Source organism: Ascaphus truei, chromosome 14 (genome assembly GCF_040206685.1).
Source record: "Ascaphus truei isolate aAscTru1 chromosome 14, aAscTru1.hap1, whole genome shotgun sequence".
In the NCBI taxonomy this organism is placed as follows: domain Eukaryota; kingdom Metazoa; phylum Chordata; class Amphibia; order Anura; family Ascaphidae; genus Ascaphus; species Ascaphus truei.
In genome coordinates this window covers 55,719,519-55,841,414 of record NC_134496.1, presented here as the reverse complement: position 1 = coordinate 55,841,414, position 121,896 = coordinate 55,719,519, and the positions used below count along the sequence as shown (strand labels likewise).

At 42.3% G+C, this 121,896-nt stretch overlaps 1 protein-coding gene across 2 annotated transcripts; it reads right to left on the bottom strand.

Moving 5' to 3' along the window:
* Positions 1 to 1,211: 1,211 nt before the first annotated feature.
* LOC142466194 (IgGFc-binding protein-like) lies at positions 1,212 to 109,243 on the bottom strand. 2 transcript variants are annotated; one of them, XM_075571054.1, is made up of 91 exons: positions 109,100 to 109,243; positions 106,201 to 106,259; positions 104,078 to 104,230; positions 102,499 to 102,761; positions 99,169 to 99,250; positions 98,668 to 98,730; positions 96,423 to 96,485; positions 95,496 to 95,740; positions 91,931 to 92,214; positions 89,274 to 89,551; positions 83,306 to 83,904; positions 82,588 to 83,155; positions 81,855 to 82,054; positions 80,506 to 80,886; positions 79,995 to 80,281; positions 75,792 to 76,063; positions 75,196 to 75,273; positions 72,714 to 72,955; positions 71,677 to 71,960; positions 71,287 to 71,564; positions 70,256 to 70,854; positions 69,577 to 70,132; positions 69,158 to 69,360; positions 68,684 to 69,064; positions 68,122 to 68,405; positions 67,368 to 67,639; positions 65,554 to 65,700; positions 64,427 to 64,683; positions 63,679 to 63,763; positions 62,499 to 62,888; positions 59,615 to 59,856; positions 58,883 to 59,166; positions 58,493 to 58,770; positions 57,462 to 58,060; positions 56,783 to 57,338; positions 56,364 to 56,566; positions 55,890 to 56,270; positions 55,328 to 55,611; positions 54,574 to 54,845; positions 52,759 to 52,905; positions 51,634 to 51,890; positions 50,881 to 50,965; positions 49,713 to 50,090; positions 46,861 to 47,102; positions 46,129 to 46,412; positions 45,739 to 46,016; positions 44,708 to 45,306; positions 44,029 to 44,584; positions 43,610 to 43,812; positions 43,136 to 43,516; positions 42,574 to 42,857; positions 41,822 to 42,093; positions 40,008 to 40,154; positions 38,893 to 39,149; positions 38,145 to 38,229; positions 36,965 to 37,354; positions 34,083 to 34,324; positions 33,351 to 33,634; positions 32,961 to 33,238; positions 31,930 to 32,528; positions 31,251 to 31,806; positions 30,832 to 31,034; positions 30,358 to 30,738; positions 29,796 to 30,079; positions 29,166 to 29,437; positions 25,894 to 25,962; positions 25,310 to 25,393; positions 24,308 to 24,376; positions 23,206 to 23,453; positions 22,482 to 22,659; positions 21,752 to 21,860; positions 19,873 to 19,964; positions 17,870 to 18,046; positions 15,957 to 16,159; positions 15,154 to 15,298; positions 14,627 to 14,868; positions 14,279 to 14,443; positions 13,859 to 13,986; positions 12,864 to 13,132; positions 11,629 to 11,837; positions 11,164 to 11,305; positions 10,016 to 10,266; positions 8,973 to 9,102; positions 8,432 to 8,600; positions 7,984 to 8,172; positions 7,498 to 7,628; positions 7,159 to 7,358; positions 5,105 to 5,243; positions 4,042 to 4,179; positions 1,643 to 1,742; positions 1,212 to 1,420 (listed from the first exon to the last, which is right to left on the bottom strand). In XM_075571054.1, the coding sequence occupies exons 1-91, from the start codon at positions 109,165 to 109,167 to the stop codon at positions 1,339 to 1,341; spliced, it is 23,022 nt and encodes a 7,673-aa protein (XP_075427169.1). In that variant the 5' UTR covers positions 109,168 to 109,243; the 3' UTR covers positions 1,212 to 1,338. The 2 variants fall into 2 exon arrangements, with proteins under 2 accessions (XP_075427169.1, XP_075427170.1); XM_075571055.1 differs by lacking the exons at positions 63,679 to 63,763; positions 64,427 to 64,683; positions 65,554 to 65,700; ... (7 more) ...; positions 71,677 to 71,960; positions 72,714 to 72,955.
* Between the last annotated feature and the right edge of the window lie 12,653 nt (positions 109,244 to 121,896).

The following is a 121,896-nucleotide window of genomic DNA, read 5'->3' as shown; positions in this document are numbered from 1 at the left end:
TTTAAGAGAGCTGTTATACTGCAGCTTTCGTCTCCTGTAGAGCCATAATTTACTATTCTGACACATGCACACTGTGGCAGGTGGTAGAGACAGGTAGTTAACTCACTCCCCGCAGATGCACACAGAGTCCTTCTTTTCTTTTGTTCTTTTATTGTAAAAGGTAATAGTAACAAAAAAGGAGGGGCACTGGGGTAAGTGGCATAAGTGAGAGAGAGGTAAATTGTGATGATTTCTACCAGGAGATGGGATAAAAGACTGCTCCTGAAGCCTGCTGGTTCCAAAAGGAAGCATGCTTTCCTGTCCAAGCAGGAACAAGCAAAGGACTATACCAACTAACAAGGCACAGCAGGGGAGGAAAGCCAAACCAACTGAGGTTTGAGCAGAGGGATGTTACCAAGGCAACAGGCTGGGATGCCACAAGGGAAGCAACAATGTTGCAACTTACATTGAGGAGTGATGGGGGTCTCAGAACAAGGAAAACACAATCTGGTTTCAGGACACGCTCCTTCCCAACATCATTCACTGGTCTAGTAATCCTCAGAGACGTTTAGCACTGAAGAACTGAGCCATTGAATACAATGTATTTGTCTCAGTTTATCTAGTCAGGTGCAGTAGAACAAACGCCAAACCAAGCAACTGCCTAATCAAAGAGTTCGCTTTCTATAGTTCTACGAAAAGCTTGACACAGAGAAAGCCCAAAGTACGATACAAGATTCCACTACTGTATAACTATTTTACGGTGTGTTATTAGTAATCAAATAGGAACGCTGATTTCAATATTTCATCTTATTCTGACATTCGTCATATATGTATCTACATTAGGCAATCAGTATAAATGAATTAGGATATATATAAAGATGTGCAAACTTTGCCAACGTCACAGTTTTTAGTTATGTGATAAAGTTTGCTTCAAATCAAAAGTTGGCAGCACATGTTTGCTTAACGCTAAGTCATTTTGGACTCATTTTGCTTACCATCCCTTTGGAAATTCGAACACTTTGAACAATATGGGCTGTTTTGTTAGAACTTTTGGTTCCAAAATGTTAGCGAAATAATCGCAAACGTTGCAGATTCGCATTTAGCTGAGATACATCCTGCAGAACGCAGAATGAATGCAGGTGGAGGGCAGTGAGCAGCTCACTGGCACGTGGTGCCCGCAGCAATCATACAGAATACCTAACCGGATCAGAATGAAATTCTGCACAAGAAGCTCAGAAAATAAATTGAATTTATTTTAAGAATACGGAAATGTTGAAATAAACAGGTGCAGGAATATTACAGTACAGCGTTAAAGTGAAGTTAGATTCTCAGTGATGTTTTTATCAAACATATCCACACTCATGTAGTATCGCCGTAGAATGCAGCATTGATTAAAGCTCCTGGCTCTTCAGAAGATGACGTTAGTATTCTCTTGTTCTTTCTGTAAGTATGAATAAATATACAAATAGTTACTGTTTTGTTTTTCTTGATTCTTCATAGGTTGTGGAATTTTTCACAGAGGAAATTAAACATTTCTCTAGGACCAATACAGCTACTTGAATATATTTTGTATTAATAAAGGGGTTTTAGATATATTATTCTACATACACAATGGTATAAACCTCTATGTTAGTGTCTCTTTATGGTTTTAATATGTACATACCTGGATTTGAAGTAGAAATACGCAGCCAGAGCAAAGACAAAGCTGAGGGCAAATATTCCAACCAGAACCCCGATCACAATGTATATTGTTATGTCATTATCTGTGTAAAAATAATAATAACATCGTAGAAAATGTCAAAATGGTTATATAGTCACTATTAAAACACATATATGTAGTATATACAGTATATCGGTACAAAGCTTTGACATCATTATTATTTGTACACTGTTAACTTTAAAGCACAAACAAGATATACTGCTCACTAATAATATGAAAAGGAATGTAATATGAGTGTGTCCGCAAATGCCTAGAGCGGCATTGGGTGCATCAGATGAGCTAGATATGACAAATTTATCAAAAATTAGAAGGAAAGGTGTGTCAGTCACCTGTACCTGCTAGCTAGAAGCTCATTTGTTGAATCACTCCTGGGACTATTAAAACATAACTTTTATTAAGTATCAAATAAAATAAAGTCTACATACATGAAAAAATAGGGAATATAATATATAATTAAAAATGGAGGGTGGTGGAAGTAAAAGGGTGGGGATGGGGTGTATAGCCCCGTACATATAATCCTTGAATATGTGAATGAATATTCGTTATTAGCACCCCATAACCCTTGACCTAAATATGGTAATAGTATCTCTGTGTTGCCTCTGAGCATTTTGCTGAAATGTCCAATGTAATAAGGTGCAGTCACTAACACAGCATACCGATCAAACCAACCTATTATCGCTATAGAGTAGAGTCAACCTAAATAACCTATACTATTGGATGCAGGTGGAAATATAGGCAAACCCTGATGGAATAACAATTAGATGGTATATATCATGCAACATCAATCAATATAAGGTGGGGACTCACTCACTGTAATTAGTGTGGAAGACTCAACACAATCATAGGTTGGTGGTATGTGGATTAATCCTGTGTAGGACAGCAATTGTGCACAGTAAATTGAAGTGAACAAATACATTTACTACAAAATTGTTTGAGTGTTAACATGCAACATAACAAGCAAAATACTCCGTGTGCTGGAGAGAGACTGTTGCTGTAGATGCAATTGTCAGAGACTAACAATCCACTGTGTAAATGTTGGTATATCCAATCAAAGAGTCACTGATTGATATCAGTGTAACCAAGGAAAAGTATAGCCCGCAATGATGCTAAGACCAACTAATATGCAAAGGGTGATGTAGTAATACTAATACATAAATCAGGTTTGATCGGCATGCTGTGTTAGTGACTGCACCTTATTACATTGGACATTTCAGCAAAATACTCAGAGGCAACACAGAGATACTATTACCATATTTAGGTCAAGGGTTATGGGGTGCTAATAACGAATATCCATTCACATATTCAAGGATTATATGTACGGGGCTATACACCCCATCCCCACCCTTTCACTCCCACCACCCTCCATTTTTAATTATATATTATATTCCCTATTTTTCATGTATGTAGACTTTATTTTATTTGATACTTAATAAAAGTTATGTTTTAATAGTCCCAGGAGTGCTTCAACAAATGAGCTTCTAGCTAGAAGGTACAGGTGACTAACACACCTTTCCTTCCACTGTTAACTTTATAAGCAACAAAGGGCCAAATTTAGTAATCAGTATTCTGCCGTAAGACACCTTATAAGCAATTCAGGTCAATGTCTTCCAACTCCGGCAGCTGTTTATGTAGCTGTTTCACGGCAGAAAACTGCTTAGTCAACATGGGCTTAAATGTTGAACACCTCTGAAAATTGGAAAACTTGTTTAGTATTTGGTTTTAATTTGAGAGTTCACACAGATTGCGATGTAATTTGAGTTAAGTATGCTTTAAAGAAGGTACAAACTTTTTTCATTACAGAATCAGTTTCAGATTCGGACATTTGGTATTTTATCCCAGATTTGCAGGCTGTGGTATAACTCAAATATAAAGGAAATTCTTGTAGACATAAATTTGGCGCATACTAAATAATAAACTGCACAGTCAATTTGAAAGACTGTTTCTTTCTAATTAAAATCAGAGAAAATTGGTGTCTTTATTCCCTAGATATAAAAGGACAGACTCCTGGGTTTTAGCCTGCAGCCTCTCCCGGTTTATCCATTCCTACATTTTTCCTAGCAAGATTTGTTTCTCACAAGGACGGAAGGCAACTTGATAAGCACAGTTTGGGAAACGATCACTATTCCCACGAAGTAAGATTGGGGACAAGAGATAATACAAAGCTTAAAATAATACAGTTGTACATTCAGTGACAATTAATGTAAATTAGCGCTCTCATGTATATAAAATGTATTTCTAACATGGAATATTTTGCACAATTCTTTCTATTTTCTCACTCTTGAGATGAATAGCCTCTTGGATCTTCCCTAGAAATAGGTAACATGTTTTAATGTTTGAATTACCTTTGTTCTCAGCCTCACAGAACATGCCTGTGTGCGTCTCAGGGCACTGACAGTACATGCTGGAAGTGGAATTCATTTCTGAAGGGTCTTCAATACAGATCCCCCCATTCTCACACAGGTTCTCCAGGCAAGGACCAGCTACACAGATAGAAAAGAAGGGGCATTATAATCACAGTAACGTGATGCTTATCCCATCACATCAGTAACCACATCGTTCTTTGTACAACTTTGGTGATAGAGAGGTATAGAAGGAGCGATGCCTTTCTGCTCCCTGAACTACACTACACTGTCACTATTATGTACAGATAGCGATTGCATATTGAAGCAAAGACAGCATTATCCACCAAGCATGAATGGTTTATATAATGTAGCCATGTATCCTCTTGGCTACTAATCTGCACTACCTAACACCTAAGCCCTGGTACCAGCACAGGCAGTGTTAGGGTTAAATCTATGCCCTTGCTGCTGCAGCAGTAAACAGCTCCCTTGAGTGACAGGGGGTGGGACTAAGACCTGTATACTGCCCTATCAGGCACTCAGACCTAGCACCATCCCCCTGGGTACAAGAGGGGCTGCAGATCCCCATTTAGTGCAGTGCTGGAGAGATCCCCTCCCTCAGGGAGTGGGAACAGCTACCCCATATTCCACCAGGGGATATGGGAGCCAAGGATAGATATTTAGGGCCTCAAGTCCTGGGGGTTGATTCTAGGGACCAGAGAGAGAGAAAAAAGAGTGTACATGTTGGTATGCTGTATGAAGAATAAAGAGCCATCCTTTGTTTTATAGTCCTCCCTAAGACTGCAGTTTATCAGGGGGAGTGCAAGAGGGTTTTCCTGCAGGAACTGCACCCAGCTCTGCTGGGGCCTGCTGGAAATGGAGGCACTGCAACCATGAAGATCCCTAAAGCCTGTCCTGTTTGTCCCCAGCTAACACCGGTGGACACTCAGTATCCTGTAAGCCTAGCAGGTGAGCAGCACAACAGCACCAGGTAACAGTGAGATCTCCCAGAGGGTGGGGAACACCTGTTACATAATATAATGACAAAGTACACAAGAAGACTTACGGGCATAGCACCCCCGGGTGAGGTTTGCAACAGTACAGATCTCCTCCTTTTCACATTGGAATATATTGCAGGTTATAGATGAACTATTTGTGCAGGTGCAATGTTGGGAACAGTCGTCAGTGATAAAACTTTCTCCACTCTGGGAAAATGTAAACAAACAAAGAAAGAGATGTCAGAATTGTATAAAAAATATGAACATTGTATGCTTCATAAAAACCTATATTAGCATATATTATACAGCCTGATATGTAATATCGATTTGAACTTTATTATATATTATTCTTCTACAAAACATATTACCTCTGGAGAACCAGAGCCAGAGGAAATTATTGAATAATCGTCACTATCAAATCACCACTCAATAAATTCCACAATGGAAAAGAGTTATATAAAGGCCAATTATTGCTGGTCAGGGGCGTAGCTTTAGCCCGGGCAGCCCGGGGTGGCCTGTGCTCTAGGGGAGCCCGCACCCTAAAAGGGCCCGCTCTCACCCTCCCCCCCATCAGATTAATTAGAAGCCGGCAGAGGAATCAAGCAGCTGTTACAGAGCTGACACCGGAAGTAAGAAAGACCTCCTCTGTTTAAGGCCATACCACCGACAGGTAAGCATGGGGGAGGAGGGGGGAGAGAGGTGATGATGATGGTGGGGGATATAGGTGTTGATGATGCTGGGGCCCGTGGGGAGATGAGGTGATGATGATGGTGGGGGAGATAGGTGCTGATGATGGTGGGGCTGTGGGGAGATCAGGTGATGATGATAATGGTAGGGGAGATATGATGATGGTGGGGGAGATGAGGTGATGATGGTGGTGGTGTTGGGGGAGATATGATGATGACGATGATGATGACGATGATGATGACGATGATGATGGTGGTGGCGGTGGTGGTGGTGAAGAGGTAATGATGATGGTGGGGGAGATAAGGCAATGATGATGATGATGATGGGAGAGATGAGGTGATGATGATGGTGGGGACGATATGATGATGGTGGTGGGGAGATGAGGTGATGATGATGATTGTGGTGGGGGAGATATGATGATAATGATGATGATGACGATGATGATGAGGATGATGATGGTGGTGGCGGTGGTGGTGGTAGTGGTGGAGATGAGGTAATGATGGTGGGGAGAAGAGGTAATGATAATGGTGGGGGAGATGAGGCAATGATGCTGGTGCTGATGGGGGAGATGATGATGATGATGATGATGCTGATGGGGGAGATGAGATGAGGTGATGATGATGGTGGGGAGATGATGATGATGATGGGGAGATGATGATGATGATGGGGAGATGATGATGATGATGGTGGGGGAGATGAGATAATGGTGATGATGATGGTTGGGGAGATGAGATAATGGTGATGATGAAGGTGGGGAGATGAGGTAATCATGATGATGATGATGATGCTGATGATGGTGGGGGAGATGGTAATGATGATGGTTGGGGAGATGAGCTAATGATGATGATGATGATGATGATGGGGGAGATGAGGTAATGATGATGATGATGATGATGGTGGGGGAGAGGAAGTAACGATGATGATGATGGGGTGTGGGGGAGATGTGGGACAGGGGGAGAGATGAGGATTACGAGGAGTGGGAGAGATGATTATGATGGGGAGGGGGAGAGATGATGAGGAGAAGGGGCTGAGATGATGAGAGATGATGAGAGAGAGAATCAGGGAGAGAATGGGGAGAGAGAAAAAAATTATTAATATTAATGGGGCCCTGAAATATTTTTTTGCCCGGGGGCCTGCGCATGTCTTGCTACACCACTGTTGCTGGTTTTTAATGAATTCTACTTACTATGTAAGCCTATTGCAGTTGGCAGTATGCCATTTGTTATGTATCTTTTACAACAACCTGAGTTTTCCTCAGAGATATATTTGTACGCGAGTCTCTTCTTGAGAAGTACTCTAGTCTGAGTAAGAGAATTGAAGTCTCATGTTTGTCCATTTAAAGGTTTCACAACCTGGACAACCTCTACCTCTCCACCACCACTACTCACTATAAGTGAATAGGATATGCATGTGGCTTTATTAGAAGTTGTGTTACCTTGTAGTACTTATTGAGATAGGTGCCTCCACATTCTTTATAAGGCACACATTCAAAACCACTGAGAATATATCCAGGGAGACACTGACAACCTTCAAGGCAGGGTGACTCGCAGTCTGCCTCTGCTGCCATATTGCTGCAGGATGCCGGGCAGGCTGACATGCAGTCCCCGTATTCACTGTTAGGGGGGCAGCTCATCTCTGTTAAAAAGAAGAGACATGTTAGTCCCTGGTGCTGATAAAGTTCCTTTATTTTTACACTCAGTGAGTGGAAGTAGGATATTGCCGTTGGCATGGAATACACTGACAGTATAAAGTGTCAGCCTGCTCTTGTCCTTACCACAGCCAGTTTTCTCTCTCCAGCCTCCAACGGTGCCACCCTCTTGCTGGCAGGAAAGAGCATACTGCTCAAGGTTGCTACACAGCAAAGTTCTGCTTTGGAACGCTGCACATGTATCATAAAGACAGTTCCTGTAAAAATAACAAGGGAAGGAGTTAGCATCCATGCAGGACAGTGCAAGCTGTGAGATATCTATTTTTTAATCAGATAAAATGTGTAAAACATGTTTGGCAGCATATACATGGCACTCATAGTAATATATTAAAATAAGTTTTTTCCACTCTGCATTGGCTTCAAGTCGTTCAGCATGAAACCAACTACATTAAAGAAACGTTATCTATCTCCCTCACACATGAAAGAGTTTGATGTGATTCCAGAACAAGTTCCTGTCTCACACGTTTGCATCTTGTAGTACACTGGATGCATGTGATGATGAGCTGATATATAAAGGAACTTCCAGTCTCGATGCTTTCCTGCAGTACTTACGTGATGGAGATGTCTGGTAAAACATGTTGGTGACAATCTTTAAATGGTCCTTCGACATCCCTAAGAACTCCGCAGAATGAAGTGCTGTTTACAAACGCAAGCTGTGAGGATGAGCAGGCGAGGTTGTCCCCCGTGTTTAATATTACATCATCTAAGTCATCTTCATTCAATGCGACTCCGGTTTCTCGCCTGCAATAAGATAACATTTGGTAAGTAGCTTGTTTTACTTAATGTGAAGTACCTGAATATCTTTTCATATAATCAGCGATATAAAATCAGTCCCCACTACTGCTCATACAAAACCCTCCAAAGCCAAACATGCACCCTTACAACCTGCTGAAGGTCTTATTATTCACTTATACACTTTGTCATGCAATGCTAGTAAAGGGAGGAGGTAGCTCCACCTGAAATATGTGTATGGGGCAGAAAGTATCTCCATAGAAAGTACCTTATCCTGAAGCTTGTCTTCCACTTCTGAACTTTCCAACTCTCACCAAACGTGGTCACATCTTTAACCTGGGTCCCGTCAGGCTTGGTGAAATCATTTTTATACTTTCCATCGAAATTTCCACAAAGCCCTTCTACGTTATTCTTATATGTGTTGGGAAGGGTGATATCTGGTGTGTCAGAAAAGATACAAACATACAGAAATAGGTTAGCAAATTGAATGAATAATAAAAGGTCACTTAAATATGGTGGAGGGTGTTTGAAAAGCACATGGGTAAGTTAAGCTAAACTATGGCCCCAAGTGTCCTTTGGTTGGAACTTTCAGTGCATTTCCCGTCACATTAGGAAGTCTAACGCTGAGTTTTATGGTTAGATTGATTGCACGGTAAAAGCTGTAACATTGTATTACTAAAATCAACTGCTCATATTGGGGAAAATAAATACCTCTCAAGTTGTCCCAACTCCCCACCAGGTAACCTCTACAATTTGGTTCAAAAAGATCAGTCACAGCACTAGACACAATTCCCCTTCATTGTGTTTACCTGCATTTTCAACACCATCAAAACTGACAGAGAGACCAAAATCAGTTTCCATGAAGGTCCTTGTTGGCCTCTGATATATATATATTCCTTCATGCGGTCGGTCAGGGAGCTCTGCTTTTACACCATCCAACTAGTTCACCAGGAATTGAAAGATACAGAAAATGCATTAGAACAATACACTGTCATTTAACACAATTTAGGGTAAAGTGTTATTGTGGCCAAAAAATAACAAATAACATTTATAGTGTGTCCATCACATTCAATACTTCCACTATTGGTATAACAGACTAAAACTGTGTATATACTGTAGCTTATTCATACCTTGCAGGCTTTTTACTGTTTTTAGTTTAGTCTAGTGCTTGTATTTATTTCATTGGTTGGCTAGTGCTTTTATTTCTTGAATTGGGGTGTTAAGGTACTTTATGTATATCCTTTATTATTGTGTATTTTTGACCTTCATGCTTTTTTATTAGGGTGACCATTGACTGCAATAGTGGCTTATCATGCCCATATTATATGAGTATGATGTACTACTATGCCAATTAATGGGCCTGGGGTGTGTGGTTAGGCCCCCAGGGTGGGTAGCGGGGGAGAGTGGGTTAACCCCTTAATTACTATAGTGGTTATTAACCGCTAAGGGGATAAAGGGGTTAGGGGCCATTAGATTATATTTTTTCTTGTATTTTTGCTGGCATCGGAGGACATGGACCTGCAGTATGCTGATGAGGATGCTCTTCATGATGGTAGGGACCAGACACCAGCGGGGACCAACCGAGTGCCCACAGATACCTGCGGGGACCACCTGAGGACCCCTGGACACATGCGGGGACCACCCAAGGACCTACAGAGACCTGCAGGGACCACCTTAGGGCAACAAGAGACCCACAGGGAGCACCCAAGGAAATGCTATATTTATAATGTGATCTTTATGTAGACAAACCATTTGCTATATTATATATTATATATTATGTTATATTGTTGTAGCAGAATGTTTGCACAATGTGAAAACAAGTTATATGAAGCATAACATCGGGAAATCTTACCACTAGTGCCTTCTTTCGTTTGAACAATATGGTGTGGTTATAAACCTCAACCCGGATCTCCTTTAATAAAGAGAAGCCACTATAGCTATTCATGGCCTCGTTTCTGCCTTCGATTTTAAATGGCTGTAACACGTCGGAGATATCCGAGGGAGTCTGTGCCACGATGTAAGTGTCTTTGCCTTGGAAGTGATGCGCCAATCCATCAAACGTCAGATAATGTGGATCCCCTGTAACTGAGCACTTAGCGTATCCTGGGAAGGAACATATGTAGTCAGTATGCAGTAAGAGCAGCAATGGGCCATACATCTATGTACAATGAGGTAACAAGCACTCAAGAATGTAACCGATTCCCTGAGATTTGTGCACACATGTCCTGGTTGATGAGCACGAGTCACACAGCAGAAGAACTCTTAACCAGAACTATTTAAAATGAGGGTTTTGAATCAAGGTGAAAGCTGAAATGTGTTACCCATGTGCACACCCCTAAACTCACATGTTCCACTGAGATCACCAGTCATCATTGGATGTTTGCTGCTGCTACCTATTCCTGCAGATGTGATTCTGTCCTCCTCCCACCAGGTATGGTCATGTTACAGATAAGAAGCATCAGAGCAGCACCAGTGGCTGCAAATATTCTGCAGTATATCACATTTCTCCAGAATAGAAAATGAGCCCATGGTAGCGATGGATGCAATGTATGTGGTAAGAATAAAATAAAAATGATATAACTGTATATTGCAATAACTATATCTATCCATGCTGTTTGTACAGGGGTACACTCTGTGCTGGGGTTACTATTTCCTTATGTATGCATTAATGTTTAATATTCATACCCATGATGTATCCCTATTGCTGTATATAAATCTCTGGGGACATATTGCTGTATATAAAGCTCTGGGGGCATATTGCTGTATATAAAGCTCTGGGGACATATTGCTGTATATAAAGCTCTGGAGACATATTACTGTATATAAAGCTCTGGAGACATATTACTGTATATAAAGCTCTGGAGACATATTACTGTATATAAAGCTCTGGAGACATATTACTGTATATAAAGCTCTGGGGACATAATAATATCCCTATGATTTTGGGACCAGGAGAGTGGCACTGTATAACATAGCGCCCCCTTCATTGCCTGCACGTACCTGTGGGTTTACACTTATAATTGCCCTTATTGTTCAGAACACAGATCCCAGAATCACAGCCATAGGGTTTGCACTTCAGGCTGTTGCCCTTCTTACACTGACATTTCTGTGTACAGTGCGGAGTAATCCAGCTCTCATCAACCTAGGAGATCAAAGAGTGTTATCAATCTACTGCTATCGCTCACTGCACACCATGGACATGCTATATTAAAAGAAAAGCACGTTTATGGGGCCGCTTTGCACAGAGATTTGTTATTTCCAGATAGAAATATTTGGCGTGTCTGGTTTGTAACTTACTCCCAGCGTACGTCCCCTCATTGCCAGCTGTGCTGCGCTATGTATGTGTTCATGGACCTCCCAGCAGTGCAGCGGTCCCTCATTGCCAGCTGTGCTGCGCTATGTATGTGTTCATGGACCTCCCAGCAGCGCAGCGGTCCATCAGGAGACACGGGATGCTTTACTTACTTTATAGTAGTTATCTTTGGAATCCCTGCAGCCACAGTCACTTAGTGGGACACACTTGTCGTCGCTAAGCACATATCCCTTGTTACACACACAGCCTTCCATGCACTGCACGGGCTTATCACACACAGCAGGTGCAAAGATGTCGTTGCAGGTGGGTGGGCAGAGAGGGGCACAGTCGGTATAGCGGCTGTTGGTTGGACATGGCAAAGCTGCAACAGAGAAACACTGTAACTCACAAATGATCCCAGTAATATAAACAGGACTCCGTTATTCTACACCTAGAACAGGAAACTAGTGACATGCAGAATACGGAATATTTGGCTGTTCCGGTATAATTTGCCACTGATTGTATACTGCTTTGTACTTTGTTACTGGGCCTCAAGATTGAGTGAAGAGGAGTTGCACATGGTTCTTTATTAAACTGCTGGTTTATGGACATTGATCTTCTGTTAGCAGCACCGATGTGCTATGGATCCCACGTCTTGCACAGTATGTTGCATAGTTGCAATGCTGCGCTGCTTAAAAACCTTCTGTGTGTTTTTCTATTCTTTTATATTCATTGTGACTTAGATGGCGCATTGCTTAGCAAGGCTGTATCAGGAACTAATCAGGCTGCAGGGGCTGCTCAGCTTTGTCTCACAGGGGTTGGGGCTAAGGTGATTTTTTCAACCCCTGGGGGTATTTATAGGTGTTTGTGATGATCATTTGTAAGGTGTAAGGTCTGAGTAAGGGGCAGGATTGTCCTGAAACTTTGCTGCTTTCTTATTGCTCTGATGTACTAAATACAGCAGAAGGTTTTTGGACTCCATTTAAAGTCCCCTGTGTGCCACCTCTATCTCCAATTTTGTACTTGTCCTAAAATTACCTGGTTCATGAGAGATAAGACCTTACAGTATCTGTGCATTGGATTAGATTTTTTGGTGTTCTATTACCTTTTAATAGTTTCATCTTTTATAGACTGTACATTTTGATCAGTAACCGCTCTCACAGTCAGAAATATAAAATTACAGTTATGATTTGAAGTGAATTTGTAAATTAATCTATTTTCACAACGTACTGTAGGAACCTGTGACCCAATATTTCCAACAAGATGAAATTCTGCAGTTTTACCTTCACCTATTTTTTGTTACATACTGTAGGACATTTCATTTTTATAAAGCTTTTCAGTTTGACAGCATTACCCTATATGTATTCCATTGATAAAGAGCTGATATACGTGTATTTGGAATACTTACGGCACAATGTGGCGCTTCTCCATATAATATTCACCCCCTGTGTCTTGCAGGCATCAGCGTAAGCTTGTGTTATAGCACAGAGTGTGGACAGCATGCCGTCATATCTACACATGTCATACACGCAGCTCTGAATAAAGAGTTCAGGTTTAATGAGATGGTGACAAGTTCTGAATGTGTCGGACAGAAGCAAATTGCACTGGTTCTGAATCACTGGTCTCTGTGCGGCAGTGCAGGGGGGATCCAGGTCCTCTCTCATATCAGCCAAGCAACTATAGGCAAAGGAAGCAGGTATTTCATGTTACTTATCTGTAACTTAACTTTAATCATTCCATTTCTCTCAATTGAAACAACAATGACATATTAATAAGTAAATTGCTGAAAGATTCTCACTGCTCACGTTCCCAGGCACTATAAGAAGCAGAACATTTCTATGTAAGTAAGTGGGGTGTTTGACGACTTTAGTTTCTCCATTGGAAAGGTATCTCTAACAAGACACATTGGGGCGTATGCAGAGAGGATAGAGAAGGGAAATAGCGCCATATTTTGGCGAAAATACGTACCAGAGAAGCTTGTCCTGCAGAGAACATGGAGAGATTCACAAAATCCGCCACAGCGTTTTAAACGCGCCACATTACTTTAAAAATTGCCAAACACGTGGCGAGATTGATAAATTCGCCATGTTAAAATAGGGTGGTATGCAGGTAGCATAGATGCGCTGCAACTCGCCATTCTGCCCTATATTATAGCGAGTTCAATCTAGCCAGAAAAACTTGGCAATTTTGAATCTCATCAGAAAAATGAGGTAACGCAGCTTTCAGCATACGACCATAACTTGCTCCAATTCTGTGGCTATTTTCCTGCCGTTTTCACATGAAATAACGTTCCTCTCTGCATAAGCCCCATTGTTTCTTTCTCTTCTCAAATTCAATGCAATAAAGAACAATCCGAATCTCCAAAACATCTCGTTACAAATATAGAAGGCATATTTATTTTACCGTGAGTCGCTGTCACTTTCTGATTTCCAGCTGTTCCCAAAGTGTGTTACGTTCGATGCTTGAAGAGCATTTGGCATGAGGAATTCATCGTCCTGGTCACCGTTGTAATTGCCACACATACCACACACCTGCAGTGTATAAATGAGCATATGTTAGTACAGCCGATCCCAACCTTCTCTTATATGGAGAGGACAAACTCTGGTGCGGACAAGTTGACAGAAAACACCATCTCCACTTATAAACCAAACTGCTCTGAACACAAGTATTTCGGCAAACGCAAATGAATAACTTGTGGTCCTTCTATTATTGGCAGAATAGTTTGTTTCAGGAGTAGAACACAAATTTGTTTTCAGTCAGTGCCTTTATTCACGGAGTCACACCTTCTAGCACCCAAGTGGTAAACAAAGAGCGTGACATGACCTTATTATAGTATGAATTAGGGAGGATGATTTCCAAATGATGGTCTCCATCAAATTTCACTGTCATTCCAAAGTCAGTCTCCACAACAGTGTAGATTCCCACTGTCCCAATGGAAATGCCTTTAAGACGCCCAACCCATGGAGTATTAATTCGCTCCTTATCAACCTGTTATCAAATAGAAAGAAAATAGACGTGTTACTACAGTAACTACCTTTATCAGCTTCTATCTGCTTATACTGTACTGTTAGTACAACAGGAAGAATCCATCAAAACACAATTACAGTGACCTACTCTTACGAGTTATGTAATTCACTGTTAGGAATATATTTTAGAAGTGAGGACACATACCAGCGTTATCTTGCTTTTCTGCAGTGTAATGCGTACACCATATATATCAATATACACTTCCTTCAGATATGTCGCCCAGCGCTGACCGCGGTCCTCGTTGTTCCCACTGATGGTCACTGGGATGACGCTCTTGTCGTCGCAGACTTTAACCAACGTGTAAGTGCATGTACCCATGAATGTGTGCATCACTTTATCGAAGGTGAAGTAATGGGGATCCCCTGACACGTGGCAGGCTGCTCTGTCTGTAATGGTACAAATTATTATTGCCAGAGAATGAAACACTTGATTGTTTCACCAAAGTAAAGATCTTAAAGATTCAACAACACATATAGTATCTATGGAACAGGGAAAGTGCTCTGTATCAAAGTTTCCCTGGTGCAAAAACCATTGCCACATTTATGAAGGACACCAACCCTATTGAAGGCAGCAGCTTTGTTTTAAGTTATTTGCTTAATCTTTTGATGCAATAAGTCAAAGCAAAGATGAAGCATTACTTCTAAGAGGAAGCAGTGTAAAGTAAGACAAACCTGATGAATGGCATCCTAGAACTCCATCCTGCAGCCCGCATTTCTCTCGGACTCCGCAGTCCCAGGCTGCACAGGTGATAATATTGTTTCTGTTGCATGTGCAGCGCTGACTGCAGTTTCCGTAAGTGAACCAACTTTCACCAAGCTGAAAATAACATGCAAAGGATTATAAGTAGGCAGGTAAAGCACTAAAGAAGCAGGTATGGAGCGTGACCCCGTACATGGCTTATCTCCAATGTTTGTCTAAACTCCCCTTCTCCCTAAACATGAGCGAGAATCTGAGAGACAAATAACATTATACACCCCTTAAAATATAACTGCTGCCAAACCCAGCTGTGGCTAATACCCTACGTGAAGATACCACAAAAAATCAGCATGATAACCCTACAAAAGGTGTGCATTCTGGGGGTACTTTAAATCATACACTGCATGTCATATAAAGATACACTGTATCGTTATACATTTCAGCGTGTTTATTTCTGAAAGTGAACAAAGACCTGTATACGTGTTAATTTGTAATATTCCCAAAGCACAGTATTAGTCGTTTGTAGAATAATGTACGTTCAGAGAAACAATTTCGCTCTTGAGAAATAGTTTTGCTGCCGTTGTTCACTGTGACCCTACCAGCTTCGCTTATATTACAACAGTGCTACAATAGTGAAGAGTGACTGACTTTTCCTGCCATGTGAGGGCTTAGGGTCAGTGTGCTGGGAATATACAATGTCTGGACCATAGCTATCAGGAAAGAAGTCCATGGAAACAGCTGTTATCGGAAGGTCTGTGAGTGATGTTTAGACTCTTACCAGGTAGAAGTTGTTGTTTTCATCAATGCAGCCACAGTCACTTTCTGGGACACAGCGGTCTCCGCTCAGAAGGTGGCCTTCGTCACAGAAGCAGCCTTCCACGCGGGACGCAGGGCAGAGTGTCCGTGCAGTAGGGCTGTAACAAGTGGCAGGGCACCCTGTACCGCAGCTCTGATAATGGCTTCCTCCAGGGCAGGATATTGCTGGAGGAGATGAATAAAGTTACATGAATAAATAAATAGAATATTGGACTGTGATTACGCCTTCATTTCATTCCTTATTGTCAACTATTATTTCCGGTTCCTGCTTCTGCGTCCAGCATCAGGTTAGACATGGCGGTTTTATTGATCCACACAGAGATGAAGCATAGCTGAGTAGCACATGATGCTGCAGCTGACCCCTCCATACACTTCCCCACACCCTTTACCCCAGGGATGCGCAAAGTTTTTAACCTGCACTCCTCCCCTCCCCCTGCTTTCTTCCCGGCTTGCGCCCTCCCTCCTCCTCTGCTCCGGTATCGAATGACGTTGCGGGCCATGTGACGTCACGTGATCCCGCTGCGTCATTTGACACTGGTTACAATGGCGACACGTCACCGAAGATCAGGTGGGAGAAGCTGCACAGGCCTCATGTGGTCCCCCCGGCATTTCATTTAAATGCTTTGGGGGAGAGCGCGGGACCTCTGTAGCCGCCGCGCCCCCCCTAGAAATTCTCCCGCCCCCCACTTTGCGCACCCCTGCTTTATCCAATAAGGCTCAGGGGTCAGGACATCTAAATGGTATTAAGTGGCCAGAGCTTCTCTCAGTAACAAACCCATATTGGCAGCGTTAGTTTGCACAACACTTGTTACCCAATTCCACAAATACAGGTAATAACCCACCGACCTATTAGGATATATAAAATACCATCCAGCCAAACCGGAAGGACAATTAGATTGTAAGCTCCTCGGAGCAGGGACTCCTCTTCCTTAATGTTATTTATGTCTGATGCACTTATTCCCATGACCCGTTATTTATATTATTTGTTATTTATATGATATGCATTACTACTGTGAAGCGCTATGTACATTTATGGCGCTATATAAATAAACACATACAATACAATACATCACCAGACCAGCTGCCATAGCCACAGCCCAGCAACACAACCCCCAAGTTATCTCCAACTGGGAAACTGGACCATCCGTCACAAATACAATCTGACCATTACCCAACCCGACCACCGTACACCACTGTCTTAACCAGGCACCCATTTCTTTCTTTTTGTTTTTTATCTTTTGTTTCTTTTAATTTCTCTTTCTGTTTTTTTTTGCATTACAACAATAACGAACATATTCAACCATACATTAATACATGACAACCCACAACAAAAAGGACGGGAGGGCGAGATCGTGAGCAAAGAGGGTGAGTACTTCACTTCACTCCCACCCCATGGTATGCTCCCACTCCCTTCTGCTGACCACCTGATCTTTAACCCCTACACTGCCATCCCACCAGGGCCGCAGTCCCTACCCCCGTAATGCCCTCCTTCCTAACGGGTACTGGGAGCTACTATATGTGGTACTGTACGTGTAATTCCATCCCTAACTCCTCCTATTGCTTCTCATACAGCTTACTAATGCAAACAGGGGAAAAGCCAAGCACAGTGCACACTGCTATATATATCAAGGGATGTACAACCTATAGGGTGCTTTTAAACACCCACATTTGCAACTTAATGCTACTAGATATCAGGATCAGAGAAACATATTTGTATGTGGATAACAGTCTTGTAAAAATATCTCTTAGCATGCAATGCTTTCACTGCAGCCAGGGATTCTGGGAAATGACATGCAAATAAGTATATTGGTTGAGTCCCTTTTACATTTGAAGGAACTGGGAGTAACATGGGAGTAATATGAGAGTAATACGTACGACAGAATGTTGGTGATCGCCATTCTACGCAGACTCCGGCGTTTGAGCACTGCTCAGCATATGACTGAGCGGCATAACATAAGGAGAGAGACTCGCCCTCGGTGAAACACATGTCGTAAACGCAGCTGGTAAAGAAATTGTTTGGGGGGACGAGAGCATGGCAGTCCCTGAAGACCCCTAAACAGCAAAGAGACAAAGACAATTTAGAATCCCAACATTTTAATCATTAGAATATCGAAATGGAAACCAAAGGAAGACAGTGACACGGTCTGTACATATAACATGTAACTGTGCTCGTGGGAAATATACCGTGCACTAACAAATACTTTTCCAACGGAGCAGTATTTTAAATACAATGGCCCATATTTACTAAGCAGCGCTATGTCATAAAACCAGCGCTGGCAGACATCTTACAGCCCATTCAAGAGAATTGGCCAATCAGGTGTCTTCCGGCATTGGAAGGCGTCTTATGGCATAGCACTACTTAGTAATGTGGCCCAAAGTCTTTATTTCCTGATATCGTATGCAAACTTCCATCCTAAATAATATTTTTTTTCTTGTATAGCAGCTGTACATATACTTTCTGCAGGCGCGGGTCCCTGCCCTGTAAGGCTTACAATATTTGCACAGGGAGGTAAAGGAGCAGACACGGGACTTGTGGCTCCCCTGCTGCAAACTCAGAGTCACTGTTTTTAGTCAGTGCCTTTACTCACTGAGTCTCTCCTGCAGCCTTTACTCACTGAGTCTCTCCTTCAGCCTTTACTCACTGAGCCTCTCCTTCAGCCCTTACACACTGAGCCTCTCCTTCAGCCTTTACACACTGAGCCTCTCCTTCAGCCCTTACACACTGAACCTCTCCTTCAGCCTTTACTCACTGAGCCTCTCCTTCAGCCTTTACTCACTGAGCCTCTCCTTCAGCCCTTACACACTGAGCCTCTCCTTCAGCCTTTACACACTGAGCCTCTCCTTCAGCCTTTACACACTGAGCCTCTCCTTCAGCCTTTACACACTGAGCCTCTCCTTCAGCCTTTACACACTGAGCCTCTCCTTCAGCCCTTACACACTGAGCCTCTCCTTCAGCCTTTACTCACTGAGCCTCTCCTTCAGCCTTTACTCACTGAGCCTCTCCTTCAGCCTTTACTCACTGAGCCTCTCCTTCAGCCTTTACTCACTGAGCCTCTCCTTCAGCCTTTACTCACTGAGCCTCTCTTTCAGCCTTTACTCACTGAGCCTCTCCTTCAGCCTTTACTCACTGAGCCTCTCATTCAGCCTTTACTCACTGAGCCTCTCCTTCAGCCTTTACTCACTGAGCCTCTCCTTCAGCCTTTACCCACTGAGCCTCTCCTTCAGCCTTTACTCACTGAGCCTCTCCTTCAGCCTTTACTCACCGAGTCTCTCCTTCAGCCTTTACTCACCGAGCCTCTCCTTCAGCCTTTACTCACTGAGCCTCTCCTTCAGCCTTTACTCACTGAGCCTCTCCTTCAGCCTTTACTCACTGAGCCTCTCCTTCAGCCTTTACTCACTGAGCCCCTCTTTCAGCCTTTACTCACTGAGCCTCTCCATCATCCTTTACTCATTGAGCCTCTCCTTCAGCCTTTACTCACTGAGCCTCTCCTTCAGCCTTTACTCACTGAGCCTCTCATTCAGCCTTTACTCACTGAGTCTCTCCTTCAGCCTTTACTCACTGAGCCTCTCCTTCAGCCTTTACTCACTGAGCCTCTCCTTCAGCCTTTACTCACTGAGTCTCTCCTTCAGCCTTTACTCACTGAGCCTCTCCTTATGCCTTTAATCACTGAGCCTCTCCTTCAGCCGTTACTCACTGAGCCTCTCCTTCAGCCTTTACTCACTGAGCCTCTCCTTCAGCCTTTACTCACTGAGTCTCTCCTTCAGCCTTTACTCACTGAGCCTCTCCTTCAGCCTTTACTCACTGAGCCGCTTACTCACACCACATTGGTAATTGCAGACTGCCATGCAGATAATACATGGCCTGTCCTATTCATTACCTGTGGGATCAGTTATAATTCCACAAACTGTGTTCTGTGAGTATTCCGCTTCAAGGACAGGATCACAAGTCCCCAGATCTTCAGTGCCGCACCTAGGAAAAAAATGTTTTTATTGCGAATGTAATTAGCAAAAACCATTCAATACACATTGATTGAATTCAACATACAGTACTCGTTTACAAATCGATTGGTACAGCATGTAAATAGTTATAATGGGGGCATTTCCAATGGTAATAGGGTACTTACTATCTTAAAGTTTCCTAAAACAGCAAACATTAAAAATGTGCAATATAATTTGAAGGAGGCTGAGAAGTTCCCTAGCGTTCCTAGCATAAGGCCGACCGGTTCTCTAGCGTTCCTAGCATAGGGCCGACCAGTTCTATAGAGTTCCTAGCATAAGGCCGACCAGTTCTCTAGAGTTCATAGCATAGGGCCGACCAGTTCTCTAGAGTTCCTAGCATAGGGCCGACCAGTTCTCTAGAGTTCCTAGCATAGGGCCGACCAGTTCTCTAGAGTTCCTAGCATAGGGCCGAACAGTTCTCTAGAGTTCCTAGCATAAGGCCGACCAGTTCTCTAGAGTTCCTAGCATAGGGCCGACCAGTTCTCTAGCGTTCCTAGCATAGGGCCGACCAGTTCTCTAGAGTTCCTAGCATAAGGCCGACCAGTTCTCTAGAGTTCCTAGCATAGGCGCCGACCAGTTCTCTAGCGTTCCTAGCATAGGGCCGGCCAGTTCTCTAGCGTTCATAGCATAGGGCCGGCCAGTTCTCTAGAGTTCCTAGCATAAGGCCGACCAGTTCTCTAGAGTTCCTAGCATAAGGCCGACCAGTTCTCTAGAGTTCCTAGCATAGGGCCGACCAGTTCTCTAGAGTTCATAGCATAGGGCTGACCAGTTCTCTAGAGTTCATAGCATAGGGCCGACCAGTTCTCTAGAGTTCCTAGCATAGGGTCGACCAGTTCTCTAGAGTTCCTAGCATAGGGCCAACCAGTTCTCTAGAGTTCCTAGCATAAGGCCGACCAGTTCTCTAGAGTTCCTAGCATAAGGCCGACCAGTTCTCTAGAGTTCCTAGCATAAGGCCGACCAGTTCTCTAGCGTTCCTAGCATAGGGCGACCAGTTCTCAAGAGTTCCTAGCATAGGGCTGATCAGTTCTCTAGAGTTCATAGCATAGGGCCGACCAGTTCTCTAGAGTTCCTAGCATAGGGCCGACCAGTTTTCTAGAGTTCCTAGCATAGGGCCGACTAGTTCTCTAGAGTTCCGAGCATAGGGCGACCAGTTCTCCAGAGTTCCTAGCATAGGGCCGACCAGTTCTCTAGATTTCCTAGAATAGGACCGACCAGTCAATATCTTTGTTGATTGGATGGTCGCTAACACTATGGCATTAATCACCACAGAATGAAAAGTTACAGAAAAACACATTTATGGAAAGGATGTAAGAATTCAATGGGTAATTCTTTAAGAGATAAGAGGTCACTATGAATGATTGTCACAGACTAGTAAATGAATAACTTAAAAGTGCTAAGAAATAACTTGCAAATAAAACATTGAGAGGTGTATTGAATTGTTTGTATTTTATAGTTGTAAGACCTAATATCCTTGGACATGTAAGCAAACCATACGGTCTGTGTTTTATTGGTGACCTTGTTCAAATACTGAGAGCTTAAGACCCGCTGTCCCCAGTTGACCAAGAAATAGCATTGATCAAAGAATCTGAGGCAAAAGCCGAGACACAACAATAGTCCAATCAAACTTAACCCTTCGCCAGTATGGTCATCAAACGACAGTATGCCCATTATAACACTGCTGTATCCTGTAACCCAAGATAATAAATAAGCTAATGAATGGAGAATATGAAGTCATTCTTTTAATGGTACAGTACTTACAATGTATCATTATACAAAACTATCCAGCTATCTCCAAGATCAGTGGAATCAGCTGCTGAATTACCATCCGGCTTAATATTGTCATCTGCTGATTTATCATTATAGTTGCCTGAAAGATATACAGAACATTTGTAAGTATTGTATATAGCGCCATTAATGTACACAGCGCTTCACAGTAGTAATACATGTTGTAATCACATAAATAACAAATAATATAAATAACAGATCATGGGAATAAGTGCTTCAGACATAAAAGTAACATTAAGGAAGAGGAGTCCCTGCTCCGAGGAGCTTACAATCTAATTGGTAGGTAGGGGAACATATAGAGACAGTAGAAGGGAATTCTAGTAAGTGCGTCTGCAGGGGGCAAAGCTTTATGTATCATGTGTCTAGGATTATCCACAGTACTATTCATATGCTTCTCTAAGCAAATGTGTCTTAAGGTGGGTCTTAAAGGTGGATAGAGAGGGTGCTAGTCGAGTATTGAGGGGAAGGGCATTCCAGAGGTGCGGGGCAGAAAGTGAAAAAGGTTTAAGGCGGGAGAGGGCTCTAGATACAACGGGGGTAGAGAGAAGACATCCTTGAGAAGAACGCAAGAGTCGGGATGGTGCATAGCGAGAAATGAAGTGCTTACAACACCGGGAGTAGAAGGGGACTTTCTCTAATCAAATGTGTTAGATTAAACATAAAAATGGTAAACAAAACAGTGGTAAAAAGAATTGTGACTTACCACATAAGCCACATACACGGCCCTGGTACTGCGGTGGCAGAGATACGTCAGCATAGTGATTGCCATCAAACCGAACCCGCAGTCCGAAGTCAGTTTCTAGAAGCAGGTAATTGCCACTGATTTGAATTATAAACCTGTTCGCAGCTGCCACCGGTGGATTTGTTCTTCTCCCATTAACCTGTAATGAGTATTACAAGATTTATTTATAAATTGACTGGAAAACTATTTTCCATGTAACATTTTTTAAGAAACCTGCAACGTCAAAACAACGATTGAATCACTTTTAGGGCCATATTTACTCAGCGGTGCTGGGTGACACCTTTCCCGTTACCTTCAATGGGCATTAGGGTGTTATCCAGCACCCACAGGTGTTTTATGACCTAACGCCGCTTCGTCATTTTGGGCTTTAATGCTTAAAGTATACAAGTGTCTTACCTTTACATATACGATTCCAAGACAAAAAGAGATACGTTAAGAAGGAAGCATGAACGTGATAGTTCACATAGCACTGTCACTATCTCAGTACTACATAGAATCGCTCACATAGCATTGTCACTATCTCAGTACTATATAGAATCGCTCACATAGCATTGTCACTATCTCAGTACTATATAGAATCGCTCACATAGCACTGTCACTATCTCAGTACTACATAGAGCACTGTCACTATCTCAGTACTATATAGAGCACTGTCACTATCTCAGTACTATATAGAATCGCTTACATTCAGTTTCTTGTTCTTCAGTAGAGTGAACTCATTGTTGTAAACCTCTATATGCACTGACTGTACGTAGGACACTTTGCTGTTGGAGCCTCTGTTCTCATTGGTGGTGAAGACATGGAAGAAAGGAAGGTTGCTGGACGTTTCACAGAGTTTAGAGAGAGTGTAGCTGCAATTTCCCATGTAATGATGGACAGCTCCATCAAATGTATTGTAGTGAGGGTCTCCTGACGCACTGCAGATGGCATTTCCTGAAATCATATACAGAGGAATATGGTTATCTTATAATACCTTACTTAGCTACATAGTTACATAGTAGATGAGGTTGAAAAAAGACGTACGTCCATCAAGTTCAACCTATGCTAAATGTAGACGACAGATACTTATCCTATATTTATACTTACACTATTTTGATCCAGAGGAAGGCAAATATAAAACCCCAGTGACACATTATCCAATGATATCTCATAAGGAAAAAATATTCTTTCCTGACTCCAAATATTGACAATCGGATTAATCGCTGGATCAACATCCTTCCCATGTATACTTATTTGGTATATCCCTGTATACCTTTCCCATCTAAAACCTTTTTTTGAACAAATCTATTGTATCTGCCATCACAGTCTCCATGGATTGTAATTAATTCCACATTTTAACTGCCCTTACAGAAAATAACCCTTTCCTTTGTTGCTGGTGAAATCTCCTTTCCTCCAACCTTAAGGGATGACCCCGTGTCCTTTGTACTGCCTTTGAGATGAATAGTTTTTTGAAAGCTCCCTGTACTGTCCCCGAATATATTTGTATATAGTTATCATATCCCCTCTTAGACGCCTCTTTTCTAATGTAAATAAATCTAATTTAGCTAGCCTCTCCTCATAAGTTAAATTGTCCATCCCCTTTATTAATTTGGTGGCTCTTCTCTGCACTCTCTCTAGTTCCATAATGTCTTTTCTAAGGAGTGGTGCCCAAAATTGGACTCCATATTCAAGGTGTGGTCTTACTAATGCTTTATAAAGGGGCATAATTATGTATTACCCTAAATAAATAATATTACACTAATAATTGATTTTTACTAATATAAGTATAAATTAAAAAATACATTTACCTAAAGTGGGTGGATAGGTAGATGTGGGTTCAGTAACGCTAGTAGTACTTGTAGTTGAAATAGTGGAATCTATTAAAAGAAACGGTAAAATTAGAAAACGCCTTATAATTTATTTCTAGAACTCGTGATATTTGTTGATAAAATTTCGCAAACACAGAAAAATGAGCCAATTTTTATCCACGAAAAACATTGCAACGTTGTCACAGTTCTCAAGTTCTTCGTCACACAGTAAGTCACTCTGTGTTGGAATTTGTAAAATTCTATAAAATCGCTCGATTTGCTTAATGCTGAGACGAAAAAGTGTTTGGGATATTTATGGCACCATCTACTTTCTGATAGTATACCTGGCAGTAATCAATAAAGAAACGGTAAACATCATTACTTTGCACTGGTGTTGGGTAAAGTGTTGGCATACAGATAGCGCCATTTACTCTCTGCTAGTAATACGCTAGACACATATTTCCAGTAGGTTTAATACTGTGCCATTACTATTACATTACACGGCTGCTGGGTACAATGAAGTGTTTGGCACTCTACACTCTGCTAGTATTACTGGGCAATAAATTCATGACTTTTCCTACAAATCTAATACCAAACATTTTGAGTCTGACCACAACCAAAACACCAACTTTTTCACTCAATATTTCCTTCAAAAAAGCTAAAAAAAATTGAAGAACAGTAGAAAATGAGAAATGAAATGAGAAGACGTGTGTTGCAGTTACGTGGCGTGGGCGCAGATGTAGCTGTTGTTGAAGCTTCCGTGTGACCCGAGATAACAGTACTTGGGGCAATAGTAGAGCCGATTAAAACAGCGCGGTACAGTAATAGCAGTGGTACCCTCAGGACACGTACAGAACCTCAGATTATTGTTACACCTTAAAGTGCAGCAACGTATTTGTAAAAGACCTAAACTCGTGAACCTGAAGTCGGAGACACAGGATGTCCCTGTTATAAAGAACAATACAACACAGGGACATATTTGTTACCTATGAGCTCATTTACCTAAAGTGGGGGGGTATGTTGTTGTTGTAGAATAAGTTGTGGGTTCTGGAACGCCAGTAGTACCTGTAGTTGAAATAGTGAAATCTAATAAAAGAAAAAATTAAATTAGAAAACACCTAATAACTTAATTCTAGAACTTCTGAGAACTGTCAAACCCTACACTTATTTCCTGGTAATATAGATAAAGGTCCCATAGTTACAGCTAATAAGGCCTTTGTACTAAGCGTCACAAACTGCTTTTTGTGGCGTAAAATTGGTGTGTGGAAATCTCCATCTGCCAGCAGCGTCAAAAATCATTTGTTTTTTTGGGGAGCAAAGAAATGGACTTGGCTTTGGGTACTGATGTTACTGGTACTGTATGTACTAACAAAGAATATTTCTGTGGGCTAGAAAAGTACTGCAGTACTGTACGTGCATCAAAAATAAGATGCAATTCACCGAGCAAAAATGTATATGATGCAGCATGTCATGTTTAACTATATAGGTTAAGAAAATATATAATTTTCACAGAATGGCTATTAGATATAATATTACACTAATAATTTATGTTTACTAATATAAGTATAAATAAAAAATACATTTACCTAAAGTGGGTGGATAGGTAGATGTGGGTTCAGTAACGCTAGTAGTACTTGTAGTTGAAATAGTGGAATCTATTAAAAGAAAAGGTTAAATTAGAAAACAGCTTATAATTTATTTCTAGAACTCGTGATATTTGTGGTTTAAAATTTCGCAAACACAGAAAATTGAACCAATTTTTATCCACGAAAAACATTGCAACGTTGTCACAGTTCTCAAGTTCTTCGTCACACAGTAAGTCACTCTTTGTTCCAATTTGCAAAGTTCTCTAAAATCGCTCGATTTGCCTAATGCTGAGACGAAAAAGTGTTTGGGATACTTATGGCACCATCTACTTTCTGATAGTATACCTGGCAGTAATCAATAAAGAAACGGTATACATCATTACTTTGCACTGGTGTTGGGTAAATTGTTGGCATACAGATAGCGTCATTTACTCTCTGCTAGAGAACGATGTCTCTCTCTCTTTATCTCTCCAGTTAAAGTCCTATTTCCGACTCTGGCTGGGATGACAAGACTTAAATATTTGAAGTGAACGCTGTAATAATGTGACGTTAAGCCTTTGCTATTAACTCTGTTAGGGTTTCAGGTAAATGTAATGTTATTTTCCCTGATATAACGGAGCTTAGTGAATCTGCGCTTGTTATTTACAATGCATTGCTGGCTTCTCCAGAAACAAGTGGGTAAAGTACCGCTAAATAAGCAAAACTATTTCCCTGAAGAGGTTGGCGGGTCTGGAGGTGTTGGTGTAGAAGGAATGGTTGGGATGGTGGTGGGGATGGTTTTGGGGGTGGTGCTGGGGATGGTGGTGGGGATGGTGGTTGAGATGGTGGTGGGGATGGTGGTGGCGATGGTGGTTGGGCTTGTGGCTGTGATGGTGGTTGGGATGGTGGTGGGGATGGTGGTGGAGGTGATGGTGGGGATTGTGGTGGGGATGGTTTTGGGGGTGGTGGGACTGTTTGTTGTAGTTGTTGAAGTAATAGAACCTATGAAATGAAAAAGGAGATATGATCGAGAGCCTGAAACTCGTTTTGAAAAAGACATTCATTTATTCACATTGAGTTCACGTTTCAGGCGTCAGCGCCCTTTCGACCGGTGAAAACATGAGCATCATATCCCTCTTTTTACGTGACAAGGAGGCCCCCGAGACATTGTGCTTCTATGTGTTTTGCTAAATAAAGAAGAATGAATTTGCATACGTCCGAGTAACACATTTTATCCAGAGTATATAGAGTATATATATATATATATATATATATATATATATATATATATATATATATATATATATATGGAAGTATGAAGAAAAAATCCCTGCATCTGTTTCTGTCTGCACCAATAGAAAGTCACTTTGTGAGTGCATGCATTTACTCTCTACAGCCACAGATAAAAACATCCATAGTGTTTCTCTATTTTGGTTGTCAAATAAAATTGTGATTTGTTTTTGGACGTTCCTTTGGTTCTATAAATGTTTCATGTTTTGTTCTGGTTTTGCCAAAACTCGATTATTTGGGCAGAAATGCTCAAATAGCATAACAATGGTTCTAAAAAGCTGAAAAATTTAAAATAAATAAAAAGATTTTGCAAGAAACACAGTGAGATGGGTCTCTCCAAACTCTGCTTCTCCTGCAACGCTGACTCAACGCGTTTCGCTACTGCTTCGTCAGGAGTCATGCTTGGCAACCAGAGCTGAATTCCAAGGCAAGACGCTGTTCTGCCCTCACATGTGACGCTGCCCGGAAGTGACGCATGTGGAACCAAAGGGGTGAGACACGAGTGAGACACACAGAAGCCTGTCCCGGCTAGGTCCTTCAACCCATCGGCGGTTCTCTCCAACGCTAGTTTTATTATTGAAAATGTGAGTGAGATTACTCTTATTCTGAATTCATTTAATACAAATGGTCAAATAGTATACAATATTGTGGCATTTCTTTCTTTCTTATTACATATCAACGATATCAACACACACTGAGGGATATCAGAAGATTTACTATATCCAGCTACCAAAGGGCTCCATTCAGAGAGAGAAGAATCTCTGACATATCTTTAACATCTGGACGTTTTGTGAGTGCAACCTTTTAAGAGCTAACAGTATATAAATTATAACTAAACCTGGTGCTACTCTCATACAGACCCTGAACCAGGGCTTTTGGAGGCAAGAAGACAGTGAAAGATCTCCCTCTATCTCTCTCTCAGTTCCTCTGCAGCAAAAGATCAGACTCTGTATGGGATGAGTTTAAGTTATGTCTGCAATAACATATATACGTATTGAATCACTATTCATTTTGAAAGACCTATAAACAGTGTGTAAATATATATATACATATTTTTTTTTTAAATAGGTTTGAAGAGCTGAACCCTGTTAATTTGAGCTCCGGGAACCCCATGCTTCCACAGTTACAAACCTCTGAAGCTGCTGTAAGTATCTTTCTGCAGTTTAAATGTCCCGGTCATGCGGACCAACAGGAAGCCGCACGGGATGATGTCACGGCTTCCTATTGGCCAGCAGGAAGAAGGACATTTAAACAGCCTAGAGATAAGGGCAGCACAGATTTTTAACACACTGCTCAGACTTGTTAGTGCCAAACCGGCAGGCGGTTTTTGGTGGGGGGATCGGATTTGGCCTACAAAAATCAAGGAAATTCTGGGAAACGGGGTTGGACTGGTTCGCCCATCTCTAATTGCCGGCCAAAGTAGACATAGTCTTGAACTACTTCTAGTTCTATTCAATTTATTTCAATCTTTTCAGAGTTGAACATCACTTTGGTCTTGCTGAGATTCAATGAATGCCACGTCCTTACTGGCTTCGAAAAGTTATCTTATTTGTTACTGGAGGTCTTCTGTGGCAAAAATACCAATGTCATCTACGAATCATAGCTGGCTCAAATATTCACTGTTATATTGACTCTTGATATCTTCCCAATTCAACGTCTTGAACCCTTCTTCAAGTATTGCAGTGTAAAGCTTTGGTGACATGGTGTCTCCCGGCCGCACTCACTTACTGATCCTTATCGTGCTTGTATCCTCATGTAATTTAATGGTTGACATTCTCGTAATGTTCTTTATAATATCAATATATGCTGCTTCAACACATTGTTTACTTAATGCATTTAAAACCACAGAGGTGTAGACAGAATCAAATGCTTTTTTTGTTATCTACGAATCCCAGGAGGAACGGGAGATCGTATTCATCACTTCAGAAAATCCCTTTGTACCGCTCTCCTGTGATATGTAAACTGTGATGTAAAAGCTGTACAGGAGAACGACTAAAGCTTACCGCAAACGGTATCCTTCCTCCAGTCTCCTACAGACACTCCTATTCCCTCACAGGCCGCGGCATATGACTCCAAGGCATTACAGAATAGTTCATCACTTCCTCCCGCGGCACATTGGTCATAAACACAGCTCTCAAAGTATTGCTGAGAAGAAATGCTTAGATGGCATTTTGCGAATGGGCCATTAACCAGTGTTAGAATTGCGCACTCATCTTCAGCCTCTTGTTGTATGGAGGGAGAACATGTTGGAGGAGGAGGAGGACTAGATACACACCTATACGGAAAATGAAATGCTGCATGTTAAGAGAAACCCTTAATTAAACCTTATTAAAAATAGCTAATATATATATGACCTGAGGATGAGGAGCAGATTCACGTCTATATGTTAAAGGGAATGCTAAATGTTGAGTTACTTAAATATATTAAACTAGTTAAATAAAATTTTATGCATAAATAGTACATTCATATTTTAAAATATAGATCTTTTTAGGAAAAACATGAAATCTGAATTTTTCCAAGTTTGTAAAAATCTATGGCAGAATTGTGATTTCATTTATTTTATTTCTACCTTTAGAAATGCATCAGTAGGTATTTTTTAATCAGTCTATGAATAGGATAACAAAATGACTCACGGCCATCCATTATCCGGGACTCTCCAGCTGTTTCCAAAGTCATTGACATCAGACACCACCGTGCCGTTGGGTTGCATGAAGTCATCCTGTTGGTTATCATTGTAGTTGCCACACAATCCGCACAATGTCCCTTTGTAGTTCTCCTTCACTCTGACAAAGAGCTCGTGGTCACCGTTAAACTGAAGCTGGAGGCCAAAGTCTGTAGTAACTATCACGTAGTGGCCACTATGCATAATGTTTATACCAGGCACATTAGCAGGAAGAGTGACTGAAGCATTGTTAATCTGAAAAGAAAAATAAAGAACTATACAGATTTGGTGAAAGGACCACGAGGTGTCTTCCCATGTATCTGCTGGGATTGTTTCAGCATTCTGCTACATTTACAATGGGATTAAATGGCTACAGAAGCAACTGGATATGTCCATTTTTATAAGACGTTTAGCAAGAAGTAAATACATTTACTGTAGGGACATATTTACTAAATTAAATCATAGAGCCTGTTACTGTATATCCCATTAAGGTTAAATATTATATAACAGTTGCAAATAATAATATTACTTACAGAAACAATATTGTTCTTTCCTAGTAGGATGTGTACTCCGCCCACAGTGAGGGCCACAGAATTAATGGCGGTCCAGCTTGGGCTACCTCTGTGTTCATTACGTGTCGTGACAATAAAGCTGTCCGATGTGTTCCCACATGTCTCAGTCACTGTGTAGTTACAGGATCCCTGGAAGTGGTGAAGTCTCCCATCAAAGGTATTGTAGTGAGGGTCCCCATAAATATGGCAAATTGCCGTGCTTAACGGGTAACAGCCCAAGGTGCCGCTTTGAACTTTGCATATTTCATCTGCAGCACAAGATACCGCAGTACAGACCATGGTATTGCTTCCTTTACACTCACATCTGTTCTCACAGTTTCCCTCTAAGACGTATTCTCCTTTCTGTGAGCAAATGAAAAAGATACCAATATTAAGAAACTTTTTTACAGTACTATAAAGCACAGGGAAGCAAAACGTAAGATATTAAGCACTCACATTATAGTATGTGTTATTGTACCAGCACCCACAGTCAGATGCAGAAACACACGTTCCTCCACTAATGACGTATTCCGCATCACATTCACAGCCCTCCACACATGGCTTGCTGCAGTTCTCTGCTGCGTGAGGCTCCAGGCATGTAGCTGGACATGCAGTCATACAAGCATTGTAGTGGCTATTGGCCAGGCATGGAGGTTCTCCTTTTAAAGACAGATTATCTAATTAGTGGCACAATACGGTTCTAAACAAAGCAGATAGATCTTCTGTCTCATTTAAAAAAAAAACACTTTGTCGAGAATATATCACTTCATCTGATAACTAATACTAACGAGTACTAATATATACTTAGGATCATAAGCAAACATTTTTACATAAACAAACTAACTGACGGTGTTATATTTCTTGACCATACTTACCACAGGATGTAATGTTTCTCCAATCAGGAATTGTCACTCCTTCTTTCTGACAGGCATCAGCATAAGCTTCAATTGCACTACATAAAATATCACCATGTCCACCCAAAGCACAAAGGTCAAAGACACAGCTGTCGAAGAAGCTCTCAGGATTAATCACAGAATGGCACATATGGAAAAGACCATCTTTGCTTGTTAACAGACCACAGAATGTATCACTTTCATAGAGATCTTCTGGACATGGAGGAGGTGTAGATGGTGTAGGTGGAACTGTACATAATGGATCTACATTCCAGCTGTTCCCCAGTTGATTAGAGTTTTGGGCTTGTTGTCCATTGGGCATCATGTAGTCATCTTGCTTGTGGCTGTTAAAGTTTCCACACATTCCACATGTCCGGTTGGAGTAGGTGCTGGGAACCTTCACCTCCACTGAATGATCGGTATCGTAGGAGACTCTCAGCTTGAAATCAGTCTCTAGGATAACATATCTTCCACTCCTACTCACTGTCAGTACACCTCCAGGCAAGAGTACTGGTAAAGTGGTCCAAATCTGATTGACCTGGGATAAAGCATTCAAAAGCCATTGTACAATATGCCAAACATTATCAGTGCACATAAGGTACGTTATTTTATTAAAACAAAGTTCTGTCAAAGTAAATCAGAAATGAGAAAAAGTTCTTACCAAAACACGAGCTGGTTCATTTCTCACAATTTGTACTTTATAGCCATAGACTTCAACAAAGACCCTCTGCACATAGGACACGGAAGGATGTCCTCGATGTTCATTCTTTGCTTCAATGTTAAAATATTGTAGAGAAGAGGAATTGGCACAGAGCTTGGCCAGTGTATAGGTGCACAGACCCATAAAATGATGGATTTGTCTGTCAAAAGTGTCATAGTGAGGGTCATTATGGACTCTACAGGTACCATATATGTAATCATAACAGCCAGGAACTCCATTGGATATGCCGCAGAACTGGTCACTTGGACACGATGCGCTGTTACAGACTAAGCTGCCACCTGCTGAGGGACATGTGCATTTTGAAGAGCAAGTGTCATCTGTCCAGAATTCAGAGCCTACAGGATAATGCTTATCATCTTTCCAACATCCACACTGGTGACGTGGAACACACTTCTTGTCATAGAGAACATATCCCGGGTCACAGACACATCCCTCAGCACAGGGAAGGCTGCATGTGGAAGGAGACCCTGGGCTCACACAAGTAGCAGGACAGGCTGAACCACACTGCTCGTAGTGACTGTTAGAAGCACAGTGCAGAGCTGTAAAAACAAAACAGATTTCAGTCAAAGAAATAAAATAATAGCATAACAATGATGTGATTGGAACCAATGAATAAATGTAGATGGTGCTCAATGGTCGAGCATGATGTAATACCTCGATAAGAAAAGTACATTTTCATTTAAAAGTAGCACATTTATGAAAAATAGACTTGACAGTTGGAAACAACATTTAAACACAATTGAGAGTATTAGAGAATGGTATTTTAAACAATATTTTAATAAAAACTCAAAGTAATCATTTTAAATCATTTCAATATCAGATTCATTACTATCTCCTAATGACTGATTGTAAAATATTGGAAATACTAATACTGTACGCTAACCCCTGGCACATGTTACCCAGAGAAAGCATCTTATTGGCAGCACACCCAACTTCAGTTATTTATGTAAGAATAGAGATGTTGTACTTACGGCAGAAAGTGTCATTTCTCCAGGACGCTACTGTAACTCCATGGGACTGGCAAGAACCTACATAGGACTGAAGACTGTCACATAGAGAGTCAGGATCCAGGTGCAATACACACAAGTCATAGACACAGTTATTGAAGTAAGCTGTTGGATCTATCACATTGTGGCAATGTCTGAAGGGCCCATTTGTGTCAGTGATAATTCCACAGAAGCTGTTGCTGACAATGGTGTCTTTCTCATCATCAGTACAGTCTGGTGTGTGATCCGTTCCTGGGGAGCACCTGTGAGAAATAATGTTAGATTTGTACAGATAATGCAAAGATGTAAATAACAATATACTAAGGTGTCATTTCTAAAACATGTCAGTTGTTTTCTAATTCAGAAGTCACTCACCTTGTGTCATTGCCAACCTGCCAGCTGTTACCAAGACTGGCAGAGTCGGACTCAAACTTTCCATCTGGGTTTAAGAAGTCATCGGATGCATTTCCATTGTAATTTCCACAGATCCCACACACTTTACTTGCATAGTTATCTGAGAGAGACACTTCCGCCCTATAATTTCCATCAAATTTCACGCTCAGGCCAAAGGCTGTTGTGACAATTACATTATGTCCACTTAGGAAGATGTTGACACCTGGTGACAGTGTGATGGGTAATGGTGTAGATGTTCCATCCACCTACATTCATAACAAAATAGCATGAGAAATGATATTATAATAAGCGATGCAGCAGGCATTAATGCTCCCACTGGCGCGATGCCATAGGACGCACACAACGCGCCTGTGAGTTAGAAAGGGGAGGAGCTAATGTATTAGTGCAATAACGCCTGCTACGTCTGTCTCTCTCTTGATGAACAAGCAGATAACCAGGAAACAAGCTGCAATTTTTTGAGAAAATGTGTATGTTTCACTGACATTTCCACTACTGTATTTCCCTAACAGAATAAAACATAACTGGTTCCCTGCCACTGTTCTCTATCCTATAACTGCTCAGATGAGGCGTCGCTGTACAATGGGACAGAACTGTCTTACGTGAAGAAATATTTTCCCATATACAGTATGTAGCAAAAATCCCTTGTGCCAATTTATTTTATTTAAATACCAGAACAAAAACGTGTAGTCTCACCTTAACGTGTCTGTTCTTCCCCAGCGTGATCCTGTATCCGTGCACATCCACATTCACATACGTGACGTATGAAACTTTAGTGTTGCCTCCTCTGTGCTCATTGGCTGCTTCCACATTGAAGTCGGTCAGGTGTCCGTCAGTGTCACAGAGTTTAGATAAAGTGTAGGTGCAAGTTCCCATGAAGTGATGGACTTGATGATCAAAGGTGTTATAGTGAGGGTCGCCATCTACCACACAGGAGCCTGAGCACAAAGAGGAGAAGCCGATTGGAAAATACACAACATATACGTATGTATTCCTAACATTCTTTAGTTTAATGCATTTACAAAGATTTCTAATAGGATATAAATATCTTAACTGTTTACAAAAATAAAAACAGTCTTGTTTTCCCCATTATCTCTTATTTTACCATGCTTCCACTGCAGCCTGGGATTCTGGGTAATGACATGCAAATGAGCCCAGTGTGGCACTCTTGACTTCTTATCCATTTTAACAGGGACCCTTATAAGCTTATGCCTGTCGCATTACACAGCATTTCAGCAAACGGTGCAATTCAGAGACATACAGTAGAGATTGGAATTATTTGCTTAATTCCTATATATTAACTTGCAGTAAGAATGGTTTTAGGTCTGAGCTTGTGTATACCCACCATGGCCCAGATTCACTAAACTCCGTTAGACTATTTAACGTGATGTTAACCTAGCTTAATGTCATTGTAACCTCCCTCTGGGATTACCATGTATATTTAGAGGGTAAAGGTGCCTAAACTGTTAACTATATAGTAACGGCCTCTCTTATAATATGTTGCAAAGTATCTGGGTGGCGGTCTAGCCACATTCTTCTTCTGGACCATTCTGAGCTGGTCACCTGGTCCAGGGTGACTCAGCAGAGGTTAAGCACCACCCCTTTTCTGGCTGGTGACAGTGACATCGGGTTAGGCATAAATGGGAGCGGAGAAACTTCTAGATCACTAGATCCCTGGGGGAGAGGCAGAGGAGGCGTCTCCCCTGTAAATAGCGAGGGCATAGAGATGTAAATAAGTATGATAGGGTAGGTGTCCCTTCTCCTTGTTTGGAAGGTAGGGAAGTGCCCTTTGGAGTCAGGCTCCTTAGTATGGAAGGAGAGGAGAAGTACAGGCTGCCAGAAGGGAGGCCTATGCCCCAGAGGGGTCACAAAATTGTGGCCCTGGGACTAACCTGGAGATGGTGTAACCCAATCACCTGGCCCCATAACTGCATGACCATCCCGAGGGAATAACGAGCAGGGAACATTTAGAGAAGTAACTCCTGCTACCTCAGCACCAAGGCGCTGCAAGTGAGGTGAACAGGACAAAGCACAGTGTCTAGAACCTCTGGTAACGAGAAAAGGGTTAAGCCCAAGCTGGGACTCTGAAGGCTAGGGGAAGAGAACGCCCTGAAATGTATGGTCAGTTCTGCATTATGAACTAAAGTAGCCAACTACACGTCTCTCTAAGAATGCAGTAATCCATCCTGGGAAGATGTTGTATGAACACACAGATACCCAGCAAGCTATCAAGAAAACCAAAAATGACCACATAATATATATATATATATGTATATAAGTGTCAATTGGCGTGCTACTGAGCATGGCTAAATGTATTTAACAAAAAACAAAGACCCCAAAGCTACATCCAATATGACAAAAATATACAGTGAAATACCTATATATCTCTTGAAAAAAGTGTCATTTAGTTAAACCCTTTGGCCAAAGCGTATAAACCCGTGAGCCACTTCAAGGCATTACCATTAGCTGGTCCAAACACTAACTGATTAAAATTCTTATTTACCTTTATAGTTAGAGGAAGAATGATCGCATTGGATCTGTCACAACCAGCTGCATGTCAAAGAAAGAACTGCTTACTTGGAAAGTGGAGAGGGGCGAGCTTAAACACAGGGAGGGAGGAGCCACTTTCCAAGTAAGCAGTTCTTTCTTTGACATGAAGCTGGTTGTGACAGATCGCATGCGATCATTCTTCCTCTAACTATATAGGTAAATAAGACTTTTAATCAGTTAGTGTTAGGACCTGCCATATTTGGTCATGCCTTGAAGTAGCTTGCAGACTTAAAATGCTTTGGCCAAAAGTTTTAAGTAAATTACCCTTTTTTCAAGAGATATATAAGTATTTCACTGTATATTTTTGTCATATTGGATGTAGCTTTGGGTTTCTTTGGTTTTTGTTATATGAAGATGTTGTATGGGCATGCCATGTAAAGAAAGACTGTTTGTTCATAACTAAAAACTTCCTGCGCCCATAATTTCTACCTCATTACCAAGCCGCACGGCTCCAGCACCCTGACAAGGGTAACACACCAAGTACCGCAATATAAGAGGTAAACTCGTTCGGAGCCGGGTAGGGAGGGTTACATCATTTTAATGATAACACAGTATTTACTCAAAAAAATAACATGGTGTTAACAAAGACTTATTCCCGTAGATAGCATGGCGTTATTATGGCCGTAATTCTAAATTATATGCCAATGAACTCATTACAGCCTGAGAGATATTCGTCTCATATTCACTCTGCTCCGTAACCCCAGGAAATAACAGCACATTATTTAAGTCACACCTAAAACTGGTTTTATTCCCAGAGAGAGAACGATCTGTCTCTCTCTTTATCTCTCCAGTTAAGGTCCTATTTCCGACTCTGGCTGGGATGACAAGTCTTAAATATTTGAAGTGAACGCTGTAATAACGTGACGTTAAGCCTTTGCTATTAACTCTGTTAGGGTTTCAGGTAAATGTAATGTTATTTTCCCGGATTTAACGGAGCTTAGTGAATCAACGCCTGTTATTTACAATGAATTGCTGGTTTCTCCAGTAACAAGTGGGTAAAGTACCGCTAAATACACAAAACTATTTACCTGAAGAGGTTGGCGGGTCTGTAGGGGTTGGTGTAGAAGGAATTGTTGGGCTGGTGGTTCTGATGGTGGTGGGGATGGTGCTGGGGATGGTGCTGGGGATGGTGGTGGGGATGGTGGAGGGGATGGTGGCTGTGATGGTGGTGGGGGTGGTGGTTGGGAAGGTGGTGGGGATGGTGGTGGCGATGGTGGTGGGGATGGTGGTGGGGATGGTGGTAGGGATGGTGGTGGGGATGGTGGTGGGGATGGTGGTGGGGATGGTGGTTGGGATGGTGGTTGGGATGGTGGAGGGGATGGTGGCTGTGATGGTGGTGGGGATAGTGGTGGGGATGGTGGTGGTGATGGTGCTGGGGGTGGTGGGACTGCTTGTTGTAGTTGTTGAAGTAATAGAACCTATGAAATGAAAAAGGAGAAATTATCAAGAACCTGAAACTCGTTTTGGAAAAGACATTCATTTATTCACATTGAGTTGACGTTTCAGGCGTCAGCGCCCCTTCCACTGGTGAAAACATGAGCATCATATCCCTCTTTTTACGTGACAAGGAGGCCCCGAAACATTGTGCTTCTATGTGTTTTGCTAAATAAAGAAGAATGAATCTGCATACGTCCGAGTAACACATTTTATCCAGAGTGCGACAGACACATATCCTTTATTTGTATATGGAAGTATGAAGAAAGGATCCCTACATCTGTTTCTGTCTGCACCAATAGAAAGTCACTTTGTGAGTACATGCATTTACTCTCTACAGCCACAGACAAAAACATCCATAGTGTTTCTCTATTTTGGTTATCAAATAAAATTGTGATTTGTTTTTGGACGTTCCTTTGGTTCTATAAATGTTTCATGTTTTGTTCTGGTTTTGCCAAAACTCGATTATTTGGGCAGAAATGCTCAAATAGCATAACAATGGTTGTAAAATGCTGAAAATAAAAATAAAATAATAAAAAATAATTAGAAAACTAAAATAATATAGCTGAAAAACTTCAAATAATTAAAAAGATATTGCGTGAAAGACAGTGAGATTTGTCTTCGGCCGAGTGTTCTGGTTTGGGTTCTAAATAATGTTGGGGGTTTTAGTTCTAAAAATCTTAAGGGTTTTAGAAAGTAAGGTTCTGGAACAGTATGTTCTGATTTCACATTCCCGGTTTTGCCGATCTTTAATTAATAGTTTAAATACTTTACCTGGGCAATATCCAAGCGTAATGGAAATATCATCCACAGCAACATCGCTACGGTAATCCGTTCCCCTCACGCCCTCAAGGATAATCTGTGCAAACAATGCAGAACTCATTCAAACATTGTGTTCCAAGACAGTCATACTGTTACTAATATTGGGGTATATGGTCCCGAAAATCTCTTGGAAAAATGGCTCATCCCAATGTGATAGTTAGCACCGTCTGAAGGTTTTCCAATGAGCAGAAAGTTAGGAAAGAAATGGAAACGTGATGAGGAATCTGTGGCTTCCCTGTGTTTGATGCTCTCATGTAGCATACAGCAATATGCGTTATACAAGCAAACAAACTCCCCATTACCCTTCTTGAAGATATTAACCCAATATGGCAATTAAGAGGGTTTCTGTGTGTGTGCCCCAAGATTATAGTGCTAATCACTTTCACAATTTGGTTTTAGTTTTCCTGGAAATCTGTGAAAAAAATGCAAAATATGCATTGATTTTCTTCAAAATTTACCAAATCAAACTTTTGTGAAAAACTGTGTGTGTTTTTCCTTCTTCCTTTGCAATCCAAAAGTTTAGACCACGGGAACCGAGGGAATCAAAACATTTTCTAACTAATGTGCAACTTCTATTTTATATCTAATAATAATAATAATAATTGAGTAACACCGCCTAAATACAACTGATATAGGTACTGTAGCTAATTTTCTAGTTTGTATTTATATTGTGTTTTTATGCGAGTGAAATATAACTTACCTTTGTATTCCTTGTATCAGTCAGTGTAATAAGTGTAGAATACCATCTATCCCCTTTATTACCAGACTCTCGCCACACTAACTCTTCTGCTCCATTCCTGATTACAAACACTTTCAATTCCATTGTCTGCGCGACGCCATACATGTGATACCAGAAGCTTAAACATTGTGCTTCTTCAGAACTGCATACAGGACTTATTAGGCGGGCCCTGTCTCCAGGAATGGTGACACTTCCATCTATATATATGTAGTAACCATCTAAAAAGCAAGGAGACGGCTTCAGGATACACAAATCACACTGCAGGGGGCTGGTGCACAACTCAAGTAATACAATAAGTTTACACAATCACAAGCTATTATTGATTGATTTGACTGACCAAGTACAGGGAATTTCTGTTTACTTTAAAGGGTATTTTCCCCCCTGGGACAAGCAGAAATTATACAGCACTGTGCGCTGAATCAATATCCAAGTTTCATTAGCAGCAATCCTATTGAACATACTTAATTAGATACCGCCCATGGACTCTGGGCACTATAACCATGTATACTACGAATAGTCACTGAGCCAAACTACACCCGAAATGATCAGGCCATAATGCTGACCTCCAAACAGCTACAGAGGTCAGTAAACACCACAGTGCTTACTGACTGTGTGTGTGTGTGTGTGTGTGTGTGTGTGTGTGTGTGTGTGTGTGTGTGTGTGTGTGTGTGTGTGTGTGTGTGTGTGTGTGTGTGTGTGTGTGTGTGTGTGTATACAGTTCATTAATTTAATGCAACTGGGAATTTCTACCTTTTGAAGATGTCTGTTAAAATGTTATATATGTAACATCGTCCGAAGAAGAGATCACTGTATCTCGGAAGCTCGCACAAATAAAAGCTTTTTTAAATTTATATATATATATATAGCATATTACATGGAACAGTAGGCACTCCATCTAGTAAATCATGAAGTGGGTGCAAATCCTATATATATATTAATACATAATGGCAATTCTCAACATGGGTCAATGGTTTAACAATCATTTAACACCCTACTTATTGATAGGGGATTTACTGTACTACTCACAAGTCATGGCAATAATGTCACTTGCAGAACAGGAAGGACACTACACATACCTCCAGTGGTGTGGTCAAACGAAGGTCCACTACCAATAGTTGGTGTTGGCCCTTTTTGGCGTGTCCAGTCAAAATTATCATTAGTAGATTGTGTCCAATTACAGATGTCAACATCAAATGAACAAGACCATGGGCAGATTGGAGGTGCTAAAATGAAGATCGGAAATTCACATTGAAGAACGTAACAGCGAGATATAAAAGCTATCCATATTACACACAAGTGATTGCAATAATATTAACTATTAACCTTAATAAGAAGCAGTCTCTCTTCCATTGAATATTTATTTCTTCATAGTTTTTATATTGTATAAGTCCCAGGACAGAAATGCCTATTTGCTACATAAAAATAACAGCTGCATGTACTGTATGAACATGAAAACTAAGCAACACAAGATGGTGATAAACTCCCATGTACAGATGTAACACGACTCACGTCTCCAGAGCCGCAGCTGAAAAAACAAAAAGCCACAGATCTGGAGCCATCGCTGCAGGGGCTCCATGCTTCTGGAATGAACCCCCCACCGCTATAATCTTCCGGCTGGGCAGCCACGGTCGCAGTCACGCAGCTTACCCGGGGGCCCAAGACAGTAAGGGCTGCTACATCTTTAGATCCTAAAAAATCAAATTCTACAAATCTAGATGACTTACAGTATATAAGTCATAACTAAACCTGGTGCTACTCTCACACCGACCCTGAAATAGGGCTTCTGGTGGCAAGGAGACAGAGAAACATCTCGCTCTATCTCTCTCACCTTCCTCTGCAGCAAAAGATCAGACTCTGGATGGGACGATTTGAAGTTAAGTCTGCAATAACATATACACGTATTGAATCACTATTCCCTTTCAAAGACCTATATACAGTATTTTTGTAATAGGTTTGAAGAGCCAAACCCCCGTTCATTTCCGCTCCAGAAACCCTGTGCTTCCGGTTAAATACCTCTGTAGGTGCTGTCAGTATCTCTCTGCAGTTCAAATGTCCCGGTCATGCGGTCCAATAGGATGCAGCAAGGGCTAATCACCAAGCTTCCTATTGGCCAGCAGGAAGTATGACATTTAAACAGCATAGAGATGCCAGAAGCACAGATTTTTAACAACCCGCTGAGACTTGTTAGTGCCAAACCGGCAGGTGGTTTTTGGTGGGGGGATTGGATTTGGCTTAACAAAATCCAGGAAATTCTGGGAAACTAAGTTGGACTGGTTCGCCCATCTCTAATTGCCGGCCAAAGTAGACATAGTCTTGATCTACTTCTTGTCCATTCAATTTATTTCAATCTTTTCAGAGTTGAACATCACTTTGCTCTTGCTGAGATTCATATGAATGCCACGTCCTTACTGGCTTCGAAAAGTTATATTATTTGTTACTGGAGGTCTTCTAGACTTGTGGCAAAAATACCAATGTCATCTATGAATCATAGCTGGCTCAAATATTCACTGTTATATTGATTCCTTATTTCTTCCCAATTCAACGTCTTGAACCCTTCTTCAAGTATTGCAGTGTAAAGCTTTGGTGACATGGTGTCTCCCGGCCGCACTCACTTACTGATCCTTATCGTACTTGTATCCTCATGTAATTTAATGGTTGACATTCTCGTAATGTTCTTTATAATATCAATATACACTGCTTCAACACATCGTTTTCTTAATGCATTTAAAACCACAGAGGTGTAGACAGAATCAAATGCTTTTTTGTTATCTACGAATCCCAGGAGGAACAGGAGATCGTATTCATCACTTCAGAAAATCCCTTTGTACCGCTCTCCTGTGATATGTAAACTGTGATGTAAAAGCTGTACAGGAGAACGACTAAAGCTTACCGCAAACGGTATCCTTCCTCCAGTCTCCTACAGACACTCCTATACCCTCACAGGCCGCGGCATATGACTCCAAGGCATTACAGAATAGTTCATCACTTCCTCCCGCGGCACATTGGTCATAAACACAGCTCTCAAAGTATTGCTGAGAAGAAATGCTTAGATGGCATTTTGCGAATGGGCCATTAACCAGTGTTAGAATTGCGCACTCATCTTCAGCCTCTTGTTGTATGGAGGGAGGACATGTTGGAGGAGGAGGAGGACTAGATACACACCTATACGGAAAACAAAATGCTGCATGTTAAGAGAAACCCTTAATTGTAGTCACTGAGCAAAGATACATGTTTGTACGGTGCTGGTATTTACATGAAGCATTACGGTTCCAAGAGAACAAACACATTATTACTTAAACTAACGTAAACAAAAAATGGGGCGTCAAAGATACATCATTATTAAAAATAGCGAATATATATATGAGCTGAGGATGAGGAGCAGATTCACGTCTATATGCTAAAGGGAATGCTACATGTTGAGTTACTTAAATATATTAACTAGTTAAAGTACATTTTATGCATAAATAGTACATTCATATTTTAAAATATAGATCTTATTAGGAAAAACATGAAATCTGAATTTTTCCAAGTTTGTAAAAATCTATGACAGAATTGTGATGTCATTTATTTTATTTCTACCTTTAGAAATGCATCAGTAGGTATTTTTTAATCAGTCTATGAATAGGATAAAAAATGACTCACGGCCATCCATTATCCGGGACTCTCCAGCTGTTTCCAAAGTCATTGACATCAGACACCACCGTGCCGTTGGGTTGCATGAAGTCATCCTGTTGGTTATCATTGTAGTTGCCACACAATCCGCACAATGTCCCTTTGTAGTTCTCCTTCACTCTGACAAAGAGCTCGTGGTCACCGTTAAACTGAAGCTGGAGGCCAAAGTCTGTAGTAACTATCACGTAGTGACCACTATGTGTAATTTGTATATCTGACACATTAGCAGGAAGAGTGACTGAAGCATTGTTAATCTGAAAAGAAAAATAAAGAACTGTGAAGATTTGGGGAAAGGACCACGAGGTGTCTTCCCGTGTATCTGCTGGGATTGTTTCAGCATTCTGCTACATTTACAGTGGGATTAAATGACTACAGAAGCAATTTGATATGTCCATTTTAATAAGACGTTTAGCAAGAAGTAAATACATTTACTGTAGGGACATATTTACTAAATTAAATCATAGAGCCTGTTACTGTATATCCCATTAAGGTTAAATATTATATAACAGTTTCAAATAATAATATTACTTACAGAGACAATATTGTTCTTTCCTAATAGGATGTGTACTCCGCCCACAGTGAGGGCCACAGAATTAATGGCGGTCCAGCTTGGGCTACCTCTGTGTTCATTGCGTGTTGTGACAATAAAGCTGTCCGATGTGTTCCCACATGTCTCAGTCACTGTGTAGTTACAGGATCCCTGGAAGTGGTGAAGTCTCCCATCAAACGTATTGTAGTGAGGGTCCCCATAAATATGGCAAACTGCCGTGCTTAACGGGTAACAGCCCAAGGTGCCGCTTTGAACTTTGCATATTTCATCTGCAGCACAAGATACCGCAGAACAGACCATGGTGTTGCTTCCTTTACACTCACATCTGTTCTCACAGTTTCCCTCTAAGACGTATTCTCCTTTCTGTGAGCAAATGAAAAAGATACCAATATTTAGAAACTTTTTTACAGTACTATAACGCACAGGGAAGCAAAACGTAAGATATTAAGCACTCACATTATAGTATATGTTATTGTACCAGCACCCACAGTCAGATGCAGAAACACACGCCCCTCCACTAATGACGTATTCCGCATCACATTCACAGCCCTCCACACATGGCTTGCTGCAGTTCTCTGCTGCGTGAGGGTCCAGGCATGTAGCTGGACATGCAGTCATACAAGCATTGTAGTGGCTATTGGCCAGGCATGAAGGTTCTCCTATTAAAGACAGATTATCTAATTAGTGGCACAATACGTTTCTAAACAAAGCAGATAGATCTTCTGTCTCATTTTAAAAAAAAACACTTTGTCGAGAATATATCACTTCATCTGATAACTAATACTAACGAGTACTAATATATACTTAGGATCATAAGCAAACATTTTTACATAAACAAACTAACTGACGGTGTTATATTTCTTGACCATACTTACCACAGGATGTAATGTTTCTCCAATCAGGAATTGTCACTCCTTCTTTCTGACAGGCATCAGCATAAGCTTCAATTGCACTACATAAAATATCACTATGTCCACCCAAAGCACAAAGGTCAAAGACACAGCTGCTGAAGAAGCTCTCAGGATTAATCACAGAATGGCACATATGGAAAAGACCATCTTTGCTTGTTAACAGACCACAGAATGTATCACTTTCATAGAGATCTTCTGGACATGGAGGGGGTGGAGATGGTGTAGGTGGAACTGTACAGAATGGATCTACATTCCAGCTGTTCCCCAGTTGATTAGAGTTTTGGGCTTGTTGTCCATTGGGCATCATGTAGTCATCTTGCTTGTGGCTGTTAAAGTTTCCACACATTCCACATGTCCGGTTGGAGTAGGTGCTGGGAACCTTCACCTCCACTGAATGATCGGTATCGTAGGAGACTCTCAGCTTGAAATCAGTCTCTAGGATAACATATCTTCCACTCCTACTCACTGTCAGTACACCTCCAGGCAAGAGTACTGGTAAAGTGGTCCAAATCTGATTGACCTGGGAAAAAGCATTCAAAAGCCATTGTACAATATGCCAAACATTATCAGTGCACATAAGGTAAGCTATTTTATTAAAACAAAGTTCTGTCAAAGTAAATCAGAAATGAGAAAAAGTTCTTACCAAAACACGAGCTGGTTCATTTCTCACAATTTGTACTTTATAGCCATAGACTTCAACAAAGACCCTCTGCACATAGGACACGGAAGGATGTCCTCGATGTTCATTCTTTGCTTCAATGTTAAAATATTGTAGAGAAGAGGAATTGGCACAGAGCTTGGCCAGTGTATAGGTGCACAGACCCATAAAATGATGGATTTGTCTGTCAAAAGTGTCATAGTGGGGGTCATTATGGACTCTACAGGTACCATATATGTAATCATAACAGCCAGGAACTCCATTGGATATTCCGCAGAACTGGTCACTTGGACACGATGCGCTGTTACAGACTAAGCTGCCACCTGCTGAGGGACATGTGCATTTTGAAGAGCAAGTGTCGTCTGTCCAGAATTCAGAGCCTACAGGATAATGCTTATCATCTTTCCAACATCCACACTGGTGACGTGGAACACACTTCTTGTCATAGAGAACATATCCCGGGTCACAGACACATCCCTCAGCACAGGGAAGGCTGCATGTGGAAGGAGACCCTGGGCTCACACAAGTAGCAGGACAGGCTGAACCACACTGCTCGTAATGACTGTTAGAAGCACAGTGCAGAGCTGTAAAAACAAAACGGATTTCAGTCAAAGAAATAAAATAATAGCATAACAATGATGTGATTGGAACCAATGAATAAATGTAGATGGTGCTCAATGGTCGAGCATGATGTAATACCTCGATAAGAAAAGTACATTTTCATTTAAAAGTAGCAAATTTATGAAAAATAGACTTGACAGTTGGAAACAACATTTAAACACAAGTGAGAGTATTAGAGAATTGTATTTTAAACAATATTTTAATAAAAACTCAAAGTAATCATTTTAAATCATTTCAATATCAGATTCATTACTATCTCCTAATGACTGATTGTAAAATATTGGAAATACTAATACTGTACGCTAACCCCTGGCACATGTTACCCAGAGAAAGCATCTTATTGGCAGCACACCCAACTTCAGTTATTTATGTAAGAATAAAGATGTTGTACTTACGACAGAAAGTGTCATTTCTCCAGGACGCTACTGTAACTCCATGGGACTGGCAAGAACCTACATAGGACTGAAGACTGTCACATAGAGAGTCAGGATCCAGGTGCAATACACACAAGTCATAGACACAGTTATTGAAGTAAGCTGTTGGATCTATCACATTGTGGCAATGTCTGAAGGGCCCATTTGTGTCAGTGATAATTCCACAGAAGCTGTTGCTGACAATGGTGTCTTTCTCATCATCAGTACAGTCTGGTGTGTGATCCGTTCCTGGGGAGCACCTGTGAGAAATAATGTTAGATTTGTACAGATAATGCAAAGATGTAAATAACAATATACTAAGGTGTCATTTCTAAAACATGTCAGTTGTTTTCTAATTCAGAAGTCACTCACCTTGTGTCATTGCCAACCTGCCAGCTGTTACCAAGACTGACAGAGTCAGGCTCAAACTTTCCATCTGGGTTTAAGAAGTCATCGGATGCATTTCCATTGTAATTTCCACAGATCCCACACACTTTACTTGCATAGTTATCTGAGAGAGACACTTCCGCCCTATTATTTCCATCAAATTTCACGCTCAGGCCAAAGGCTGTTGTGACAATTACATTATGTCCACTTAGGAAGATGCTGACACCTGGTGACAGTGTGATGGGTAATGGTATAGATGTTCCATCCACCTACATTCATAACAATATAGCATGAGAAATGATATTATAATAAGCGATGCAGCAGGCATTAATGCTCCCAATGGCGCGATGCCACAGGACGCACACAACGCGCCTGTGAGTTAGAAAGGGGAGGAGCTAATGTATTAGTGCAATAACGCCTGCTACGTCTGTCTCTCTCTTGATGAACAAGCAGATAACCAGGAAACAAGCTGCAATTATTTGAGAAAATGTGTATGTTTCACTGACATTTCCACTACTGTATTTCCCTAACAGAATAAAACATAACTGGTTCCCTGCCACTGTTCTCTATCCTATAACTGCTCAGATGAGGCGTCGCTGTACAATGGGACAGAACTGTCTTACGTGAAGAAATCTTTTCCCATATACAGTATGTAGCAAAAATCCCTTGTGCCAATTTATTTTATTTAAATACCAGAACAGCAACGTGTAATCTCACCTTAACGTGTCTGTTCTTCCCCAGCGTGATCCTGTATCCGTGCACATCCACATTCACATACGTGACGTATGAAACTTTAGTGTTGCCTCCTCTGTGCTCATTGGCTGCTTCCACATTGAAGTCGGTCAGGTGTGCGTCAGTGTCACAGAGTTTAGATAAAGTGTAGGTGCAAGTTCCCATGAAGTGATGGACTTGATGATCAAAGGTGTTATAGTGAGGGTCGCCATCTACCACACAGGAGCCTGAGCACAAAGAGGAGAAGCCGATTGGAAAATACACAACATATACGTATGTATTCCTAACATTCTTTAGTTTAATGCATTTACAAAGATTTCTAATAGGAAATAAATATCTTAACTGTTTACAAAAATAAAAACAGTCTTGTTTTCCCCATTATCTCTTATTTTACCATGCTTCCACTGCAGCCTGGGATTCTGGGTAATGACATGCAAATGAGCCCAGTGTGGCACTCTTGACTTCTTATCCATTTTAACAGGGACCCTATAAGCTTATGCCTGTCGCATTACACAGCATTTCAGCAAACGGTGCAATTCAGAGACATACAGTAGAGATTGGAATTATTTGCTTAATTCCTATATATTAACTTGCAGTAAGAATGGTTTTAGGTCTGAGCTTGTGTATACCCACCATGGCCCAGATTCACTAAACTCCGTTAGACTATTTAACGTGATGTTAACCTAGCTTAATGTCATTGTAACCCCCCTCTGGGATTACCATGTATATTTAGAGGGTAAAGGTGCCTAAACTGTTAACTATATAGTAACGGCCTCTCTTATAATATGTTGCAAAGTATCTGGGTGGCGGTCTAGCCACATTCTTCTTCTGGACCATTCTGAGCTGGTCACCTGGTCCAGGGTGACTCAGCAGAGGTTAAGCACCACCCCTTTTCTGGCTGGTGACAGTGACATCGGGTTAGGCATAAATGGGAGCGGAGAAACTTCTAGATCACTAGATCCCTGGGGGAGAGGCAGAGGAGGCGTCTCCCCTGTAAATAGCGAGGGCATAGAGATGTAAATAAGTATGATAGGGTAGGTGTCCCTTCTCCTTGTTTGGAAGGTAGGGAAGTGCCCTTTGGAGTCAGGCTCCTTAGTATGGAAGGAGAGGAGAAGTACAGGCTGCCAGAAGGGAGGCCTATGCCCCAGAGGGGTCACAAAATTGTGGCCCTGGGACTAACCTGGAGATGGTGTAACCCAAATCACCTGGCCCCATAACTGCATGACCATCCCGAGGGAATAACGAGCAGGGAACATTTAGAGAAGTAACTCCTGCTACCTCAGCACCAAGGCGCTGCAAGTGAGGTGAACAGGACAAAGCACAGTGTCTAGAACCTCTGGTAACGAGAAAAGGGTTAAGCCCAAGCTGGGACTCTGAAGGCTAGGGGAAGAGAATGCCCTGAAATGTATGGTCAGTTCTGCATTATGAACTAAAGTAGCCAACTACACGTCTCTCTAAGAATGCAGTAATCCATCTGGGGAAGATGTTGTATGAACACACAGATACCCAGCAAGCTATCAAGAAAACCAAAAATGACCACATAATATATATATATATATGTATATAAGTGTCAATTGGAGTGCTACTGGGCATGGCTAAATGTATTTAACAAAAAACAAAGCCCCCAAAGCTACATCCAATATGACAAAAATATACAGTGAAATACCTATATATCTCTTGAAAAAAGTGTCATTTAGTTAAACCCTTTGGCCAAAGCGTATAAACCTGTGAGCCACTTCAAGGCATTACCATTAGCTGGTCCAAACACTAACTGATTAACATTCTTATTTACCTTTATAGTTAGAGGAAGAATGATCGCATTGGATCTGTCACAACCAGCTGCATGTCAAAGAAAGAACTGCTTACTTGGAAAGTGGAGAGGGGCGAGCTTAAACACAGGGAGGGAGGAGCCACTGTCCAAGTAAGCAGTTCTTTCTTTGACATGCAGCTGGTTGTGACAGATCCCATGCGATCATTCTTCCTCTAACTATATAGGTAAATAAGACTTTTAATCAGTTAGTGTTAGGACCTGCCATATTTGGTCATGCCTTGAAGTAGCTTGCAGACTTAAAATGCTTTGGCCAAAAGTTTTAAGTAAATGACCCTTTTTTCAAGAGATATATAAGTATTTCACTGTATATTTTTGTCATATTGGATGTAGCTTTGGGTTTCTTTGGTTTTTGTTATATGAAGATGTTTGTTCATAACTAAAAACTTCCTGCGCCCATAATTTCTACCTCATCACCAAGCCGCACGGCTCCAGCACCCTGACAAGGGTAACACACCAAGTACCGCAATATAAGAGGTAAACTCGTTCGGAGCCGGGTAGGGAGGGTTACATCATTTTAATGATAACACAGTATTTACTCAAAAAAATAACATGGTGTTAACAAAGACTTATTCCCGTAGATAGCATGGCGTTATTATGGCCGTAATTCTAAATTATATGCCAATGAACTCATTACAGCCTGAGAGATATTCGTCTCATATTCACTCTGCTCCGTTACCCCCAGGAAATAACAGCACATTATTTAAGTCACACCTAAAACTGGTTTTATTCCCAGAGAGAGAACGATCTGTCTCTCTCTTTATCTCTCCAGTTAAAGTCCAATTTCCGACTCTGGCTGGGATGACAAGTCTTAAATATTTGAAGTGAACGCTGTAATAACGTGACGTTAAGCCTTTGCTATTAACTCTGTTAGGGTTTCAGGTAAATGTAATGTTATTTTCCCGGATTTAACGGAGCTTAGTGAATCAACGCCTGTTATTTACAATGAATTGCTGGTTTCTCCAGTAACAAGTGGGTAAAGTACCGCTAAATACACAAAACTATTTACCTGAAGAGGTTGGCGGGTGTGTAGGGGTTGGTGTAGAAGGAATTGTTGGGCTGGTGGTTCTGATGGTGGTGGGGATGGTGCTGGGGATGGTGGTGGGGATGGTGGAGGGGATGGTGGCTGTGATGGTGGTGGGGGTGGTGGTTGGGAAGGTGGTGGGGATGGTGGTGGGGATGGTGGTGGGGATGGTGGTGGGGATGGTGGTGGGGATGGTGGTGGGGATGGTGGTTGGGATGGTGGTGGGGATGGTGGTGGGGATGGTGGTTGGGATGGTGGTTGGGATGGTGGAGGGGATGGTGGCTGTGATGGTGGTGGGGATAGTGGTGGTGATGGTGCTGGGGGTGGTGGGACTGCTTGTTGTAGTTGTTGAAGTAATAGAACCTATGAAATGAAAAAGGAGAAATTATCAAGAACCTGAAACTCGTTTTGGAAAAGACATTCATTTATTCACATTGAGTTGACGTTTCAGGCGTCAGCGCCCCTTCCACTGGTGAAAACATGAGCATCATATCCCTCTTTTTACGTGACAAGGAGGCCCCGAAACATTGTGCTTCTATGTGTTTTGCTAAATAAAGAAGAATGAATCTGCATACGTCCGAGTAACACATTTTATCCAGAGTGCGACAGACACATATCCTTTATTTGTATATGGAAGTATGAAGAAAGGATCCCTACATCTGTTTCTGTCTGCACCAATAGAAAGTCACTTTGTGAGTACATGCATTTACTCTCTACAGCCACAGACAAAAACATCCATAGTGTTTCTCTATTTTGGTTATCAAATAAAATTGTGATTTGTTTTTGGACATTCCTTTGGTTCTATAAATGTTTCATGTTTTGTTCTGGTTTTGCCAAAACTCGATTATTTGGGCAGAAATGCTCAAATAGCATAACAATGGTTGTAAAATGCTGAAAATAAAAATAAAATAATAAAAAATAATTAGAAAACTAAAATAATATAGCTGAAAAACTTCAAATAATTAAAAAGATATTGCTTGAAAGACAGTGAGATTTGTCTTCGGCCGAGTGTTCTGGTTTGGGTTCTAAATAATGTTGGGGGTTTTAGTTCTAAAAATCTTAAGGGTTTTAGAAAGTAAGGTTCTGGAACAGTATGTTCTGATTTCACATTCCCGGTTTTGCCGATCTTTAATTAATAGTTTAAATACTTTACCTGGGCAATATCCAAGCGTAATGGAAATATCATCCACAGCAACATCGCTACGGTAATCCGTTCCCCTCACGCCCTCAAGGATAATCTGTGCAAACAATGCAGAACTCATTCAAACATTGTGTTCCAAGACAGTCATACTGTTACTAATATAGGGGTATATGGTCCCGAAAATCTCTTTGAAAAATGGCTCATCCCAATGTGATAGTTAGCACCGTCTGAAGGTTTTCCAATGAGCAGAAAGTTAGGAAAGAAATGGAAACGTGATGAGGAATCTGTGGCTTCCCTGTGTTTGATGCTCTCATGTACAGTAGCATACAGCAATATGCGTTATACAAGCAAACAAACTCCCCATTACCCTTCTTGAAGTTATTAACCCAATATGGCAATTAAGAGGGTTTCTGTGTGTGTGCCCCAAGATTATAGTGCTAATCACTTTCACAATTTGGTTTTAGTTTTCCTGGAAATCTGTGAAAAAAATGCAAAATATGCATTGATTTTCTTCAAAATTTACCAAATCAAACTTTTGTGAAAAACTGTGTGTGTTTTTCCTTCTTCCTTTGCAATCCAAAAGTTTAGACCACGGGAACCGAGGGAATCAAAACATTTTCTAACTAATGTGCAACTTCTATTTTATATCTAATAATAATAATAATAATTGAGTAACACCGCCTAAATACAACTGATATAGGTACTGTAGCTAATTTTCTAGTTTGTATTTATATTGTGTTTTTATGCGAGTGAAATATAACTTACCTGTGTATTCCTTGTATCAGTCAGTGTAATAAGTGTAGAATACCATCTATCCCCTTTATTACCAGACTCTCGCCACACTAACTCTTCTGCTCCATTCCTGATTACAAACACTTTCAATTCCATTGTCTGCGCGACGCCATACATGTGATACCAGAAGCTTAAACATTGTGCTTCTTCAGAACTGCATACAGGACTTATTAGGCGGGCCCTGTCTCCAGGAATGGTGACACTTCCATCTATATATATGTAGTAACCATCTAAAAAGCAAGGAGACGGCTTCAGGATACACAAATCACACTGCAGGGGGCTGGTGCACAACTCAAGTAATACAATAAGTTTACACAATCACAAGCTATTATTGATTGATTTGACTGACCAAGTACAGGGAATTTCTGTTTACTTTAAAGGGTATTTTCCCCCCTGGGACAAGCAGAAATTATACAGCACTGTGCGCTGAATCAATATCCAAGTTTCATTAGCAGCAATCCTATTGAACATACTTAATTAGATACCGCCCATGGACTCTGGGCACTATAACCATGTATACTACGAATAGTCACTGAGCCAAACTACACCCGAAATGATCAGGCCATAATGCTGACCTCCAAACAGCTACAGAGGTCAGTAAACACCACAGTGCTTACTGACTGTGTGTGTGTGTGTGTGTGTGTGTGTGTGTGTGTGTGTGTGTGTGTGTGTGTGTGTGTGTGTGTGTGTGTGTGTGTGTGTGTGTGTGTGTGTGTGTGTGTGTGTGTGTGTGTGTATACAGTTCATTAATTTAATGCAACTGGGAATTTCTACCTTTTGAAGATGTCTGTTACAATGTTATATATGTAACATCGTCCGAAGAAGAGATCACTGTATCTCGGAAGCTCGCACAAATAAAAGCTTTTTTAAATTTATATATATATATAGCATATTACATGGAACAGTAGGCACTCCATCTAGTAAATCATGAAGTGGGTGCAAATCCTATATATATATTAATACATAATGGCAATTCTCAACATGGGTCAATGGTTTAACAATCATTTAACACCCTACTTATTGATAGGGGATTTACTGTACTACTCACAAGTCATGGCAATAATGTCACTTGCAGAACAGGAAGGACACTACACATACCTCCAGTGGTGTGGTCAAACGAAGGTCCACTACCAATAGTTGGTGTTGGCCCTTTTTGGCGTGTCCAGTCAAAATTATCATTAGTAGATTGTGTCCAATTACAGATGTCAACATCAAATGAACAAGACCAAGGGCAGATTGGAGGTGCTAAAATGAAGATCGGAAATTCACATTGAAGAACGTAACAGCGAGATATAAAAGCTATCCATATTACACACAAGTGATTGCAATAATATTAACTATTAACCTTAATAAGAAGCAGTCTCTCTTCCATTGAATATTTATTTCTTCATAGTTTTTATATTGTATAAGTCCCAGGACAGAAATGCCTATTTGCTACATAAAAATAACAGCTGCATGTACTGTATGAACATGAAAACTAAGCAACACAAGATGGTGATAAACTCCCATGTACAGATGTAACACGACTCACGTCTCCAGAGCCGCAGCTGAAAAAACAAAAAGCCACAGATCTGGAGCCATCGCTGCAGGGGCTCCATGCTTCTGGAATGAACCCCCCACCGCTATAATCTTCCGGCTGGGCAGCCACGGTCGCAGTCACGCAGCTTACCCCGGGGCCCAAGACAGTAAGGGCTGCTACATCTTTAGATCCTAAAAAATCAAATTCTACAAATCTAGATGACTTACAGTATATAAGTCATAACTAAACCTGGTGCTACTCTCACACCGACCCTGAAATAGGGCTTCTGGTGGCAGGGAGACAGAGAAACATCTCGCTCTATCTCTCTCACCTTCCTCTGCAGCAAAAGATCAGACTCTGGATGGGACGATTTGAAGTTAAGTCTGCAATAACATATACACGTATTGAATCACTATTCCCTTTCAAAGACCTATATACAGTATTTTTGTAATAGGTTTGAAGAGCCAAACCCCCGTTCATTTCCGCTCCAGAAACCCTGTGCTTCCGGTTAAATACCTCTGTAGGTGCTGTCAGTATCTCTCTGCAGTTCAAATGTCCCGGTCATGCGGTCCAATAGGATGCAGCAAGGGCTAATGACCAAGCTTCCTATTGGCCAGCAGGAAGTATGACATTTAAACAGCATAGAGATGCCAGAAGCACAGATTTTTAACAACCCGCTGAGACTTGTTAGTGCCAAACCGGCAGGTGGTTTTTGGTGGGGGGGATTGGATTTGGCTTAACAAAATCCAGGAAATTCTGGGAAACTAAGTTGGACTGGTTCGCCCATCTCTAATTGCCGGCCAAAGTAGACACAGTCTTGATCTACTTCTTGTCCATTCAATTTATTTCAATCTTTTCAGAGTTGAACATCACTTTGCTCTTGCTGAGATTCATATGAATGCCACGTCCTTACTGGCTTCGAAAAGTAATATTATTTGTTACTGGAGGTCTTCTAGACTTGTGGCAAAAATACCAATGTCATCTATGAATCATAGTTGGCTCAAATATTCACTGTTATATTGATTCCTTATTTCTTCCCAATTCAACGTCTTGAACCCTTCTTCAAATATTGCAGTGTAAAGCTTTGGTGACATGGTGTCTCCCGGCCGCACTCACTTACTGATCCTTATCGTGCTTGTATCCTCATGTAATTTAATGGTTGACATTCTCGTAATGTTCTTTATAATATCAATATATGCTGCTTCAACACATCGTTTTCTTAATGCATTTAAAACCACAGAGGTGTAGACAGAATCAAATGCTTTTTTGTTATCTACGAATCCCAGGAGGAACGGGAGATCGTATTCATCACTTCAGAAAATCCCTTTGTACCGCTCTCCTATGATATGTAAACTGTGATGTAAAAGCTGTACAGGAGAACGACTAAAGCTTACCGCAAACGGTATCCTTCCTCCAGTCTCCTACAGACACTCCTATTCCCTCACAGGCCGCGGCATATGACTCCAAGGCATTACAGAATAGTTCATCACTTCCTCCCGCGGCACATTGGTCATAAACACAGCTCTCAAAGTATTGCTGAGAAGAAATGCTTAGATGGCATTTTGCGAATGGGCCATTAACCAGTGTTAGAATTGCGCACTCATCTTCAGCCTCTTGTTGTATGGAGGGAGAACATGTTGGAGGAGGAGGAGGACTAGATACACACCTATACGGAAAATGAAATGCTGCATGTTAAGAGAAACCCTTAATTGTAGTCACTGAGCAAAGATACATGTTTGTACGGTGCTGGTATTTACATGAACCATTACGGTTCAAAAAGAACAAACACATTATTACTTAAACTAACGTCAACAAAAAATGGGGCGTCAAAGATACATCATTATTAAAAATAGCTAATATATATATGACCTGAGGATGAGGAGCAGATTCACGTCTATATGCTAAAGGGAATGCTAAATGTTGAGTTACTTAAATATATTAAACTAGTTAAATTACATTTTATGCATAAATAGTACATTCATATTTTAAAATATAGATCTTATTAGAAAAAACATGAAATCTGAATTTTTCCAAGTTTGTAAAAATCTCTGACAGAATTGTGATTTAATTTATTTTATTTCTACCTTTAGAAATGCATCAGTAGGTATTTTTTAATCAGTCTATGAATAGGATAACAAAATGACTCACGGCCATCCATTATCCGGGACTCTCCAGCTGTTTCCAAAGTCATTGACATCAGACACCACCGTGCCGTTGGGTTGCATGAAGTCATCCTGTTGGTTATCATTATAGTTGCCACACAATCCGCACAATGTCCCTTTGTAGTTCTCCTTCACTCTGACAAAGAGCTCGTGGTCACCGTTAAACTGAAGCTGGAGGCCAAAGTCTGTAGTAACTATCACGTAGTGGCCACTATGCATAATGTTTATACCAGGCACATTAGCAGGAAGAGTGACTGAAGCATTGTTAATCTGAAAAGAAAAATAAAGAACTGTGAAGATTTGGGGAAAGGACCACGAGGTGTCTTCCCGTGTATCTGCTGGGATTGTTTCAGCATTCTGCTACATTTACAATGGGATTAAATGACTACAGAAGCAATTCGATATGTCCATTTTTATAAAACGTTTAGCAAGAAGTAAATACATTTACTGTAGGGGGATTTTTAGTAAATTAAATCATAGAGCCTGTTACTGTATATCCCATTAAGGTTAAATATTATATAACAGTTGCAAATAATAATATTACTTACAAAGACAATATTGTTCTTTCCTAGTAGGATGTGTACTCCGCCCACAGTGAGGGCCACAGAATTAATGGTGGTCCAGCTTGGGCTACCTCTGTGTTCATTGCGTGTTGTGACAATAAAGCTGTCCGATGTGTTCCCACATGTCTCAGTCACTGTGTAGTTACAGGATCCCTGGAAGTGGTGAAGTCTCCCATCAAACGTATTGTAGTGAGGGTCCCCATAAATATGGCAAATTGCCGTGCTTAACGGGTAACAGCCCAAGGTGCCGCTTTGAACTTTGCATATTTCATCTGCAGCACAAGATACCGCAGAACAGACCATGGTGTTGCTTCCTTTACACTCACATCTGTTCTCACAGTTTCCCTCTAAGACGTATTCTCCTTTCTGTGAGCAAATGAAAAAGATACCAATATTTAGAAACTTTTTTACAGTACTATAAAGCACAGGGAAGCAAAACGTAAGATATTAAGCACTCACATTATAGTATGTGTTATTGTACCAGCACCCACAGTCAGATGCAGAAACACACGCCCCTCCACTAATGACGTATTCCGCATCACATTCACAGCCCTCCACACATGGCTTGCTGCAGTTCTCTGCTGCGTGAGGGTCCAGGCATGTAGCTGGACATGCAGTCATACAAGCATTGTAGTGGCTATTGGCCAGGCATGAAGGTTCTCCTATTAAAGACAGATTATCTAATTAGTGGCACAATACGTTTCTAAACAAAGCAGATAGATCTTCTGTCTCATTTTAAAAAAAAACACTTTGTCGAGAATATATCACTTCATCTGATAACTAATACTAACGAGTACTAATATATACTTAGGATCATAAGCAAACATTTTTACATAAACAAACTAACTGACAGTGTTATATTTCTTGACCATACTTACCACAGGATGTAATGTTTCTCCAATCAGGAATTGTCACTCCTTCTTTCTGACAGGCATCAGCATAAGCACCAATTGCACTACATAAAATATCACCATGTCCACCCAAAGCACAAAGGTCAAAGACACAGCTGTCGAAGAAGCTCTGAGGATTAATCACAGAATGGCACATATGGAAAAGACCATCTTTGCTTGTTAACAGACCACAGAATGTATCACTTTCATAGAGATCTTCTGGACATGGAGGGGGTGGAGATGGTGTAGGTGGAACTGTACAGAATGGATCTACATTCCAGCTGTTCCCCAGTTGATTAGAGTTTTGGGCTTGTTGTCCATTGGGCATCATGTAGTCATCTTGCTTGTGGCTGTTAAAGTTTCCACACATTCCACATGTCCGGTTGGAGTAGGTGCTGGGAACCTTCACCTCCACTGAATGATCGGTATCGTAGGAGACTCTCAGCTTGAAATCAGTCTCTAGGATAACATATCTTCCACTCCTACTCACTGTCAGTACACCTCCAGGCAAGAGTACTGGTAAAGTGGTCCAAATCTGATTGACCTGGGATAAAGCATTCAAAAGCCATTGTACAATATGCCAAACATTATCAGTGCACATAAGGTACGTTATTTTATTAAAACAAAGTTCTGTCAAAGTAAATCAGAAATGAGAAAAAGTTCTTACCAAAACACGAGCTGGTTCATTTCTCACAATTTGTACTTTATAGCCATAGACTTCAACAAAGACCCTCTGCACATAGGACACGGAAGGATGTCCTCGATGTTCATTCTTTGCTTCAATGTTGAAATATTGTAGAGAAGAGGAATTGGCACAGAGCTTGGCCAGTGTATAGGTGCACAGACCCATAAAATGATGGATTTGTCTGTCAAAAGTGTCATAGTGGGGGTCATTATGGACTCTACAGGTACCATATATGTAATAATAACAGCCAGGAACTCCATTGGATATTCCGCAGTACTGGTTACTTGGACATGATGCGCTGTTACAGACTAAGCTGCCACCTGCTGAGGGACATGTGCATTTTGAAGAGCAAGTGTCATCTGTCCAGAATTCAGAGCCTACAGGATAATGCTTATCATCTTTCCAACATCCACACTGGTGACGTGGAACACACTTCTTGTCATAGAGAACATATCCTGGGTCACAGACACATCCCTCAGCACAGGGAAGGCTGCATGTGGAAGGAGACCCTGGGCTCACACAAGTAGCAGGACAGGCTGAACCACACTGCTCGTAATGACTGTTAGAAGCACAGTGCAGAGCTGTAAAAACAAAACGGATTTCAGTCGAAGAAATTAAATAATAGCATAACAATGATGTGATTGGAACCAATGAATAAATGTAGATGGTGCTCTATGGTCGAGCATGATGTAATACCTCGATAAGAAAAGTACATTTTCATTTAAAAGTAGCACATTTATGAAAAATAGACTTGACAGTTGGAAACAACATTTAAACACAATTGAGAGTATTAGAGAATGGTATTTTAAACAATATTTTAATAAAAACTCAAAGTAATCATTTTAAATCATTTCAATATCAGATTCATTACTATCTCCTAATGACTGATTGTAAAATATTGGAAATACTAATACTGTATGCTAACCCCTGGCACATGTTACCCAGAGAAAGCATCTTATTGGCAGCACACCCAACTTCAGTTATTCATGTAAGAATAGAGATGTTGTACTTACGACAGAAAGTGTCATTTCTCCAGGACGCTACTGTAACTCCATGGGACTGGCAAGAACCTACATAGGACTGAAGACTGTCACATAGAGAGTCAGGATCCAGGTGCAATACACACAAGTCATAGACACAGTTATTGAAGTAAGCTGTTGGATCTATCACATTGTGGCAATGTCTGAAGGGCCCATTTGTGTCAGTGATAATTCCACAGAAGCTGTTGCTGACAATGGTGTCTTTCTCATCATCAGTACAGTCTGGTGTGTGATCCGTTCCTGGGGAGCACCTGTGAGAAATAATGTTAGATTTGTACAGATAATGCAAAGATGTAAATAACAATATACTAAGGTGTCATTTCTAAAACATGTCAGTTGTTTTCTAATTCAGAAGTCACTCACCTTGTGTCATTGCCAACCTGCCAGCTGTTACCAAGACTGGCAGAGTCGGACTCAAACTTTCCATCTGGGTTTAAGAAGTCATCGGATGCATTTCCATTGTAATTTCCACAGATCCCACACACTTTACTTGCATAGTTATCTGAGAGCGACACTTCCGCCCTATAATTTCCATCAAATTTCACGCTCAGGCCAAAGGCTGTTGTGACAATGACATTATGTCCACTTAGGAAGATGTTGACACCTGGTGACAGTGTGATGGGTAATGGTATAGATGTTCCATCCACCTACATTCATAACAAAATAGCATGAGAAATGATATTATAATAAGCGATGCAGCAGGCATTAATGCTCCCACTGGCGCGATGCCACAGGACGCACACAACGCGCCTGTGAGTTAGAAAGGGGAGGAGCTAATGTATTAGTGCAATAACGCCTGCTACGTCTGTCTCTCTCTTGATGAACAAGCAGATAACCAGGAAACAAGCTGCAATTTTTTGAGAAAATGTGTATGTTTCACTGACATTTCCACTACTGTATTTCCCTAACAGAATAAAACATAACTGGTTCCCTGCCACTGTTCTCTATCCTATAACTGCTCAGATGAGGCGTCGCTGTACAATGGGACAGAACTGTCTTACGTGAAGAAATATTTTCCCATATACAGTATGTAGCAAAAATCCCTTGTGCCAATTTATTTTATTTAAATACCAGAACAACAACGTGTAGTCTCACCTTAACGTGTCTGTTCTTCCCCAGCGTGATCCTGTATCCGTGCACATCCACATTCACATACGTGACGTATGAAACTTTAGTGTTGCCTCCTCTGTGCTCATTGGCTGCTTCCACATTGAAGTCGGTCAGGTGTCCGTCAGTGTCACAGAGTTTAGATAAAGTGTAGGTGCAAGTTCCCATGAAGTGATGGACTTGATGATCAAAGGTGTTATAGTGAGGGTCGCCATCTACCACACAGGAGCCTGAGCACAAAGAGGAGAAGCCGATTGGAAAATACACAACATATACGTATGTATTCCTAACATTCTTTAGTTTAATGCATTTACAAAGATTTCTAATAGGATATAAATATCTTAACTGTTTACAAAAATAAAAACAGTCTTGTTTTCCCCATTATCTCTTATTTTACCATGCTTCCACTGCAGCCTGGGATTCTGGGTAATGACATGCAAATGAGCCCAGTGTGGCACTCTTGACTTCTTATCCATTTTAACAGGGACCCTTATAAGCTTATGCCTGTCGCATTACACAGCATTTCAGCAAACGGTGCAATTCAGAGACATACAGTAGAGATTGGAATTATTTGCTTAATTCCTATATATTAACTTGCGGTAAGAATGGTTTTAGGTCTGAGCTTGTGTATACCCACCATGGCCCAGATTCACTAAACTCCGTTAGACTATTTAACGTGATGTTAACCTAGCTTAATGTCATTGTAACCCCCCTCTGGGATTACCATGTATATTTAGAGGGTAAAGGTGCCTAAACTGTTAACTATATAGTAACGGCCTCTCTTATAATATGTTGCAAAGTATCTGGGTGGCGGTCTAGCCACATTCTTCTTCTGGACCATTCTGAGCTGGTCACCTGGTCCAGGGTGACTCAGCAGAGGTTAAGCACCACCCCTTTTCTGGCTGGTGACAGTGACATCGGGTTAGGCATAAATGGGAGCGGAGAAACTTCTAGATCACTAGATCCCTGGGGGAGAGGCAGAGGAGGCGTCTCCCCTGTAAATAGCGAGGGCATAGAGATGTAAATAAGTATGATAGGGTAGGTGTCCCTTCTCCTTGTTTGGAAGGTAGGGAAGTGCCCTTTGGAGTCAGGCTCCTTAGTATGGAAGGAGAGGAGAAGTACAGGCTGCCAAAAGGGAGGCCTATGCCCCAGAGGGGTCACAAAATTGTGGCCCTGGGACTAACCTGGAGATGGTGTAACCCAATCACCTGGCCCCATAACTGCATGACCATCCCGAGGGAATAACGAGCAGGGAACATTTAGAGAAGTAACTCCTGCTACCTCAGCACCAAGGCGCTGCAAGTGAGGTGAACAGGACAAAGCACAGTGTCTAGAACCTCTGGTAACGAGAAAAGGGTTAAGCCCAAGCTGGGACTCTGAAGGCTAGGGGAAGAGAACGCCCTGAAATGTATGGTCAGTTCTGCATTATGAACTAAAGTAGCCAACTACACGTCTCTCTAAGAATGCAGTAATCCATCCTGGGAAGATGTTGTATGAACACACAGATACCCAGCAAGCTATCAAGAAAACCAAAAATGACCACATAATATATATATATATATATGTATATAAGTGTCAATTGGCGTGCTACTGAGCATGGCTAAATGTATTTAACAAAAAACAAAGACCCCAAAGCTACATCCAATATGACAAAAATATACAGTGAAATACCTATATATCTCTTGAAAAAAGTGTCATTTAGTTAAACCCTTTGGCCAAAGCGTATAAACCCGTGAGCCACTTCAAGGCATTACCATTAGCTGGTCCAAACACTAACTGATTAAAATTCTTATTTACCTTTATAGTTAGAGGAAGAATGATCGCATTGGATCTGTCACAACCAGCTGCATGTCAAAGAAAGAACTGCTTACTTGGAAAGTGGAGAGGGGCGAGCTTAAACACAGGGAGGGAGGAGCCACTTTCCAAGTAAGCAGTTCTTTCTTTGACATGAAGCTGGTTGTGACAGATCGCATGCGATCATTCTTCCTCTAACTATATAGGTAAATAAGACTTTTAATCAGTTAGTGTTAGGACCTGCCATATTTGGTCATGCCTTGAAGTAGCTTGCAGACTTAAAATGCTTTGGCCAAAAGTTTTAAGTAAATTACCCTTTTTTCAAGAGATATATAAGTATTTCACTGTATATTTTTGTCATATTGTATGTAGCTTTGGGTTTCTTTGGTTTTTGTTATATGAAGATGTTGTATGGGCATGCCATGTAAAGAAAGACTGTTTGTTCATAACTAAAAACTTCCTGCGCCCATAATTTCTACCTCATTACCAAGCCGCACGGCTCCAGCACCCTGACAAGGGTAACACACCAAGTACCGCAATATAAGAGGTAAACTCGTTCGGAGCCGGGTAGGGAGGGTTACATCATTTTAATGATAACACAGTATTTACTCAAAAAAATAACATGGTGTTAACAAAGACTTATTCCCGTAGATAGCATGGCGTTATTATGGCCGTAATTCTAAATTATATGCCAATGAACTCATTACAGCCTGAGAGATATTCGTCTCATATTCACTCTGCTCCGTAACCCCAGGAAATAACAGCACATTATTTAAGTCACACCTAAAACTGGTTTTATTCCCAGAGAGAGAACGATCTGTCTCTCTCTTTATATCTCCAGTTAAAGTCCTATTTCCGACTCTGGCTGGGATGACAAGTCTTAAATATTTGAAGTGAACGCTGTAATAACGTGACGTTAAGCCTTTGCTATTAACTCTGTTAGGGTTTCAGGTAAATGTAATGTTATTTTCCCGGATTTAACGGAGCTTAGTGAATCAACGCCTGTTATTTACAATGAATTGTTGGTTTCTCCAGTAACAAGTGGGTAAAGTACCGCTAAATACACAAAACTATTTACCTGAAGAGGTTGGCGGGTCTGTAGGGGTTGGTGTAGAAGGAATTGTTGGGCTGGTGGTTCTGATGGTGGTGGGGATGGTGCTGGGGATGGTGCTGGGGATGGTGGTGGGGATGGTGGAGGGGATGGTGGCTGTGATGGTGGTGGGGGTGGTGGTTGGGAAGGTGGTGGGGATGGTGGTGGGGATGGTGGTGGGGATGGTGGTGGGGATGGTGGTAGGGATGGTGGTGGGGATGGTGGTGGGGATGGTGGTGGGGATGGTGGTTGGGATGGTGGTTGGGATGGTGGAGGGGATGGTGGCTGTGATGGTGGTGGGGATAGTGGTGGGGATGGTGGTGGTGATGGTGCTGGGGGTGGTGGGACTGCTTGTTGTAGTTGTTGAAGTAATAGAACCTATGAAATGAAAAAGGAGAAATTATCAAGAACCTGAAACTCGTTTTGGAAAAGACATTCATTTATTCACATTGAGTTGACGTTTCAGGCGTCAGCGCCCCTTCCACTGGTGAAAACATGAGCATCATATCCCTCTTTTTACGTGACAAGGAGGCCCCGAAACATTGTGCTTCTATGTGTTTTGCTAAATAAAGAAGAATGAATCTGCATACGTCCGAGTAACACATTTTATCCAGAGTGTGACAGACACATATCCTTCATTTGTATATGGAAGTATGAAGAAAGGATCCCTACATCTGTTTCTGTCTGCACCAATAGAAAGTCACTTTGTGAGTACATGCATTTACTCTCTACAGCCACAGACAAAAACATCCATAGTGTTTCTCTATTTTGGTTATCAAATAAAATTGTGATTTGTTTTTGGACATTCCTTTGGTTCTATAAATGTTTCATGTTTTGTTCTGGTTTTGCCAAAACTCGATTATTTGGGCAGAAATGCTCAAATAGCATAACAATGGTTGTAAAATGCTGAAAATAAAAATAAAATAATAAAAAATAATTAGAAAACTAAAATAATATAGCTGAAAAACTTCAAATAATTAAAAAGATATTGCGTGAAAGACAGTGAGATTTGTCTTCGGCCGAGTGTTCTGGTTTGGGTTCTAAATAATGTTGGGGGTTTTAGTTCTAAAAATCTTAAGGGTTTTGGAAAGTAAGGTTCTGGAACAGTATGTTCTGATTTCACATTCCCGGTTTTGCCGATCTTTAATTAATAGTTTAAATACTTTACCTGGGCAATATCCAAGCGTAATGGAAATATCATCCACAGCAACATCGCTACGGTAATCCGTTCCCCTCACGCCCTCAAGGATAATCTGTGCAAACAATGCAGAACTCATTCAAACATTGTGTTCCAAGACAGTCATACTGTTCGTAATATAGGGGTATATGGTCCCGAAAATCTCTTTGAAAAATGGCTCATCCCAATGTGATAGTTAGCACCGTCTGAAGGTTTTCCGATGAACAGAAAGTTAGGAAAGAAATGGAAACGTGATGAGGAATCTGTGGCTTCCCTGTGTTTGATGCTCTCATGTAGCATACAGCAATATGCGTTATACAAGCAAACAAACTCCCCATTACCCTTCTTGAAGATATTAACCCAATATGGCAATTAAGAGGGTTTCTGTGTGTGTGCCCCAAGATTATAGTGCTAATCACTTTCACAATTTGGTTTTAGTTTTCCTGGAAATCTGTGAAAAAAATGCAAAATATGCATTGATTTTCTTCAAAATTTACCAAATCAAACTTTTGTGAAAAACTGTGTGTGTTTTTCCTTCTTCCTTTGCAATCCAAAAGTTTAGACCACGGGAACCGAGGGAATCAAAACATTTTCTAACTAATGTGCAACTTCTATTTTATATCTAATAATAATAATAATAATTGAGTAACACCGCCTAAATACAACTGATACAGATACTGTAGCTAATTTTCTAGTTTGTATTTATATTGTGTTTTTATGCGAGTGAAATATAACTTACCTTTGTATTCCTTGTATCAGTCAGTGTAATAAGTGTAGAATACCATCTATCCCCTTTATTACCAGACTCTCGCCACACTAACTCTTCTGCTCCATTCCTGATTACAAACACTTTCAATTCCATTGTCTGCGCGACGCCATACATGTGATACCAGAAGCTTAAACATTGTGCTTCTTCAGAACTGCATACAGGACTTATTAGGCGGGCCCTGTCTCCAGGAATGGTGACACTTCCATCTATATATATGTAGTAACCATCTAAAAAGCAAGGAGACGGCTTCAGGATACACAAATCACACTGCAGGGGGCTGGTGCACAACTCAAGTAATACAATAAGTTTACACAATCACAAGCTATTATTGATTGATTTGACTGACCAAGTACAGGGAATTTCTGTTTACTTTAAAGGGTATTTTCCCCCCCGGGACAAGCAGAAATTATACAGCACTGTGCGCTGAATCAATATCCAAGTTTCATTAGCAGCAATCCTATTGAACATACTTAATTAGATACCGCCCATGGACTCTGGGCACTATAACCATGTATACTATGAATAGTCACTGAGCCAAACTACACCCGAAATGATCAGGCCATAATGCTGACCTCCAAACAGCTACAGAGGTCAGTAAACACCACAGTGCTTACTGACTGTGTGTGTGTGTGTGTGTGTGTGTGTGTGTGTGTGTGTGTGTGTGTGTGTGTGTGTGTGTGTGTGTGTGTGTGTGTGTGTGTGTGTGTGTGTGTGTGTGTGTGTGTGTGTGTATATACAGTTCATTAATTTAATGCAACTGGGAATTTCTACCTTTTGAAGATGTCTGTTAAAATGTTATATATGTAACATCGTCCGAAGAAGAGATCACTGTATCTCGGAAGCTCGCACAAATAAAAGCTTTTTTAAATTTATATATATATATATAGCATATTACATGGAACAGTAGGCACTCCATCTAGTAAATCATGAAGTGGGTGCAAATCCTATATATATATTAATACATAATGGCAATTCTCAACATGGGTCAATGGTTTAACAATCATTTAACACCCTACTTATTGATAGGGGATTTACTGTACTACTCACAAGTCATGGCAATAATGTCACTTGCAGAACAGGAAGGACACTACACATACCTCCAGTGGTGTGGTCAAACGAAGGTCCACTACCAATAGTTGGTGTTGGCCCTTTTTGGCGTGTCCAGTCAAAATTATCATTAGCAGATTGTGTCCAATTACAGATGTCAACATCAAATGAACAAGACCATGGGCAGATTGGAGGTGCTAAAATGAAGATTGGAAATTCACATTGAAGAACGTAACAGCGAGATATAAAAGCTATCCATATTACACACAAGTGATTGCAATAATATTAACTATTAACCTTAATAAGAAGCAGTCTCTCTTCCATTGAATATTTATTTCTTCATAGTCTTTATATTGTATAAGTCCCAGGACAGAAATGCCTATTTGCTACATAAAAATAACAGCTGCATGTACTGTATGAACATGAAAACTAAGCAACACAAGATGGTGATAAACTCCCATGTACAGATGTAACACGACTCACGTCTCCAGAGCCGCAGCTGAAAAACAAAAAGCCACAGATCTGGAGCCATCGCTGCAGGGGCTCCATGCTTCTGGAATGAACCCCCCACCGCTATAATCTTCCGGCTGGGCAGCCACGGTCGCAGTCACGCAGCTTACCCCGGGGCCCAAGACAGTAAGGGCTGCTACATCTTTAGATCCTAAAAAATCAAATTCTACAAATCTAGATGACTTACAGTATATAAGTCATAACTAAACCTGGTGCTACTCTCACACCGACCCTGAAATAGGGCTTCTGGTGGCAGGGAGACAGAGAAACATCTCGCTCTATCTCTCTCACCTTCCTCTGCAGCAAAAGATCAGACTCTGGATGGGACGATTTGAAGTTAAGTCTGCAATAACATATACACGTATTGAATCACTATACCCTTTCAAAGACCTATATACAGTATTTTTGTAATAGGTTTGAAGAGCCAAACCCCCGTTCATTTCCGCTCCAGAAACCCTGTGCTTCCGGTTAAATACCTCTGTAGGTGCTGTCAGTATCTCTCTGCAGTTCAAATGTCCCGGTCATGCGGTCCAATAGGATGCAGCAAGGGCTAATGACCAAGCTTCCTATTGGCCAGCAGGAAGTATGACATTTAAACAGCATAGAGATGCCAGAAGCACAGATTTTTAACAACCCGCTGAGACTTGTTAGTGCCAAACCGGCAGGTGGTTTTTGGTGGGGGGGATTGGATTTGGCTTAACAAAATCCAGGAAATTCTGGGAAACTAAGTTGGACTGGTTCGCCCATCTCTAATTGCCGGCCAAAGTAGACACAGTCTTGATCTACTTCTTGTCCATTCAATTTATTTCAATCTTTTCAGAGTTGAACATCACTTTGCTCTTGCTGAGATTCATATGAATGCCACGTCCTTACTGGCTTCGAAAAGTAATATTATTTGTTACTGGAGGTCTTCTAGACTTGTGGCAAAAATACCAATGTCATCTATGAATCATAGTTGGCTCAAATATTCACTGTTATATTGATTCCTTATTTCTTCCCAATTCAACGTCTTGAACCCTTCTTCAAGTATTGCAGTGTAAAGCTTTGGTGACATGGTGTCTCCCGGCCGCACTCACTTACTGATCCTTATCGTGCTTGTATCCTCATGTAATTTAATGGTTGACATTCTCGTAATGTTCTTTATAATATCAATATATGCTGCTTCAACACATCGTTTTCTTAATGCATTTAAAACCACAGAGGTGTAGACAGAATCAAATGCTTTTTTGTTATCTACGAATCCCAGGAGGAACGGGAGATCGTATTCATCACTTCAGAAAATCCCTTTGTACCGCTCTCCTATGATATGTAAACTGTGATGTAAAAGCTGTACAGGAGAACGACTAAAGCTTACCGCAAACGGTATCCTTCCTCCAGTCTCCTACAGACACTCCTATTCCCTCACAGGCCGCGGCATATGACTCCAAGGCATTACAGAATAGTTCATCACTTCCTCCCGCGGCACATTGGTCATAAACACAGCTCTCAAAGTATTGCTGAGAAGAAATGCTTAGATGGCATTTTGCGAATGGGCCATTAACCAGTGTTAGAATTGCGCACTCATCTTCAGCCTCTTGTTGTATGGAGGGAGAACATGTTGGAGGAGGAGGAGGACTAGATACACACCTATACGGAAAATGAAATGCTGCATGTTAAGAGAAACCCTTAATTGTAGTCACTGAGCAAAGATACATGTTTGTACGGTGCTGGTATTTACATGAACCATTACGGTTCAAAAAGAACAAACACATTATTACTTAAACTAACGTCAACAAAAAATGGGGCGTCAAAGATACATCATTATTAAAAATAGCTAATATATATATGACCTGAGGATGAGGAGCAGATTCACGTCTATATGCTAAAGGGAATGCTAAATGTTGAGTTACTTAAATATATTAAACTAGTTAAATTACATTTTATGCATAAATAGTACATTCATATTTTAAAATATAGATCTTATTAGAAAAAACATGAAATCTGAATTTTTCCAAGTTTGTAAAAATCTCTGACAGAATTGTGATTTAATTTATTTTATTTCTACCTTTAGAAATGCATCAGTAGGTATTTTTTAATCAGTCTATGAATAGGATAACAAAATGACTCACGGCCATCCATTATCCGGGACTCTCCAGCTGTTTCCAAAGTCATTGACATCAGACACCACCGTGCCGTTGGGTTGCATGAAGTCATCCTGTTGGTTATCATTGTAGTTGCCACACAATCCGCACAATGTCCCTTTGTAGTTCTCCTTCACTCTGACAAAGAGCTCGTGGTCACCGTTAAACTGAAGCTGGAGGCCAAAGTCTGTAGTAACTATCACGTAGTGGCCACTATGCATAATGTTTATACCAGGCACATTAGCAGGAAGAGTGACTGAAGCATTGTTAATCTGAAAAGAAAAATAAAGAACTGTGAAGATTTGGGGAAAGGACCACGAGGTGTCTTCCCGAGTATCTGCTGGGATTGTTTCAGCATTCTGCTACATTTACAATGGGATTAAATGACTACAGAAGCAATTCGATATGTCCATTTTTATAAAACGTTTAGCAAGAAGTAAATACATTTACTGTAGGGGGATTTTTAGTAAATTAAATCATAGAGCCTGTTACTGTATATCCCATTAAGGTTAAATATTATATAACAGTTGCAAATAATAATATTACTTACAAAGACAATATTGTTCTTTCCTAGTAGGATGTGTACTCCGCCCACAGTGAGGGCCACAGAATTAATGGCGGTCCAGCTTGGGCTACCTCTGTGTTCATTGCGTGTTGTGACAATAAAGCTGTCCGATGTGTTCCCACATGTCTCAGTCACTGTGTAGTTACAGGATCCCTGGAAGTGGTGAAGTCTCCCATCAAACGTATTGTAGTGAGGGTCCCCATAAATATGGCAAACTGCCGTGCTTAACGGGTAACAGCCCAAGGTGCCGCTTTGAACTTTGCATATTTCATCTGCAGCACAAGATACCGCAGTACAGACCATGGTATTGCTTCCTTTACACTCACATCTGTTCTCACAGTTTCCCTCTAAGACGTATTCTCCTTTCTGTGAGCAAATGAAAAAGATACCAATATTTAGAAACTTTTTTACAGTACTATAAAGCACAGGGAAGCAAAACGTAAGATATTAAGCACTCACATTATAGTATGTGTTATTGTACCAGCACCCACAGTCAGATGCAGAAACACACGCCCCTCCACTAATGACGTATTCCGCATCACATTCACAGCCCTCCACACATGGCTTGCTGCAGTTCTCTGCTGCGTGAGGGTCCAGGCATGTAGCTGGACATGCAGTCATACAAGCATTGTAGTGGCTATTGGCCAGGCATGAAGGTTCTCCTATTAAAGACAGATTATCTAATTAGTGGCACAATACGTTTCTAAACAAAGCAGATAGATCTTCTGTCTCATTTTAAAAAAAAACACTTTGTCGAGAATATATCACTTCATCTGATAACTAATACTAACGAGTACTAATATATACTTAGGATCATAAGCAAACATTTTTACATAAACAAACTAACTGACAGTGTTATATTTCTTGACCATACTTACCACAGGATGTAATGTTTCTCCAATCAGGAATTGTCACTCCTTCTTTCTGACAGGCATCAGCATAAGCACCAATTGCACTACATAAAATATCACCATGTCCACCCAAAGCACAAAGGTCAAAGACACAGCTGTCGAAGAAGCTCTGAGGATTAATCACAGAATGGCACATATGGAAAAGACCATCTTTGCTTGTTAACAGACCACAGAATGTATCACTTTCATAGAGATCTTCTGGACATGGAGGGGGTGGAGATGGTGTAGGTGGAACTGTACAGAATGGATCTACATTCCAGCTGTTCCCCAGTTGATTAGAGTTTTGGGCTTGTTGTCCATTGGGCATCATGTAGTCATCTTGCTTGTGGCTGTTAAAGTTTCCACACATTCCACATGTCCGGTTGGAGTAAGTGCTGGGAACCTTCACCTCCACTGAATGATCGGTATCGTAGGAGACTCTCAGCTTGAAATCAGTCTCTAGGATAACATATCTTCCACTCCTACTCACTGTCAGTACACCTCCAGGCAAGAGTACTGGTAAAGTGGTCCAAATCTGATTGACCTGGGATAAAGCATTCAAAAGCCATTGTACAATATGCCAAACATTATCAGTGCACATAAGGTAAGTTATTTTATTAAAACAAAGTTCTGTCAAAGTAAATCAGAAATGAGAAAAAGTTCTTACCAAAACACGAGCTGGTTCATTTCTCACAATTTGTACTTTATAGCCATAGACTTCAACAAAGACCCTCTGCACATAGGACACGGAAGGATGTCCTCGATGTTCATTCTTTGCTTCAATGTTGAAATATTGTAGAGAAGAGGAATTGGCACAGAGCTTGGCCAGTGTATAGGTGCACAGACCCATAAAATGATGGATTTGTCTGTCAAAAGTGTCATAGTGGGGGTCATTATGGACTCTACAGGTACCATATATGTAATAATAACAGCCAGGAACTCCATTGGATATTCCGCAGTACTGGTTACTTGGACACGATGCGCTGTTACAGACTAAGCTGCCACCTGCTGAGGGACATGTGCATTTTGAAGAGCAAGTGTCATCTGTCCAGAATTCAGAGCCTACAGGATAATGCTTATCATCTTTCCAACATCCACACTGGTGACGTGGAACACACTTCTTGTCATAGAGAACATATCCCGGGTCACAGACACATCCCTCAGCACAGGGAAGGCTGCATGTGGAAGGAGACCCTGGGCTCACACAAGTAGCAGGACAGGCTGAACCACACTGCTCGTAATGACTGTTAGAAGCACAGTGCAGAGCTGTAAAAACAAAACGGATTTCAGTCGAAGAAATTAAATAATAGCATAACAATGATGTGATTGGAACCAATGAATAAATGTAGATGGTGCTCAATGGTCGAGCATGATGTAATACCTCGATAAGAAAAGTACATTTTCATTTAAAAGTAGCACATTTATGAAAAATAGACTTGACAGTTGGAAACAACATTTAAACACAATTGAGAGTATTAGAGAATGGTATTTTAAACAATATTTTAATAAAAACTCAAAGTAATCATTTTAAATCATTTCAATATCAGATTCATTACTATCTCCTAATGACTGATTGTAAAATATTGGAAATACTAATACTGTATGCTAACCCCTGGCACATGTTACCCAGAGAAAGCATCTTATTGGCAGCACACCCAACTTCAGTTATTTATGTAAGAATAGAGATGTTGTACTTACGGCAGAAAGTGTCATTTCTCCAGGACGCTACTGTAACTCCATGGGACTGGCAAGAACCTACATAGGACTGAAGACTGTCACATAGAGAGTCAGGATCCAGGTGCAATACACACAAGTCATAGACACAGTTATTGAAGTAAGCTGTTGGATCTATCACATTGTGGCAATGTCTGAAGGGCCCATTTGTGTCAGTGATAATTCCACAGAAGCTGTTGCTGACAATGGTGTCTTTCTCATCATCAGTACAGTCTGGTGTGTGATCCGTTCCTGGGGAGCACCTGTGAGAAATAATGTTAGATTTGTACAGATAATGCAAAGATGTAAATAACAATATACTAAGGTGTCATTTCTAAAACATGTCAGTTGTTTTCTAATTCAGAAGTCACTCACCTTGTGTCATTGCCAACCTGCCAGCTGTTACCAAGACTGGCAGAGTCGGACTCAAACTTTCCATCTGGGTTTAAGAAGTCATCGGATGCATTTCCATTGTAATTTCCACAGATCCCACACACTTTACTTGCATAGTTATCTGAGAGAGACACTTCCGCCCTATAATTTCCATCAAATTTCACGCTCAGGCCAAAGGCTGTTGTGACAATTACATTATGTCCACTTAGGAAGATGTTGACACCTGGTGACAGTGTGATGGGTAATGGTATAGATGTTCCATCCACCTACATTCATAACAATATAGCATGAGAAATGATATTATAATAAGCGATGCAGCAGGCATTAATGCTCCCACTGGCGCGATGCCACAGGACGCACACAACGCGCCTGTGAGTTAAAAAGGGGAGGAGCTAATGTATTAGTGCAATAACGCCTGCTACGTCTGTCTCTCTCTTGATGAACAAGCAGATAACCAGGAAACAGGCTGAATATATTAGAGAATATTTGTATGTTTCACTGACATTTCCACTACTGTATTTCCCTAACAGAATAAAACATAACTGGTTCCCGGCCACTGTTCTCTATCCCAGGGGATCGCAAACTTTTTTCCCTGTGCCCCTCTGCCGGCAGTTCTGCTCTCTCCACGCCCCCCTCTTACCACGGCTCTGGCGTTGGCGTAATGACCTCACTGCGGCATTTGATGCCGCGTTGCAATGGCGACATGTCTAAGAAGCCTCCGGAGCCAAGATAAGTTAGGTTTACAGAGGCTTTTGCCGCTTCCCCGGCACCTAATGTAAGTGCCTTCAGTAAGCGTGCCGGACCTCTGTTAACCCCGCGCCCCGCGCAGTCAGTCTCGGGCGCGCCCCTAAGTTTGCGCACCGCTGCTATATCCTATAACTGCTCAGATGAGGCCTCGCTGTACAATGGGACAGAACTGTCTTACGTGAAGAAATATTTTCCCATATACAGTATGTAGCAAAAATCTCTTTTGCCAATTTATTTTATATAATTACCAGAACAACAACGTGTAGTCTCACCTTAACGTGTCTGTTCTTCCCCAGCGTGATCCTGTATCCGTGCACATCCACATTCACATACGTGACGTATGAAACTTTAGTGTTGCCTCCTCTGTGCTCATTGGCTGCTTCCACATTGAAGTCGGTCAGGTGTGTGTCAGTGTCACAGAGTTTAGATAAAGTGTAGGTGCAAGTTCCCATGAAGTGATGGACTTGATGATCAAAGGTGTTATAGTGAGGGTCGCCATCTACCACACAGGAGCCTGAGCACAAAGAGGAGAAGCCGATTGGAAAATACACAACATATACGTATGCATTGGATCCTGACGAAGCACGTAGTTAGACTATTTAACGTGATGTTAACCTAGATTAATGTCACGTTAATGATAACACAGTATTTACTAAAACAAATAACATGGTGTTACCCAAGACTTATTCCCGTAGATAGCATGGCATTATTATGGCCGTTATTCTAAATTATATGCCAATAAACTCATTACAGCCTGAGAGATATTCGTCTCATATTCACAAAGCTCCATTACCCCCAGGAAATAACAGCACATTATTTAAGTCACACCTAAAACTGGTTTTAGTCCCAGAGAGAGAACGATCTGTCTATCTCTTTATCTCTCCAGTTAAAGTCCTATTTCCGACTCTGGCTGGGATGACAAGACTTAAATATTTGAAGTGAACGCTGTAATAACGTGACGTTAAGCCTTTGCTAATTAACTCTGTTAGGGTTTCAGGTAAATGTAATGTTATTTTGCCTGATATAACGGAGCTTAGTGAATCTGCGCCTGTTATTTACAATGCATTGCTGGCTCCTCCAGTAACAAGTGGGTAAAGTACAGCTAAATAAACAAAACTATTTACCTGAAGAGGGTGGTGGGTCTGTAGGTGTAGAAGGAATTGTTGGACTGGAGCTGGTGGTGCTGCGGATGGTGTTGGGGCTGGTGCTGGGGATTGTGGTTGGGATGGTGGTGGGGATGGTGGTGGGGATGATGGTGGGGATGGTGGTGGGGATGATGGTGGGGATGGTGGTGGGGATGGTGGTTGGGATGGTGGTGGGGATGATGGTGGGGATGGTGGTGGGGATGATCGTGGGGATGGTGGTGGGGATGGTGGTGGGGATGATCGTGGGGATGGTGGTGGGGATGGTGGTGGGGATGGTGGTTGTGATGGTGGTGGGGATGGTGGTGGGGATGGTGGTGGGGATGGTGGTGGAGGTGATGGTTGGGATGGTGGTGGGGATGGTGGTGGGGATGGTGGTGGGGATGGTGGTTGAGATGGTGGTGGAGGTGATGGTGGTGGGACTGCTTGTTGTAGTTGTTGAAGTAATAGAACCTATGAAATGAAAAAGGAGAAATGATCAAGAACCTTAAACTCCTTTTGGAAAAGGCATTCATTTATTCACATTGAGTTGATATTTCGAGGGGCAGGGCCCTTTCAACAGGTGAAAAGATGAGTGTCATATCCCTCTTTTTACCAGCCGCATGGCTCCAGCACCCTGACAAAGGTAACACACCGAGTAAGCCAATATAAGAGGCCTTCCGATGTAAACTCCCTTTGGAGCCGGGTAGGGAGGGACACATCAGGTTAATGATAACACAGCATTTACTAAAATAAATAACATGGTGTTAACCAAGACTTATTCCTGTAGATAGCATGGCGTTATTATGGCCGTTATTCTAAATTATATGCCAATAAACTCATTACAGCCTGAGAGATATTCATCTCATATTTACAAAGCTCCGTTACCTCCAGGAAATAACAGCACATTATTTAAGTCACACCTAAAACTGGTTTTAGTCCCAGAGAGAGAACGATCTGTCTATCTCTTTATCTCTCCAGTTAAAGTCCTATTTCCGACTTTGGCTGGGATGTCAAGACTTAAATATTTGAAGTGAACACTGTAATAACGTGACGTTAAGCCTTTGCTAATTAACTCTGTTAGGGTTTCAGGTATTGACTTAATAAGAAGTTAAGTTAATGTATTGTTAAGTACTAATAGGTGTCTTCAAAGCTCACTAACGCAGTGTTAAGCCGTAACGGGCTCTTACGTTAAAATAACGAACGTTAGTGCTAATTGTATGCAAAAGAGGTGATCCCTCTCACAACGTCTATCAACAGAGCAGTGTTATATTTAACGCAGGGATGTAACAATGCGCTAGTTAGGTCTGTATATATCCCCTGAAATCCACCTTAAAAGAACACGTGGCGAGACACCTAGGCACAAAAAGGAGCAAACCTGAAATATATGTGAACAGGATATGTGAAGTATATTTAAATAACCCCTATAGGTATATATTTCACGTATCTCAGGTGTGCTCCATTTCGTGCAGCAGTGTCTCTCCAGTGACATTTCAATGTGGGTTTCAGCGATTACATATAGCACTGGAGACTATAATAGGCCCCAGGAAATAGGTCACATGATTTACAATGCATTGCTGGCCTCTCCAGTAGCAAAGAGGTAAAATACAGCGCAAGAAACAAAGCTATTTACCTGAAGAGGGTGGGCCTGTGGGAGCTGCTGTAGAAGGAATGGTTGGGCTTGGGGCGGGACTTGTAGTAGTAGTAGAACCTTTGTAAAGAACAGGAGAAGTGATCAAGAACCTTAAACTCCTTTGTGGGGTTTTCATGACAATAGAAAAAAGTAAAGTAAATGCAGATGTAGGAGATTTCATTGTCTCCTCTGGGGCATTAGGGTGAGACATGTTAGGATATTCTGCACCCACTGCTGTGGTGTAATGAGAAATGTACTAACTGAGGGAACAGGAAATTCCGGGAAATGGGTTTGGACCGGCTCGCCCGTGTCTACTAAAAAGGTATCAAAATCTACAAAGCCTCTGAAGTTCTACAGACGTAATGCACAAAATAAAAAAGAATATTATTTTTATTTGTAAGGCACCTACATATTCTGTAGTGCAGTACAATAGAGAAGTGAAATTACATAACACGAAAAACAAGTATTACATACTGGAACTGTTACAACATTACCCTATACTGTACTGGTACAATGGCTAACAATCTATAAGGAAGGGTAAAAACAAGGGGTAAAGGAAGCAACAGATGAGAAATGTCAAGATTCGTTTCACTTACGGCAGATGGTGTCTTCTCTCCAATCTCCAACGTGTATCGCTGCATTTTCACAGGCAGCGGCATAAGCCTCTAAAGAATTGCAGAACTGTTCTAAGCCTCCCCCAGTAGCACACTGGTCGTAGACGCAACTTTTAAAATATAGCTGGGGAAGGATGTAGAAGTGACAGTCTTTGAACGGTCCATTGCTTAACAAGATGATCTTGCAGTTATCCTCATATTGTTTCTCATCAAAAGGATCACAAGGTGGGGGATCAACAACATCTTGTTCACATCTAGAGTAAGGTACATATAATGTTATTAGATGTACATACCACTCACCCCTTTCAGGAACAGAACATCGTAACTTCAACTATTTATTCAGTACATACAATATATAATAACTGAGACATTTACCCGGGGAGGGTAGTTCTCTGCTGCTTGCGTAATGCTTTAAAGAATTGGCCGTTGAGCTTGCACTCCTTTACTCACTATGCTGGAATTATTGTTATTAGTAGCGGTGCAGCATATACTGTCAGGGGTCTCATCCTGGGGTAGATCCCATGCGATGAATAGATTCATTTGTATGGGGGCAGCTAATTAAAGGTGTGTGATCTTTCCCCCTCCGGCTGCCTTCCTTCCTCACTAGCCCATGTTACATGTATGCATTAATATTGGATCTTAAATTGTCAGATATGATCATTCCTCTTCCTTTTTATCAAGCACCATGGCAACCAAGCACTCAGGCCTGGACTTCTCCTCCTAACCTTTCATCGGGATGCGGTGATATTGTATGCGTCGATGCGAGATCCCTGCGTCTTTCATTGATTACAGGGGGGAGGGTACTCCCTAGGGCAGAGGGTCTCAACTCTAGTCCTCAAGACCCCCCAACAGGTCAGGTTTTAAGGGTATCCCCGCTTCAGCACAGGTGACTCAATCAGTTGCTAAGTCTAAGACTGAGTGACTAATTGAGCCACCTGTGCTGGGGCTGGAATATCCTTAAAACCTGACCTGTTAGGGGGTCTTGAGGATTGGAGTTGAGAACCTCTCCCCTACGGGGTATTTAAGGAACGCTAAGTGATTATGTTTCCCCAAGCCGAAACACGTAGGATATGTAATCCAATAAAGGAATCTTTTTTCGTCCGCTGCCTTCATAGAATTGAATCTGTTTGCGTAATGTTAGCATGCAGATAACTCAGTATGAGCAGGTAGCTCAAAAGGAGATGTACCACAAACTCTGCCACTTCAGATAAATAAGAAATAATCAGGTAGAAATCTATTTGCCACATAATTCTAATACCCCTAGTATTTTCCAAGGTGCAAAAAATTATCTCCATAAAATAATATAGTTCCATAAGAGAGAATGCAGGAAAAGACAAGCCAATAAGGCAGGGTATATATATATATATATTTTATATATATATATATATATATATATATATATATACCCTGCCTTATTGGCTTGTCTTTTCCTGCATTCTCTCTTATGGAACTATATTATTTTATGGAGATAATTTTTATATATTTTATATATTTTTATATATTTTTATATATATATATATATATATATAGACCATACGATACCGGTTGCAACACGACATCAAGGGACAGCACGCAGGTAAGTAAATCAAAAATGTTCTATATTTGATAGAAGACACAAAAAACGACGTTTCGGTCCCCCAGTGGGACCTTTCTCAAGGGGGTGCAGAAAGGTCCCACTGGGGGACCGAAACGTCGGTTTTTGTGTCTTCTATCAAATATAGAACATTTTTGATAAACTTACCTGCGTGCTGTCCCTTGATGTCTATATATATCTTATACTATATTAGTGAAAGCACTGTATGTTTGCCTGCCTGGATGTCCGGTGTCCCTAGGGGAAATCTCATTGGTCCCTTGGGTCGACCGCCCCCGCACACCTCTCATTGGCCTGAGGCGGAGTGACGGCCCACACACACACACACACAACACAGCAGCTCTATACACACACACACACACACACACACACAACACACACACACACACACACACACACAACACAGCAGCTCTATACACACACACACACACACACACACACACAACACAGCAGCTCTATACACACACACACACACACACACAACACAGCGGCTCTATACACACACACACACACACACACAACACAGCGGCTCTATACACACACACACACACACACACAACACAGCAGCTCTATACACACACACACACACACACACACAACACAGCAGCTCTATACACACACACACACACACACACAACACAGCAGCTCTATACACACACACACACACACAACACAGCAGCTCTATACACACACACACACACACACAACACAGCAGCTCTATACACACACACACACACACACACACACACACAACACAGCAGCTCTATACACACACACACACACACACAACACAGCAGCTCTATACACACACACACACACACACACAACACAGCAGCTCTATACACACACACACACACACACACACACAACACAGCAGCTCTATACACACACACACACACACACAACACAGCAGCTCTATACACACACACACACACACAACACAGCAGCTCTATACACACACACACAACACAGCAGCTCTATACACACACACACACACACACAACACAGCAGCTCTATACACACACACACACACACACACACACAACACAGCAGCTCTATACACACACACACACACACACACACACAACACAGCAGCTCTATACACACACACACACACAACACAGCAGCTCTATACACACACACACACCCTCTGTCCGCCCCCCCCCCCTCACGTGCGCCATCCTGCACTGGCTCCGGACGGGAAGCGCGGCCCTCCTACCCCAGCCGCTCCCTTACCTCCCCGGCGCTACCACCCGCTCAGGTAAGTCACTGTGCGTCCCGCCTCAGCCTCAGGCCCACTGCGCGTCCCGCCTCAGCCTCAGGCCCACTGCGCGTCCCGCCTCAGCCTCAGGCCCACTGCGCGTCCCGCCTCAGCCTCAGGCCCACTGCGCGTCCCGCCTCAGCCTCAGGCCCACACAGGGCGCTTCCTACCGCCGCTCAGCCAGACGCCACATCGAGCGGGCGCCGGGGGGGGGGGGGGAGCGTGAGTCTTAGGCCCACACAGGGCGCTTCCTGCAGCCGCCTGCACGCCTCACTCAGCAGGACGGCACATCGGGGGACCAAGCGGCCGCCGGGGGGGGGAGCGCGAGTCACAGGGAACGGGGGGGGGGGGGGAGTCACGGGGAACGGGGGGGGGGGGAAATGCCCATACATAAATTATGACAATACATATGCCCACCGCTCTCCACCCCCCCCCACTCCCCTTTCCCCCCCCCCACTCCTCTTCCCCCCCCCCCCCGCTCCCCTTTCTCCCCCCCGCTCCCCTTTCTCCCCCCCCGCTCCCCTTTCTCCCCCCCCCGCTCCCCTTTCTCCCCCCCCCGCTCCCCTTTCTCCCCCCCCCGCTCCCCTTTCTCCCCCCCCGCTCCCCTTTCTCCCCCCCCGCTCCCCTTTCTCCCCCCCCCCTGCTCCCCTTTCTCCCCCCCCCCGCTCCCCTTTCTCCCCCCCCCCGCTCCCCTTTCTCCCCCCCCCCGCTCCCCTTTCTCCCCCCCCCGCTCCCCTTTCTCCCCCCCCCCGCTCCCCTTTCTCCCCCCCCCCCCGCTCCCCTTTCTCCCCCCCCCCGCTCCCCTTTCTCCCCCCCCCGCTCCCCTTTCTCCCCCCCCGCTCCCCTTTCTCCCCCCCCGCTCCCCTTTCTCCCCCCCCGCTCCCCTTTCTCCCCCCCCCCCGCTCCCCTTTCTCCCCCCCCCGCTCCCCTTTCTCCCCCCCGCTCCCCTTTCTCCCCCCCCCGCTCCCCTTTCTCCCCCCCCCGCTCCCCTTTCTCCCCCCCCCCCGCTCCCCTTTCTCCCCCCCCCCGCTCCCCTTTCTCCCCCCCCCCCCGAAACCTTTACAACAAATACTCACCTATTGTTCCACGAGTTATAAATAATACTACCTATTACGCATTTACATCCCGGGCAACGCCGGGTCTCTCAGCTAGTATATATATATAGCCCAGGCTATCGTTTGGTATTTATGGTTTTACTTTTGCTTGAAGTTGGAAATGAAAAGCTCAAATACTATGCATAAAGATGAGTTAGGATATCAGACACTTCACATATGAATAGGCCTGTATGTAGCATTTCATAGAGGTTGGTAATTAATTGTTTGCTTATACTTACGGCCAGTTATCATCAGAAACACGCCAGCTATTTCCAAATTCATTTGAAGTATATGCCATTAAGCCATCAGGCCTCAGGAAATCGTCCCTCTCATTGTCATTGTAAGTGCCACACAGACCGCAGAGCTGGCCTTTCAATTTTTCGTTGACTCGAACAAAGAGTTCATGGTTGCCATCAAACTTAACCTCAAGCCCAAAATTGGTTTGCAAAACCACATAGAAGCCATTTAAACTGATTGTTACGCCATGTATAGCGTTCAGAGGCAAAGAAACGTGGATTCCATTCACCTACAATAATGACAGATACAAATGTATTTTGATTTTTGGCATAATGGGAATCCACAATAAACTCCTCATCATCTACTCTACGCCCAAATGTACACTGTCCCAGGGAAGTCATCTTTCCTAGCTAACAGACTCAGGCGTCCCAATACCGCACAAGCATGATTTCGGGCATATCAAGTTACAAAATGGCTACAGGTTTTATGTCGCCCCTTCTAATTTACACTTACCTCAACAATTTTATTTTTTCCCAAAATGATGTGAAGGTGATTCATTCTGACCGCAACCGAATGTAAGGCTGCCCAGGCCTCGCTCCCTCTGTGCTCATTCCTGGTGGTGACTGAGAAGTTTACGGATGAGGTTTTACAGGTCTCTACAGCTGTATAATTGCATGCGCCTTGGAAATGGTACAGCTTGCCATCAAACGTTATGTAGTGCGGGTCCCCATGAACATGGCAGATGGAGATGTCCGCTGGGTAGCACCCGAGAAATCCGTTCTGAACTTTGCATATATGATGCGGTCCGCAGGTCTCAGCGTGGCAGCTTGTCTGGTTGTTTCCGATACACTTACATTGCTTTTCACATTCTCCTTGCCAGAACACTTCATTTTCCTGTAAATTTGCAGTTAGGAATCATCGTTATATTTGTGATTTTCTGTCTTTTTTTAACCAGTCATGTGTATTATAACCGTATTGCAGTAGAAAACCTCCACTTTTTTGTCTTAATTTTTTTCTGTACCAAATTATTTGTATTTTTTCTTAAAATTACTGTAACATTGCTATTGAATTATGTATTGTTTAATTACTGCTATTTACTGACCCCCTGAACAATAAATACAGTGTATTCTTCCAATGCAGCTATTTAGACGTTAATATATTGTAAAATGGATTGAAAGAACAGATCACAGGTTCTTCTGAAGTGCAAGCCATCTTTAGGGCTGTATGTTTTCTGCCCCACTCAGCCATCATACTGTATGTCTAAAGGATTTATTTAATTTTGTCCAACCTATCAATTTTGAACTTCCGTCCCATTACTGTCAAATCAGCTTCATTTCTCTCTGTACGTTCAAGTTTTGATCAAAAATACTTCTTAGCACTCTTTTGCTACTGGTACTTCTATGTACTGTATTTAGATGTTCCATGTGGTTTACGTAATGCTAACATGCAGATAACATGTTAAGAGCATATACTGTAGCTCAATTGTTTGAAGAATAAGAAATAGTCTATTTGCCACATAATTATAACACCCTGATTCTTATTATTTACCAAGATGCATAAAATAAACTCCATGAAAGATAATTTTTCCTTAAGAGAGAATGGAGGGAGATTTTAGCCACTAAGGATTATATTCCTACTGTTACTATATTTTAAGACAGGGATTTACGTTTTCCTATGTAGCGCAATATTTCATGTTATTCACCACGACTGCTTTTTTACACGAATTGTACATAGCTTTACATTAATAAGTAAGCACGGCATACCTAGGACGTTGGGTTCAAGCTCCCACTTTGCAGGATTTTATTGATTTGGATGCAAAGTAAAGCTTAAGATCAATGATGATAGCAGCTTTCAATACCAACCTCATAGTACTTGTCATTATAGATGCAGCCGCAGTTATTAACAGAAACGCAAGTGCCCCCACTAAGGACAAAGCCATCATCACACTCGCATCCCTCCATGCATGGCTTGCTGCAGTTGTTTGGTGCATTTTGGTTCAAGCATGTGGCAGGACAAGCACTTGAGCATACGTTATAGTGACTGTTAGCAGGACAAGGAATGGCTGAGTAAACAGAACAATAAACAGTGTCAAAGAATGTATCAAAGTTGAGTTTTACACGCGCTCCCCCCAAATCCCCCTTCCTACTCCTTTGAAAAAAAATAGAAGTTTAAAACAGCTCCTTATTCACTACAGTGTAACTTTCTTTGCCATCCAAACCATGTCAACATTCTAGATACTTTCTATGGAGCAGTGTGTAAATGGCACGTTACTCTGTATTAATGCAAAGACCCTAATAATGCATCTTCATATCAATAGTATTTCATTTGGATTCCGGTAGATATCAAAACAATAGAGATGTAGTGCCTCTTACTAACACCAGATTCAACACAAGTTTTCATGCAATATTTATCATGGCCGCATGTATTTGTGATACGTATCACATAAAAACTTGCGTTAAATTAACAGAATATCATGTTTTATCAGGTCTGTTTACAAGATCGCATTTTAATAACATGTACTACATCTGTACATTTACTACTAGGTTATATCAACAGATACTTTACAATTCTTTATAAACGCCAATGAATACTTACAACAGAAAGTTGCATTTCGCCAAACAACGGTCACTCCTGCATGTTGACAGGCATCAGCATAAGCCTCTAAAGCACTACATAGAACATTCCTATCACCTTCCAAAGCACAGAGGTCAAACACACAGCTATCCAAGAAGCTCTCAGGATTGATTACAGAATGACAGGCTTGGAATGGACCATCTTTACTTGTTAAGAGACCACAGAATGTATCACTCTCATAGAGGTCTTCATTTGCTGGTGGACATGGTGGGGAAGGTGTAGGGACAATTGGATAACATTCACCATCTTCATCATCCACTATCCAGCTGTTGCCCAGCTGATTAGAGTTCTGGGCTTGTTGTCCATTGGGCATCATGTAGTCATCTTGTCGGATTTGATTTAAATTACCACACATTCCACATGTCTGATTGAAATAGGTGGTAGGAACCTGCACTTCCACTGAATGATCGGTATCATAAGAGACTGTGAGTTTGAAATTAGTCTCTAGAAATACATATCTTCCACTTCTGCTCACTTTCAGTGATTCACCAACCAGGTTTACTGGAAGAGTGGTCCAAATACCATTTACCTAGAAAACAGAAAAGCATTGTTTTTGAGCATTATGGTACAATTAAAAAATATGTAAAATGGGTTACTATTTCTACAGCTGTGATGTTCAAACTTATACATTATGATCAAAAATATGAAACTTCAAAAAATAACAGTATGAATAACTTACCAAGACACGACTTGGCTCTTTCTTAACAATTGTTATTTTATTATCGTAGACTTCTACAATAACTTTTTGAACATAAGACACTGATGGGTTCCCACGATGTTCATTCTTTGCTTCAATGTTGAAATATGGTAGAGAAGTAGAATTGGCACAGAGCTTGGCCAGTGTATAGGTGCACAGACCCATAAAGTGATGGTTTACTTTATCAAAGGTATTGTAGTGAGGGTCATTATGGACTCTACAGATACCAAATGTGTTACCATAACAGCCAGGAACTCCATTGGATATTCCGCAGAACTGGTTACTTGGACACGACGCGCTGTTACAGACTAAGCTGCCACCTGCTGAGGGACATGTGCATTTTGAAGAGCAAGTGTCATCTGTCCAGAATTCAGAGCCTACAGGATAATGCTTATCATCTTTCCAACATCCACACTGGTGACGTGGAACACACTTCTTGTCATAGAGAATATATCCCGGGTCACAGACACATCCCTCAGCACAGGGAAGGCTGCATGTGGAAGGAGACACTGGGTTCACACAAGTAGCAGGACAGGCTGAGCCACACTGCTCGTAATGACTGTTGAGGGGACACTGTAGAGCTGTAAAATATAAATACAGTTTGCAATTATATAGTCAATCCTATTTTTATGGTTGTCTTCATATATTACACTCAGCTGCATCTTTACAATCAGCTATTTGAAACATCTGTCCCAAATATAAGTGTTGTTTACCACATTGATATCTGGCACAAATGGTCTCAGTTGTTTACATTTTTTATTTCACCTTTAAAAAGAAATAGTAAAGACATTGCTCAGGGTGAAATAAATATGAATTGTCTCGTTGGGTCTTTTTCTAGAAGCTTCGATAAAATCACTGCCAGATGGAACAGTTTGGCATAACCCTACCTCACGGCCTGACATTTGTGTTTTGACGGTATTCAGAAAGAATCAGAAAGAGTTATCGCAAGTCAGAACCTGTGAGGTAGGACAATGCCAACGCTCGGGATGGCAGTGTCCTTATCTCAACCTTTTTCTAAGTTCTTCCGCTGCGATCTGCCTGCAGTCTGTAAGAACTGCATCTCCCTGCACAGAGAGATCTGCATTTCCCTGCACAGAGAGAGCTGCATCTCCCTGCACAGCTCTTACAGGCGATCTCCCTGCTCAGAGAGAGCTGCCTCTCCCTGCACAGAGAGCTGCACCTCCCTGCACAGAGAGAGCTGCATCTCCCTGCACAGCTCTTACAGGCGATCTCCCTGCTCAGAGAGAGCTGCCTCTCCCTGCACAGAGAGCTGCACCTCCCTGCACAGAGAGAGCTGCATCTCCCTGCACAGCTCTTACAGGCGATCAAACTATTTTAATAATTATTGTAGCACGGGGTCTCTTAAGCTGAACCGCATTAATTTCAGCCTCGGGGACCCCCTGATTCCCGAGGTACAGGCCCCTATATGGGGTGCCAGTATATCCTGTATGTTGAAATCTCCCGGTCATGTGACACGGGACATTTAAACAATGCAGGGAGATACCAGCACACCATACCGGGGCCTGTAACTCGGGAATCAGGTGGTCCCCGAGGCTGAAATTATTGTGGTTCAGCTCCGGAGACCCCCTGATTCAATACTATTGTTATTAAAATAAAATTAAAAAAAACCCATGGGCCACATACCATCCTCATCCACCCCCTCTACCCCAATTAACCGGGCACTGGTATTCAACCATTTCATTATCTTAGTGGTTAGCCGCTAAGGTAATGAAGCTACGTGTAAATGTATTTTTATTACATAGGATGGAAGCCGGTTTCTCTGGAGCCGGTATTAATGCTCAAGAGAACCTGCGAGTTGAAGCCGGTATTAATGCTCAATAATAATAATAATAGCATGTTCTTGTATAGCGCTGCTAGTTTTACATAGCGCATTACAGAGACATTTTGCAGGCACAGGTCCCTGCCCCATATAGCTTACAATCTATGTTTTTGGTGCCTGAGGCACAGGGAGATAGGGTGACGTGCCCCAGGTCGCCGGGAATTGAACCAGGCTCCCCTGCTTCAACTCAGTGCCAGTCAGTGTCTTTACTCACTGAGCTGCTCCTTCTCCTTAAGATAGTTATCGAACCTACTAGAATAGGCCCCAATGAATTCTGTTCATGTTAAGTGGTAATTTTGCCCTGTATTTCTTTGACTTATTACAGCTGTATTTTCTCCTCAACTGCCCATCTTCTCCAAATCGGGTGAGCTGAAATATGCTGTACGGCTTTTACTATTAGACAGTAACTTTATAAACTTTACAAAGTACAACACCACCACTTATTCCAATAATATCCGTAGGGCAGACGGTGGTAATTGTATGCTGTACAATGCTGTTAAGGGTAAAAACATTCTAGTGCCACCGACCTAAAATCCATGAGTAATACTGTGCTGGAGTACAACACTCCTGTGCTGCTAGGAGTGGACGAGGCTGACTGCCCATTAGTGATGCCCATTAGTGATACCCATTAGTGATACCCATTAGTGATACCCATTAGTGATACCCATTAGTGATACCCATTAGTGATACCCATTAGTGATACCCATTAGTGCAGGGCTGCACAACATACGGCCCGCGGGCCGCCTGGCCTCTCTGTGTGGCCCGCAGTGACTCCGGCCGGGCGCCAGTTAATTAATTAATTAAATAAATAAAAAATTTAAATGGCGGCGATTCATCCCCCTCCTCCACCGCCCCCCCCTCCCCGCCCCCGGGTGTGTGTGTGTGTGTGGGGGGGGGGGTGTGTGAAAAACGGGCTGGTGCAGAGGTGGGTGTGTGTGAAAAACAGGCTGGTGCAGAGGTGGGGGGTGGGCTGCTGACATGTGAGGGGGGGGTGCTGACATGTGAGGGGGGGGGGGGTGCTGACATGTGAGGGGGAGTGGGCTGCTGACATGTGAGGGGGGGTGGGCTGCTGACATGTGAGGGGGGGTGGGCTGCTGACATGTGAGGTGGGTGGGCTGCTGACATGTGAGGGGGGTGGGCTGCTGACATGTGAGGGGGGGTGGGCTGCTGACATGTGAGGGGGGGTGGGCTGCTGACATGTGGGGGGGGGGTGGGCTTCTGACATGTGAGGGGGGGCTTCTGGCATGTGAGGGGTGGGTGGGCTGCTGACATGTGAGGGGGGGTGGGCTGCTGACATGTGAGTGGGGGGTGGGCTGCTGACATGTGAGGGGGGGGCTGCTGGCATGTGAGGGGTGGGTGGGCTGCTGGCATGTGAGGGGTGGGTGGGCTGCTGGCATGTGAGGGGGGGGGGGCTGCTGACATGTGAGGTGCAAGGGGGGGGGGAAGTGATGTGAGGTGCAGGGGGGGTATGATGTGAGTTGCAGGGGGGGAGAGAGTGTCATATTGAGGAGAGGGGGAAAGAGTGTCATATTGAGAGGAGGGGGAGAGAGTGCCATTTAGGGGAGGGGGAGAGTGTCATATTGAAGAGAGGGAGAGAGAGAGTGTCATATTGAGGAGAGTGTCATAATGAGGGGAGGGGGAGAGAGTGTTATATTGAGGGGAGGGGGAGAGTGTGTTATATTGAGGGGAGGGGGAGAGTGTGTCATATTGAGGGGAGGGGGAGAGTGCCATATTGAGGGGAGGGGAAGAGTGTCATATTGAGGGGAGGGGGAGAGTGTGTCATATTGAGGGGAGGGGGAGAGTGTCATATTGAGGGGAGGGGGAGAGATTCATATTGAGAAGAGGGGGAGAGGGTGTGATTTAGGGGAGGGGGAGAGTGTGTCATATTGAGGGGGGGGAGAGAGTGTCATATTGAGGGGAGGGGGGGAGTGTCATATTGATGGGAGGGGGAGAGTGTCATATTGAGGGGAGGTGGAGAGTGTCATATTGAGGGGAGGGGGAGAGAGTGTCATATTGAGTGGAGGGGGAGAGCGTGTCATATTGAGGGGAGGGGGAGAGTGTGTCATATTGAGGGGAGGGGGAGAGTGTCATTGAGAGGAGGAGGAGAGGGTGTGATTTAAGGGAGGGGGAGAGAGTGTTATATTGAGGGAAGAGAGACATGGGGGGATGCTGACATGGGATGCTGACTTGGGGGGGGGGCTGCTGACATGTGAGGGGGGGTGGGCTGCTGACATGTGAGTGGGGGGTGGGCTGCTGACATGTGAGGGGGGGGCTGCTGGCATGTGAGGGGTGGGTGGGCTGCTGGCATGTGAGGGGTGGGTGGGCTGCTGGCATGTGAGGGGGGGGCTGCTGACATGTGAGGTGCAAGGGGGGGGGAAGTGATGTGAGGTGCAGGGGGGGTATGATGTGAGTTGCAGGGGGGGAGAGAGTGTCATATTGAGGAGAGGGGGAAAGAGTGTCATATTGAGAGGAGGGGGAGAGAGTGCCATTTAGGGGAGGGGGAGAGTGTCATATTGAAGAGAGGGAGAGAGAGAGTGTCATATTGAGGAGAGTGTCATAATGAGGGGAGGGGGAGAGAGTGTTATATTGAGGGGAGGGGGAGAGTGTGTTATATTGAGGGGAGGGGGAGAGTGTGTCATATTGAGGGGAGGGGGAGAGTGCCATATTGAGGGGAGGGGAAGAGTGTCATATTGAGGGGAGGGGGAGAGTGTGTCATATTGAGGGGAGGGGGAGAGTGTCATATTGAGGGGAGGGGGAGAGATTCATATTGAGAAGAGGGGGAGAGGGTGTGATTTAGGGGAGGGGGAGAGTGTGTCATATTGAGGGGAGGGGGAGAGAGTGTCATATTGAGGGGAGGGGGGGAGTGTCATATTGATGGGAGGGGGAGAGTGTCATATTGAGGGGAGGTGGAGAGTGTCATATGGAGGGGGAGAGTGTCATATTGAGGGGAGGGGGAGAGTGTCATATTGAGGGGAGGGGGAGAGAGTGTCATATTGAGTGGAGGGGGAGAGCGTGTCATATTGAGGGGAGGGGGAGAGTGTGTCATATTGAGGGGAGGGGGAGAGTGTCATTGAGAGGAGGAGGAGAGGGTGTGATTTAAGGGAGGGGGAGAGAGTGTTATATTGAGGGAAGAGAGACATGGGGGGATGCTGACATGGGATGCTGACTTGGGGGGGGGGCTGCTGACATGGAATGGGCTGGGGGGATGTGGAGGGGGTATTGTGTTTTTGATGTGGAGGGTGGTATTGTGTGGGTGAGGGGGAGAGATGGGGGTATGAGAGATAGATGGGGAGTATCATAAAGGTTGATAGTGAGGGGTTCTGGGGGAGATGAGGATGATGATGATGGAGAGGTGCTGGAGGAGAGATGATGATGATGATGATGATGATGATGATGATGATGATGATGATGATGATGATGATGATGATGATGATGATGATGATGATGATGATGATGATGATGATGATGATGATGATGATGATGATGATTTAACCCGTGCGGCCCAAATTTTTTTTCCTTGGAGCAGTTCGGCCCTTCTCACTTTACGAGTTGGGCAGGCCTGCATTAGTGATACCCATTAGTGATACCCATTAGTGATGCCCATTAGTGGTACCCATTAGTGATACCCATTAGTGATACCCATTAGTGATACCCATTAGTGATACCCATTAGTGATGCCCATTAGTGATGCCCATTAGTGATGCCCATTAGTGATACCCATTAGTGATACCCATTAGTGATACCCATTAGTGATGCCCATTAGTGATACCCATTAGTGATGCCCATTAGTGATGCCCATTAGTGATACCCATTAGTGATACCCATTAGTTATACCCATTAGTGATACCCATTAGTGATGCCCATTAGTGATGCCCATTAGTGATACCCATTAGTGATGCCCATTAGTGATACCCATTAGTGATACCCGTTAGTGGTACCCATTAGTGGTACCCATTAGTGATACTCATTAGTGATGCCCATTAGTGATGCCCATTAGTGGTGCCCATTAGTGATACCCATTAGTGATGCTGACAGACCAGGATATCTGTTGCTCACAGAGAAGCAAAATAAAAATAAATAGGTGGATCTCGGTAACGGTTTTATACTTACGACAGAAAGTTGCGTTTCTCCAGGGTTCCACGGCAGCCCCTGCTGCCTGACAAGCGTCCGTATATGCCTGGAGACTGTTACAGAGAGCCTCCTGGCTCAGATTAAACTCACACATGTCGTAGTAGCAGTTTATAAAGTACTCGTGTGGATCTACTATAAGATGGCAGCGTTTGAAGAGGCCCTTCAAGTCAAGCACTAAGCCACAGGACTGGCTGCCCTCGATTATACGTTTTTCATCATCAGTGCATTGGGGAGCATGACCAGAATCTGGAGAACAGCTGTAAAGAGAAGCGACCAATGCACAGTGATTACGCCATTACCAAACGTCAGCCGTAAAGAGAAGCGACCCAATGCACAGTGATTACGCCATAACCAAACGTCAGCTGTAAAGAGAAGCGACCCAATGCACAGTGATTACGCCATAACCAAACGTCAGCTGTAAAGAGAAGCGACCAATGCACAGTGATTACGCCATAACCAAACGTCAGCTGTAAAGAGAAGCGACCCAATGCACAGTGATTACGCCATAACCAAATGTCAGCTGTAATGAGAACTGACCCAATGCACAGTGATTACGCCATAACCAAACGTCAGCTGTAATGAGAAGCGACTAATGCACAGTGATTACGCCATAACCAAACGTCAGCTGTAAAGAGAAGCGACCAATGCACAGTGATTACGTCATAACCAAACGTCAGCTGTAAAGAGAAGCGACCCAATGCACAGTGATTACGCCATAACCAAACGTCAGCTGTAAAGAGAAGCGACCCAATGCACAGTGATTACGCCATAACCAAATGTCAGCTGTAATGAGAACTGACCCAATGCACAGTGATTACGCCATAACCAAACGTCAGCTGTAAAGAGAAGTGACCCAATGCACAGTGATTACGCCATAACCAAACGTCAGCTGTAAAGAGAAGTGACCCAATGCACAGTGATTACGCCATAACCAAACGTCAGCTGTAAAGAGAAGTGACCCAATGCACAGTGATTACGCCATAACCAAACGTCAGCTGTAAAGAGAAGCGACCAATGCACAGTGATTACGCCATAACCAAACGTCAGCTGTAAAGAGAAGTGACCCAATGCACAGTGATTACGCCATAACCAAATGTCAGCTGTAATGAGAAGCGACTAATGCACAGTGATTACGCCATAACTAAACGTCAGCTGTAAAGAGAAGCGACCCAATGCACAGTGATTACGCCATAACCAAACGTCAGCTGTAAAGAGAAGTGACCCAATGCACAGTGATTACGCCATAACCAAACGTCAGCTGTAATGAGAAGCGACTAATGCACAGTGATTACGCCATAACTAAACGTCAGCTGTAAAGAGAAGCGACCCAATGCACAGTGATTACGCCATAACCAAACGTCAGCTGTAAAGAGAAGCGACAATGCACAGTGATTACACCATAACCAAACGTCAGCTGTAAAGAGAAGTGACCCAATGCACAGTGATTACGCCATAACCAAACGTAAGCTGTAAAGAGAAGTGACCCAATGCACAGTGATTACGCCATAACCAAACGTCAGCTGTAAAGAGAAGTGACCCAATGCACAGTGATTACGCCATAACCAAACGTCAGCTGTAAAGAGAAGTGCCCCACTGCACAGTGATTACGCCATAACCAAACGTCAGCTGTAAAGAGAAGCGACCCAATGCACAGTGATTACGCCATAACCAAACGTCAGCTGTAAAGAGAAGCGACAATGCACAGTGATTACGCCATAACCAAACGTCAGCTGTAAAGAGAAGTGACCAATGCACAGTGATTACGCCATAACCAAACGTCAGCTGTAAAGAGAAGTGCCCCACTGCACAGTGATTACGCCATAACCAAACGTCAGCTGCACTATATGTATCTTTTGCATGAAACGTTGTTCCTTTAAGTGTGTATTAATACTTGTTTTTAGGAGAGCTGGAGCACGCACCATCGTTGGTCCCTCCAGCAGTGAATGGGTTACCAGGACACACTTTGTTAGAGTAATACAAAGGATGGAGCACAAACAGTTTAGAATAATACAGGGTCAAGGAGCTTGCCTTTTATTTTAGATACTGAATAGCAGTCAGAATTGAGGTAAAGTTACTTCCTAAAGTTCAGAATGAACCAGATTTAGAGGCTGTGTGTGTCATATTGAAATAAAGTCTGGTTTTGCATTCAGGTGGTTCTTGGAATTTGACTTCTCACCATCAATGTATCAAGGTATTTATCACTATTCTGTCAGTGAGCAATTTTGGGGAATGGATTTTTGACGTTCCGGGGGATTTCATTAATGCACATACACCTCTCAGGCTCATTGATGTGCATCACATGGTCTTCTATTTGGAATTTTGCCCCCAAACAGCCTGATCAGCTGATTTGGCAAGTATAGAATGTGCCTTAATCTTTAAAAAAAAAAAAAAAAAAACTCCTACTTCAAAGGCCAGCATCCGCCTACCACAGTGTCTCTGTGTTGTGACTCCCTTTGCATGTACTGGACTGTATATATTAAACTGGGCCAATGAGAAAAGGATTGTCATTAAAAGCTCCTTTGGTAAATCTGGTACATTTCTTTTGCACTAGTTTTGCACTAGTTTTGCACTAGTTTTGCCTGCAGAAAGAAGACTTTGATTAATAGACCCGAGTATGGATAGTATTAGCCTCCTACCTTGGGTCATTGCTGACCTGCCAGCTGTTGCCATAGCTGACAGAATTTGGCTCCTCCATTCCAGCGGGATTGAGGTTATCATCTGAACGCTTTCCGTTATAATTGGCGCAGATCCCACACACTTTACCCTGATACTCATTAGAAAGAGTCACTTCAACTCTGTGATCTCCATCATACTTCACTCTCAGGCCAAACCCCGCCGTGACAGCAGCATACTGACCACTGAGGCCAACAGACACGCCTGGGGTCAGGTTCAGGGGAAGCTGATGGTGTAATCCATTCACCTGGGAATATATGAAGAAACCACAGAAAAGAAGGATATTTTTTAACGTGGCTCCAAAACTGGGAAGAAAATAGGAAAACAAAGTACTCTTAAATATAATCTACACTGTTTTTTGTAATTGCCCCCTAAAAATCATAAGATAAGCATTTATGTTTTAATATATAATTAGGTTGCAAAGTACAGTACCCTCTCCTTAAAGAGGAAGCTGCAGACATATTATTCACACCCTAAAGACGCAGGCAGCGAATAATGCAGACAAAAACCTACGGTCATTACACTGTGTACTGGGCAAAAGATGTGTATTTCTTTGTTTCCTTTAAGTCAGTGGTCAAGGTATGATTTTATTAGAAGGTAATGATTAGTGACATACGTTTATATTTGCAAACCCCGAGTACCACTATTCCATTACTGACACATATACGGTTCTACCTTCATATTGAAGAAAAGGGGATTTATTTAAAAAAATAATAACAATAATAATTTTCAAATCCTCCGTTTTCTTTTAGCTGCATAAAAGTTGTTTACATCTTCCTAAAATACTGTTGAATTTTGGCACAATGTTTAAGAAATGTGGAAATTCTTTCAGTCAGAGCCACTAACACTTAATGCGATCGCTGTTTTATTGTAGATTTCACCTTACTTAAAAACAAAGTTAAATGATATCTTTACATTAAATAAAAACAGTTTCCGTAAAGACATACTGCAATCTGTGATTTGTATTTAATGTGAAATTCGGGTAATCTCGCCCGGGTAGCCACAGTGTGCAATCTTATGAAAGGACCATTTAACAGTAAAGGAAATTAGAACCAAGACTACCAAGATCCACCTGGCAGCCTTCCTGCGCCTCTGCACTTTCCTGCCCCCCCTTCCGCCTCTGCATTTCCCTGCACTTTCCTTTACCTCTCTGCACTTCCCTGCGCCCCCTTCCACCTCTCTGCATTTCCCTGCACTTCCTTTTACCTCTCTGCACTTCCCTGCACTTCCTTTTACCTCTCTGCACTTCCCTGCGCCTCTCTGCATTTCCCTGCACTTCCTTTTACCTCTCTGCACTTCCCTGCATTTCCCTGCACTTCCTTTTACCTCTCTGCACTTCCCTGCACCCCCTTCCACCTCTCTGCATTTCCCTGCACTTTCTTTTACCTCTCTGCACTTCCCTGCATTTCCCTGCACTTTCTTTACCTCTCTGCACTTCCCTGCGCCCCCTTCCACCTCTCTGCATTTTCCTGCACTTCCTTTTACCTCTCTGCACTTCCCTCCGCCCCCTTCCACCTCTCTGCATTTCCCTGCACTTCCTTTTACCTCTCTGCACTTCCCTGCGCCCCCTTCCACCTCTCTGCATTTCCCTGCACTTCCTTTTACCTCTCTGCACTTCCCTGCACTTCCTTTTACCTCTCTGCACTTCCCTGCACTTCCCTGCACTCCTTCCACCTCTCTGCATTTCCATGCACTTCCTTTTACCTATCTGCACTTCCCTGCACCCTATTCCGTATAGTGAGATGCAGGTAATCACAGAGTCATGGGCGCATCAATTTCCATTTAAGTTCAATCAATTCAAGTATTATCGACTGGAATCTGCAGCTACTGTCTGTCTATGTTGCATTACAATGTGTCTGTGAGGAGTTGATTAGGCAGACTCCTCCCTTAATTGTTAGTCAATGTGACTGTGTTTTAGAATACGTAAGGCAGGATACCTTGGCTGTGAGCCATATGGCTGTGTGTAACATCAAAGTGTAACATTTAAGTGTGTGGAGTTAATCTTGGAGTTGAAATTGGAGGTGAAGATTGGAGGAAGATGTGGACTCTGAACAACAACTTTACAACTGTGAGTACTTTACTTTCTAATAGCTGTGATTCTTTGTACTCTTCCTATCCTCCAATAACAGGGAAGTCTCTCCTCCTGTATCTCACTATGCCCTCCCTACTGTATTGCTTTTTCTGTTTACTGTTCCCTCACTCTTTTGTGAATGTCCCTGTTCTCTCCAACTTCCCCACTCCCCACTGCACCATTATTTATACACCTCTCTCCCAACAACCCTCAATAAAAATCAGCCCCACAAATCCTCTATTCTCACCCTCTATCTACTCCTTCCTGCTGCTGGGGATCTCCCCTAAGCCTGAAGCAGACATACACACCTGATCTCACCCACGCCTCCCTGCCATCTCTTCCCCTGTAAATGGTGTTAACCTTTTCATTTAACACTGACTAACCTGAAAACTCGCCCCACAAATCAAGCATCCCAATAGCCTGCACTCATGGCTATTGAGCCACAGTCACTTATACCACCCATTGTGGCCAAGCACAGCCATCTACAGCACTTATTCCCTCAAATGCTGTCTCTGTAAGTTTCCCCTCAAACCTCTTAGATTGTAAGCTCTTCGGGGCAGGGATTTCCTTTCCCATTGTCTGATTTTGCTGCACTTACTGTATTTTTTAAATTCACTGTACTGTATTATTTGGGAAGCGCTGAGCACACTTTTGGCTCTATAAAAATAAAGACATTCATACATACATACATACATACATACATACATACATACATACATACATACATACATACATACTCCCAGCCTATCTACGTCTCATTGCAATGACTCCCAGTTGGTCTATGTCTCATTGCAATGTCTCCCAGTTGGTCTATGTCTCATTGCAATGACTCCCAGTTGGTCTATGTCTCATTGCAATGACTCCCAGTTGGTCTATGTCTCATTGCAATGACTCCCAGTTGGTCTATGTCTCATTGCAATGACTCCCAGTTGGTCTATGTCTCATTGCAATGACTCCCAGTTGGTCTATGTCTCATTGCAATGACTCCCGGTTGATCTATGTCTCATTGCAATGTCTCCCAGTTGGTCTACGTGTCATTGCAATGACTCCCAGTTGGTCTACGTGTCATTGCAATGACTCCCAGTTGGTCTATGTCTCATTGTAATGACTCCCAGCCTGTCTATGTCTCATTGTAATGACTCCCAGCCTGTCTATGTCTCATTGTAATGACTCCCAGCCTGTCTATGTCTCATTGTAATGACTCCCAGCCTGTCTATGTCTCATTGCAATGACTCCCAGCCTGTCTATGTCTCATTGCAATGACTCCCAGCCTGTCTATGTCTCATTGTAATTACTCCCAACCTGTCTATGTCTCATTGCAATGACTCCCAGTTGGTCTATGTCTCATTGCAATGTCTCCCAGTTGGTCTATGTCTCATTGCAATGTCTCCCAGTTGGTCTACGTCTCATTGCAATGACTCCCAGTTGCTTGCACATACATTTTCTTTTACACTTACCTTCACACCTCTGTTCTTCTCTAGAGTGATCCTGTAGTTATAAACATCTATTGTTACTTGCTTGACGTATGAAACATGTGTATTTCCTCCTCTATACTCATGTCCAACTTCCACATTGAAATATGGCAAAGTGCTGCTGGTTTCACATAGCTTTGTGAGTGTATAGGTGCAGTTCCCCATGAACGTATGAGGATAGTCATCAAATGTGAAGTAATGGGGATCGCCATAACCACTGCAGGTCGCTCCTGGGTACAAAGGCAAATAAACATGAAATCCCAACATACTCACCAATATCTTATTATGTCCACCCGTAATTGTATACATCTATCTCAATGTCTTGCATAGCGCCTACACCGAGCGAGCCCTGCTGCTATGCGCTTATATATACATGTGTATATATATACTGTATCTTCAGCCACAGCAAATAAGACAATGGCACAGCATAGCCAAGCTCTTCAGGGGGTGTCAAGCTTATTTACTGTGGCTTCTGTATACAAATGCATTCAGTGTTTTATCATTTGCACTCATAAAGTGGAACAGGATGGCTGGCATTATCTCTTACTGTGCATGCAATGCCTTGTATATCATGTATAACCTTGCTCACTTATTGTAACCATGTATCTGTCATCATAACTCTACGTTTGAAAACAAGCGGTAACTCTCAATGTATTACTTCCTGGTAACACATTTTATAAATAAATAAATGTTAGAGATGCACACGTTATTTGCTGAGGCCAGTGTGTATTAGTTTACAGAAAAACTGATAGCATTAAGATGTACTCGATAATACGTCAAAAATGGAACCTGGCTTCGCCCTTATATTACAAAAACGTCTTTATCCCGTTTATTCTGGTAAAAAGAGATCAGGTTGTAACATTAAGGAATTAACAGTTGTAGAGATTATCAATATCCGAAGCTATACATTACCTGTTAATACTGTGCTTGGTGTTCCAGTAGCAGTTGGAAGAGTTTGAGTTGTTGTACTTGAAACTACAGTATAACAAATATAAAAGAGAACAGAGAGATTATTGACAAAAGGTGCATCATTTGGAGACCATGCGACTGTCTACTTACAGATGTAGCAACAGGAAAGATGCATTACCAGTCACTTGACAAAGGCCTAAGTGAGGCCGAAATGTTGTGTATTATGAATAAATTATTTTGCTAAAAACCCCGTGGAGCCCTGGATCATCTGTCCTGTTGCTGTATAATACTTGGATTGATGCAGATAGGCCATCCTTGAACCAGGAGCTCCGGCATTGTGCGCAAATATCGCATTTTTTGCATTTATTTGCACTGTTTTGGTGTGCTACACACCCACATACCTTTACTTAGAGATGTAGCCAGATTTATTTTACTAACTGATAAAGCAGAATATCACAAATTTCCCATAGGATGCAATGGCAGCGATAACGCAGAATATCTCGGCACAACGCACCAGCGAGAGCAATAACCATGTTTACACCTTTATTAAAATGTTATGGCTGAAAAATTGTTAGAATCGAGTTTTTTATTTGTAAAAGTGGTTTCTATTTTTGTGCCGTTATTGCAGCAGCTCAGGGGAAGTGCCAGGAAGTACTTCCTCATGGAAAGGGGGGCCGCTCAGGGGACGTGCCAGGAAGTACTTCCTCATGGAAAAGGGGGCAGCACAGGGGAAGTGCCAGGAAGTACTTCCTCATGGAAAGGGGGGCCGCTCAGGGGAAGTGCCAGGAAGTACTTCCTCATGGAAAGGGGGGCAGCACAGGGGAAGTGCCAGGAAGTACTTCCTCATGGAAAGGGGGGCAGCACAGGGGAAGTGCCAGGAAGTACTTCTTCATGGAAAGGGGGGCAGCACAGGGGAAGTGCCAGGAAGTACTTCCTCATGGAAAGGGGGGCAGCACAGGGGAAGTGCCAGGAAGGGCTTCTTTCATGGAAAGGGGGGCCGCTCAGGGGAAGTGCCAGGAAGTACTTCCTCATGGAAAGGGGGGCCGCTCAGGGGACGTGCCAGGAAGTACTTCCTCGTGGAAAGGGGGGCCGCTCAGGGGAAGTGCCAGGAAGTACTTCCTCATGGAAAGGGGGGCAGCACAGGGGAAGTGCCAGGAAGTACTTCCTCATGGAAGGGGGCAGCACAGGGGAAGTGCCAGGAAGTACTTCTTCATGGAAAGGGGGGCAGCACAGGGGAAGTGCCAGGAAGTACTTCCTCATGGAAAGGGGGGCAGCACAGGGGAAGTGCCAGGAAGTACTTCTTCATGGAAAGGGGGGCCGCTCAGGGGAAGTGCCAGGAAGTACTTCCTCATGGAAAGGGGGGCAGCACAGGGGAAGTGCCAGGAAGTACTTCCTCATGGAAGGGGGGCCGCTCAGGGGACGTGCCAGGAAGTACTTCTTCATGGAAAGGGGGGCAGCACAGGGGAAGTGCCAGGAAGTACTTCCTCATGGAAAGGGGGGCAGCACAGAGGAAGTGCCAGGAAGTACTTCCTCATGGAAGGGGGGCCGCTCAGGGGACGTGCCAGGAAGTACTTCTTCATGGAAAGGGGGGCAGCACAGAGGAAGTGCCAGGAAGTGCTTCTTCATGGAAAGGGGGGCCACTCAGGGGAAGTGCCAGGAAGTACTTCTTCATGGAAAGGGGGGCAGCACAGGGGAAGTGCCAGGAAGTACTTCTTCATGGAAAGGGGGGCAGCACAGGGGAAGTGCCAGGAAGTACTTCCTCATGGAAAGGGGGGCCGCTCAGGGGACGTGCCAGGAAGTACTTCCTCATGGAAAGGGGGGCAGCACAGGGGAAGTGCCAGGAAGTACTTCCTCATGGAAAGGGGGGCCGCTCAGGGGAAGTGCCAGGAAGTACTTCTTCATGGAAAGGGGGGCAGCACAGGGGAAGTGCCAGGAAGTACTTCCTCATGGAAAGGGGGGCAGCACAGGGGACGTGCCAGGAAGTACTTCCTCATGGAAAGGGGGGCAGATTCATGGAATAGACGTGGAAGAGGCTATTACAGTAAGTTCGTTAAAACATGCTTGAGATAGACATTAAGCTTTCTGAAAAGAAAGTGAAGGACCAAGTACTGTAGGGTCTGATCTATTACAGCAGACAGGGAAATATGGGTCAAATGGATCTAATCTGATATCAATGTTTCTATGTTTCTGTGTTTCTATCACACTGTGAGCAGTGCCGTGCTCAGAAATAAGTAGTAAAACAAATTACCCGATGTCCATTGTGTGCCAGTACTGGTCTCCGTTGGGAATGTTGATGAGGTTGTCGTTGACTCTGTAGATTAAGACACGACATGGATAAAGAAAGAATGAGATAATTGAAGCTGAAAATGTCTGAGATGAGTGGAACTTTTCCTGAGCATGGGGACGAAGACTTCACAGCATATTGAATAAGGGCCGTCGTGTTTAGATATAAAATAATAAAGCACACGTTGTGGCTTCATCGCTCTCTTACTTAAGCAGAAATCATACAGTTATTAACTCGTCTTTTAGACAGAAATCATTTTAAACGGTTACTAGGAAACCCGAAGTAAAAACGAATTATGAGATCAATAAACCTGCTACAAAATAAATGGGGGATGCACGGGAGCGGGAGGAACTATCACTAATCTCTAAAAACATTAGTGCTATTGGGCTTCAATGGATCTATCCCTTAATGAGATTAAATCAGTGTTAATAAATGCAAATGTGACAAGTAACTGGAAAATCTTACCACATGGCCCATTTCTCACTCCTACATTGTCAATAGCTGTGTCGCCGTACTCTGTTAGTCCCCGAATAGCTTCAAAGATCACCTAAAACCAAGAGGAAGGGTCAAGAGTTCACCCCTATTCTAGGAAAAAAACATTCATATTGGATGCTTATGAACTATGGCCCATGTTTGCTTAGTCGTGTTATTCCATAAGACACCTTTTGGCACATTCAAAATATTGGTCTACACTGTATTAACTACTATAGCACAGTACTGTATATATATTGTCAGCCATTTTTTACTGTTTGCTGCCTTGGGGATCTCAGACATACAGGCTCAGATATAGTATAAATCTGTGCTATCATGGTTCCAATACATGATCACTGTGACATAGTCACCTTATGCATTTGCTCATTCCAAACACTGCAGTGACTCTTTACTAAGCTTTAAGTAATTCAATATGTTCAGATTCAGTCATTTGCAATCCCTATTTCAGTCAATGGAAGTTTTCAGGCGATCGTGACCATATTGGACTGCCCCCTTGAGCCAGATCCACAGAGCTCCTTTAAGTCACATAACGTGACCTTCACCTAACATTACGTTAACACTAACAGTGTGTTGTGAAAGGTCAACACTGTGTGCTGTGTCTTTCATTTCCACAAAGAATCTCTGGGACAGAACATCTGAGCCACCCCAAAGTGCACCCAAAGGGCAGTCAAAGAGTGTCGCCGTTTGCTGCCATTTGGTAATGTTACAGCTGCTCTATTGTCTCTTCCACTCACCAACCCTCTCATCCCCTTTACCCAGTGTCACCTTACCCTGCCTATAGATTGTAAGCTCCTTGAGACGGAGCCTCTAACACATTGCAGGCCTATCCTACCTCTTCTAACACAAGTTTAATCTGTCTGTAAATGTTAATAACGCCCATAATCATATCTCTGACTGCCCATGAAATGTCTGTAAATTGAATGTGTACTTTATAACCTTTTTTAATTTATGGCTTTTCTTGTCTGTCTCATGTATAAAAATAACTGTATTTAATTGTAGCTGGTCTCAACCTGCCTGTAAAGTATTGCGCTGCCCCCTGAGGTGGAGGCCTGTATTTACTTAAAAAATAAATGATGATGATGATGAGGACAATAACAAAGTTAAATCATGTTTTCTCTCACAAAGAGCATATGGTTAACTGTTATAGGCGTTAGTAATAATTGACATGCAAAACTTGGCGTTACACACATCCAGACCGTGAAATAGGGTTTTTGCACGGGTGTAACGCCAAAATTACGCATCATTTAAATAACATGTGTGTGTTATTTCCTGGCGTTATTTCCCTCTCCTCTTCAGGAATGTGAGGGCCTGGATAGAAGTAACGCCAAGACGGACATAAGGCCACGTTATTGGAAGATATTGCCACATTGTGAGATCATAATGGGGCGTTAAGCCTATGCCAACATCATGTAGTACGGACGCTGTTTTTGCATATAATTAGTTTTGAGGATACCATGTTAACTCAGGGAACATGCTGTCCATTGCAGTTTTAGATAACACCACGGTAAGAGCCCTGACTCAATGGAGCTTAATGGGTCTTAAAATCACAGTCTACCTCCACCCTGGCAAGCATGTCCTATCCTTAGATGGAGCTTATTGGGCAGCTTGTGGGAGGCCAGGCCCCTCCTCGTCTAGGTATATAATCTCCCAGCGAGGTCCCTGTATTTCACTATTCACTTTATTTGCAGACATGTGAGTATCTCCACTGGTATATACCAGTTTTTAACGGCACTAGGTTATATAAGCATATGCTTGGATATATTAACCCCTTCTGGGTTTTTTTCACATAGCATTAGTTTGCATTTAGCGTAGGGACCTGCTAATGAGACTTATCATGACGTGGTTAGCAGGCTTGGCATTATTTGATCAGAGGATGTAAACCAAAAGTCTCCTTTATCTTATAGATTTTTACACCATATATATATATATATTCCCCATTTATTGCTATCCCAAGGGGAGAAGCGCAGGGATTCACTTTCTGTCTATCCATAGATGGAGCTGAGTATGTGGGAGTAGGGAAGTATTTTTGAGGCGAATTTAGAGTGGCCATCTTGTGCCTGGCGAGATTAAGGACCTCTATTGCACTAGTATAATTAACACTTCCAATTAGAAAATGGGAGACTACATTTTAGTGTAAAAACTCTCAGCGTATCTCATTATACTCAAATACTGTGTAAATTGCTCTTTGCAAAAGGTGCTGTATTGGAACGTGCCCGGCACTCTCGCGACTGTTGTAAAATATGGATAACACCAAAATGACTCGAAATGTACAGCTATAAAACTAAAGTTTAAGTAGGAACAGTATCAGGGCGATCACGGGGGAGAGCGGGGACAGCTGTCTCTGGCCCGGTGGCTAAGCTGGGCCCAGCTGCCAGTCTCTGATTGCTTCTGCAGGGGGTCTCCCTCCCCTGCTGGTCATCGCTGGGTCTCCCTCCCCTGCCGGTCATCGCTGGGTCTCCCTCCCCTGCTGGTCATCGCTGGGTCTACCCTCCCGGCCTTTCCCTCCCTCTCCCCCACCTGCTGAAAATTGTGTGTGGATAATGTGATAATGTGGGGGGGGGGTGAAATTGTGTGCATCTGTGTGTGGTGGAATTATTTGTGGTGGGTGGGTGTGTGGGGGTGGTTTGGGGGGTGGGTGGAAATGTGTACGGTGGAATTGTGTTTGTGGGGGGGGGGCATGTGAGGGGATATTGTGTGTGGGTATTGTGGGGGGTGGGTGAATTGTGTGGGGAGGTGGGGAGGGAGTTGTGTGTGTGTGGCCAGTGGAGGATTGAGTGAGAGGAAGGGGGGGCATTGAGTGATAGAGAGGAGGGAGAGTTTGAGAGCAGGGGGGAGAGATTGTGAGCTAGAGAAGCGGGAGGGAGAGAGAGGAAAAGTGTAAGAGAAGAGAGTGAAGCAGAGAGCGGGGGGAGAAATACATGGGGGGAGTGTGAGAAGGGCGGGGGGGAATAGAGGGGGTGAGAGGAATGAGGTTAGAAAGAAGGGGGGCCTCGCAAGACCACCGAGGGTGGGGGGGGCGATGGAAACTCTTGTCCAGGGCCCCAGGAAAGCTGTTTCCGGCTCTAAACAGTATATTATGAAAGCTTCATAGCAGCTCCCTTTTTATAAGTTTTCTAGATAAAAAATGCATCATATTACTGATCATCATTTATTACCTACTTCTAAACTTTGCACATTTCTTATCTCAATCGATTTTCTTCCTGCGTGTTTCCCCTTTATTGCACAATAAATGTTTGCTCTCAGTGCAGACACACACACACTCACACTCACACACACACACACACACACTCATATGCTCTTTACCTGAATATTCTTCTCGCTTGGAAACGACACCGTTACTGAGCCATATAACCATGAAGGGCTTTGGTGTCCCCTTCTTCTCCAAAGCACGGATTCGCCTGTATCCTCCCTGATTAGAACCCTGAGTTCATTCAGGTTTTCTGAGCCTGACATGTGGAACCAGAAGTCTACACATACATCTCCACTGACACCGATACTTGGGCTCTCCAGCCTGATTGAGTCAAATGGGATCAGGTTACTCGCTTCTTGATAGATATAATAACCACCTGTTTGGAAGAAAATATATGTAGATTTTCAGAGTAAATGGAACACAGTGGAGAATGGTAACAATAATGTAACAATTTGGTGTAACAATAGTGGTCTCTGTTATTGTTTCAGGATTAGTGAACCTTTAGTGCAGGAAAACTGCAGATCTTGAATTCCAATTTGCGGTTATCTTATTTCACTTTGTAAATCTTATAGGGAGTTTTCAGTTGTTCCAATATACTGTACTCACACTAAGGGGCTTATGCAGAGAGGAACGTTATTTAATGTGAAAACGGCAAGAAAATAGCCACAGAATTGGAGTAAGTTATGGGCGTATGCTGAAAGCTGCGTTACCTCATTTTTCTGATGAGATTCAAAATTGCCAAGTTTTTCTGGCTAGATTGAACTCGCTATAATATAGGGCAGAATGGCGAGTTGCAGTGCATCTATGCTACCTGCATACCACCCTTTTTTAACATGGCGAATTTACCAATCTCTCCATGTGTTTGGCAATTTTTAAAGTAAAGAAACCTGCTGTGGCGAATTTTATGAATCTCTTCATGTTCTCTGCAGGACAAGCTTTTCTGGTACGTATTTTCGCCAAAAGATGGGGCTATTTCCCTTCTCTATCCTCTCTGCATCAGCCCCCTAGTTAGATTGTGTCTTAGTGGCAAACATCTCGCTGCAAATGGGTTAAAATATCAAAGTACATCCCTTTTCATTGTGGTTATGTTGCTTTATCATTCTTTTATTCCAGCTCAGATCTAATTATCTCAGATTTATAGTCCCATATATCTCAGATTTATGAGTTGATCAAATATTATCTGCATACAAACACGCCGATGTATGGTGAAAGCATGATAAAGTCAGGAGCGGGTAACAGATTATTTGATTGAAAGATGTTGGCAGCAAAATGATTATTTTTTTCGGTGGAAGATAGCAGAGGAGCGAATAACAGCGCAAGTATACAATGTGAAGCTGCACTTGCGTGCATGCGTTGGATCACCTTGCCTTGCTTAAAGCCAGCCAAGAAGCGTTAGATAGAATATTCATAGCATGGGCAAAGTTAAGGATATTGGTTGAAGAGCATTTCAAATTGTAATAAATAGTAAGGCATGGTCAGTTTGACAGAGGGTAAAACCATTTTTTCTAATAATTTAGGATAAAAAAGGATAAACCCTCTTTTGCATCATGGAAACTTTTGTGAAGCACTGCTCTAGACTTGCACGGAATTGCAATTAAATGACTATTACAATAATTGCCACCATTATATTGTACAACTAAAAGCTTTGCTAATAAAACTGCACAACCAAATAATGAAAGAGACGGTTCCTACTTCTGTCCGGATAATCCCCATCTGGACCGGTCCCACTGGTGGGGGTGCTATGTGTGGCCCTTATCCAGTCTCCTTGGTCCTGGTCTCCACAGGGCTGATTCCAATCGCAAAGCGGCTTTGAATTGTTGTTAAAATCACAGTATGTGATGTGCTCTGAAAATAAAGTGACAAGTTGCAGGTAAAAGTCTGTGACTGCATTGAGGTGCTGTACATACTGTATTACTTTAATACATTCATAAACGATTAAAGCAGCAATCTTCCCATTTCATTGTTTTTTTTAATTCCCATTTTTATAGGATTTGTGCTAATGGGCCAGAAGAATGGACTTTTTGACTTGCAAATCTTTGCCCCCTATATATCTCGATATTAGAGAGAAGAACCTGTTCTATGCACTGTTTATCTGACTCCCCGTGTCCAGGTTTTCTATTGATAAGTAATTTTCGTTTTTTAGAACAACTTTGCTTATTCTTCCATCCTGTTCCCTTCCCTATAACTATCCGTATATGTGCATAAGGGCTTACACTGTATTCACAATATTGCTATTTTCCGATTTAAATACTCCAAAAAGAGACTGATGTGTCCTGTGGAGCTCTGAGCGATCTTGCTTTTCTCTAACTCCTCTGTTTTGAGAGTTTTCCCGTGGGTTCATGGGATCTTTTTAAATAAAGACTGACATTGTTTTGTAACATTTGTAACATTTCATGTTGAATTTTCGTGTCTAAACATTTTATTATGAAAATGCACTTTTCTTTTTTGACTAATGTGTATTTTTGGGACCGCTGGGTATCCTCTCTTCTCTTGATGACTGTTTTTTAAGTTTATGCTTTTATTCATTGGTGGTGTATTTTTTATTATATTGCATTATTATTGCATAATACCTTCCAATACCTGCTAATACCCTCCAACACCTTCCAATACTTATCAATGCCTTCCAATACATTCCAATACCTTTCAAACCCTTGCAATACCTACCAATACCTTCCAATATCTACCTATACCTTCCAATACCTTCCAATACCTACCAAAACCTTCCAATACATTCCAATACCTTCCAATACCTGCTAATACTTATCAATGCCTTCCAATACATTCCAATACCTTTCAAACCCTTGCAATACCTACCAATACCTTCCAATATCTACCAATACCTTCCAATATCTACCAATACCTTCCAATATCTACCAATACCTTCCAATATCTACCAATACCTTCCAATACATTCCAATACCTTCCAATACATTCCAATACCTTCCAATACTTATCAATGCCTTCCAATACATTCCAATATCTTTCAAACCCTTGCAATACCTACCAATACCTTCCAATATCTACCAATACCATCCAATATCTACCAATACCTTCCAAAACCTTCCAAAACCTTCCAAAACCTACCAATACATTCCAATCTCTACCAATACCTACCAATACCTACCAATACCTTCCAATACCTTCCAATACCCCCAGCATGTGCTTCTGTTAAAGAAGCAAAGTACAGACTAGAGATGTGCAAGCCTTTGACATCAGCTCACCCAGCAAGAGCGGCCCGTCGGTTACATCGAAAATCAGCGGCTTACATGGGCAGGCGATTCGCCATACACGGAGTCACACTTAGTAAATGGCGATTTTGAATTTGCCAAACAAATCGCCAGTTTGCGAAAGTCCTAAAGTTGCTATTCACTTAATGCCGGAATTATCAATAATATAATCACACCAAAACTGTCCCAAAATCTCTCTCTTACTCTATCTCCTCTGGTGCTTTGGTTTCTTTACACCCCACGCCCAAGAGTCAGAAGCAAATGTAGCAGGTCACATGACTCCTTTCTATCCTCTTCCCAGTTCTGTGAATCGTATGTGTGGGGAAATGGCTAGCAGCGTGGCAATCTGTGTGTAAAAGGTTGCTAATTATGTGGCTTAGAGAATTGACAACTTGATTTGCAAGAAATCGAAGGGGGAAAAAATGCAGACACGTTGGCGTCTGGACTTCCAATAGATATGCACGTCTATAGGCCACACTGGCATAATAGCTGCTAAGTTTAATAATGCTCGTTTAGTAAATCCGCTAACTTCACCTCTGCCACTAACATTTTCTAGCAGCTAAATGTGTTGAAATAATAATTAGTTACCTGCTCTGGGATTCCAGACATTGAAGCCATGTTGTACAGGTATGTGCTTTTGATTCACTCTGTAAAGAGAAGACATTATGTTCAGCGCTTGTATTCTGCGCTATGATGAGACAACACAACGGGGTTACTTTTCCTCCCAACAATCTGTGTATCCCCATTATTATCTTGATCACGTACTTCATAACGTAACGACCCAGTAGTTACATTGCCTTATAACTCAGGCCCATCTATGTGTTTTATATTCTTTAATCTCTGTAATTGGGGTTTTCCTAGTAGTCAGGCTTCCAGGCCTACATTTCCAAACATATCGAACAGACCTCAAATGATGAAAAGGGTTTAAGAGGGAGGAGAATGCACAGCGAGATTGAGGGGATATTATTGCAGTTACAATACATATTGTGAAGAGGAACTGCTCCTGTAAATTATTATTCTGAAAATATTTGATACAAAGTAATAAATAGTTACACATACTGTACATTCATTATCGTTTTACTCCCACCGAGAACATGAGTTTATATTCCACTGGGGGGTAAAACATTTTTATCTGTGGCAATTAGAGATTCACATTTGGGGCGTTATTAATTAGACTGCGATTACCAAATAATCTCCTTTAGGTCAGATGCTATATAACGGGACAGTAAGATTTTCTATAGAAGGAACAAAATACTTGTTGCAGGAAGTGTTAGTGAGAAATACACTGCACCTACACACTGCACCTATACACTGCACCTATACACTTTTATTATCCCTGAGACAGAGACTTCCCTTTCTGTCGAGTAAATTGTTATAACAAGACGCCCGTTCTTGTTTTAGGTAATGTCCAGTTATGACTTCAATCAGGCTTCAATGAGTAAGATTCCGTTGAAATCTATAAGGCTACTGATACTATTAATGAGTGAGATTCAGTCATATTGTTGTATTTGTAGCATTGGAACGAATTAAAATGCATTTAGGACTTTTCCCACTAACAGGGTCTGAGTGTCGGATTCCTGGGTCCTGGACTTGCAATATATCTTTCTTATATGATGTATGTATATCTATATATCTTTATTTATATAGCGCTTCCCAGCATTAATACACGCGACATAATATTATAACACGTACTGGGAATAAGCGCTTCGGACATGAAAGTAACAATAGGAAAGGGATTCCCTGCCCCGGAGAGCTGACAATCTAAGTGAGTATGATGCAGGAATATTATGTACACAGATTCACAGATTTACATGCCCCTGCATTCCAATATTTACTACAGGCATACCCCGCTTTAACGTACGCAATGGGACCGGAGCATGTATGTAAAGCGAAAATGTACTTAAAGTGAAGCACTACCTTTTCCCCACTTATCGATGCATGTACTGTACTGCAATCGTCATATACGTGCATAACTGATGTAAATAACGCATTTGTAACAGGCTCTATAGTCTCCCGCTTGCGTACAGCTTTGGTACAGGTAGGGAGCCGGTATTGCTGTTCAGGACGTGCTGACAGGCGCATGCGTGAGCTGCCGTTTGCCTATTGGGCGATATGTCCTTACTCACGAGTGTACTTAAAGTGAGTGTCCTTAAACCGGGGTATTCCTGTATATTACAAGACATGAGTGGATTATTATCCATATAATTTAATGTGATGTAAAGTAACACGTAGACTAATGACCGATAGAAAAGATGACATGTTTGTTAAATATACACAAGACTAGTAAGTGTCACAAAAACATGATGTGTACCTGCTTGTATATTATATTACACCCTCAGGTTATGGGGGTTAAATAAATGGTGATATCCCTACAATCCAGCCCATAGAAAAGAGAAGAGTCCCCTTGGGCTTCCCAACGATGGGGAAAGTCGTGTGTGTGTTTGCTGACAGGCTGGGCTGGTTCAAAATGGGCTGGCTATTCAAGAGAATATATAAGTATTCCACTGTGTATTTTTGTCACATTGGATGTAGCACTGGGCTTTTCTGTCCTTTATTGTATACATTTGGTCCGTAGGACTCCTCTTGACACACACACACACACACACACATATATATTTATATTAATTGGACTGGTCCAAAAGCATGAGAAATGGGAACGGCCTTCTGGCTCTCCAAGTCATTAAGCCAGGCTTAAGTTTAAAGGCTGCCAAATGCTGCAGGGAACAGTAAAAGTATGGAAAATTCTTAAAAATAAAGGGGTGGCCCAAGTATACATTATCCAGCATATAGTAAGTATTTGCCTGTTTTATATTCTAGTTGCCTTTAAAGTCTTAAACTCACATACAGTACAGTAAGTAACCAATCACTGAGTCCTTACCATAGTTTCATCTCTTAGAATTGAAAGATAATTAGGTCAAATTATTTGAATGAACCATTATACATTTGGGATTCCCATATCCTAGAAGATTAAACGTGAAATGATATTTAGGACTGATTCAGACCTTTGCATATTATTTTGGAACAGCTGCATTAATGGTGCAATCCTTCCATCTTTGCTATTATTTAGAAGTACATAGAAAAGCAATGGACTCGTACACTCTGCGCTTTGTTTTAGCGCCCGGTCACATGTTACTGCATGATGGCTCTTCTCTAGTTAAGGACGCCAAGGTCCTCACACCAGCATGTTTCTAATGGAAACTAGCCTTTTATGTTAATCTAATTAAAATGACAGAATTACAGGCTTACATTAACCAAGAATTTAGTAGCAATAAGGTATCGAAACTAACACATTGTTACAGATTAGAATTTTCATTTTGAATACCTACTGTATGTAAAATATGTCAAATCTATATATATTACTTTTGAGTTTATTTTTAAATATATAGCGCTGAACATTATTTACATATTAATCCTAATGAGATGTTATACAACCTAGCAATTTCTTATATTAACTAAGCAAATCAAACTAAGCCATAAAAGTACTTACCCTTCAGTATTGAGAACAAATAAGTAAAACAAACAGAAAAGGAATGGAAGGTGGTGATGGTTCCCCATATCTGGAGTTCAAACAGCTTCAATGTCAGATAAGCAGCATGGTGACTCCGCCAGTGACCTTCTCCTGCAGCTAAGGAATGAGAATGAGGAGACTCTACAGTCTCTTACATTTCATGATAAGAGGGAGGAGGTGGTAATAAAAAAAATCTCAGGTATTTATGGAAGGTGGAAAAAGTGTATTCCCCTAGTTTGCATAGAAAATGATCTCTGTTTGAGAGACTTTGGTTCTCATGGTGACACTGATTTCACTTGTAGATTTTGTCCTTTTGCATATTATCTTCTTCTCCTTCTGTTCAGTCATTAATCTCACCCCCAACTCCCTGCTTGATTAGTGTGACATGCAATTCATGCAAGCTCTGTATAGTATAGTGACTTCGAGTGACAGTGGCTGGTTCTATGAGATTTCCCTTCTTTCCAGGATAACAGACACATTTTAATGTCATTGGTCTCACTACTATGTCTATACAAATGGGCGATGTGCTAAGGCAATATTGGAGCATCGTATTATTTTCTGCCTTTTTCTTAGCATCAATGTATCAAGCTCTGTGCTCCCACTTGTGAGCCGCGTGTGCCAGATTGGGATTTGGGAAATGTGGAAAGGAGGTGTCAGGAATAAATGACACGATCACCAGATAGTTATAAGGTTAATGAGATTCAGCACCTTGGCTCTCGCCAGGCTGAAGGGGCGTAGCGCTGTCTTTCAACATCAACTTAATGGCAAAGCAGCTCTTTGTTTGATATGATAACTCCTTTATAAAAGAATATTGTATAAATAATATATATTTACAATGATTCCACTTCCACCTTATATAGACTTACAGTAATACTTTATATTTGACATTTCATGGTGAGTTCTGAGAAAACTTAATAAAAAACTATTTTAGTTAGGTTTTACATTAAACCAAGAGTTCTCAACTCCAGTCGTCAACGGCAACCAACAGGTCAGGTTTTCAGGATATCCCTGCTTCAGCACAGGTGGCTTAATGAGTGGCTCAGTTAAAGTCAAAGACTGAGCCACTGATTGAGTCATCTGTGCTGAAGCAAGGATATCCTAAAAACCTGACCTGTTGAGGGGCCTTGAGGATAGGAGTTGAGAACCCTGCAGTAACGTATTCGGAGCATACAATGGGACACATGACGTTTAACAGGAAATATTAGATCTTTCTATGTGACTACGTTGTTGCTGCCACAAAACATGGGAAATGACCCAACACTTATTGGACAGAAGGTGCTGGAAATGCCTTATCTATTTCTCAATGCTTCAGTCTCATAATAAAATGTAATATGTGGCAGAAATAAGTGACCAGTCAGGCAGGAGAAACACGGGAAGTCACTGTATCTCCTCTGGCTCAGGCATTACAATTAGATTGCAAGCTCTGCAGGAGAGGGACTTATTGTGCCTGCAAACTTGTAATGAACAGCTCTGTATTTACTAGAACTGTAAAAGAGAAAAATGATATATGATTATTATGTTAGGAGAATTGAAACCATGAAGCAGAAATACTTTACATATAATAGTATCTCACAGGCATTGGTGCAGCCATGGCTTGGGAAAAATCCTTCCAACACTTTTTGGGGACTCTGATTTTATGGCAGGGGGCCGATGAGGAAGAGGAGGAAGAGGAGGAAGAGAAGGAGCAATGAGTAATGATATTATTATTCCATTCTCATAGTTTTGATTGAATAAACGGTGCTACAGATGCAGCGGCCATTATTTTACGGCATCACGGCGCCGTTTTCGTGTGTGCTGCTGTACGCCACGTAGCATGAACGCGGCCGATCGCCCCGGGCACGCGCGTTTTTCGCAGTTGCTTGGTTTGAATTTTATGGATTGTGTGCAATTATATGCAATGAAATGAATGAATTGTAATGTGTACAGTACTGTGCTACTGTGTTACTGTGTTACTGTGCTACTGTGTCACTGTGTCACTGTGCTACTGTGCTACTGTGCTACTGTGTCACTGTGTCACTGTGTCACTGTGTCACTGTGTTACTGTGTTACTGTGTCACTATGCTACTGTGTCACTGTGTCACTGTGTTACTGTGTTACTGTGTTACTGTGTTACTGTGTTACTGTGTCACTGTGCTACTGTGTCACTGTGTTACTGTGTCACTGTGTTACTGTGTTACTGTGTTACTGTGCTACTGTGTCAATTTCAGGTGCTTATAAGCTAGAACACTAAAATGCCATTTTCTGTACTCGCAGCACTCGCGTCTTAAGGCGGTACGGTTGGAAGTAATCCCGCGCCATCACATGGGTATTCCAAGGTATACACCGCGTGATTGGCTAAAATAATGGCCGCTGCATCTGTGCGTCTTCGTGCTCCTTAGGGCGAGTGTAAGTGAGTTAGCTAAGATGTGAGGGTGTTGTGTTCCATACCACAAAGCCGCCTGTAAGGTGTTTAAAGATCAGCTTCTCATAGTAATTGTCACACACTTCTTTGTAAAGCAGGTGATGACCAGCGCTGCGCACACAGCGTTTTCTCCATACTAAAATCATGGAAAGGGGCGCGCTGCTGTAACAGATAAGGATCCCACTATTATTTACTAGTAAAACTCAGTTTGCACAGAAACTGTCGTCATTAACAGAAAGTGTTTCATTTGATGTTTTCTTGTTTCTGCAGGAACAGCGAGGGTGGCGGTATCAGATCCACGTGGTGATACTTTCAGTATTGGGGGAGATATATTCATTTAAAGGAACAGCGCATAGAAGTTTGTTTGGACTCTGCTCCATTTTCTGTTCGCTTTTACTTCAAATGCAATAAAGTGTTTGTTTGTTTTTTATTCGAGGCAAATTTGTTAGCCAGAAAAGTTTATCCCACCTCAGACAGATTGTTTTTTACACAAATACAAGATAGAAAGGGGCGCAGGGACAAAGTTCTGGTAATTCTTACTATAATCGTCACAATGTAACTTGTCCCTAACTGATCCTGCTGACATCCCAAAGCACAAGCTTGGTGCAAAGTCCTTAATACATTGACACAAGAAGATGTAAGATGAAAATGGCGCAATTTGTGTTAATTTTGCTCCTCATTTACCTTGAACAATCACTCCCTTAATGTTTAACAATAGATTATACCAGGAACAGAGCTACGATATCTGAGAATATTATGTCACAATAAAACCCCTCAAATGGCAGAGGTAATATCTTATTTTTCAACACATTTGCTTCCTGATTTTCCTTTTGATGACTTGAAGCCTGGACTATGATCTGTTTGCTCAGCACGGTTATGTTAAATCAGCAAAGAAATCCTTTATCTTCTCTGGTGACAAAGAGAATGATAAATTTTCCAACAACCTGTCAAATCGATTGAAATAATAATATGTGATTTGGGAGCATTTCCACGGAGCAGTTCCAGCGCTGGACTCACAGGAGTACTTTTCCGTAATAAAGTTGAGATGAAAAATCAGAATCACTGTGTCTCTTCATTTCCCGAGCGCTCGAACGTCATCAGATCGAGATCCGACAGCCCAGGGCGTGGCTAAGTCTCCCCGGGCAGTGCCGGACTGTTTCCAGTCATGGTCGGCTGACCTGAGGTCTCCGGCCCGTATTGAGTTAAAGAACCTTACAGGTGCGCGGGACAACCTGAGGTCCCAGACCATTTTAACTGGCAAGAACCTTACAATAGCGTTACACAGCAGCAATAGACACGACAACATAGCATCGGGTGTAATATGTAATAAGAGAATAAGTGCTGGAAATGAAAGAAAACATCAGTGAAAAGAATTGTGACGCACAATCCCGTGGTGTGTAGGATAAACATACCCAGAGACAGTAGAAAGGTGTTATGATAAAGTATGTGTATGTGCAAGGAAGGTACAGTATGTGTGTGTGTGCAAGGAAGGTACAGTGTGTGTGTGTGTGTGCAAGGAAGGTACAGTGTGTGTATATGCAAGGAAGGTACAGTGTGTGTGTGTGCAAGGAAGGTACAGTATGTGTATGTGAAAGGAAGGTACAGTGTGTGTATATGCAAGGAAGATACAGTGTGTGTATGTGCAAGGAAGATACAGTGTGTGTATGTGCAAGGAAGGTACAGTGTGTGTATGTGCAAGGAAGGTACAGTGTGTGTATGTGCAAGGAAGGTACAGTGTGTGTATATGCAAGGAAGATACTGCACCGACACACTTTATTCGAGCAAATACCCGGTATGTACCTGGCAGATACCTGGAATGCGCCGCTCCTCACCTCTGACAAGCCCCGTTGCGTTTGCCTTCCCAGCCTGGGTTCATGCCTGGCTGACGGGCGGCTGATCTGTTAAATGATAATGATTAGGATTTAATAGGCTGCAATGCTTCGCGTGTCTACCAGATGGCATAAATTCATGAATTGTAATGCAGTATATATATATATATATATACTGTGCAGTATTGCAGCCAGCGGGAATAAAATGCTTCAATCCCTGCCTGAAATACCTCAATGCACTCGGGCAGAAAACAGTCACAAACCTCAATACACCCGGGTATACCCGAATTTGTGGGACTAGCCGAGCTCGAATAAAGTGTGTCGCCAGTGTACAGTGTGTGTATGTGCAAGGAAGGTACAGTGTGTGTATATGCAAGGAAGATACAGTGTGTGTGTGTGCAAGGAAGGTACAGTATGTGTATGTGCAAGGAAGGTACAGTGTGTATGTATGCAAGGAAGATACAGTGTGTGTATGTGCAAGGAAGGTACAGTGTGTGTATATGCAAGGAAGATACAGTGTGTGTATGTGCAAGGAAGGTACAGTGTGTGTACTGTATATGCAAGGAAGATACAGTGTGTATGTGCAAGGAAGGTACAGTGTGTGTATATGCAAGGAAGATACAGTGTGTGTATGTGCAAGGAAGGTACAGTGTGTGTATATGCAAGGAAGGTACAGTATGTGTATATGCAAGGAAGATACAGTATGTGTATATGCAAGGAAGATATAGTATGTGTATATGCAAGGAAGATACAGTATGTGTATATGCAAGGAAGATACAGTGTGTGTATGTGCAAGGAAGGTACAGTGTGTGTGTATGCAAGGAAGGTACAGTGTGTGTATGTGCAAGGAAGATACAGTGTGTGTATGTGAAAGGAAGGTACAGTGTGTGTATGTGCAAGGAAGGTACAGTGTGTGTATATGCAAGGAAGATACAGTGTGTGTATGTGCAAGGAAGGTACAGTGTGTGTATATGCAAGGAAGATACAGTGTGTGTGTGTGCAAGGAAGGTACAGTATGTGTATGTGCAAGGAAGGTACAGTGTGTATGTATGCAAGGAAGATACAGTGTGTGTATGTGCAAGGAAGGTACAGTGTGTGTATATGCAAGGAAGATACAGTGTGTGTATGTGCAAGGAAGGTACAGTGTGTGTACTGTATATGCAAGGAAGATACAGTGTGTATGTGCAAGGAAGGTACAGTGTGTGTATATGCAAGGAAGATACAGTGTGTGTATATGCAAGGAAGATACAGTATGTGTATATGCAAGGAAGGTACAGTATGTGTATATGCAAGGAAGGTACAGTTTGTGTATATGCAAGGAAGATACAGTGTGTGTATATGCAAGGAAGATACAGTGTGTATATGCAAGGAAGGTACAGTATGTGTATATGCAAGGAAGGTACAGTATGTGTATATGCAAGGAAGATACAGTGTGTGTATATGTAAGGAAGATACAGTGTGTATATGCAAGGAAGGTACAGTATGTGTATATGCAAGGAAGATACAGTATGTGTATATGCAAGGAAGGTACAGTATGTGTATATGCAAGGAAGGTACAGTATGTGTATATGCAAGGAAGGTACAGTATGTGTATATGCAAGGAAGGTACAGTGTGTGTATATGCAAGGAAGGTACAGTGTGTGTGTATGCAAGGAAGATAAAGTATGTGTATATGCAAGGAAGGTACAGTATGTGTATATGCAAGGAAGGTACAGTATGTGTATATGCAAGGAAGGTACAGTGTGTGTGTATGCAAGGAAGATACAGTATGTGTATATGCAAGGAAGGTACAGTATGTGTATATGCAAGGAAGGTACAGTATGTGTATATGCAAGAAAGATACAGTATGTGTATATGCAAGGAAGGTACAGTATGTGTATATGCAAGGAAGGTACAGTATGTGTATATGCAAGGAAGGTACAGTATGTGTATATGCAAGGAAGATACAGTATGTGTATATGCAAGGAAGGTACAGTATGTGTATGTGCAAGGAAGGTACAGTGTGTGTGTATGCAAGGAATGTACAGTATGTGTATATGCAAGGAAGATACAGTGAGTGTATATGCAAGGAAGATACAGTGTGTATATGCAAGGAAGGTACAGTATGTGTATATGCAAGGAAGATACAGTATGTGTATATGCAAGGAAGGTACAGTATGTATATATGCAAGGAAGGTACAGTATGTGTATATGCAAGGAAGATACAGTATGTGTATATGCAAGGAAGGTACAGTATGTGTATATGCAAGGAAGGTACAGTATGTGTATATGCAAGGAAGGTACAGTGTGTGTATATGCAAGGAAGATACAGTGTGTGTATATGCAAGGAAGATACAGTATGTATATATGCAAGGAAGGTACAGTATGTGTATGTGCAAGGAAGGTACAGTATGTGTATGTGCAAGGAAGGTACAGTATGTGTATGTGCAAGGAAGATACAGTGTGTGTATATGCAAGGAAGGTACAGTATGTGTATGTGCAAGGAAGATACAGTGTGTGTATATGCAAGGAAGGTACAGTATGTGTATGTGCAAGGAAGGTACAGTATGTGTATGTGCAAGGAAGATACAGTGTGTGTATATGCAAGGAAGGTACAGTGTGTGTATATGCAAGGAAGATACAGTGTATGTATATGCAAGGAAGGTACAGTATGTGTATGTGCAAGGAAGGTACAGTATGTGTATGTGCAAGGAAGATACAGTGTGTATATATATATATATATATATATATATATATATATGTGTATATATATCATATACACACACTGTACCTTCCTTGCATATACACACACTGTATCTTCCTTGCACATACACATACTGTACCTTCCTTGCACATACACATACTGTACCTTCCTTGCATATACACACACTGTATCTTCCTTGCATATACACACACTGTACCTTCCTTGCATATACAGTATATGCAAGGAAGGTACAGTGTGTGTATATGCAAGGAAGATACAGTGTGTGTATATGCAAGGAAGGTACAGTGTGTGTATATGCAAGGAAGATACAGTATGTGTATATGCAAGGAAGGTACAGTGTGTGTATATGCAAGGAAGGTACAGTGTGTGTATATGCATGTGTATGTGTGTGCAATGGATGATTACTTTGAAGCTACTGAAATGGTTATTTCAGACAGCCCCAGGAAAATTGCAGCACAGATCACATTCTCATCGTATAAACGTATTTGATGGTGATAAGGCTGTTTAATTCTATCACTTGCTGTGCATATATCATGCTATAGGTGACAGTGGTATCTGATTTGCTCAGTCTAGACGTATGATATTGTCAGTAGACTGTCGTGCCTTCTCTGCTTAGGTATTTTGCGATGTGTTGCAGACATTTCTGAGGTAAATAAAAGGTTTGTGGTTTTACTGGATATCAGTAAATTAACACAAGCCTTAGAGACAGGAGAGAAGAACGCTGGGTATCGTGATATCATGACGCTGGTTATCGCAATATCATGACGCTGGTTATCGCGATATCATGACACTGCACTTAGCATGACTATCAATAGCTGTTCCCAATTCTCATTGGCTGCCTGACTGTGGAATGTAGGAATGGTAGCAGGTTGCAACCTGTACTTTTTGGGGATGTGTATCTAAGGGTGCAATGAATATTGGGGTTCAAGATATTGACATATAAAGGCAGCCACACCCTGGTTATTTCCTGCATCGTGTTAACACAAACAGATCTAGTTAGTCCGAGGATTTTAGATGATGTGGGCCATTTCCTTGGGCCATGCTATAATCAGTATTATTCTTACTTGTTGTTGCTGACGATGCACCTCCATCACGTTTCATTTTGTGCTGTCTGAATTTATTCTTAGCTTTTCTTTCGCACGATAGAACTCTAGAGATACCTGCTCACATTTCTGTAAGTACAGAAAGTGGTTGCCCTTAAACACAAATTAATTCATGTTTTTATCAGCTTAATGGTTAACGTCTTCAGATTCACAGGAAAAAGGCTAAAATCACACTTGTTTAATAGTGAAAGGGCAGTAATTTGCAGGCAGTGTGTTTAAACTCTCCCCCACTAGATGATGAATCGTGTTGCGTGTAACTGATTCCATAGAGATATTTATTTACAACATTGTAACATTTTGAGGTGTGTATTCTGGCAAACTGAACTTCAGTGAAACATTAACCTTTTCACTGCCCATCTGACGTACCCAACATGCCGCGGGCCTTTGCACGCAGAAGGCCCTATTCACATGCCGTACCAGGACACGCCATGGGGGAATAGCTCCTTTTGCTGGACTTATCGAACGCCGGCCCGGTGGAGTTCTGGTGTCACCGAACCTTTCACACATGATCTTATCATTATGGGAGCGGTAGTGACAAAGGTATTCCCTGCGATCTGCTTGAGCATCATACCCTTATCTTCTACCCTAAACGCTGCTGCCAGAATCACTCTACTCTTTCCTAGATCTGTCTCAGCGTCTCCCCTCCTGAAATCCCTCTCCTGGCTTCCGATCAAATCCCGCATCTCACACTCCATTCTTCTCCTCACTTTTAAAGCTTTACACTCTTCTGCCCCTCCTTACATCTCAGCCCTAATTTCTCGCTATGCACCCCCCCGACTCTTGCGTTCTGCTCAAGGATGTCTTCTTTCTACCCCCTTTGTATCTAAAGCCCTCTCCCGCCTTAAACCTTTCTCACTTTCTGCCCCACACCTCTGGAATGCCCTTCCCCTCAGTACCCGACTAGCACCCTCTCTATCCACCTTTAAGACCCACCTTAAAACACACTTGCTTAAAGAAGCATATGAATAGCCCTGTGGATATTCTGAACACATGATACATAAAGCTTGGCCCCCTGCAGACGCACTTACCAGAACTCCCTCCTACTGTCTCTGTACGTTCTCCCTACCTACCAATTAGACTGTAAGCTCCTCGGAGCAGGGACTCCTCTTCCTTAGTGTTACTTTTATGTCTGAAGCACTTATTCCCATGATCTGTTATTTATATTATCTGTTATTTATTTGATTACCACATGTATTACTGCTGTGAAGCGCTATGTACATTAATGGCGCTATATAAATAAAGACATACAATACAATACCCCACCACATCAATATTCTGTTATCATAAAGTACATACAAGGCAGTAAAATGCTGACTGCTGATCTCTACTGTTTTATTTGTGCTATGTTTTCCTTACAGACATTTATTCCCTCACCCACACACTTAAATCCTTTACATCTGAAGAAAGTCCTTAAGAACATATAAAATGTAAGTACTTCTTTTAAATGTGAAATCCCTCCTGGAATTATTGTATCAATTCTTACTGCTATAAAACTGTGCAAAACATATCAGCAAATTCATTTAAAATAAAGCTTTTATAACTTTTTACAAGGGGGTCTTTATGATAAATATCACTGCAAACGTCTTTGTTTATTGTTTTTATTTTTCTCATTAGAGATAATGTAACACATTTTATTTTTATTAGGCATCAAAAGTATTATTTCCTAATGGAATAAATGGCATCTTTGTTAAAACACATAACGCTGAATGGTTCTGAAGGCTGCATTTGGATCTGGTGGCTTTTTCATTGCTAATGCCAAAGGTTCGGTCTTATAACTATAACACTTTGCAAACTCAGCAAAATTTGCAACGTTTTTTTTTTTCAATCACGGAAAAACGGTAACATTCACAAAAACATGCGCGGGGTCATGTGACTACGTGTAATGTAAATTAACAAAACATTTGCTGACAATTGAAAAATTCACCTTTTTTTACATGGAAATGCAAAATGATGCCAAAAAAAGAAACCGGCAAATTGTTCACAAAATGTCACCTCAGACCTCGGCAAGTACCTAACCCCTCTACTCTCTCCAACCCTGACCTGGCTGCCAACCAGCCACACTCCAGATGTGCCCCCGTGGCGTTTATACCCAATCCCATCTCAGTACTGGGGTCACGACTTGTTTGTGGTGAGCACAGTGTTATACACAGGCTGTGTGGTGCAAACACATACAGTATCACCGCCTGTGTGGTGCAAACACATACAGTATCACAGCCTGTGTGGTGCAAACACATACAGTATCACAGCCTGTGTGGTGCAAACACATACAGTATCACAGCCTGTGTGGTGCAAACACATACAGTATCACAGCCTGTGTGGTGCAAACACATACAGTATCACCGCCTGTGTGGTGCAAACACATACAGTATCACAGCCTGTGTGGTGCAAACACATACAGTATCACAGCCTGCGTGGTGCAAACACATACAGTATCACCGCCTGTGTGGTGCAAACACATACAGTATCAGCGCCTGTGTGGTGCAAACACATACAGTATCAGCGCCTGTGTGGTGCAAACACATACAGTATCAGCGCCTGTGTGGTGCAAACACATACAGTATCACAGCCTGTGTGGTGCAAACACATACAGTATCACCGCCTGTGTGGTGCAAACACATACAGTATCAGCGCCTGTGTGGTGCAAACACATACAGTATCACAGCCTGCGTGGTGCAAACACATACAGTATCACCGCCTGTGTAGTGCAAACACATACAGTATCACCGCCTGTGTGGTGCAAACACATACAGTATCACAGCCTGTGTGGTGCAAACACATACAGTATCAGCGCCTGTGTGGTGCAAACACATACAGTATCAGCGCCTGTGTGGTGCAAACACATACAGTATAAGCGCTTGTGTGGTGCAAACACATACAGTATCACAGCCTGTGTGGTGCAAACACATACAGTATCACAGCCTGTGTGGTGCAAACACATACAGTATCACAGCCTGTGTGGTGCAAACACATACAGTATCAGCGCCTGTGTGGTGCAAACACATACAGTATCACCGCCTGTGTGGTGCAAACACATACAGTATCAGCGCCTGTGTGGTGCAAACACATACAGTATCAGCGCCTGTGTGGTGCAAACACATACAGTATCAGCGCCTGTGTGGTGCAAACACATACAGTATCACAGCCTGTGTGGTGCAAACACATACAGTATCAGCGCCTGTGTGGTGCAAACACATACAGTATCACAGCCTGTGTGGTGCAAACACATACAGTATCACCGCCTGTGTGGTGCAAACACATACAGTATCAGCGCCTGTGTGGTGCAAACACATACAGTATCAGCGCCTGTGTGGTGCAAACACATACAGTATCACAGCCTGTGTGGTGCAAACACATACAGTATCAGCGCCTGTGTGGTGCAAACACATACAGTATCAGCGCCTGTGTGGTGCAAACACATACAGTATCAGCGCCTGTGTGGTGCAAACACATACAGTATCAGCGCCTGTGTGGTGCAAAAACATACAGTATCACAGCCTGTGTGGTGCAAACACATACAGTATCACAGCCTGTGTGGTGCAAACACATACAGTATCACCGCCTGTGTGGTGCAAACACATACAGTATCAGCGCCTGTGTGGTGCAAACACATACAGTATCAGCGCCTGTGTGGTGCAAACACATACAGTATCAGCGCCTGTGTGGTGCAAACACATACAGTATCACAGCCTGTGTGGTGCAAACACATACAGTATCAGCGCCTGTGTGGTGCAAACACATACAGTATCAGCGCCTGTGTGGTGCAAACACATACAGTATCAGCGCCTGTGTGGTGCAAACACATACAGTATCACAGCCTGTGTGGTGCAAACACATACAGTATCAGCGCCTGTGTGGTGCAAACACATACAGTATCACAGCCTGTGTGGTGCAAACACATACAGTATCAGCGCCTGTGTGGTGCAAACACATACAGTATCAGCGCCTGTGTGGTGCAAACACATACAGTATCAGCGCCTGTGTGGTGCAAACACATACAGTATCAGTGCCTGTGTGGTGCAAACACATACAGTATGACAGCCTGTGTGGTGCAAACACATACAGTATCACAGCCTGTGTGGTGCAAACACATACAGTATCACAGCCTGCGTGGTGCAAACACATACAGTATTACAGCCTGCGTGGTGCAAACACATACAGTATCAGCGCCTGTGTGGTGCAAACACATACAGTATCACCGCCTGTGTGGTGCAAACACATACAGTATCAGCGCCTGTGTGGTGCAAACACATACAGTATCACAGCCTGTGTGGTGCTGCATAGCTTGTCTAAGACGTGCTTAGTTACAGGTCTCTGCGCGGTGATGCGGAAGTCAGGGTTTTATTGCGGGTCTGTAGATGTTTTATATTTACATTTGTAGGATTTGTGGTTTGCATGCGCGGTTCTGTACTTGCACTTTGCCCTTTGTGAGGGTTGTTACCATTTTAATGAGTGTGCATGATGTGCAGTGGGGCAGAGGTGGTGACTGGGAGTCTCTGGTTTGATTATTTCAATTAAATTGTCATTTTTCATAATCAGCCAGGCTGTGTGTCTTTATTTTTATTTGGGGGGGGGGGGAGGGGTCCTTAATAACTGCCTCTCTTTTCTGCTTTCTGTACTGTAGGTCTCTGCCCCTCCCTCCTGTATTTCTCCCCCTCTCATGTATCCCACCCCACCTCTTATATCTCTCCCCCCTCTCCTGCATCTCCCCCCCTCCTGTATCTCCTCCCCCTCCTTTATCT

Bases quoted from the DNA above. Each gene is read 5' to 3' on its own strand.
- LOC142466194 (XM_075571054.1), bottom strand. From the start codon at position 109,167: ATGGGGAACCATCACCACCTTCCATTCCTTTTCTGTTTGTTTTACTTA. The intron at 71,961-72,713 runs GTGAGACTACAC...TTATGAATGTAG, and splicing joins GGAAGAACAGACACGTTAAG to GTGGATGGAACATCTATACC. The intron at 13,133-13,858 runs GTAAAATAAATA...CTTTGCCTATAG, and splicing joins GAAAGTGACAGCGACTCACG to TTGCTTGGCTGATATGAGAG.